The sequence below is a fragment of the Homarus americanus genome, unplaced genomic scaffold (assembly GCF_018991925.1).
Source record: "Homarus americanus isolate GMGI-L3 unplaced genomic scaffold, GMGI_Hamer_2.0 scaffold48354, whole genome shotgun sequence".
Lineage (NCBI taxonomy): Eukaryota > Metazoa > Arthropoda > Malacostraca > Decapoda > Nephropidae > Homarus > Homarus americanus.
This window is the reverse complement of record NW_024723833.1, coordinates 363,636-501,774: the sequence shown is the minus strand read 5'-3', so window position 1 is coordinate 501,774 and position 138,139 is coordinate 363,636. Positions and strand designations below refer to the sequence as shown.

The 138,139-nt window shown below is 39.3% G+C and overlaps 1 protein-coding gene across 4 annotated transcripts; it reads left to right on the top strand.

Annotated features, from left to right (window-relative positions):
- Positions 1-20,114: 20,114 nt before the first annotated feature.
- Positions 20,115-135,805, top strand: LOC121863712 (DNA polymerase delta catalytic subunit-like). Of its 4 annotated transcripts, none has more exons than XM_042362450.1 (24): positions 20,115-20,210; positions 29,870-29,952; positions 46,569-46,668; positions 47,407-47,527; positions 51,514-51,686; positions 62,886-63,151; positions 70,301-70,403; positions 70,648-70,756; positions 74,578-74,744; positions 77,627-77,772; positions 83,600-83,699; positions 85,607-85,743; positions 89,795-89,960; positions 91,005-91,213; positions 96,891-97,050; positions 104,021-104,122; positions 108,513-108,608; positions 116,099-116,236; positions 120,385-120,557; positions 124,144-124,399; positions 124,679-124,808; positions 125,344-125,483; positions 129,827-129,954; positions 135,347-135,805. In XM_042362450.1, the coding sequence occupies exons 2-24, from the start codon at positions 29,894-29,896 to the stop codon at positions 135,444-135,446; spliced, it is 3,279 nt and encodes a 1,092-aa protein (XP_042218384.1). In that variant the 5' UTR covers positions 20,115-20,210; positions 29,870-29,893; the 3' UTR covers positions 135,447-135,805. The 4 variants fall into 4 exon arrangements, with proteins under 4 accessions (XP_042218384.1, XP_042218385.1, XP_042218386.1 ...); XM_042362451.1 differs by lacking the exon at positions 20,115-20,210 and adding an exon at positions 20,297-20,864; XM_042362452.1 differs by lacking the exon at positions 20,115-20,210 and adding an exon at positions 23,499-23,645.
- Positions 135,806-138,139: the final 2,334 nt, after the last annotated feature.

The window sequence follows — 138,139 nt, the reverse complement described above, 5'->3', positions numbered from 1 at the left end:
ATTGACACTATATATAGGTCAGATTCATGTGGGTAATGCCACTGTTCACTGCCACGCAGGACAGAGGTTCGTACACAAAGAAGGAAATACATCACATTCACCAGCAGCATATATAGGTCAGTGGATCACATACATTGGAGTCATATTCTAATTGAAGACTAATCAGTGTGGGCTAGCAAATTTGGGATAAACAGCAAGAATGTCCTCAAGCACATCTGATTCAATGAAGTAATTACATAGTTCAAGATACAGTAAGTCAGGTGGCCTGAAGTCTTTGACAGTGTCACATTCAATAATATAGTGTTCAAGTGTATGCTTTAAAGGTTTATCACAAAGTTTACATGCTGAGTGTTCCGGTATGGGTACAGCGTTACTAACTTGCCAGATGTGTCTGTATCCTAGCCTAATTCTGGCCATGACTACATCACATTGTCTGGTTCTGTCCTTATGCTGGCCATACCGGTACCTCTTGTTACAAAATTTGTCATATTTACTAATGCTACAACTGTCAGGTCTCTCTGCATTTCTCACTTCTTCTAGATCAGAGTTCATGATTCTGACTTGAATGTTTTTAATTACGGCATTGGACAGACCAAGGTCGCGCAGAGGTGAACAGTGGTGAACAGTGCTTAAGTCAGTGAGAACAACTCAACGGTAACAGTCATACCCAAGTTAACCTTCACACAGTGAGGTCCCAGGTACCCAGTGATAACGACCCGTGAGACCCAACAACAACCAGCGATGTGTTAATCCGTCTACGATAGGAAGGCCTGGGACCACACCTCACTCATATAACACCATCTGTGAGGGAATTACTACACCACGTCAGGTCCCTCATAACACCATCTGTGAGGGAGTTACTACACCACGTGAGGCCCCTCATAACACCATCTGTGAGGGAATTACTACACCACGTGAGGCCCCTCATAACACCATCTGTGAGGGAATTACTACACCACGTCAGGTCCCTCATAACACCATCTGTGAGGGAACTACTACAGACCACGTGAGGCCCCTCATAACACCATCTGTGAGGGAATTACTACACCACGTGAGGCCCCTCATAACACCATCTGTGAGGTAATTACTACACCACGTCAGGTCTCTCATAACACCATCTGTGAGGGAATTACTACACCACGTCAGGTCCCTCATAACACCATCTGTGAGGGAATTACTACACCACGTCAGGTCCCTCATAACACCATCTGTGAGGGAACTACTACAGACCACGTGAGGTCCCTCCTAACACCATCTGGGAGGGAGTTACTACACTACGTGTTTGCTGTTCAACACCTACATTAATCTGTATGTTCACTGTATGTTCCTTTACCTTTCTCTAATGAAGGCTTTTGTTAAACCACCAATGTATGTAATAAGTCATTTATGTCCAATGTATATTTTCAGCCTTCGGATTGCAGAACTTTTTCAATAAACCGTTAATTATTATTATTATTATTATTATTATTATTATTATTATTATTACACACACACACAATGAATGTATGTATGCATGCATACAGATACACACATACTAGCTCATGCATCAACTGCTTAAGTCAAATACATAAACTCTCGCTACAATTATTCTTCAGAGTGACCATGTGAATAAAATTGCCCCCACAAAATCTTACACTAACCTTGTATTTCAACACACAAAAGTAAGGTAATTTAAGAAAGATTCCAGGGGGAAAAGGGTGGACATTATACAAAGGAGGAGTTTTTAATATTTAATATCAATAATGACTAATTATAAAGACAAATTTTAACCGCTAGCCCTACACCAGTGCCGGAGTTTTAATATTTGATAACAATAGTAGTTAATAAATAAGACAATAAATCCTAACCGCTAACCTTACACCAATGCCCTAACTAAACATATAAATATCCTAACTAGATACAAACTAAAACATGGGGGACAAGAGCAAAGAGGAGCCAGAGAAAAACTTAAGCCATCTATTTCTCTCTGCGATGAATGTTATGGTACAGTCACCCAAAAAGTCATGTCGCGAACCACAATTCAGACTCGTGAACCCGAAGCAGTAGACACTGATACATTATTCTGTCCATAAATGCTTTGGATTCAAGAGTCTGAATCTCGGGGTTCATGGTTCGCGACAGGACTTTTTTGGGTGACTGTACGTGGGATGATTAAGGCGGTCACTTGAAGCGCAGGAACCCGGGGAAGGTAAAGGTCCTTAGGGCGAGTCACTGTTCCAGGACAGAGGATGAGAGTGAACTGCTTTACAGGGCGAGATACAGGCCCCTCGTTCCCTTTGTGGTTCACGGGAGAGGCTCGAGTGTTATAATAAAAATTTGACCTCTTTTTTCATTATTTCTCTTTTTATAGGATTAAGGCGATAAGCAGATTGTTTTATGGGTTGAACATCTGGGGAAATGAGGGTGACGTCATGCTGGCGAAAACTGCAAAACCCGGGGAGATCATCAGTGGCTGAATTGAATTGAATTGAAACAGTTTATTTAGCCAGAAAAACACAGATACAGAGTGGATAATAATAGCAATATTAACATGGCTCAGCCAGTTGAGAACCCGAGCTCTCCTGTAGGCACCTGATATATACTATACATTTATCTCAAGGAAGTATTATGTAACAGTTAGTATCATCTGGAATAGTACAATAGCATGGTGGTGATAAGAACATCTCAGAATGTTACGACGGTTATCACTTCAATATTTATTTATTTTATTTATTTTTTTTTTTTTTATTTATATTATAAGTACATTGAACCCTCACTTTACGCGGTTAATACAACCCACAGGGTACCGCGGAAAGTGAGAAACGCATAAAGTGAACAACATAACATATGGGATTAATTGAAATAGAGACCGGCTGACCCCCAAACTCCACTTTTTGACGACACACAATTATGTTGTAGTAAAAATATTATCTTAACTTTATGATGGTATGCACACACAATTAATATAGAAGAGGTTAGGTTAGGAAAAATAAAGGTTAGGTTAGGAAAAATAAAGGTTAAGTTAGGAAAAATAAAGGTTGGGGTTAACACTTACGTTAGTAGAAGAGATGGGTCGGCGAACGGGAATGGAGGCTGGTTCCGAGGCAGAGGGCAGGCTACTGGCCCTCAGGTGAGTCACCATCACTGTCATCCACACTTGTCAGGGCCTCCCTGACAAATCCCTCAAAGTCATCATCACTGTCTCTGCCTCTGTCACTATCACTGGCTTGGGTTGGCTGTGGTGGGTTGCGGGCGAAGAACTCTGTTATGCTTTGCTGACGGCTGGTGTTTATGTTGTCGTGATAAACCTTGATGTAGGGCTCCATAGTCTGCAACAGCTGGGTAGTGAACATTTCATACCTGTTTGCGTCAGGGTCGTCGGAAAGGAGGACCTTGACTTTCTCGATACACTCGATGGCACCCTTAACATTACTATGGGATAAGTGGTGTTCTTCTTGGGATGACGCACCACCTGCCTCTTCACTGACGTCATCATCATCTACCATCTCGTCGGTAGTCACATCAGGATCCCTTATCACCTCCAGGATATCGTTGGTGGTCTCGGAGAAGCCTGCAGCTGTAACACTCTGCGCAGCTTCTCTGGCAAGGTCCACTGCTACTGCAACAGTCTGAACCTTACCAGTCACAGATTGACTCTGCCTAACGGCCGGAATGCCTTGCAACACATGTCTCCATGCGTGACGAACAGTTGCTACAGACAGCTGATCCCATGCCTCCACCAAGAAGTCCACAGCTTTCTTGATGTTGAATGTTCTCCAGAATTGTTTTAAAAGTACTTGTTGCTCTGCCAACTGTTGATCCTCATCGTCTTCGCTCTTGCTATCGGTGTTGGTGTCACTCAGGTTACGCAACTCTTCCCTGGTGTTGGTGTAGTCGTTCAGGAGCTTGAATTTTTTAGTAGAGATGCAGCTTTTACATTACAGATTAACTCTTGGTCCATGGGCTGTAATATAGACGCAGTGTTGGGAGGAAGGAAGACCACTTTTACGTTGGGGTGACGATCTAACAGTAGGGGCGAGTGTCCTGGTGCGTTGTCCAGCAGCAACAAAATCTTGAATGGCACATTCTGTTGCTCACAGAATTTCTTCACATCGGGAACGAAACAGTCATCAAACCAGGAGAGGGACAGTGTAGAGAACATCCACGCCTTACGTGCGGTCAGCCGGTGGACATTTAGCTTGGTCATGTCCATGCTCTTGAAGGCGTGCGGCTTGCGTGCTGTGTGGATCACCGATAACTTGAGCTTACAGGTACCGGAGGCATTGGTGGTAAACAGGACGGTGATGCGCTCCTTCTGCAACTTCTGGCCCCGACACTTGCTGGCATTCTTCACAACGAAGGTCTTGGAAGGTAGCTTTTTCCAAAAAAGACCAGATTCGTCCATGTTAAACACCTGGTCGTCGGTGTAATGTCCTTCCTCCATAATCTCACGTAAAAACGGAGGAAATTCCCTTGCCGCAACACGGTCAGCACTAGCTTCTTCACCACCAATGTTGATATTGGTGATCTTGTTCCTCTTCTTAAACCTCTGTAACCACCCAGAGGAAGCTTTAAAGGGTTTGGGCTCTGTAATTCCCATCTTTCGTGACACTGCAGCATACAGTTCACGTGCGTACTCCTTAACAGAGCGCGTGTCCACCGCCATGTTCCGTCACGCCTGACGCACCAAGTACCTCACAATTAATTTTTCTGTCTTGAGAAGCACCTGGTTGTGAAAATACTTGATCATAGAAGCACCTGTAGACTTTGTGATGTTCATGTGCTCCTTTATCTTGACTGCATCTTTCTTTATCGTCCGGATCGTAGATTCGTTCACACCATGCTGGCGTGCCAAATCAACCTGTCTTGTTCCTTTCTCCAACTCTTGGATGATCTTGTACGTCACCTCGTAGCTTAGGGCGGCTGGGTCCAGGCAAGGAAAGGTTTCTCTCTGGGGGCGGTGGTTTGGCGGAAGCCATTTTACAGAACAATGGATGCATGATTACACGGAGTGGCCTGGAGGGATGAAACTGCCGCGGCTAGGTCAAGCGTCGTCTTTCCTCCCTCCCTCCCTCCCCCGGGTGGACACGTCATATTACTTTAAACCAATTACAGCTAGCAGCGGAGGGAGGTAGGGATGCATGGCCAATCACAGTCCGATACGTCATATGACGTCAATGATAACGCAACAGAGACATGCACTGCGCAACCTCACCGCGCGGGTTGCCCAGGCGGAGGCGGGAGCAGGCGGGAGGGGCAAATCTAAAAATAGCGTCGAGCCGGACACTCTCCGCGTAAAGGGGTACACGCACCGCGGAATGTGAGCATCCCGGTTTCGGCAGGGTACCGCGTAAACGTGGAAACGCGGAATGTGGGACCGCGTAAAGCGAGGGTTGACTGTATATGCATAAATTATAGTGGAATTGATAAAACGTAAATATAATGAGGGAGCAACACAACATGGGTTGTACAGTATTAAAGTTGAACAAGAGGACAGAGTTGTCAGGATTATGTCTAGTTGGTAAATATATTTATTGCAATGGTAATTTCTCATCTATTTACATGATAATTTCCGATAAAACGTTTTTGATGGTACAATAAAAGCAGGCACTGTATATATATATATATATATATATATATATATATATATATATATATATATATATATATATATATATATATATATATATATATATATATATATATATATATATATATATATATATATATATATATATATATATATATATATATATATATATATATATATATATATATATATAGTAGGTATTACAAGATATTGACTATAAGGCACTGAATGCTGCATAGATCTGCCACTCAACTAACTCAACACAGCTAGGATAGCTACTTATGTATTAGGATATTTAATTTTAAGGTAATAAAATGGTGGCGAAGGTATGGCTATTAGGGGAGGATGGAGGCCAATAAAAAAATTACAAGAAGTAATATTACTTAAACTTAGATATTTTTAAGAGATGATTTAAAGGAAGGGAGCGTCGTCTTTGCTCAGATGGGTGGGGGTAAGTTGTTCCACACCTTCACACCTGATATTTTATGGATGTCTGGGACTGAGAGGAGCGAATAGGGTTTAGTGGCTCTGGTGCCTTAAGTTGTATCTCTGATTATTCCGGAACTGGAAATAATTATTGTCAAGCAAGTGGTTGTTAGATTTGTAAACAAAGAGGGCACAACAGTAGGTGTTAATATCTTCGAATTTTAACATTTTCAATTTAGCAAATTTTTCGTTTGTGTGATCTGTTTTTTTTTCAAGTAGGCCAGTGTCCGTACAACTCTCTTTTGTGCAGTAATCAGGGATTGTGTTTTTAAAGAGCCAGAGGCCCCCCCAGAGTGTGTGACAGTGTATCAGGTGTTGGTAAACAAGATCATGATAGATTTATTTTATTGCTGTGAGAGTGAGTGACTGTCGGGTGTGATACATGATACCGTACTGTTTATTGACTTTACTGTGAATGACTTCTCTGTGGTTTCTCCAGTTAAGTTTCTCATCAACAATAACTCCGAGGAATTTAGCATTTTGTTCGCGTTTGAGGACTGTATTACCAAGGTACAGGGGGTCCAAGTCTGGGGTGAGTTTTTCCTTCTGTGAAAGATCGTGAAGTGGGTTTTCTCGAGGTTTAAGGTCAGTTTATTACGTATTACCCAGGTCCTGACTTAGTCAATTCAGTGTTCATAGTTCTCACCAAGGAATGGAGATCTGAGTTGCTGGCATAGAGATTACCATTGTCTGCAAATAAGTTGTATTTTATGAGTGTGCTGGCGTGGACTTTGTCGTTTATGGACAACAAAAACAGTACTGGACCGAGAATGGAACCTTGGAGGACGCCATACAAGATTGGCGAGGAGTCAGATTGGTGATTATTATAGCAGACATACTGCATTCTGTTGGACAGATATGAGGTAAAACAATTGTGGGACAGGCCCCTAACGCCTGGGGTATGGGAGTAACAAATGTTTTAAGTGGTCCCTTTGTGTTTGAGGTAACGTCAAAGTGAGAGTCAAGATTACCGACGATGTCGCTGTTTTTAGGGTTTCAACTAGGGAGAGGAAGATTGAACTCTTCATCTAAGTCAAATACTCTAGAAAAGGGAGTGACTGTCTCAGACTCTTGGACCAAACTAATATTACACATGGCACTGGGAATTACATTTTGTCCCTTTGTGGAGTCTTCCTCTGGCTTCCTGTCAACATAAGCTTTCATGAGATTGATATGGACCAGTTGTGAATTTTTCCACCGGTCAGGAGTATTGACGACATAATTTAGAGAATTGAGTTTCTGGGAACAATATTTTTTTAGCATGGATTTTAATGTTTGGCGAAACCGTTTCAGGCAGCCTTGGGTTTGGGAGTCGTATGCCGATGAGGTTATTTGTGTGATGTTTAAATCACTTAAGACTTGTTGGAACAGATGGCTAGTAAAGTTGGTGTCTTGATCAGATTGAATTTCTTTTGGTATCCCAACAGATGTAAACAGATTTAGAAAACATTTAGTGATAGTTTTTGATGTAATGTTTCTCAAAGGATAAGCTTCAGGATACCTAGTAGAGGTACACAATATAGTGAGTAAATATTGATTGCCCTTTTTGGTTTTAGGCAAGGGGCCAACACAGTCTATGACTATTTTTTCAAAAGGTTCTTTCACTACAAGGATTGGTTTAAGAGGGGCTGGTGGAATATTTTCATGAGGTTTACCGACCATTTGACGAACATGGCTCGATTTAACAAAATCAGTAACATCTCTTTTAAGTCCAGGCCAGTAAAAGTGTGAGAGTAACTTCTTATAGGTTTTAAGGATTCCTCGATGTCAGGATAATCCATCATGAGCCAAATCGATCATGGTTTGACGAACAGATTGGGGTATAACAACTTGGTGGACTTCAGCCCATGAATCCAATTGTTTTAATTCTGGAGGCCTTTATGCCCGCATCAAGATACCTTCATGGACATAGAAACAAGGAGTTTAATTTATAACTTTGTTCTCCTGAGCAATGTGTCTGAATTTAGCTAGGGAAGGATCTGTAGTTTGGGCTTCTATTAAATATCTTTAGAGATGGCTTTAGAGTAAACTTTTTCAATAGCTGGCAAGGTTGATGGTGGGGTAGTAGCCTTTTGGGACCTAGTTACAGCACAAGCAGGGGAAATGTGAGGTTGGGTTAGATCTAGTTCCTTGGTGGGACTTTCAGGCAACGGGGCGTCAACTACTTTTACGTTAGGAACTACCCATTTTCCCGCTACGTCATTGCCTAATAGTAAGTGTAATCCCTTAATTAGAAAACACAGTTTTCTGACAGCTGCTTGTATTTCTCCTTTTAGAAGATCACAATTTAGGTAAACCTTAGCCAAATTGTATGGATGATTAGACGAGAGATCCTCTATTAGAATCTTCTCCCCTGTACAGGCAGTATGTATGTCAGGGAGGGCGCTATCAAAATGCTTTGGACAGCTACTGTGTCCCTTAGGATAGTGATGGGATAGGCTTTAGTATATTTTGACAATGAAATGATACCTTGGAACTTATAGTCCTTGAAGAGATCTTGTTGGGGGGTATACATGTTAGCACTAGCAACAGGCTTTTTACTTTTACTTTTATCCTCTTCACCACTGATCGGCTCGTTAGCCATTTCGGCAATCTGTCAAGTCTTTGATTACTTTTCCTTTTCTTTTATCCTCTTCAGCAAAAGATCGGCTCGTTAGCCGCTTGGACGATCGGTCACGTCTCTGTTACGCACTGTTGGCAAGTACTGGGCATGTACCGGCTCCTGAATGTACCTGAACCCGCTCCAGTGTTGGTCAAGTCTTGTCTTGAAAGAACTCACACTCGGTGCCATCACAACACTTTCTGGTAGATTGTTCCAAGAGTTCACAACTCTTACTCCGAAAAAGTTTGCCCTCACAGTTCTCTGGGCTTGCGGCTTCTTCAGCCTTGAGCTGTGACACCTTGTGGTACGAACGCTCGCCAGCTCCAGGTAAGGGCACTACACTGGGTAGTGCCCCTTGAGATGCATATACACCTCAATCAGGTCTCCCTTTGCCCGTCTAAAGTATAAGTTAGGCAAGGTCAGGCGTTCCAATCTCTCAGGGTAGCTGAGGTGCCGTAGGTCAGGCACCAGTCTGGTGGCCCTCCTTTGGACATTTACAATCAACTGACAGTCCCTAGCATATCTTGGGGACCAGACGGGGTGACAGTACTCCAGACGGGGAAGCGCTTCACTTTTCAAGATTGTCACGAGGGACGGACCGTCTAGATTTCTGAACGACCTTCTTATAAGACCTAACAATTTAGTTGCCTGATTTACCTTCTTTTCGCAATGGCCCGAGAACTTCAGCTCATTGTCATCATACACACCTAGGTCCTTTTCACATTCAGTCTCAATTAATGCAGTTTCTTCGTCCCGTTGGAGCATATGATACGCCTCCTTACCGTTGGTACGTCCCAGGTGCATCCTCTTACAATTCGTGACATTAAATCTTGGCAGCCATTTCCTCTACCATTCTTGGAACTCACAGAGATCCTTCTGCAACTCTTCACAGTCTGCTCGGTTCTTAATTTCCCGAAATAACCTGGCTCATCCGCAAACATTTGCATGGAGGCATGTACAGCGTCAAGCATATCATTTATGAAGCAAACAAACAACAGCGGGCCCTGTGGTACCCCGCTTGAGACGGGTACACATGATGATTTTGTGCCATAATCACCACACACTGCTTGCGGTCATGTAGAAAGTCTTCGATCCCCGCAAGGACATTTCCCCGAATTCCGTACCCTTCCAGTTTAATTTTTAGCCTTTTATGGGGTACACTGTCAAAAGCCTTGGGAAAATCTAGGTACAGTATATATTCTCAATATTGCCACCCTGTTCGAGAATATGGGTCCAAATATCCAGTACCTTGAATAAGTGTATTAAGCGCCCCGACATAAAACCGTGTTGGCAATACTTTACAAGGTTGTTTCGTAGTAGATGTTCCATCATGGCATCTCTTATAATGCTCTCAAGCACTTTACATACTATGCTGGTCTTTAGTTGTTCGTGGAGTGAAGATCACCCTTCTTGAAGATAGGACTCACATAAGCCATTTTCTAATCACTGGGGATCTTTTGTTCATCCAGACATTTACAGAAAAGGATCTTCAGGGGCTCGGCAAGCTCGTTGCACAACTCTCTTAGCACTCTAGGATGCACCATGTCAGGGCCGGGACTCTTATGAACCTTTAGCTTTGACAGTATATTTCTAATACCCTCTTCTGTGAACACAATGTGGGTCAGCGCTGTGTCGAACCGTCTGTCCTCAAACTCAGGTAGGTTGCATCCTCTCTTGTGAACACCGAGGAAAACAAGCTGTTCAATGCCTCAGCTTTGTCCCGGTCAGAATCTGCATAATTACCATCTTCAAGCCTTAGGTCCGATACTCCTATTCGCGTTTTTAATTTCGACTTTGCATAGCGATAAAACGCCTTTGGACTTGACCTCGCGTGCGACCAGTCTCTGGAACTCCTTTTTAGCCCTTCTACACTGACTTTGCTTGGTTCCTGGCTCTAGCATACATACATCCTCCTGTCCTGCTCATCGTTTGACCTAACCCACGCTTTGAATTTCTGGGTTTTCTTAACTTTGTCAACCGCCGCATGGTTCATGTGTAGGGGTCTCCTTGTATTCCTAGAGGCACTGAGTTTGGTCTTGGTATATATTTATCGATCAAATGGTTCACTTTACTAGCTATGATATTCAGCATAGTGTATGCATTCTCATGCCTTATTGAGTCAGGCCAGTGGATACCTCTCATCTCCTCCCTCATCCCGTTGTAATTTTCCTTGTAATATGTGCACCTTGGCCTGGTTTTGTCGTAAACTAAGTAACACTTAAATCTAAATGACATCATTGGTGACTGGTGCCAACTGGGGCAAGGTGTTCCAGTTTGGCCACCATATCCTCCTCGTTTGATATGATGAGGTCCAGTGGCCTGGGTGTTTGCTCCCCTCTGTAATGTGTCGGGTCTCTCACATGTTGGAACAAAAAATTATCTCTCAGAGTTTCTACAAAAAGAGTAGTGGAGTTATTTAAGTCATTTGGCGTGAACTCGTTTCTCCAGTCGATGTCGCCATAGTTAAAGTCCTCCAAGATAAGGAGGTGGCTAGGGTTGAGCATCGCTGCATTGTCTATTAAGGCTCTTAAGTTCCTTTATTTTATTAAGCCACAATTAGGTGATCTGTAGATACACCCGACAATAAGTAAGTCCCCTCCATTTAATTTAATTTGATACCACTTGGATTCTTCAAAAACATCCTTTCCCTGTACCCTCGCCTGGCTGGCTCTTAGGCCTTGCCTAGCATAATTAACCACACCCCTCTTGCAAGTTTCTTGAGAAAGGTTCGTAAATAAGTCATATCTGCCAATACTGAACTCACATTCCTTCGCGTCGATTCTCCTGTTCTTGTACAACAGTTCTACAACTCCTACTATATCGGGATGGTTTACCTTCAGTAGTGTTTCAAACTCCTCTCTCTTTTCAAGGAAAGTGTCAGTATTAGTGTACATGACATTCAAGCCTGTGTTTGTTCTCGGTAACGTCTCTGCTCTCGGTAGTAAATGCGGCCTCCTTCCATTCACAGAAGCTGCAGCATTTGTTAAGTACGCTGTATTTTGGTATTTTGCAGGGTGTGGTTACAAATGTCATTGTTTACACGGCGCTCGCCTCCTCCCAGGTGGGAGGTAGAGCTGGTGCCTCCTCCCAGGTGGGAGGTAGAGCTGGTGCCTCCTCCTGGCTGGGAGGTAGAGCTGGTGCCTCCTCCCAGGTGGGAGGTAGAGCTGGTGCCTCCTCCTGGCTGGGAGGTAGAGCTGGTGCCTCCTCCTGGCTGGGAGATAGAGCTGGTGCCTCCTCCTGGCTGGGAGGTAGAGCTGGTGCCTCCTCCCAGGTGGGAGGTAGAGCTGGTGCCTCCTCCCAGGTGGGAGGTAGAGCTGGTGCCTCGTCCTGGCTGGGAGGTAGAGCTGGTGCCTCCTCCTGGCTGGGAGGTAGAGCTGGTGCCTCCTCCCAGGTGGGAGGTAGAGCTGGTGCCTCCTCCTGGCTGGGAGGTAGAGCTGGTGCCTCCTCCTGGCTGGGAGGTAGAGCTGGTGCCTCCTCCTGGCTGGGAGGTAGAGCTGGTGCCTCCTCCTGGCTGGGAGGTAGAGCTGGTGCCTCCTCCTGGCTGGGAGGTAGAGCTGGTGCCTCCTCCTGGCTGGGAGGTAGAGCTGGTGCCTCCTCCTGGCTGGGAGGTAGGGAGGGTGGAGGGTGTACCGCTGCCCCCTGGCTCTGTGTTGGCGCTCTTGCTTCCACTACCCTCCCCCTGGATATAACCCATGTACACCCGTCCCCTTTCCTCCTCGACTCCTCCTTCCTCTGCTTCAAATCCTGCAGGAGCTTCTTGTGCTGTTCCCTCTACATTACCGTGCGATCTGGGTGAATGAATACATTCCAAAATGCCTCGCTCCTTGCTAAGTTTTTGCCTGCCGAATTACCTCCCATTTCTTCTCCTCACTCACTAGTGAGACCCTGAGGGGGGGCCAGGATTGTCACCTTGCTTTTGTCCCTGCCTCCTCACATCCTGAGGGGGAGATGGCATGTTCAGGACCTCTTTACAAATACACGTATTCTCTTGTCATGTGTTTTCCTACTCTCAGCTTCCTCCGACTGGTTATCAGGGACTCCTGCACTGGAAACATTCCCGTTGTTCCTCCTCTCCCCTAACAGTAGGTCTGCTAGTTGCTATCTCTTCGACACACTTCTTCAGAGTCCCAAGCTGCTGTAGAACCTGCTCCGATCCTGCATTACTCTCTGCCACTTCCCGTGGCCCTGCTAAGGCCTGAGCATGACTCCTCTTCACTACCACCTCCATTATATCGGCTACTTCCTCAGTCTTAGCAAGGATCTCTTTCCCAACTTGTTCTAGTTTGGCAACCAGCAAGGATCCAGTTTCGTATATTTTAGTCCCTATGAAACTCGTTCTCCTATGACGTGCAACTCGCCTCTTTCACCTTAACTATGTAGTCAGGGAAATACCAGCAACAGCCTTTAAGCTTTACTACATTCTGGACCATCCTAAACGCTGCATTTGTCAGGCCCGTACAATCTACACCCGACGTCGCCCTGCGGTAATCGCATGTCAACAGATTTCCTGATGCCACTTCAGCCCCTGATTCCATACCCTTCAAGGTGCAGACAGTAGTGGATACTCTCCCCTACAACTGCCAACTGCCGTTTTGTCGCTGACCAGCCGACCCCGCTGCGAGTTTCTGAGACCAAGCATCGCTTTCGGACTGCGCGGTCATTGGCCAGTTACCGCCTTTCACCTCAGCCAATCAGCAGCGCCGCTCACTTCCGGCAGACTTGATTAAATACCCCCAGCCTTGCCGTGAAGATGATTCTACTGAACGCCCTCAACCATATAGAATATTAGTCCCACAACAGGGAAACACATCCTCTGTGGTACAACTACCAGCCAAGTAGGCGGCTCTTTCCAACACAAAAGGCCCAAAAAGGGCCCGTCACGTGACACAGGCCTTAATATCCCCAACAGCAGCGGTCCTCTTCTGACCATAACGTCGACAAACCACAGCTATGTCGCGACCAACCCAAGAGACCCCAGCCCCCTCATTCAAATGAATTTCTAAGAGAGAATGGCACAGCATCAGCAGCTGACGCATCACTGACAGACTGCCTATGAGGGAGGGAGGGAGGGAGGAGGCATGGCCATCAGGATCATGGGCCAGGGGAGTCGTGCATCGAGGCCATTCGTGGGCTTGGATACGTCGACCTTCCCTGCGAAGACCTCCAAAGGTTACCCGAGTTTCCCATCAATACAAGCAATGGTGGCCCGACATGATTTTCACATGGGTGGTGGAACCAACATCGTCACCTGTCTTCTTGTCATGAGCCTGAACACATACATTACACCACACAAGTTCAGATTTTCTTACACCTACACCAAGGGGCATAGCTGACACTGATCGACCTTACAGAAGCATACTGGAACATCCCGACTCAACAAGAGATACTGCAAGTTTTTCTCCTTCCAGATGGGTCGGGATGTCATGTCCTTCACAGTCCTTCCCTTCGGTTTGTCAATGGCTCTTCTGGTCTTTACCAAGTTAACCATGGTGGTAGCAAAGTAATGCGACAGAATCGATGTGCTAATGTACCTCAACGCTGTCTTGTGACGGCTTACTCCAAGCAGGAAACTGCCAACTGGATCACAGCAATCAAAATGGCGGAATTAATGGGTTCATCAATTTGAACTTTGCAAAATCCAACCTCGACCCTACTACTACTACTACTTTGCTGTCACCCATAATCGAGTATGGAGATCATCCAGCATTGATACAATGATTTGAGTTATTAAGGATGTCACCTTTGTTGGTGAGCTCTGAGGGTACTCGAGAGGCTGATACGGCACCGGCAGGACCGTCCACAGATGTTGCACGTGTGGAGGGCTACATCTAGTTCAGGAGGGGTGGCGGCAGCGTCTTTCCGGTGTTGGCGCTTGTCTGCCTTGGTATGCAGTCGGGCTAACTCGAAAGTATTGACACCTTCTCGTGTGGTGCTCCTCCAAGCATTACAGTGTGGAGTAATCGTCACCCAGGTGAGCGAGTCTATTTGGCACTTTTTCAGGTTTGTCTTAAGACTATCCTTATACCTTTTCAATTGCCCGCCAACGTTACATTTACTATTCATTAGGTGACTGCAAAGTCGCCGCTTTAGCAGTCTACTGTCGCCCATGCGGGTAACATGGCCAATGCAACGTGTTATTCATGGATAATGGTAGCCTCGATGCTCCTACAGTTGGTGTCAGTAAGGATACTGGCATTTGTTTTCTTGCCTTCCCAACGAACTCGGAGGATGGAACGTAGAATACGTTGGTGAAAGTTTTCAATTGTCTTGAGGAGGGTGTGTAAATTTTCAGAAATTGATTTTTGTGAAAACGGCAGGTGATAATTCTGTAGATTTATGTGTAAGAAGTTCAGAAATATCTTTAATTTCAAGTTTAGATAATATTTAGCTACATCTATTTGTCTTTAAAGTTTTCACATTGATGCACTGTAGTATGTGTTTAGGTAGATAGAGAGGAGAATTTGTGGGTCAGGGCTGTGGAGGTGTCTTTGGGCGAGGTGAAGCTGGAGGTGAAGCAGACATTCATTCAGGGCTTAGACCGATTGTTTGACATTCTCTCCTGTAAGTGCCAGATCAGGAGCTGTACTAAGGTGGACTGCAGCCCAATTGTGCCAGAGAGGCTCACATAGACTGTAGCTGCAGCAGGGAGATGAAGATTCCAGTGAAGGAGCTGCTTTACATAAAGGGACAAAGGGAGAAGGTAGGAAGTGTGGGACCACATCAGATAGGACCTGTAGACATTCCTGAGCATAGGAGGCAGTGCTTCCCCATCTGGAGTACTGTCACCCCATCTGGTCCCCGAGATATGCTAGGGACTGTCAGTTGGTTGAAAATGTTCAAAGGAGGGCCACCAGACTGGTGCCTGCACTTCGGCACCTCAGCTACCCTGAGAGATTGGAGCGCTTGAACTTGCCTAGCTTATACTACAGACGGGCAAGGGGGGACCTAGTTGAGGTATATAAGCATCTCAGGGGGCACTACTCAGTCGAGTGTCCTTACTTGGAGCTGGCGGACGCTCGCCCTACAAGGGGTCACAGCTCAAGATTGAAGAAGCCGCAAGTCCAGAAAACTGTGAGGGCAAACTTTTTCGGAGTGAGGGTTGTAAACTCTTGGAACAATCTACCAGAGAGTGTTGTGATGGCACCGAGTGTGAGCTCTTTCAAGACAAGACTTGACCAACACTGGAGCGGGTTCAGGTATATTCAGGAGCCAGTGCATGCCCAGTATTTGCCAATTGTGCATGATAGAGACGTGACCGATCACCCGGGCGGCTAGCGAGCCAATCTTTTGGTGAAGAAGATAAATGAAAGGGAAAAGTAATCAGAGACGTGATCGATCGCCCAAGCGGCTAACGAGCCGATCTGTGGCGAAGAGGATAAAAGTAAAAAGTAAAAGAGGCTAATAGAATGGAGGTGGTTGCTAAGAGGAGTTATGCGGACGTATTAGGAGGGCCACGGGGGGGGGCGGAGAGTAATGCAGAATCAGTACAGGTTCTACAGCAGATTGGGACTCTGAAAAAGTGTGTCGAAGAAATGAAAATTAACGCACCTACTGTTAGGGGAGAGGAGGAACACCAGGAACGGCTCCAGCGCAGGAACAATATAATAGTTTTTGGAGTCCCAGAGAGCCAGGCAGAGGGAACTGTGAGTAAGGAAACACACGACAAGGTGCTGTTTCAAAATATTTGCACAGAGGTTCTGAAGATTCCAGCAACCCCTCAGGATGTGAGGAGACTGGGACAAAAGCAGGGGGCTAAGCCTCGCCCCCTCAGGATCACACTAGGGAGTGAGGAGGAAAAATGGCAAATTATCCAGCAGGCAAAAAACTTAGCAAGGAGCGAGGCATTTCGGGATGTATTTATTCACCCAGACCGCACGGTAATGCAGAGGGAACAGCACAAGAAGCTCCTGCTGGACTTGAAGCAGAAGAGGGAGGAGTCGAGGAGGAACGGGGACAGGTGCACATGGGTTATACTCAGGGGGAGGGTAGTGGAAACAAGTGTGCCGACACAGGGCCAGGGGGCAGCAGTGCACCCTCCACCCACTCAACCCCCCACACGGGAGGCGGCACCAGCTCAGCCTACCGGACAGGAGGGAACGAGCGCCGTGTAAACAATGACATTTTTAACCACACCCTGCAAAATACAGTGTACTTAGCAAATGCTGCAGCTTCTGAGAATGTGGGTGGAGCGGGTTTATTACTAAGAGCAGAGACGTTACCGAGAACAAATTCTGGCTTGATTGTCATGTACACTAATACCGACACGTTCCTTGATAAGAGGGAGGAGTTTGAAACACTACTAAGAGTACACCAACCAGATATTGTAGGAGTTGTAGAACTGTTGTACAAGAACAGGAGAATCGACCCAGAGGAATGTGAGTTCAGTATTGCTGGATATGACTCATTTACGAACCTAACTCAAGAATCCTGCAGGAGGGGTGTGGTTATCTACGCTAGGCAAGACCTTAGAGCCAGCCAGGCGAGGGTACAGGGAGAGGATGTTTTTGAAGAGTCCAAGTGGTGTAAAATTAAATTAAAGGGAGGGGACTTACTTATCGTCGGGTGTATCTACAGATCCCCGAACTGTGGCCCACTAAATCAAAGGAACTTAAGAACCTTAATAAACAATGCGGCGATGCTCAACCCCAGCCACCTCCTTATCATGGGGGACTTTAACTATGGCGACATCGACTGGAGAAACGAGTCAACCCCGAATGACTTGAATAATCCTGCTACTCTTTTTGTAGAAACTCTGAGAGATAATTTTCTGTTCCAACATGTGAGAGACCCGACACATTACAGAGGGGAGCAAACACCCAAGCCACTTGACCTCATCATAACAAACGAGGAGGGTATGGTGGCCAAACTGGAACACCTTGCCCCAGTTGGCACCAGTCACCATACAGTGTTGTCATTCAGATTTAACTGTTACCTAGTTCAAGATAAGGCCAGGCCAAGGTGCAAATATTACAAGGGAAATTACAATGGGATGAGGGAAGAGATGAGGGGTATCAACTGGCCTGACTTATTAAGGTACAAGAACGCAGACACTACGCTGAATATCATAACTAGTAAAATGACCCATTTGATCGATAAATATATACCCAAGACCAAACCCAGTGCTTCTAGGAATACGAGGGGATCCCTACACATGAACCATGCGGCGGTCGACAAAATTAAGAAGAAAACCCAGAAATTCAAGACGTGGGTTGGGTCAAACGATGAGCAAGACAGGAGGATGTATGCAAGAGCCAGAAACCAAGCAAAGATAGAGTGTAGGAGGGCTGAAAAGGAGTTCCAAAGGCTGGTTGCACGCGAGGTCAAGTCAAACCCAAAGGCGTTTTACCGCTATGCAAAGTCGAAATTGAAAACGCGAGTAGGAGTATCAGACCTGAGGCTTGAAGATGGTAGTTACGCAGATTCTGACCAGGATAAAGCTGAGGCATTGAACAGCTTCTTTTCCTCAGTGTTCACAAGAGAGGATGCAACTAACCTTCCTGCGTTTGAGGACAGACGGTTCGACACAGCACTGACCCACATTGTGTTCACAGAAGAGGGTATTAGAAATAAACTGTCCAGGCTAAAGGTCCATAAGAGTCCTGGACCTGACATGGTGCATCCTAGAGTGCTAAGGGAGCTGTGCAACGAGCTTGCAGAGCCCCTGAAGATTCTGTTTTGTAAATGCCTGGATGAACAAATGGTCCCCAGTGAATGGAAAGTGGCTTATGTGAGTCCTATCTTCAAGAAGGGCGATAGGCACTCCACGAACAACTATAGACCGGTGAGCCTGACCAGCATAATATGTAAAGTACTTGAGAGTATTATCAGAGATGCAGCGATGGAACATCTACTACGAAACAACCTTGTAAAAGATTGCCAACACGGTTTTATGCCGGGGCGCTCTTGCTTGACACAATTGCTCAAGGTATTGGATATTTGGACCCATATTCTAGAACGGGGTGGTAATATCGACAATATTTACCTAGATTTTGCCAAGGCTTTCGACAGTGTACCCCACGAAAGGCTGAAAATCAAACTGGAAGGGTACGGAATTCGGGGAAATGTCCTAGCGTGGATAGAAGACTTTCTACATGACCGCAAGCAATGTGTGGTGATTAATGGCACGAAATCGTCATCTGTACCTGTAACAAGTGGGGTACCGCAGGGTAGTGTATTGGGCCCGCTGTTGTTTGTTTGTTTCATAAATGATATGCCTGACGTTGTACACTCCTCCATACAAATGTTTGCCGATGACGCCAAGTTATTTCGGGAAATTAAGAACCAAGCGGACTGTGAAGAGCTGCAGAAGGACCTCTGTGGGCTCCAGGAATGGTCGAAGGAATGGCTGCTGAGATTCAATGTCACGAAGTGTAAGAGGATGCACCTGGGGCGTACCAACGGTAAGGAGGCGTACCATATGTCCCAACGGGATGAAGAAAATGTACTAGTTGAGACTGTGTGTGAGAAGGACCTAGGTGTGTATGTTGACAATGAGCTGAAGTTCTCGGGCCATTGTGAGAAGAAGGTAAATCAGGCAAATAAATTATTGGGTCTTATAAGAAGGTCGTTCAGATATCTAGACGGTCCGTCCCTCGTGACGATCTTCAGGAGTGAAGTGCTTCCCCATCTGGAGTACTGTCACCCCATCTGGTCCCCGAGATATGCTAGGGACTGTCAGTTGGTTGAAAATGTTCAAAGGAGGGCCACCAAACTGGTGCCTGCACTTCGGCATCTCAGCTACCCTGAGAGATTGGAGCGCCTGAACTTGCCTAGCTTATACTACAGACGGGCAAGGGGGGACCTAGTTGAGGTTTATAAGCATCTCAGGGGGCACTACTCAGTTGAGTGTCCTTACTTGGAGCTGGCGGACGCTCGCCCCACAAGGGGTCACAGCTCAAGATTGAAGAAGCCGCAAGTCCGGAAAACCGTGAGGGCAAACTTTTTCGGAGTGAGGGTTGTAAACTCTTGGAACAATCTACCAGAGAGTGTTGTGACGGCACCGAGTGTGAGCTCTTTCAAGAGAAGACTTGACCAACACTGGAGCGGGTTCAGGTACATTCAGGAGCCGGTGCATGTCCAGTATTTGCCAACAGTGCGTGACAGAGACGTGACCGATCGCCCGGGCGGCTAACAAGCCGATCAGTGGCGAAGAGGATAAAAGTAAAGTAAAAGAGAGGAGGGAGGCAGAGGAAAGAAGGAAGAGAAAGTTGGAGGAGTCTGTGAGGAGGGAGAAGAATAAGAAATAATAATAATAAATAATAACAAAAGAAAAAAAAGAATAATTGTGAATTCATATTACGATTTTACAGAATAAAAATACTCTAACTGTATATATCTCCGCGTTCATGAATGAATATATTTTGAGATGACACTTAATATTACTTCATATAGAAATATCTAAATTTTAAATGAAAAAGTATTTTATCTGGTAAACTAAATTGGAATATTTCATTTGCATATTTTGTCAGGAAGCACTTTGATATAAAGTGAATGTACAGAGTGATAGCTGGCGCGGGAAACCTGCCACAGTAAACAAACGGTGGCTGTTGTCAGGTGTGTCTGAGGCTTATATCTGCTTGTATTTACTTCTAGTTATTTTACAGCATAGGATCCTACAGTTCATATATATTGAATGGTTAATATATTGAACCCTTGGTGTGCCTCTGGTGCTGCAGAACATATTGGCTGTGAGGCTATGGTACAACACCTTCCCTTCCTCGGGTTAGGGTCGCCTCGTGCCCAACACAACTCATACCCAAGATAATTCATACCCAACACAACTCATACCCAACACAACTCATACCCAACACAACTCATACCCAACACAACTCATACCCAACACAACTCATACCCAACACAATTCATACCCAACACAACTCATACCCAACACAACTCATACCCAACACAACTCATACCCAAGATAATTCATACCCAACTCACCAGATATCTCGTACCTATCTCATGCTTTGATTTTTTGGAGATGGAAGCACAGGCTTTATGTAGTACTGCAGAATACAAAGTAACCACAATTAGACAATGAAGGTGGCATGTTGATGACAACACTTCTCTAGAGGCAGGCTAGAATGGTTGCTTATAACAATGTACACGATCGGGTCAGAGTAGTGATAGGATGCTGCCAAAAGGATAATGATGACATCAGAAATGAGGCTCACAAATTTGCAGAAATGTATCCCATGATTAACAACCGTAAGTAAGAACTGGACGTATTATTGTGTTGTAAATTCTCAGCTTTGTTGTTCTTGATACAGATCTTCGTTTAGTCTGCCCTGAAGACTGTAGTAGCCTCTATTACCAGCTCCAATCCTGGCTAGAATTTACATTGGTTGGTATTATTTTACTTTAGGACATTTAGATCTCCCTATTCTGAGCATTTTGAACCCCAAGTATACTGGGCGGAAATGCGTAATAACGACATAATTGAATTTAATTGATTTTACGTAGTTTTCGGTCTTCGTCTGAGATGTTATTGGTGCATGACGCATGCACAATATTGACTGACGTCATCCATTTGTGACCAGTGATGTATCAATATCATCACGCACACTTTTTTCGACCAATCACATTGGATTTTATCAAAGGAAGCAGACTGGGTACGATTTTAATTTCATTGACCAGTCTCACAATGGCCGTGTGGACGTTGGTTGTCATTTGTGCTCCTACAATTATTTTAAGTTTATTACTGAGTTTTACGAGAAAGACGATCATTCTACCTAATTCTTACGTATCCTGGTCCTTCTACTTCTAACTCGGGTAGTGTACCTTCAGACATGGCGCACCCCAAAGTTTTAAACTACTGAAACATTTAGGTTAGTTTAAGCTAGGCCTACCGGGGGTCTGGGGGCAGAGCCCTCTGCTAGTGGTTAGGTTAGGTTAGGTTTTGATTGGTCAGATGACTTGTTTTTGTTTTCTCCCCCACCCAAAAACGCTGATTTCCCAGGCTCTCCCCCATTATTGTTGGGGGGGGGGGGACAAAAACGAGCAATTTCCGACAAAAATGAAGGTCAGATTAGTTTAAACTCACCAAAATGCACTGGAAAAACATATTGGTCAACCCCGAGGGACTCATGTCCTAAAGTAAAAATTTACCCATTGGTTTTACATAATTTCTTCTTCAGTCTTGTTTTCTTATGTCATAAGTGATCCAGGGTATTTAAAGGACTCAATTTTTTTAAATATTCATTCCACTTATACCGATACGGTATGTTGTGGGTTTTTCCTTTGGTTTCATTCCAGGTCAATTTATAGTACCGTAATACAGTACACCGGTGTTTCTCTTGCTGTTTTTAATGTGTATTTTGCAATGTTTAGATAATTCTAAGACATTTATCTTCTATGATATTTCTGCCGGAAATAAAGGATATCCGAGATAATGAAGCCATCTTGGATCTAAAATAAAATTCAAGCGAGCAGCGGTGGGGGGGGCTTATACCGAGCTGTGATTGGTTGGTCCAAAATCATACCCACCAATTAATGTCCAAAGAACAACTGTGCCTGTGTCAGACTCTTGCGTATGTGTAATGCAGCATATTAACCAACACTGGGACAGTGATAACATCAACATGAACTTAAAAAATATACGATTTTCCAAAAATTTATTGTGATTTCACCGAAAGTAATCATGAGCAGAAGAAATACTGTAGAAGAAAAGTGTCTTTGAATTATCCAAGCTACTGATTCCAAAACTTAATATCCTAAAAATTGCTGGATGACCGAAACGATAATAATACCGTTGAAACTGTTTTTACTATGGTGAACGAATTGACCTTCATTTCTGGCACAACTCAATAGTTTCTGAGATAAGCCCCTCCTCCCTTCTCAGAATCTAGGGATTTTCTCTAAAAATCAAGGTAAAAAGTGTTCAAAACACATTGAAAACCATCGGAAAAAAGTTTTGAACCTAACCTAATTAAGCCAAACCTAACTGGGGAGCTCCACAGTCGTTTGATGTTCTGGGTGTGTACCGCCACGTACAAACATACTGTACATAATAAAATGTTAAATATCTCGCTTAAACATAATTTGCGCCAGAAATGCCGTTGAAGAAAAGTGTCTTAGAAATGTCAAAACTACTGATTGCACCTAAAAAATTCCCAAGATACGTTTAGTGGCAACAAGTGAAATAATAATTTTTTTAGTGAGTGCGCTCTGATTGGCTAATCGTCCATTAACGGCAAACAATGCGAGAACTAGATTTGACTGTGATTCTGGCTGCATTTGGCATTTATTTAGACGTGAGTCGATCATTGTGTAGCTATAAACATACCTAACCATATTTCTGTTGTGCGTGGAAACTACTCACAAAAATAGAGGTAAAGATTCATTTTAGGTTGAACATGGAATTTCATATTTTATTTGTATAGGGAGAAAGCCAAAAAACTATAACTGTACAGTATTCTATTATGTTTCCGGCATAAATTTATATTTTTTGAGTATTTTAACCGATAAGAACCTCCACAGTTGCCAACAATATTGGCTATTCAAAGTGGGCAGTAGAGGGAAAATGTGGGGTAAAACTCTAAAAAGAACACAAAACAAGTCTTTGAAAACCTAGCCTAATTTACTTTTTACTTTTACCCGCTTCACCACTGATGGGCTCGTTAGCTGCTTGGGCAATTGACCACGTCTCTTGTTACACACTGTTGGCAAGTACTGGGCATGCCCTGGCTCCTGAATGTACCTGAACCTGCTCCAGTTTTGGTCAAGTCTGGCCTTGAATGAGCTCACGCTCGGTGCTGTCACAACACACACTGGCAGATTTTTCCAAGAGTTCACAACTTTCACTCCGAAAAAGTTTGCCCTCACAGTTTTCTGGACTTGCGGCTTCTTCAACCTTGAACTGTGACCCCTTGTGGGGTGGGTGTCCGCCAGTTCCAGGTATAGTATGTATACTCGCACCAAAAAGTATCGGTGCAGGGTGAGATCGACGACTTCGGAAACGATACGTATACACTGTGATATGTCGGGAAGGTTAGTAAGTGTATCCTCATAATCCCCCCCACTAGGTGTTGCCATATGGCTGACAATCAGTGTGTTTGTTTCCTCTTTACGGATTGTTGCTTTGTGTCGACTGAATGATGAGCGAGGGTTCAGTCTCGGTGAACGTGGGTATAAAACAGAGGCAATATGAAGCAGTAGAGATCTACACATGCCAGACGACATGGAAACCTCAGAGGGAACACGAGGAGCTATTAATGCCCTTCATAACGAAGGGTACGGCGTCACAGATATTAGCCGGCTGGTTGGTGTCCACAGGAACACCGCTGCACGATTGATTCGGCGATACCTCGAAACTGGTGCTACAGACGACAGGTCTCCGAGTGGCCGTCCACGTTGCACCACCCATCAAGATGACCAGGTTGAGTGGTTTATTTTGTAACATAAATTAATGTGGCAATATTCACAAGTATCACAAATAATTTTGTTAACAGGGAGCTCCTCATATTTCATACTGTCTATTTATCACTTCCCGACCTTATTTATAACGGTTTGTTTCACTTGACCAGGCCATAGTAACTGCTCAGCAGGATTACAGGGCTGCCAACATACGGCTGGAACAACTCGCCTTTCCCAATACCTATCGTCACTGGTCTCAAATTGTTCGCACTACAGTATGCACCGATACTTTTTGTTGCACGTGTACATTTGACTGAGTAGTGCCCCCTGAGATGTTTATACTGTACACTTAGATTTGGTCACCCCTTGCCCATCTGTAGTATATGCTTGGCAGTTGCAAGTGTTCTAATCTCTCTGGGTAGCTGAGGTTCCACAGAGCAGGCACCAGTCTGGTGGCCTTCCTTTGGATATTTTTAATCAATTGACAGTCTGAAAATACCATACCGCCACAAGGAGTTGTTTGATTTCGTTCAATAAGCTAATAGAACCTGACCTAACCAACCAAAAGAAACCTACCCAACCTTACCTAACTTCCTAGCCAAGGGGGGGGACCCCATCATATTAAACAAAAAGTTCTTAGCCAATCAGAGCTCACTCACGGTATATTAGCGTTAGTATGAACTTAGCCTGTAATTGCAAAATATCCACTACGATCTGTTTTTGAAGTTGTCTCCGATGAGATGACTTCCTCGATCAGACTGTTTTCAAAGGTTGGTTTGATGTTATTTTCAGTATTTTACCCCACATTTTCCCTGTACTTCAAAGCCCTGCCTACTTAAATAACTAATGTTTTTGGTAATTTTGTTGGTCAAAATACTAGAAAATTAAAATTTCCTACAAAAATTTCATAGAAGAAAGGTGTTTTAAAATTGTCTAAACTACATGGTAGGTACTGTATACTAAAACAAGCCAAAAGTTGTGGGGCAATTAAAAGCAATACTGTATTCCCATAATTTCTAACTGTGTCCTCTTGGTCCTGAGTACATCGCAGAATCCCTCCACATTTGTACTAATTTGCTGACTTCATTATCATAGTAACCTTTTAAAATCATTATTTTTTTTTATCATATCTCCCCCCTATTTGTCTACAGTATATCTCATATTAGGCAACTTCATTTTCCTTAACCTTTGTGGGTATAATAGGTTTTGCATCTCTGGTAACAGTTTAGTAACTCTCTGTTGGACTGCTTCCATCTTTTCAATAAGTTTGGTAATTTCTGAGAACAGAAATACCACCTGAAGGAGTTGTTCGATTTCGTTAATTTTAAAAGAGGCAGCATTTTTTTATTTTAACTACAGAGTATACTAGTATTTTTGTTAATATTTTTTAGTTTTTCTCAATCTCTGATCATAATTCATCTGTAGTAGGTAGGTAATGAAGTCTGGGGGAAATTGCGGGGTAAAATACGATGAAAAACTGATCATATGACACTAAAATGATGTTTGTACTTGAATAAATTGGGTAAAATTCTAGTTTCGGTCATCCCTGTTTTTTGAAGTGTTGTGAATGATTTTGATCTTACTTAACCAACCTAACATAACCTAGCCTAGCCACAGAACCCAGGAACTACAGTACGTAGTATATCTAACCTAACCTAAATTCCTAAGATTCCCCAGATGACAAACTAAAATAATGCCAGAAATGAATTATTTACCATAAACACTCCTCCAAAAACTCAGTAAAATTATCATCTTGGTCATTCACCTATTTGGAAGTTGAAATTATGTTTTTCCGACTGGGAAAATAACAAAAACAAAAGGTAATTTGTGATGGATATGAAGGTCAGAATCGTTTAAAATTCATAAAAAAATGCCAGAAAAACATAATTGGTAACTTAAAATCCTAAAATTTGCTGGATGACTGAAATGATACTAATAATAAAATCTGCTGAGTCAGTGCCTGTTTTTTCTGCTCATTTTGTTTACAACTGACCCGCTTAGTTTGAGCATCCTCTCACATCTACAAAAAAACGTAAAAACACACCATGGCACTTCAACAAAGTTGCTTTCATTGGTACCAGGTTAGGGGCATTTCTTTTGTTGGTTAGGTTAGGTTCGGTTCTAGTAAATGTCGCTTCTTTTAAAACACTTACTATAATGATAAGAACATCTGGGAAAAATGAATGAAATCGAACAATTTCTTCTGGTTGTAGTGTTGTCCTCAGACATTATTATTACAGTACCTGTGCTGTAGTTTTTTTGGTAATGCAGTTAGTTTTAGTTAGTTTAGTTTAACAAATTTATTGACAAAGCTTGGAGTACAGTTTGCCTATTCTGAGTAATTCAGTCAGGCCTTGACACTGAGGGTAGGGTGGTATCACTTCTCACTGCCATGCAGGACAGAGGTTCGTACACAAAGAAATACATCATATTCATTAGCAGTGTATATAGGTCAGAGACAAGTGGGTGATATCACTGTTCACTGCCATGCAAGACAGTGGTTCATATACATTGAACGTCAGGCTTTCACTACAGCCAATGAAATCTTTCCATCTGTGCAGTTGTTAGTAAGTCACATATCAGGTGAGCAGGCAGTGTCATGCCAAAGTGTTGTTGATGGTTGCTCAACAGTCGACCCTGAGCTAAATATTGATATAGAAGAAGCTGATGCCATTATAATTCCTCATGCTGTGCAGAATGGAACCTGCAAGATCATAGTGTTGTCCTCCAACACTGATGTATTTGTGATGTTAATGTATTACTGGTGTGAACTTAAATCTTGTGGACTTACTAAGCTTTGGGTGAAAACCGGTCATGGCGATTCTACACGCTATACTGTATGTACTAACCCCTTAGTGTTTATATAAATGTGGGGTAGTACATTAATTTTATATAACTTCATCACCCCCTGTAACTTTCCACTGGCTATGAAGTTCATGTTCAGAGCACGTGATAAGTGTGCCCACGGGAAGTTGCGTCACATGGTGCTGAGCTAAGGATTAAGTAACCGGCTCTCTGGCCACCTATTGCAGGCAGTAGTTTGGTATCACTCACTAGAGGAAGACGTTATTTAGAGTCATCGTTGAGGTGACCCGTCTTCCTCAAGGGAAGACGTCGGATATATTTCCATTCTCCCTTGAGGGTCCCTACTCTCACTCAAACTCTCACATCGACAGGATGTACTAAGCAGAGCTATTTAAGATAGCCTCCATCCTCATTTAACACTCATAGCTACAGTGATAATCCTTTTTGAAAGTGTACATAGAACTCTTTTTATAATAAACAAACAAAAGGAACATATTGGATTTCACTACAGAAGATTCAATAAACTTTTATCTATATTTTAGTACGTCTAGAATATAAGGTAATGTGCTTCACAAGTGATTGTTACAAGTGGTGACAACCCAGGAAGGTTGTTACATATATGACAGCTTCACAAGTAGCTGTTATAAACAAGTAACGTCACATCAACAGATACACAAGTGGGAAAGGGTAGAGAAAATATTTATTCTCCCTGTTCCCGTGATAACTTGAAGTTTATAGTTACATGTATTCCCATACTCATTTTGGCTTCCACTGTAGGAGCAGACCTTTGTAAAGTATTGCCAGTAGTCCATACTCTAGCAGGTTGTGAATACGCTAACAAAATGGGAACAAATTGCACAGCTGAGAGCAAGCCTTGAAAAGTTCCCAAAGGATTTTGCAATAAACTGATGATTAAACCTGGAAAAGTAGATTGCAGTAAGTGAGGAATACCTTACACTGGTGTTGAAGACTGGGACCAAATGCAAAACTACGGATCTACTAAGGAATCATGTGTACGGTCAACAAAAAAATTTCTGCACCTTTATGGTGTTATACAATATGACACACCGGACCAAGAATTCTGAACAACACTCATTTACGTGGGTGATTCCTGTTAATTTCTCTGTATTAACTATATGTGATGTAAGAAACACATCATACTGGTTATACAATGCATCACACAACCAGAAATACCAACCTTACCAAATTAACATGGCCTCAGGTGGTGATCGTTGCAGAGGCCATCAGACCAAGGGATAAAGAATATTTTTTTGCTGACTGTACCATCATAGTAAAGGACTGTGTCTAGAGGAACTAGCTCAAACTAGCTATGCCTTAAGGTACCATATCTTGAGAGCATATTATGCAACTTGTCAAATGGTGTCAATCTTATCCACCAAACCAAAGACATTAGGTCCCACTCATTTTGCATTTGAGGAGGTAGGCAACCTGCTTATGCCAGTAGTAACCATCAGATCTATACCTAATGAGTATGCTTTGCATTGCAATTGTGTGAGGTGTGTAAATATTAGGTGCATCTGTCAAAGGGAGGGGAGGCCATGCTGTAAGTTTTACAAATGTCACCATATAGAAAACCTCAACTCTGGCAGAACATGTAATAATCTATCAGTTTGTATGTGAACATTAAAACTATGACCCAGAAAGATATAATTCACAATGAAATTTTATTAAATAAAGGGTTTGTTTTATTATTATGTTTTATTGACATGTTAACTGCCTAAACTGTGTGCATGTTTTATCATATAACTGAAAACAGATCATTATAAAGCTACATGAGTGTATACTAACCATTTTACTGCCTCCCCCCTCAAAAAAATTCCCATACACTAAGTACTGTATGTTATCTTGTTCATTAATGTGCTGATTGGGTCAAAAAGGTTGATGATGTCATTTCTGATTAATTGCTAGGTTGCCAGAGCCTGCTCTCAATTTTTTATGTCAAATGATCTAGTTTATGAATGTGAAGAGTAACTTAGAGCACATTTTGTACACACGGGCATCCCTATACAGCAGAAGAACTATTAGATGATAATTTGGTTTAGCTACAGTGTTTTGTTTCTTGTTTGTATGCTGAATCTTCACCAATTTTTTGGTTTTCATGCAATAGTTTTAAATCTCGTGGGGGTAAAAATATCTGAAAATCACTTGTGAATGGATTAGGTTTGTAGGGGTATCGAAATATTAAAGTTGTCTAGCACTCAGGATGGAAGGAAACTCTAATGTGGTTTTCTTGTATAATATATATAAGTTATATGATAGACAGTCTGGTGCTGTGTGGTGAGGGGCTGCTTGGTAGAGACGTGCTGTGAGTAGCTTGTTGGAGGAGGTAGATGTGCAGGAGCTTCGTTAGAGAAGATGTTGCCTGTTGCTGGCCTCCTGGTTGAATGAATGCTGGACAGCTAGGAGCTTGCTGGAGGAGGTGTTGCGTGTTCAGGAAGATGGGCCAGAATGAGAGTTGGTTGGTGAGGAAGCTCAGAGAAGGACATGCTCGCTGGTGGGAGCGAGGACCGCCAGGCAGGCGGAGGAGAGGCGAGGGTCGCCAGGCAGCGGCAGAGGAGGAGGTGTTGCTTGTTCAAGAAGATTGGTCAGATTGAATCTCAATGGAGAGACAGAGCTTATATACCCAGCAGCAGCCGCTATGAGTCATGGTGGGAAAACCCGAGAAGTAGCCGGTGAATAGTTTCGTTGCTAAGATACGGTAACATCTGGTTGGTTGCTAGGGAAGGCGGCACATTGGAATGTGATGGCAGGTGGTGGGCTGCTACGCAGTTAGTTTGTAGGGGAGACGTCCACTAGAGGTTTATTAGATTAGAGTTTTGATTGGTTCTTGGGGTCTGCTTCACATGTGGTTCTCAGAAAAAAGTTCTTGTTCTGTAATTGAATTTATAATCTATGTATAAAGATACATGTTTACAAAAATCCCATCACCAAATAACAAGAAATAAGATATTGAAGTTAAGTCAAACCTTTACTTCTCTGTTTTGTCCATGAAGCTGCTGTTGTTTATCCTTCTCTTGTTTTCTCTTTTCCAGAGGTTTGGTGGAAAGAAATTGAAGATGGATAAGCGACCTCGACCAGCAGGTGCAAGTAGTTCAGGAGCACCTAAAAAGCCTAAGTAAATATAGAAAAGTATATGTAGCACATACCATTTGTTGTTTGTAAAATAATGACATCTTTATCAAGCCTTCGACCATTACCACTACTGCAGCCAATATTGTGCTACACAGGAAAATGCCATAAAGCCTTATACTGTAACAAAAATATTTACAGTACTGTACTTTAAGTTTGTTTGCATCTCATTATTGTATACCCACTTAAATAATTTTGTGGTCTGTTCTTCCAAAAGTTAAGGAGGTCTTTCATCACTGTATGGAATAAACTAGAATGCATCTCAGTTAAGTTGAAGATAATGAAATGCATATGCAGGATGCTTACGTTATGTATGTAAACACTGCCTTGTAGTGGCCTTGATACCCTGATACAGTAAAAGTCCAAAAATCCGGATGCCAGAAATCCGGACTTTTAGGAAATTCAATTTTTTTTTTAGCGGGCTTTTGTGTGTATGTGCGCATGCGTGAGTGCCACAGCTGCACAGCCACAACAACGACCACGCGGTCGCCACTTTAAAACGAGCAATCAAACTGTGACAACGTATGTAATTTTGAGTCCTACTCTTTTCATTTACAGAGTACTGTATTGTACAAGCCCATAATAATGGCTCCTAAAGTAGATAAACTTCGTTGTGTGAAGAGAAAGAAGAACACGTTGAAATTGAGTGACAAACTTGAAATAATTAAGAAACTAGAACGTGGTGTGAGCAATACTTTTCTAATGGAAACATACGACATTGGAAAGTCTACAATTTATGATATAAAAGAGGCAAAGAATAAAATTCTAGAATTCACAGCTTTTTCCTTAAAACTGCTCGTTTTGATAAATGAAGCATGCTATATTTGCTAATGAATAAACTATCAAAATGTACCTGTTCATCTCTTCTGCCCGAGAATCCGGAAAATCCGAAAATCCGGACCAACCCAATCCCCAAGCAGTCCAGATTTTTGGACTTCTACTGTAAATTGAAAGGCATATTAAGTCAGAGGTTTTTGTCACTTTGTCACTGGTAGCTTCACTCCAGTTGTATTCTCTGGCATAAAACCATTCACCAAATGGGTCTTGAAATACAGTATAGAATGACTTTTTGGGAAGTCCTTCAGCCTTCTTTTGGGGGCTTTAGTATTTTATAAGGTTGATCTGTTAATTGTCATCTAACTGATCCTCCTTGCAGAACTATCCTCAAATGAGGTTAACTGTGTGACAGTCCCTCTTCCCAGTCTCACTAAAGCCAGAGCACAGCCAGTCAGCAATCACCACACACTAACATTAGAAGCTTCTTATAGTTCCTTTAGTAATCGAATTATGTTATGAAAGCTTCTCACTATTCCTTTCCCGCTTTTGTGGCAACAACTGGGTAAGAAGTTAGTGGTCACTCAGAATCCTTGGTTAAGTTAGTTATTTGTTCTGATTTTCTAGGGATACTTTGGTTCTTTTTGATAAAGGTTGGTGGTATTTTTCCCTCTCTACCTGAATTGCACAAGTGGTACTTGGTTCATCTTAGGTGTTATTAAACATTGCCAATGCTGGATGCTTTTTGTCAGTTGTTTATTGGAGTTGTGGATTCCAATGGCTAAGTTTCCCAGAGGGATCCACAATAACACCAGGAGATGCTCAGTGAGAGATGTTTGATGTCTTAATAGCCAAGATCAACTCCAGTTCTTTTGAGGTTGTCTTACCAGTCTTGGAGGGTTTGCAGTGCATCCTCCTTCATTTTTAACTGGCATTGGAATGTAAGAGGTGCCTGGCAATGGACATTAAGCCAAAAATGGAGGATTGATCCTGAAATCCCTTTTTCAGACAGAGCCCATAGCCAGGTGGCTCAGATACTCATCCCCGACTTTTGGGGTTTGTCTTGTCAGCTGGAACTGATATGTTTTACATATATGAACCAATTTTTGCTTAGAGTCATAGCTTGCCTTTGTTTGGTGACTGGGCATACATTTGTTTTAAGGAGACTTCTAAACCTTTTGTCCTTCCATGGAGGGAAGGGCAGTTGGTGTATGTGGTCCCCTCATTTGAGACTGGTTGTAGAGTGGGAAAGAAAGGATGATCAGTTAGACTATAAGTAACAGATCAACCCAAGTAGATACCAGGTGTGCATACAAAGGACTCAAGGATGTTGTGATAAATTGCCCCATATTACAAGAGCTGTCTTTGGTTATACAGTAGGTTCTGCCAGATAAACAGATTTCACAATCAATCCTCCTTTTCTTAGAATTTTTGTTCAGCATTTATTTTGAAAAATTTTAAACAAATATAGATGTCACTTGGCAAGTTTGTTGGGTGAAAAATAACCTTAAAGGTCATGTGAGTAGTAGCTCAATTCCCCTCTTGTCTTTAATTCCCAGTAAGCAACTTGTACTATTAGGGATATTTGGCCACTCTTCATTATCCAGCCAGATTGATGGTTATTTATTAGATAATTGAAAAGATGGAAAAATTAAGACTATTTTATGAGGAGTCGCTTCAGAACCATCAGATAGAAGTGTCTAAGTTTTCAAACATTAGTACAAAAAAAATGTGTACGTGACTCTCTTTTCATTGGTGCATCATATGTTGAAATAATTTCTGCTGTGTAAGAAGAGTAATGATTTAAAATGAAAAGTCTATAGCCAGCCTAATAACCAGTCTCTCAACCATCAGGAGTGTAATATCCCTCCCTGAAATGTAAAAATAATTCATATAGGTTCATTTATCCAGTTATAAACTTTTTAAAAGTGTATGAGATGTACTGTACTGTACTGTACTGTATATAATAACTGGTAACTCCAAACCAACTGAACTGAAGGCAAGAGGAACACGTGATGGCCGTCAAGTAGTGCTTGTTGCGTTAAAGCAAGTTACGTTTAAAAGGATTCACTGTTTTTCAAATAGGCATAACAATGTGCCACATTTGTTTCATCACAAAAAATGACTTGAATATGTTTACAATTTAAAAAAAAATGATGAAAAGGACACATCAGTGCTGTGTCATAAATAAATCAATGTAATTTTTTCTGAAATCAGAAAATTTCAATTCATTTAGCTGTTTTGTGGCAGCTTTGGCTTGCTTTCTGTACTCTCAGAATTTCAGTGAATATCTTAAAATTTTGGTAGAACTTGCAACACACTGGCAGTGCTGGCCTTGAACCCCTTAATTGCCAACACATGCATCAGTTGGTGTTACTGGACACTTTCATATGTCTGGCAGCTGTGTGAGCTGTCTTTGCTGTCACACTTAGACTATTAAGGATTATTTTGGTGTTTCTAACTTAATTAAAATGATTTTATAGACTCCGGCATGAACATGTCTTACGTGTTTAAAAAAAATTGGGTTCCATCATTATATCTTGTAAATATATTTTGTTTATGGCTCTTTTATGATGCAGTCTTGTAGAGACTTTATTCGGGATCATTGTGGTATCAACTTTGTCTTTCTAACACAATTAGAACAGATGCCATGGATAAAAGTTTATACATTACTTCTTTGCTAGCTGTAAATATTTTTGCTCGTGGTCTCAACTTGATATAAGTGAATTGTACAAAGTAGAAGAGTGTTTTTTGTGGAGTTGTACTATGGTATGTCTATTGATAAAAGTAGAAGTACAGGAGGCCCTTCAAATTCGCGGGGGTTAGGTTCTCAAAATGACCTTGAATCGCCAAATCCGCAAATAACATTTGCTGATGGGGGGGGGGTACATTTTTACTTGTGTTCAAAGAAATATATAATCCCCTTATGTGTTTGTCCGTAGGACAATTATTTCTTTTACTTGTATTGTAAATATGTGTGTGTGTGTGTGTGTAGACACACAAACACAAAACACGTACAAATAAATAATGCAGTAAGTCCTCACTTAACGTCGGCCTGCTTAACGTTATTTCGGTACAGTGAGTTCTGCTATAACGCGTGTTTTGATAACGCGAATTTGCTCTAACGCGATTTATGAATTCGGAACAATATTTGTATAACGCGAACGCTTGTTTGCTATAACGCGATTTTGGCTTACTATTTCTCCAATTTTGTGGTATTAACTGTGAATATGGTAAAGAAGAATATCTCCAAAAAGCGTTCTGATGATAGAATTCCCGGTGATTATCGTAAAAGAAAGGATATAACACTTGAAGAGAAGCTCGATGTTATCAACCTCAAAATCACCCTTCTCCCCATCAAGTTACATTCATATTTTTTCAAGGTAAAGTGTTAAATTTACTGTATGATTTCATTATTAGATATGAATGTAACATTTATTTAGACTGTGCTATCCTTTGTGTTAGGCTAACTACTAAATTTTTTCGATTTCGAGTAATCTGCACCTAACCCTATTTTCTCCATAAGCCCTGTTATTTCTATTACGCGATTTTCTATAACACGATATTTTACAAGAACACAATTATCGCGTTATAGCAGAACTACCTGTACTATGTTTGAGTCGTCACGGACTACTTTTTACCTTTTTCACAATATTTATTTAGGATGGTGTGTGCATGTAAATGAGTAAAAATAAATGAAGAAAGTTACTACAGGTTGACAACCCTTTATCCGAAAACCGAAAAGCTCTGAAAACCGAAAAAAAAATTTGAAGGGGGAGGGAGGGAGCGGGGGGTCATTATTTATTTATTTATTTTTTTTTTTTTAACAGGGATTAGCCCACCCAGGCATAGATCACTGACCCACATCGGGGCCTGGGTGGCAAAAATGTAATAGTAATACAGATAGACCCCGACTTACGACGGGGTTAGGGACTCAAATCCAGGTCGTAAGTCCGACATAGATATTTTTATTTATTTTTTTTTTAAATAAATAATCTACAATGAAATTCAGTACAGTAAAAGTAATGAATAATGAGGAATGGATACAGTGTGACTGAGCACTTACCTTTAATGTAGTCAGCTGAATGCACATGGGGCCCCCATAATTTTCTAATTATACATGGAGACTACATTAACTGGAAACGTTTCGGTATAGAAAATGCGTGTGTCATTTGAATTTTTTTTTTTTATCTATGTCGTAAGTCCCGACGGTCGTAAGTCGAAGCAGTCGTAAGTCGGGGTCTAGCTTTTATATATATATATATATATATATATATATATATATATATATATATATATATATATATATATATATATATATATATATATATATATATATATATATATATATATATATATATATATATATACAAGTATAATCACAGTGGCCCCTCGGTTAACGAGCTCAATCCGTTCCAGAAGGTTGTTCGTTAACCGAAAATTCGTTAACCGAAACCATTGTTTCAATGGGTTTTTGGGTAATTGGTTCCAGCTCACCGAAAATTTCCTAACTTCAACAAAAATGGTAGAAAAATTTACTTACTTTGAGGTGTGTATGTAGAAGGCTCCTGGATGATGATGATGATGTGAATTTGAAGTGGGAGGTGGAGGAGGAGAAGGGAGAAGAGAAGGAAGTGGAGGTGGAGGAGAAGCATTTTACTGCTTCTTGGAAGGTGAGTCACCTTCCATGAAAATGTCAGGAACCTCTGGACTGACAGATTCTCCACCATGAACATCCTCTCTCCTTGAAGTGGATGGCTGAGGGCTAGCATCATCCTCTCTCCTTCTTGAAGTGGAAGGCTGAGGGCTAGCGTCATCCTCTCTCCTTGAAGTGGAAGGCAGAGGGATAGCATCTTGTTCCCTCTGCCTTTTACTGAAGAAAGTGTCAATTGTGGTCTGTGGGGCACCTGTCCTCCTCACTATTAACTTATGTTTAAAGAAGGAGACCACTGAGTCCTCAACATGACACAAAGTTAGTTCAGTTTTTTCCACTTCTGGGTGCTTTGAAGCCAGTTCCCTGAACTTCTCCCAGTAGTAAATCACATCTTTCAACTGTTTAGCTGACATATGGTCATCAATTTCAATTTCCTCCTCACCACTGTCAGCCTCTACCCGTAACATCTCATCCAGTTGCTTCAAGTCATCAGGAGTAAGTTCCTCCTCATGAGACATCACAAGCTCTTCCACATCCTTCTCCTCCACTTCAAGGCCCAATGACTGACCAATGGACACAATCTCCTGGTCCAACTCTGTTTCTTCCTCAAATCCCTCAAAATCATGGACTACTGATGGCCACAGTGCTTTCCATGAAGAATTGAGGGATTTAGTGGAGACTTCTTGCCATGATGACACAATCAATTTTACATCCTCCAGGACGTTGAATTGTGTCTTCCAGAACTGTTTCAGTGTTAGTTCAGGATCAGTGGAAGTTGCCTGATGACACCTCCTAAACATTTTCTTCATGTACAACTTCTTGAAGTTGCTGATTACATTCTGGTCCATTGGCTGTATGATTGATGTAGTGTTTGGAGGCAAAAACAACACTTTCACAAAGTCAAATTGATACTCCAAATTGCTGGCAAGGTCAGGGTCATGACCAGGAGCATTATCCATGAGGAGAAGAGCCTTTAAAGGAAGTTTATTGGTGGTTAGGTAGCTCTTGACAGAGGGGCAAAACACATGAACAGCCCATTCATTAAAGAACTGTCTTGTCACCCATGCCTTACGGTTGGACTTCCAATAAACTCCAAGCTTTGTTCTTACCACTTTCTGTTGCTTGAACACCCTGGGGTTTTCAGAGTGGTAGACAAGCATAGGCCTCAGTCGGAAATCCCCTGAAGCATTGGCACCAAGCAATAGAGTGAGACGGTCTTTCATGGGTTTATGCCCAGGTAAAGAGGCTTCATCTTTGGTGATGAATGTTCTTTTGGGCATCTTTTTCCAGAACAGCCCAGTTTCGTCCACATTGAACACTTGCTGTGGAAGATAATTTTCTTCCTCCATCAGTTTTTTAAATTCAACTAAAAACTTTGCTGCCCCTTCTTTATCAGCACTAGCAGCTTCACCATGCCTAACAACACTTAAAATGTCACTTCTTTTCTTAAATTTTTCGAACCAGCCTTTGCTGGCCCGAAAATCTTCAAATTCTGTTCCTGAAGAACCAGGTTGATCTGCCTTTAAATGTTCATAAATCTCCCTGGCTCTTTCACAAATGAAATCACCAGAAACTGAATCACCTTTCATCTGTTTTTCCCTAATCCAGATGATAAGTAACCTCTCAGTTTCTACGATTAGGGATCTACTTTTAAACACTCTTGTAGATTTGTCTCTCACGTTCACTTCCTTAAATTTGTCTTTTTGTGCAAGAATTGTCGACACAGTTGATGCCGACATGCCATATTCTTTGCATAGTGCATTTGATTTAATGCCTTGTTCGTGTTTTTTTATTATTTCCTGCTTTATTTGGATTGAAATTGCTTTTCTTGATCTCTTAGGCCCCATGCTGGATTCAAACAATGGCAACACGTATTTTTCAAAGTTAAACTAGCTGTAAATAAAGAATATTTTCTTTAAAATAACACTGCACTGCACTATATATTGTCAATATGTAAAATAAATTTCAAAATGACCAATAATTTGCTTGGAAACAGAAAAAACGCGTTTAGTTGAAGAGAGTCTCAAGCAAGATGTTACCTCCAGTGAAAACAGAGAGAGACTGACGCCTGTTTGCTGTGATAAGAGGCTGGATGCCGAGCATTAAACTAGTCACTTTACCTTCAATTTTGTTCAATAATTGTTAAAATGACTAAAAAATTGAATATTAAACTTTTAAAATTATTGAATAGTATAAACTTCTTGATATTTACTAAAATAGTAAGGAATTTAAGCTCTAGAACCGATTAATGTATTGGCGGACTGATACTAAAGCTGGTTGCCCGGTCAGTGCAAGCGAAAACATGTTGAGGTCGGCTCGTAAGAACTTCGTTAACCGAATTTTTTTCATTAACCGAATTGAAGATCCTTATGGAAGGCAGTTCGTTAATCGAAATTACGTTAACCGAGGTGTTCGTTAAATGAGGGGTCACTGTATTATTATTATTATTATTATTATTATTATTATTATTATTATTATTATTATTATAATAATTTTTATTATATCCCCCCCCCACCCCTCCCCAGGCCCCGATGTGGGTCAGTGATCTATGCCCGGGTGGGCTAATACACATTTAAAAAAAAAAAAAAATAACCATTCTGAAAACCGAAAAATTCCAAAATCCGAAATGCCTCTGGCCCCACGGATTTCGGATAAGGGATTGTCAACCTGTATATCTACCCAAAAATAAGTTGAAAAACATGTACGTACAGTACTTAAAATGTATTTAAGGGTTAAAATTTTTATCTCTTGTGCAAAATATATGATGTCTGTATTCATATTATTCGCTGTCTTGCAAGGATTCCAGCAATGCAATTTATATTCTGCTAACTTTAGTCTCGGCCATTTTATAAGTTAAAATTTTTTAGCCTAAACCACCTTCAATCTTGCCGTAAGTGCTAAGGGGGAGGTGATGTATTATGGCAGCTGGTACCAGCCCGACGGCCAACCAAGGTTTACCTAATGGTATTTATTTATCTGTCATGTAGAGGAGTTTTAAGTTTTTCTCTTATAAAATTTCAATGAATGTGACTTTATAGTAATGCACACAAGTACCTCACCAGGTATCACACAAGGAGTTTTGAATTAATGTACAGTATATGTACTGTAATGTATTTCATGGGGCAAAGGGAGGCCCAGGAACGTAACTCCTGTATTTTATTTCTTATTGGGGAAAATTGATCCGCTTAACATTGCTTCGTATAACGTCGCGTTTTCAGGAACATAACCCCGACGTTAAGCGAGGACTTACTGTAATGGGAAAATCCTCTCACAAATAATCATAAAATAATTTATTAAAAATGTTGAGTCTACCCTCAAGTCCACTCCGTGCTTTATTAATAACAAAGCATGGAGTGGACTTGAGGCTAGACTAAACATTTTTAATACATTTCTTTCTGGTTGTACACACAGTGGTCCCTCGGTTAACGAACGGTTCGATTAACGAAATTTAGGTTAATGAATTACCTCCTATAAGGATCTTCAATTCGGTCTTACAACAAAACTTTGATTAACGAAATCCTTACGAACAACACGTTTTGTTGTGAGCATCAGCTGATCAGCTGATGGGCTAGTCTGCCAATTCAGTAATCTGTTCTATGTTTACATTCGTTTCCAGTGAAGTAAATATCAAGAAAGTTGTGCTCTTTAATATTTTTGCATTTTTTATATTAAAATTATTAGTCATTTTAAAATTTAGTTAACATATGGATAATATATGCAGTACAGGGAACTAGTTTTTTGTGCGCCCATCAGCCTCTTTACTCAGCCACCAGGCATCAGTCTGGCTTTGTTGACAGTGGAGTGAACATCTATTTTGTTGGTGTCTTGAATATTTTTGCATTTTTACATTGAAATTATTGGTCATTCTGAAATTTAGTTAACATATTGATAATATATAGTGCAGTGCAGTGTTGATTTAAATAAAATAATCTTGAATTACACCAAGTGAACTTAAAATTTTATTGGTGAAATGGGGCATCAAGCATGGGTCCCCTGAAAGGTGATTTCTCCTCCATCCCCACTTCCTTCTCTTCTCCCTTCTCCTCTACCCCCACTTCTAATTCCCATCATTATCATCAACCAGGAACCTTCTACATATACAGTACACCTCAAAGTAAGTGTACTTTACTGCATTTTTTTTTTTTTTTACTTTGTATGTACTTTTCTGTGAGCTGGAACCAATTACCCAATATCCCATTGAAACAATGGATTTTGTTAACGAAATTTTCGGCTTACGAATGACCCTTTGGAACGAACACAATTCAAGACACCAACAAAATAGATGCTCTCTCCACTGTTTTCAAAGCCCAACTGACGCCTTGTGACCAACTCACGCATCTGATGGGCGCACATCAAACTAGTTCCCTGTACTGCATATATTATCAATATGTTAAATAAATGTTAAAGTGACTAATAATTTTAATATAAAGCTTGCAAAAATATTAAAGAGCACAACTTTCTTGATATTTACTACATTGAAAACGAATGTAAACATAGAACAGATTACTGAATTGGCAGACTAGACCATCAGCTGATCAACTGATGCTCACAACAAAACGTGATTTTCGTAAGGATTTCGTAAATCAAATTTTTGTTCGTTAACCGAATTGAAGATTCTTATGGAAGGCAATTTTGTTAACCGAACCTTTCGTTAACCGAGGGACCACTGTATGTACAGTATTGTATTGTATACATGTGTGTGTGTATATGTAGACACACACACACACACACACACACACACACAGCCTAATCTGTGAAAGTTTTGTGTTTGACTGGGCTTATGCTGATATTGCAGGAATCGTAGACCCTCAGCAATTTGGCAACATGAAAACTTCCTCCACCACTCACTGTCTTGTCAGCTTTCTCGATTACATATACCGCCATCTCGAGAAACGAAAAACGTCTGTAGCTGTCGCCTTCATTGATTTCACTAAAGCGTTCGACCTAGTCGACCACAATATAATCATAAACAAAGCTATTGACCTCGGGCTTCGGAGAAATCTCATACCATGGCTTACAGACTTCCTCAGTGACCGACGCCAAGCTGTACGCTTCCGAGGGGCTGTCTCCACCTTTCAGTCACTCACCTGTGGCGTCCCCCAAGGCACCAAGATGGGACCACTCTGCTTCCTTATGCTCATCAATGATGCCCTAAGAGAAACCCCCTGCTCGCTGGAAATATGTCGACGACTCCACCATTGGGATCAACACACAATTCTGCTCCCAACTATACCGCCCTTCAGGATTTATTGAACAGTCTCCAAAACTGGGCCACCAACAACCATGTCACCATCAACCATACCAAGACCATGGTTATGCACATCAACCTCTCCTCCGACATTGTCCCACCTCCTTCCATTACCCTAGGTCCGAACACACTCCAGGTTGTAGATTCCACGAAGCTCCTCGGCGTCACCATAGACAACAAACTAAATTGGAAACCACACGTCAGTGAAGTTGTCAAATCCTCCAGTTTCCGTCTCCACCTCCTCCGCCGACTCAAGTCCCTCGGAGTTCCTGCACACGAGCTCCTCAGTGTATACACAACATTCATACTTCCCAAGCTCACCTATGCCTCCCCCACCTGGTCTTCCTCCCTAAATTCCACACAACGTAAACACCTAGAAAAAGTGCAAAAGAGGGCATGCAAGATTATTCTCTCCCCTTCCTACTCCACATATCAAGAAGCGCTCAACACACTGACCCTTTCGACTCTCACTGACCATCACCACGGCCTCATCTGCAAATTTGGTAAGAAGCTTCTACACCACCCCTCGACACCGGCCCCTACTACCACCTGAGATCCCCTGCCCGAGAATTGCTGTTCGACACCACAACCGCATCCAGCCCATACGTGCGCGAACTGATCGCTATAAGAACAGCCCAGTCCCAACCATTGTAAAAATTATCAATAACATGTAATAAATCAGTGTATTCACTCCCAGTAAACACTGCTCCCTACACTGTCACTATGTTGAAATGAACTGTAGTTTGAGCTGATCCCCATCTAAGTTATTATACAGTTGTACCCCACTTAACGCGGTCAATTGAACCCAGAGGGTCCCGCGTTAAGTGAAATCCGCGTTAAGTGAACAACAGAACATATGGGATTAATTCCAATAGAAACCGGCCTGACCCCCAAACTCCACTTTTTGAAAGCACATCCCTATGTTGTAGTAAAAATAACATCTTAATTTTATGATGGTACATGCACACAATTAATACTTAAGAGAAATACAGTCGCCAAGTTAATGTCCATTCAAATAATGGACTCAACTCCCTCCCTCTCTCACACTACACTCGCTGGCTCTTCCCTCTCAGAGAAATTTTTGGGGGAAAACCACTAAATTTTAATAAATAATACCTCAAACTAAAGTTAGGATAATACAATTGACATTGCTGGATTCCTTGTAAGACCAGGAATATTTTGAATATAAATGTCATATATTTTGCACAAAAGATAACATAGTTAATTTGAGAAAAAATTTTATCTAAAATTTGTATGTCTAATGCAAAAATATGATGTTTATATTCAAAATGATCATCAAATTATAAGAATTCCAGCAATGTAAATTATATTCAGACCGGATAATTTGTATGAATTTTATGAGCTAAAACAAATATCTTCAGTTAATAAAAAAAAAAAATAATTCTTCACAGGGTAACAGATGGTCGGTCGGTCCCTCCCTCCCCCCCACCCCCCACCAACCGTCCCAAGGAGATGTGTGGGATAACCACTAAATTTTAATAAATAATACCTCAAACTAAAGTTAGGATAATATAATTGACATTGCTGGATTCCTTGTAAGACCAGGAATATTTTGAATATAAATGTCATATATTTTGCACAAAAGATAACATAGTTAATTTGAGAAAAATTTTTATCTAAAATTTGTATGTCTAATGCAAAAATATGATGTTTATATTCAAAATGATCACCAAATTATAAGAATTCCAGCAATGTAAATTATATTCTGGCCGGGTAATTTGTATGAATTTTATGAGCTAAAACAGGCAGTCAGGCAGGGTGGGGCAAATCTAAAAATAGCGTCTCGAGCCGGACACTCACCGCGTATATGTGGAAAAAATCCGTGTTAAGTGAAAGTTCAGCTCTGGCGAGGCACCGCGTATATGATAAAACGCGTTAAGTGAAACCGCGTTAGGCGGGGTAATACTGTATGTCTTATTTGTGTCACTTATGTCACTTGTATATTATTTGTAACTCGTAACCCATTCCCCAAATATGTAACTGTATATTTTCAGCTTTCTGGCTGCCAAGCTCTTTCAATAAACCGTTAATTATTATTATTATTATTATTATTACACACACACACAAAACACACACACACAAAACACAAACAAATCAATAATAATGGGAAAATCCTTTCACAAATAATCAGAAATTTTTTTATTAAAAATGTTAAGTTTACCCTCAAATCCACTCCGTGCTTTGTTAGTAATAAAGCATGGATGTCTCTGTTAGCCGGAACAATTGGTGCAGAGCACTTCCAGGAATGAGAGATTTCTGGGTAATGAGACGATTCTCAAAGCCAGAAAAAATCCGGAATTTTCCGGGAAACAAAAATTTTCTCAGAAATTCCAGAAATTACGCATTACATCATCTCTCAAACCGGGAAAAATATCCCCCATCCCTGGAATTTTCCAGGTACAGTGAGTTCTGCTATAACGCGTGTTTTGATAACGCGAATTTGCTCTAACGCGATTTATGAATAGAGGAACGATATTTGTTTAACGCGAACGCTTGTTTGCTGTAACGCGATTTTTGCTTACTATTTCTCCAATTTTGTGGTATTAACTGTGAATATGGAAAAGAAGAATATCTCCAAGAAGCGTTCTGGTGATCGAATTCCCGGTGATGATCGCAAAAGAAAGGATATAACACTTGAAGAGAAGCTCGATGTTATCAACCTCAAAATCACCCTTCTCCCCCATCAAGTTATATTCATATTTTTTCAAGGTAAAGTGTTACATTTACTGTATGATTTCATTATTAGATATGAATGTAACATTTATTTAGACTGTGCTATCCTTTGTGTAAGGCTAACTACTAATTTTTTTCGATTTCGAGTAGTAATCTGCACCTAACCCTATTTTCTCCATAAGCCCTGTTATTTCTATTACGCGATTTTCTATAACACGATATTTTACAAGAACACAACTATCGCGTTATAGCAGAACTGGCTGTACAGTAAGTCTGCGTTTACCGTGGTCTCGCTTAACGTTGTTTTGGTACTATGTCGCTAAACCTTAGAGACCAAAAATTTGTTTAACGTCCCGGTGATCCGATACTACGTCATTTTGTGTCGTCACAGACTTCATTTTACGGTGCATCGCCCTCTCTCGGCTTGGCGCAGAGTCTCAGTGACTCACCACCCTCCTCTTCCGCCCCCGCCATACTCCTCCCCTCCCACCATCCGCCTCCTCTGCATCACTACCCACCACACACTCACTCTGCCACCTCCGCCCATCGGTGAGTACCAATACAAACTTAGTATAGTAGTTGTATTTGTATGCATTACAGGCATCCCCCGCATTAAGGAAGGGTTGCGTCCCTGGAAAATTGACCGTATCGCGAAATTCCGTTACGCGAAACCTATTTTCCTATTGACTTCCATTATAAAACTGGAGATGCGTTCCTAAGAGAATTTTTTTTGGCCCCCCAAAAGTAATTCAAGCCCTTTTATGAATGAAAATAAACATATAAACACTGCACTACTGCAGTCTCTTCCACTTGATGGCCTCTTTCCAGTCATCTTGAATAAAGGTAATGCACTGTACTGTACTTACTGTATGTTTGTAAAAGTTAAATCCAACTGCTGGGGCGAGAAACATGTGCGCACACTGGATGTAAACAATGGACTGACTCCTCGTGGCGACGCCACGCTTGACGGTAGCAAACACCAAAAAATCCACACTAAACAAATTATAATTTTTAACAAAAAATTTTAATTTTATATTGTGATTTTTTTTTAAATTGTTAAAATTTACCCCAATTTCCGTAAGGGCTGTATCGCGAAATTATTGGTCATAATTTACAAATTCAGTAAGAGAGAAATTCCACAATCCGGGGTTCCGTAACGTGGGGGATGCCTGTATTTTATATAGAAATGGCAATGACTTTCTGTATATGTAATGTATTTCATGGGGCAAAGGGAGGCTCAGGAACGTAACTCCCGTATTTTATCTATTTCTTATGGGGAAAATTGATCCGCTTAACGTTGTTTCGTATAACGTCGTGTTTTTAGGAACAACCCTGACGTTAAGTGAGGACTTACTGTACTGGAAAAATTTTCTCTGTATTTTCGGAAGATGCACCTGATTTTCATCTCTCAAACCCTGGGGAAAAAACTCCTCAATCCCCGGAATTTTCTGGGTACTAGGAAAATTTTCTCAGAATTTTGCAGAAAATGTGCCCCTCAGAAAATTTTTCCCAAAGCTGGAATTTTCGGGAAAATTTCTGACTTTGGGAATGATTTTCCGAGAAAATTTCAATTCCCACTATCGGAGAGTTCCAAGTTTGAATGATTCCAGCTACCGGAGATATTACTACTGTACTTATTATTACCGTGACTATCATGAGCTGGTTGAATCTTCAGGTGTTGAGGTGGTTGAGGCAGGAAGTGACTGTATGACTCTCACAATGTACGATGCTGGAGGTTTAGTGGAGGTTCTGTTTTCACTGCCAATTTTATTGACTTTGTATGGTACACTATTCATATTTTTTAGACATTTCTACAGCCTCTTCAGAGACAGCTGTTGAGTTACCCTCCTATGCCACCACAGTCGCAGCCACTGTGGACACAAACCTTCACCCATACTAAATATTTTGACATGATTTAATGATGTAAACTCAATTCGTTTATGAAAAAACCTGAGATGTTTATACCACTGGAGTCTATAAAATCAGTTCTATGTACTTATGTTTAAAATTTTATATTTTTTTTTAACCAAAATAATCTTGAATAGTTTATCTAAAAGTTTGTTTAAATATATACATACTATGTATAAAACAAAATAAAAAATCTAAATGTTACTGGCCTCCAAATGGAGGTACAGTGCTTGGGGGCACAAGGCTTGAATAGCTGGGCATCACAGCTGAGACAGTACACGCTGCTGCCAGGCGTATGGGAGCTCTGGCAACACCACCGCTCGGTGACTCACCTAGAGTTAGTGCCAAGCTCCCGAGAGCATATGAGAGACCAAGAGAAAATTAACCCCTTTTTCCATAGATGTTAAAACCCTAAGCTGCTAAAAAAAAAAAAAAAATAATAATAATAATAATAATAATAATAATAATAATAATAATAATATGGCATATAAGAACCCTAAGGGTATTAAGTCTAGGCTAAAAATTAAAGTAGGATCAGTTTTCTTTGGTAGCCTGAGTCCGAAATTCCCCCCATCCTCTGGAATTTTCCATCCCGCAATGTAGGCAATACAGACCCCCTCCCAACTCTGAATTTCAGCTAGATTGAACAGGACTTCAACCAAATAAATTTGGATAAGAGGAAGTTTACTGTATTTGTCCTGCTACCCCATCAATGGCACAATTTGCATTAAATATCAGGTACCTTTACTGTGTCTTAGTGCTTTTATAAGAGGTGGAGTAGCTATCTAATATCCAGCTGTCTGGCAGTTGTGCCATCTGTTACATGATCACATCCTTAGTGCCTGTCTAAAGAGACCTGCTTGGTTCTGTGCTTGCTGGGATACAGGATTTCAAGATAATTCCTCCATCTGAGGTTAACTTGGATTTTTTTTACGTGTATACAGGGGGTCCCCGGGTTACGAACGGGTTTCGTTCCTGAGGACGTTATTAAGTTAGATTTATACGATGTTTGAAATTCCACTATATCGTAGCCTAAGTCCTTATACGTATACATCTAAAATCACTTAATTTAAGACAAAAGAAGAAATAGAATGACAAAGTACAGTAAATAAAAGTAAAAAAAATATAAAGTCATCGGGTAAATAAAATACTGTACTGTACTATAAATTTCAAGTTTAAACATGTTCGTATGTTGGTCGTTCGGGGACCCCCTGTAATCAATTAATGTCAGCGGGTAAATAAGTTACAGTAAAGGATATTCTGTGTAAAGAAAATTTTGTATTACTGTGTTATTAAAGCTTTTCAAGGAGAACTAAATTTTTAGGGCAGATGAGGACGACGATATGGAGTTTGACGACGATTTTCCGGATGACATGGACTTTGGAGACATGAATTTGCAAGATACATGTAGTGAGGAGATACAGGTGAATATTAAAGTATTTCAGTCACACTGTAGAGCAATATCACTTGTTCTTTTTTGTTCATTAATATTTTAATCTCTTATTTTTAGGTATTTTGGGGTGGCTCAGATTGAGCTTTGGGTACTTGGCAATATCTTTTACTTTTGCTCTGCTCCATATTTTAGGCCTGGATACTGTTATAGCATGGTACTTAATTGACTTATTGAACATAATGAACACCATATGCAGGCTGAGAATTTCCTTAATTTCCTAAGTTTTTATTGTTTTAAATTTTTTTACATAAACTTTATTTACTAACAGCTTCCCATAAAAATCATGAAAACACCAAACAAAATAGTGCAGTAGAGGGAAGAGGTTGGACTGTGCTCTTGAGTGTTCTGGCATGCACCAAGTTTTTCCCGATGCCCTACACATGGAAAAGATATAAAGTACAAAGCACATCCACAGATGTGAAACCTTACTCCAGTACAGTATCAATATTTTTAGGGAGTAAAGGTATATGACACACACGTGAATCCGGTTCTTGCAAAGCCAACATAATGAGAGTGATCTGTAGTAGAAGGAAGATTAATATAAGTTCCAGGTATAGTATTTGAAAGATTAAAGTGTTGCCTTTGTTACTTTCCATGATCATATACTGGTAGAAGCAGCTGATGGTACCTGCACTTTTGGAGAAGGTAGAGGTATTGATGTCGGATAAACTATTCTGTACCCATAAATGAACACCATTTTTATCTTCAGGGTGTTGACTTCAAGGACGATGACAACTCAGACAGTCTTTGGGGTCGGCCTCCTCTCTCTCCATTGAATCCTCGGGAAGAATCCCTTACATTCCAGCAGATTGAGATTGATCATTACATTGGTAAAGTCTTTGAAAGTGATAAACACTTTTCCATTTTATACATTTTAAGAAGGGCACAAAATGATGGGTTTGTAAAACATTATATTACAAGGAATTTGATTAGTGCTACAGTGGCTACTTAGCCAGGAATTTCCGGCAGGGCAACCTGGAGGCTACTTCACCAGGAAATCAATCGTGACGAGCTGGAGTGCTCACTAATAATATTCTCAGCCAATTCATTGGTGTTCTAGTATTACACCATAAATATATGTTATCTCTTATTATGAAAATAATGCAGTGAAATGGAAATAATATAAATTTAACTTATCGTTATTTTAAAAGTGAATTATTTTAAATGGGATCTAATTAGTTTCCTGTCTGTTACTTTTTATAAAAAAAAAAATAGTATGTCTTGCGAAGATTACAGATTGCCCCGGAGGGGGCTAGTTTATTGGGCACCCCCTTACATCCTGTGCAAGGTGAAGCGCAGAAGCATTTACAGTGCCCAACTGGGAAGCATGCGGAGTTCATGCTTGCCTTTATGACTCATGCATTAAGGGTGTGGAAGCCTGAAGGGTCATGGGTTTTGTCTGCAAGTTAAATAAAGTGACAGAATGATGAGTGAGTGGGGGGGGGGGATTCCCGGTACATTTCATCTGTTTATAGCAGAAGGGTTGTGTAATGCTGTTAACCTATGACCCCACTCTTGACCTCACCTGCCATTTCTGTTCCTTGGGGCTCAGACCAAAGAACCTTCAGACCTTGGCTTATGAGCTGGATATTATATATATATATATACAGAACTCTGTAAATCTCGCTCTATAGCTACTTAGTTTACTTGAAGAGGTGACACATGAAAGATCTTGCTTGTGTGGCTTATTTATGCATATTTGTGTATATTATATATATTACAATATAGCTATAACATATTCAAAGGTGCAAAATTTAATACATTGAAGATGTTGAAAAGTTAGTTTAAGAATGTCAGAAAACAAAATGTGTTCAGTTGTGGAAGAGAGAGAGCATAAAAAAAATGAAATAAATACAGGTTGTACCTCTCTAGTCCGGCATTCTGTGGTCTGGTAACTCCCGTGGTGCGGAACGATTTTAGTTTGTCCAATAGGTAGATAGGCAGATTTTTTTTTCTTTTTTCTTTTTTCTTTTTTCTTTTTTTTTTATCTGAATTATTATTATTATTATTACAGGAGTATTAAATTTTTGCCCCTCAGGCCCCAATGTGGGTCAGTGACCTATGCCCGGGTGGGCTAATCCCCTTAAAAAAAAAAAGCCGCGGGAAATTAAGGTTTGTTTACATCCGGCAGTTCGACTGCTCTCTCTCTCTCTCTCTGCTTGTCTATACAGGGTACAACATTTAACCCTTCAAAATATATGAGCAGTAAATAAGTGTTGCTTTCATATTCTTATGTAGAGTAATGACGATATGTTTTCACATGTGCGCACTTACATACGCGCAGTCTCACTTTTTTTTTTACCATTAATGGTTAGCTACTTATATTGTTCCATTTATTAACATTAAATAACATTACAGGTACTTCAAGCAACCATATTCATTTTTTACATTAATTTTACTACAGCTAAAATCAGGGTCTTATTTTCTTCAGTTTTATATGTAGAACCAATCAGTCACTGGTTTTGTAAGCTTTAACATAAACAATGCCGGCAGCCGTCTCGTCTCCTCTAATATTCCACGTATTATTAATAAATTGTATTGTTAATTTTGCACACACAAACATTAATTCAATAAAAACAAATTCAGAAACATTAATTAAAATATATATGAACAGTAAATAAGTGTTGCTTTCATATTCTTAAGTAAAGTAATGACGATATGTTTTCACGTGTGCGCATGCGCACTTACATACGCGATCTCTCTTTTTTCTTTACCATTATCGTTCGCTACTTCTATTGTTCCATTTATTAACATTAAATAACATTACTTAAAATAACCATATTAATTTTACTACAGCTACAGCCAAGGTCTTATTTTCTTCAGTTTTATGTGTAGAACCAATCAGTCACTGGTTTTGTAATCAACGAAAACAATGCTGTGTCATTTCCTCGTGTGTTTTAATATTCTACGTATTATTAATGAATTGTATTGGTCATTTTGCACACGTAAACATTAATTCAATAAAAAAGACATTCAGTAATAAACAATAATGAATCTTTTGTACATAAGAGAAATGACGCTGTTTACACGATTATGCACGTCGTCTGCACGTTGGCGGGCCGTTGAAACCCGTCGAAATTCAAGTTTCCGCCGTCAAAATTTTTATTTATTTATTTTTGTGTTTCAATAAAATACGTGAAGAATTAAACACTCGCGAAATTTGAGAAGCTACTATACGACATTTAACCCTTCAATATGTCTTCAAAGAGACCATGATGCAGAGAAAGTGGTGCTAGTGCTTCCAAGCATAAGCACAAGTCACTATGTATCCAGGAAAAGGGTGAATTTCCATGGTCTGGCAATTTCCTTGGTCCGGCACCGGTCAGGTCCCGAGGTTGCCGGACTAGAGAGGCACAACCTGTATTCTTATTAATTTCTTCAATACATATTTTTTTTCATAATAAGGTATAATAAATGCCTGTGGTGTGATGTTAGAATGACACGAATTAGGTGAGAAAATGATCACTGATCACACCAGCCCGTCATGATTGGTTTCCTGTCTAAGTAGCCACCTCCAATAGAATTATATTTCTATAAATTAAATGAGTATGGTAAATAACATATACAGGTAGTGTTTTATTTTCAGTCTTAAGAGCGGTGTGGTGGCTGAGTGGATGCAGTGTCATAAGGGTTGCTGGGTACTCTGTCCACCCAAACTATAAATGCGTATCTGACTTTAGAGCTGTGGAACTGAAGGCTGTTTTGCGCAGTGCACACCACACTGCCTCCTTAGTATACTGTGTGCTGTATCTTAACTGGCCCTAATTCATTTGTCTTTTACATTCTATGATTTTTTATGACCACCTTAACATTACAGAATCAGTTTAAGATGGATGAAGTGCTCTGAACCCTCTCGCCATTGCTTTAACTTGTTTACTCCATATTAGTGTACAGTATGTTCCCTGCTTTCCTACTTGCTGTATACAATATTTGTTAACTTCAATGTTTTTAATACTGTAGCAGTGTATACAAATAGTATTTGATTTCCATAAATTACAGTGAAGAGATGACATTGAGTGAAAACATTTGAATACATAGTTATTCCTTCTGAATTCTTAACTAGTTTAAATCACTTGGGCTTATTGACAAGTGATATATATATATATATATATATATATATCTTGATAAAATCACACGGGAAAATGGAAACAACGGAGTACCTTAGCTTTCGTCTTTATTCAAGACATCTTCAGTTGCCTCTGAAGATGTCTTGAATAAAGACGAAAGCTAAGGTACTCCGTTGTTTCCATTTTCCCGTGTGATTTTTTATAAGGTAAACTTGGCTGCAAAGACTCGTGAACAATCATAATCATAAGTGAGGGAATGACTCCTGGAATCCTTTTTCCAATTGAGAGATAAACAAATGGTTTAATTCCTTCACTACAGGAGCACCACTTTTAATACTTTATTTGGCTAATGCCAGACAATTTTATTCAGCACAGAGGGGAGCCCGTACACAAATGGTTACTACCCACCTTCTAACCTTGGAGGGGCACAAGTCTTAGGAACTGATTAGTGAAATTAATTTTCTGAATAAATGGATATGATAGATTTTGGTAAGGAGAACTTTTTTGGCTGGTTGTCATCTTTTAAAACTGAGAGATCTAGGTGAGTTTGGGAAATAATTATTCTGTTGCTACATTATTTTGAGAGAGCAACAAAACACCATTATGGGGGTGTGGTGAGTTGAAATAATCATGAGAATTTATTTACCTCTGTCATAATTAGAATTTCAGCATTCATTTTCTCATTTGTGACCATACATATTAACACATTATTATTATTATTTATTTATTTATTTATTATTTTTTTTTAGGGAGTTCCATTGATGGAATGCCTGGACAACATGCTGGTAAAGTGCCAGTGATGCGCATGTATGGAGTTAATGATGATGGGAATTCTATATGTTGCCACGTGCATGGCTTCTCTCCTTACTTCTATGTTACTTGTCCACTAACATTTAAGGAGTCTCATTTGGGAGAATTCAAGGTAAAGATATATTAATATTTTAATTTTATTTTTAGGTGACTGAATGAAGTACTTTTGGCAGGTGAATTAAGGGGACTGTTTGGAAGCTATAAAAGAAGGTGTTTTTGCTCTGTTTTCATATTTTATTTATGACTTGTATAGATGATTACAATTACAGTATCTTCCACCCCTCCCCCCCCAACCCCTATTCCCCTCCTTCCTGATTAGATAGGCCCCATGTAGTTCTCCAGTGCTACTTCGTGGATTCTCCCTTTATTTCAAGTTTGTCTGTCCAGTATTATAACGGAAGGAAGGACTTAAGGCAGCGGCACACTGGGCACTTTCCTCCCAACACGTTGGCTGTTTTTGCTGGCCACTGGCCTGACGGCCCAGCAAGCAGCAGTATTTCGGCTGTTGCAAGAATTAGACAATAGTTTGGCTGGAATAGTGCTCAAAAGAGCTTCATATTAGGAGTTGAATATTTAAGTAAAAGTTAAAATAAATCATGAAACGATAATAATTTCAATTGTAACACATCAAACGGTGACATGTTTCTATTTTTTATTCACTTTAAAACTTCTTTAGTATTATTAAATCATTATTTAGGCTCTTCTTTGACCAGCCAGCCGCTGCCACTTGACAAACTTCACAATGGTTTCCCCAGCACACGTGGGATGTGTATGTGGGAGCTCCGTGTTTTTCGTTGAAAAAAAACAGGGTCATATCAGGAGTACCCAGCCTGATTTCTAGAAAAACTGATTCGTGAGTGAGTAGTTAGTGACGTGACCAGTACAATATCTATCTGTGATCCCCCTAAGTAGATATATTTATCAATTTACTGGTGAATCTGTGACTCTGTGACTGTGATTTCTCTCAGTGCCACAGCTTGTAATCTGAGCCCTAGTCCACCTCACCTTCCTTCTCCCCCACCGTCCCACCAGGCCAGCCACCCCGCTGACCACACAGTTTGACCGACTCCCCACTGCCAGCCTACACTTCCCTCACTAGCTTCGATATGTCTAAATTGGCTGTTAGTGTCAAAAATTCAAATTTCACGAAACAACAGCTGACTGATGTGATAATGGAAGTCCAACGGACTCTCATACAGGACATCATACAACAAATGAATAAGGAGACCATTAGGAAGCTAGAAGAGGCTGACCGGCATCTCACTGACCAGCTAAGTGAGATTAGAAGCAGCTTGGAATTCTCGTAAGGGGAAATAAATGACACAAGGAAAATTGAATGTTGAAGCTAAAGATAACTGAGCACTTAAGACCCAAGTTCAACAACTGAGTGAGGATAATTTCAAGCTCAAAATGGAACTAAAGACAACAGCAGACCGGATGGATTATGTGGATGACAGGGCGGCGAAACAACCTCAGGTTTACCGGAGTCGCCGAAGATGCCGACGAGAACTGGGAGTCGTCCCAGCGCAAAATTTCACGCCTGCTGAATGAATGCTTTAAACTTTCTGAAGTAAAGTTTGACCGTGACAAAGTGTTTTTTCAATGCAGTGAGCTGAAAGGCAGCACTATCTTCGTCAACGAGGACCTCTGACCAGGTACGACTGAAGCCCGCCTACAGCAAATGGACCAGCTTAAAGAAGCCAGGAAACAAGGGAAACACGTGACGTTCAGTCATAAAACTCTTGTTGTGAGGGATCCGGCAAGTGGACACCCGCCCACTCACCCACCCGCTGTACCCCCAAGCCCCTCGAGAACCCCCTCCCCACTGAGAGGGAACCAGCCACTGTCGCTATCACCTGAGGAGTTTCCCCTCCCCCTGCCGGCCAACCCGGGTACTAAACATCTACCCTCTGTGGTAAAAACCAGCAACCCTCAAAACCAAGTGACAGACGCACCTCCCACTCAATCTGGGAACCACCCTCAACAATACCTGTCATCTTAATTCTGTTGGTTGTGGCACTTGTGAGTACATTACCCCCACCCCCCCATTATTATAGCTTTCTTTGATCTTCCTTTTTCACACCTCAGTGACTCTGAGTTTTTACTGTTCCTTAATCAGTATCAATGTTCCTACACTGATGATGCCAGTGTCATTCCCTTAGATGTGCTAGATTATATGTGTTACCGTATTTTGCGGCATAGAAGACGCTGCATCGTGGGAGATGACCTTGATTTTGGAAATGTAGTTCTAGGAAAAACTTTTTATACCTACTAACCGACACCAGTGAAACCTTTGTTTGATATACAGCCCTTTTGGCACCAGTACACACACCTCTGAATGTCGTCACTTAGAACTGCTTATCAGTCGTCATTTTCATGAATTTTTAATAAAAAATCTGTATAAGAAGGTGAAATCTTTAATACAGCACTCATTTTATACACCTGGTCACCTCTGCTTCTAGCTGGTTGTAGTGTTTACATTCTTTCTCTTGATTTTGTCGGTATGATAATGACGCAATTCCTCAATAGATGGCTCTGCCGCACAACTGCCATTAGTAAACAAGCCGCACAGTTGCAGGGGTTGAGTAGCTGCAGCCATTTAATTTTTGTTTTTTGCCTACTGAGAAAGTAAATAATCGTATTTTTCGCAGTACAGTATATCAACAATATTAGTTAAATCAATTGTTTTAGAGTATAGAGAACACTTGTAATTGCTAAGTTGACCCTACGAAAACCTCTGCTACAACCCATCAACTAGTGTCGTGGAAGACGCATGGTAATTTTCAAGGTATATTTTTGTAATAAAAAGTGCGTCTTCTACGCCGCAAAATACGGTACACCCCATTCACCCATGGTGTCGACACAATACTCCCTCATATTGATCCTGATGCCTTTCTACATAACTCACTGGGTTACACCAACCCCAACTGTAACTATTACTTTCCTGACTCTCCCGTGTTTAGTTCTAGTCTTCTACTATCTCATTCCTTCTCCTTAATTAGCCATAACATCAGCAGTATTCCCCTTCATTTAGATACATTTTTCGATCAGTGTATATCTTCTGTTGTCCATAAATTTGATGTACTTGGGTTCTGTGAGACCAAACTCACTAATGATATTGAACATTTGTATTACATTCCTAATAATAATAGACACTGCTTCAGCACATCACAACACAATGGTGGTGTCGCCCTATATGTTGATATCAAGTATAGCACTTCTGTAAGAGATGATGTAAAGGTTCAGGAGGAGTTCATGGAGAGTGTTTTTACTGAATTACGTAACGACACACGAAATATCCTAGTAGGAGTAATCTACAGAAGACTCCACACTAGTGTAAGAAACTTTATTGATAAATTTTCAGAGCTTATCACTATCATAAGTTCAGAGACGAAACTTTACTACATTATAGGAGATTTCAACCTTGATCTATTAAAATCAGAAACCGACACCTCAGTATTAGACCTTCTTGCTACCTGTCATTCTAAACTCTTCTTCAACACTATAACCAAACCCACTAGAGTAACTGCCACTGTGATAGATCATATCTGGACTAACAACACTCCTAACAATCTAGCAAGTGGAATTATTATAACAATATCTCAGATCATTTCCCAGTTTTTGCCATGTATAAAACAGCCACAAGACCTGAAAGGTCTAGTAGAGTCTCAATACAATAGAGAGACTACTGCACCGACAACATGCTCCTTTTGAAAACAACTTAATGAATTCTAACTGGCATCTTGTCTATGCCTCCGACAACAACGTAAACAACTGCAACTTTTCTTGCATCTTCAATGCTTGCTTTGATAAGTGCTTCCCCGCTCAAGACTAAGTCATTGAAAAATGTATCCATTTCCAAACCCTATATCACAAGTGAAATAAAGATAATGATAAAAGAAAAACACAAACTCCCAAAGGAAATTTGCAAAAAGACCCATAACTTTCGGTGATGCTTACCGAAGTATCAGAAATAGAGTACCGTATATACCCGTGTATAGCACGAGTTCTTAAGACCAAATTTTTGGGCAAAAAGTTGGGGGTCGACCTCTATACGGGTAATAGTTTCGTTAGGTTGAAAAATATTTACCAGTAACTACCAGTAAACAATGGAAACGACGCACCAACGCACCACCCGCTGTGAGTGTCGGTACAGTTGCCAGGGCAGATCTCTTGCGTCATCATAGCAAGCCCAAAGTAGCCAAATGCATGGTATGGTATGCACAGGAGTATGTAAAACATAAAGTATTCATTTTTAAAAGTTTATTTATAGATACATAAATTTTTGTTAATTAAATTTGAAACATCAATATGATGTGAGTCAGGTCATCTACACACAGTTGCCAGTTTCAAAATTTTCCTTTTAAAATTTTAAGTTACCGAGTATTTCTTTTCCCAAATCGTTTTACAATACTGTAGGTAAAACAGTATACTATTGTGCAAACCCCACAGAAAAAAAATTAACAAATGGAGACACCAAAAATGTAAAAAAAAAAAATGCTGTCTGACTTGCAACACTGTTGGTAGGGTCAGGTGGTTCTAACGGTACCTGCCAGGACCCGGTAATCAAATTTATAACAATATCTAACCTCAATTACTGTAGTTTATCTGATGTAGGCAATATGAAGTAAAAAATACCAGTTAAAGTGAGAAATTGGAAGAGAATAAACAAGAAAGATGTTGGGCTATTTTTGGTAGGGCTGAGGGAGAGAGTACCAGCTGTTTGGTCTTTTTTGGCGGGAGAGTCACGCAAATATCCGTACTAGTATTTGTTTGGTGTCTTCTGTATTTTTAAAAATGAATACTTGTAAATTAAAAGTACCGTAACATTGTATTATATAAAAACTTGTCATATTTCTGGAAAATAAGAAGCAAGAAAATAAGAATACACCGGTAAACACAATTTCAACGTACGCTAAAATTAAAAGCTGCTTAAGAAGGGCCGATGCAAACACAAAGCCTCCACGACCAGGGCTCTGCCGTATCAGCTAGACGGTACACGTGTTTTTCGAATCGTTTTCAGTTAAAAAACTTTTACATCACAAGTGAATTAGGATAGAATATTATTGTAATATAACAGTTTTTAACTGAAAACCATTCGAAAAGGCGATTACGGTAACATCTTTTGAACGAAAGAAAGCGAGTCATTGTTTTTGTCACGATTTTATCCCACTTTCCACTATAATACGTACGTCATTTCAGCAAAAATATTACATTTCCATATTCTCAGAAATAAATAGTAGTTTTGCTGAAACGTGATGTATTTCAATGTAAATTAGGATAAACTACATGAAAACAAAAGACTTTACCTAACCTTCCGATGTTCAAGATATGTTACTCGTATTTTTAATAGTTTTCGGTTAAAATACTGTTATATTAGTGATATTCTATTCATACTGTGGTTGATATAATACCTTCACGGAAATGTAATATTTTTTGCTGAAATGACATACGTATTACAGTGGAAAGTGGGATAAAATTGTGATGAAAACAATGACTTTCGCTTTGTTTCGTTCAAAAGATGTTACCGTAATCACTTTTCGAATGGTTTAGTTAAAAAACTGTTGTATTGTATTACAATAATATCCTAATTGACTTGAATAAATATTACGATACCATATTTCTGAATATTTTCATTAAAATCCATCAAAATCATTTTCTTGTCATCGTCTGCAGCACCAAACAGCTTCTCCCAGTCCTCTCCTTGAACAGGGCTAGAGGGTACGTGTTTTTCGAATCGTTTTCAGTTAAAAAACTATTACATCACACGTATATTTTACCTAAACTGCGCCTGAATGAATATATTCTCGGAAATAAATAGTAGTTTTGCTGAAACGTGATGTATTTCAATGTAAAATAGGATAAAATACATGACGAAAACAAAAGACTTTACCTAAGCTTCCGATGTTCTTGAGATGTTATTCGTTTTTTTAATAGTTTTCGGTTAAAATTCTGTTATATTACAATGATATTCTATTCATACTGTGCTTGATATACTACATTCACGGAAATGTAATATTTTTTGCTGAAATGACGTACGTATTACAGTGGAAAGTGGGATAAAATCGTGACGAAAACAATGACTTGCGCTTTCTTTCGTTCAAAAGATGTTACCGTAATCACTTTTCGAATGGTTTAGTTAAAAAACTGTTGTATTACAATAATATTCCCTCCTAATTGACTTGAATGGAAATATACAATATTTTTGTTGAAACTACCCGCGTTTCAGTGTAAAGTGTCGTAATAATAAATGGTAAACAAGTTTATAGGACGTAGTGTTTTTCTGAAGGTTTTGTTGTTCCTTTACCCTCAAAAACTTGGGTCGACCTATAAACGAGGAATATCATAAATTAACGATTTCTTGGTCAAAAAATCGGGGTCGACCTATATACGAAGGGGGGTTATAGACGAGTATATACGGTAACTCAAGCAGTAAAAAATGCCTGACGTAGCTATTATACAAATAAGCTCCAGTCAGCATCAGGCGACAGTAAGAAAACCTGGAATGTCATACAGGTTGGCAACCCTTTATCCGAATTTCCGAAAACCGAAAAGCTCTGAAAACCGAAAGTTTTTTGTGGAGCAATTTTTTTTTTTTTTTTTTTTTTAAACAGGGATTAGCCTATCCAGGCATAGATCACTGACCCACATCGGGGCCTGGGGGGCGAAAATGTAATAGTAATACTAATTATAATAATAATAATTATAATAATAATAATAATTATAATAATAATAATAATAATAATTATAATAATAATTATTTATAGTAAATAAAAAATTTAATTAAAAAATACATCATAATAAAATAATAATGATAACAATAATACTGTATTAATAAAATAATAATAATAATAATAATAATAATAATAATAAAGAAATACAAGAATGAAAAAAAAATTAAAAGCGAGTAACACGACCTAGACCTATGAATTATTATTATTACCTGTATTATTATTATTATTATTATTATTATTATTATTATTATTATTATTATTATTATGATTATTATATTTTCGCCCCCCAGACCCCAATGTGGGTCAGTGACTTGTGCCCGGATGGGCTAATACCAAAAAAAAAAAAACCATTCTGAAAACCGAAAAATTCCAAAATCCGAAATGCCTCTGGTTCCAAGGATTTCGGATAAGGGATTGTCAACCTGTAATTCTATTCAGAACAGAAACACTCAGTCTTCAGCCCCCCACCCAGCTTTTATGATAAATGATTCAGTTGTAACAGAACCCTCCCCCAATGCCAACCACTTCAATGAATATTTTATAATTGTTGGCAAAAATCTTGCAAAGAGCATCCCTGATAACCATGAGGAATTTAGAGCCTACCTGCAAAACAGACAGCAAAATGAGCTGTTCTTATCCCGTCACAACAGATGAATTACTGGCCATCATAAAAATGTCCAAAGATGCAGCAGCAGGCGAAGACAATATACCAATGAGCATCATTAAGACAGTGGCCCACTTATTACTACCTGTTCTCCTACACTTTTGTAACTCCTCCTTCACTAGTGGTGTCTTTCCTGATAAACTGAAAATTGCTTAAGTTCACCCAGCATATAAAAAATCTGGGGACAAAGGTCTCTTCAAGAACTACCTCCCCATATCAGTCCTCCCAGCCTTGAATAAGATACTGGAGAAGCTAGCATGTAGTAGACTAAATTCCTTCTGCAGTGTCAATAACATCTTTACAAACTCCCAGTTTGGATTTAGAGCTAGAAGGTCGACTGAGAGTGCTCTGCTATCCTTTACTAATGACATCTTAAACTCCTTTGATGACAGTCAGCTCACAGTCGATATATTCTTGGACCTCTGTAAAGCCTTCGATACTGTCGATCATACCATCCTCCTTTCAAAGCTTGAACATAACAGCATTAGAGGCCTATCCCACAATTGGTTTACCTCATATCTGTCCAACAGGAAGCAGTATGTCTGCTATAATAATCACTGATCTGACTCCTCGCCAATGTTGTAGGGCGACCCCAAGGATCCATCCTCGGTCCAGTACTGTTTTTGTTGTATATAAACGATATATAGTCCATGCCAGCACACTCGTAAAATACAACTTATTTGCAGACAATAGTAATCTCTATGCCAGCAACTCAGACCTTCATTCCTTGATGAGAACTATGAACACTGAATTGACCAAAGTTTGGACCTGGGTAATACTTAATAAACTGACGTTAAACCTCGAAAAAACCCACTTCATGATCTTTCACAGAAGGAAAAACTTACCCCCAGACTTGGGCCCCCTGTACCTTGGTAATACAGTCATCAAACGCGAACAAAATACTAAATTCCTCGTAGTTATTGTTGATGAGAAACTTAACTGGAGAAACCACATACAAGCCATTCACAGTTAAGTCGATAAACAGTGCGGCATCATGTATCACACTCGACAGTCACTCAGCAATGAAAGAAGTCCATCATGATCTTGTTTACCAACACCTGATACACTGTCACACACTCTGGGGGCCTCTGGTTCTTCAAAAACACAATCCCTGGTTACTGCACAAAAGAGAGTTGTATGGACAATGACCAACTTGAAAAAAAAAACATCACAGAAACGAAAAATTTGCTAAATTCAAAATTTTAAAATTTGAGGATATTAACACCTACTGCTGTGCCCTCTTTGTTTATAAATCTATCAATCACTTGCTTGACAACAATTATTTCCAGTTCCTAAATAATCAGAGATACAACTTAAGGCACCCAGAGCTGCTAAGACCACCACCCCTCATGTGCTCCTCCCATTCCCAGACCTCCGTAAAATATCACGGTGTGAAGGTGTGGAGCAACTTACCCCCACCCATCTGAGCAAAGACTACGCTCCCTTCCTTTAAATCTTCTCTTAAAAAATATCTATTGTCTAGGTATTAATATTTTTTGTAATGCCTATTATATATACAGTGCCTGCTTTTATTGTACCACCAAAACTGTTTTATCAGAATTTATCATGTAGATAGATAAGAAATTGCTATTGCAATAAATATATTTGCCAACTAACTAGACATAATCCTGACAACTCTGTCCTCTTGTTCAACCTTAATACTGTACAGCGTATATTTTACTGCTTCCCCCATTATATTTCTGTTTTTCAATTCCACTGTAACTTATGTATATACTCATAATATAAATGTAAAAAAAAAAATAAAAAATAAAAATATCGAAGTGGTAACCGTGGTAACATACTGATATGTTCTTATTGCCACCATGCTATTGTACTATTCCAGATGATACTAAATGTTACATAATACTTCCTTGAGATAAATGTACAATATATATGAGGTGCCTACAAGAGGCCTCAGGTTCTCAGCTGGCTCAGCCATGTTAATATTGTTATTATTATCCACTCTGTATATGTGTTTTCTGGCTAAATAAACTGTTTCAATTCAATTCAATTCATATTCTAGGAAGGTTATTTGGAGTTGTGAAGCACAGCACAAATTAATAGAGAGCATTAACGGCTAATTTATTCTGTGGGACTACAGACATGAGCACTTCAGCAAAAACCTCCTGAAGAAGAACCAGTGGAAGGACACCCTAGAACTGCAAGAGGAATTCCCAGTGTGACAAAAACGTTTCTTTGTTTAGCTGGTCGAACCGTGTTGGCCCAGCATGGTTGGGAGGAAAAGTGCCCAGTGTGCTGCTGCCTTTACCCCGCCATTTTTTTTTTTAGAGCATGCCTTCTGTCACAGGGGGACTATCCCTGTTTTTCCAACAGGATTTTCAGGAACCCAGCCTTCACGGTTGGTGAGGTACTACTGTATACAATTAATTAATTCATTAATTAAACAAAGACCTATTATAATTTTGAAGGGAAGAATATTTATAGGGTAAGCAATGCTTACTTTGCTTCTTAGAAATACACGCCACAGACTGTACCTGTAGAATGTGAAATATATCCTGAAGTATAATTTAATATTTCTTTAGATTTACTGGTTATCCTTCTTGCACTGTTTATGAAACAGCTTAGCATTTTCCATTTAGGGAAAGGCTTAGTGCTGTACCAGCCTGTATGAAATGTTAGCTAACAGTGTAGAAAATTAATGGAAATAGATTATTTGATGATGATGACACCAATAAATAAGAATATAGCAAGTTCCCATTGAATGAAAGGGTTAGGTTCCATTAAAACACTTTCGTTAGGTGGATTATGGTTATCAAAACCATTTTTTTTTATGTATTATCTTGTATTTACAGTATATAGTTTTTAGAATAGTAATTGGCAGCACAATGTGTCAGGCTAATTGTGTAAGAGACAAGAAATGTGTGGAAAAAGGGTGAATATAATATGGTTTTGTAAACAGTAAACCCTTGTTATTTGTGGATTTACCATTCGTGGTTTTGACTATTCATGGTAAGCAGATGTTGGCACGCTCACGAGCCTCTGTGGGCATCCGACTGGCTGGGAACGTATCCCATTGAACCCCATGTTATAATGATCCCAATTTATGATATTTCAACCAGCAATAGGTTTTTCAGGAACCTAACTCCATCATAAATAGGGGCTACCTGTATGAGGGTGGATGTGTTAGCAAATGATGAATTGAATCATAGTAACAGGGGGAAAGAATGTAATGGGTATAATGAGAAGTGTAAGAATAATGATGTTAAATTGACAAAGCTAGGGATGTATAGAGGAATTTTTATACTGACAGTAGTAATTGGATATGAGGCACAGACGCTGGATGCAAGAGGGAGGAGCTGATTGGAAGAGACAGAAAAATTTTGTTTGAGAGCAACTTTTGGGTTGAATAGGAGGCAGACAACAGAAAAATATAGAAATTAGATAGAAGAATTATCTGAGAACTGACCACGCTTGGTTCAGGTAGTACAGTACAGAAAAATGTAGTGAATGGGATTTAAAGGATTGCTAAAAAAAGGTTTTGATTCAAAGTATTGTAGTTGGGAGAAGGGAAAAGCAAAATGAAGGTGGAAGGATTCTGTGAAGGACATCCAGGAAACAGCAGTGTGCATAAGAAATAGGAGTTCATGGTGTCAAATGGTTTATGGGGATTTTCCAGCAATTAAGTGAATGGATGACAGCGAATGTAAATAGAGATTGGTTGTGTTTACCACCTTACAGTATAGTAGGAAAGGCTGATGCTTACGGTACAGTATATGCTTGAAAGAAAATGGTTATCAATGTAGGTGAAGTGTTTAGGTGGTAAGGTATGAATTACTCAGATATATGCACAGGTGTTAATAAATTAGTACTTTATACCATTATGGTTGTTTTATAATGTTTTTTATATATTTTTCAAGTTATTGCATTCAGTAATTTATGTTTTTGTTTACAGAATGTTCTCAATCGTGTGATTCTTGATGACATGAAGTCCAACAGGGAAAGTATATCAGATGCTGTATTAGCAGTAGATATAGTTAGCAAAGAGAGTATATATGGCTTCCATGGAAATAAAAAAGTACCATTCCTGCAAATAACACTTGCTCTTCCAAGACTAATTCCTGCAGCAAAGCGACTTCTTGGGGAGGGGAAGGTGTTTGTGAACGGTATTGGAACTCCCGTATATGAAGCATATGAATCAAATATTGATTTTGAAATCAGGTGAGAGTATGACTAATATTTTTAGTTTTAATATTCAAGAAATATTGAATATTTGTCGTATCTATGGATTCATTTGTGATCTTGCATATGCAAGTTGGCTATGAAATAGTGTGTGTGAGGCATTTCTGCTTGTAATTTCAATCCAGCTTTTTCAGATTCTACAATGTTAATGTAGTAATCACCAGCCCAGAATAGGTGTACAGGTGTGTGTAGATGACGAGCACTAATTAGGAAGACCATAATGGAGAATCACTTACGTGGTGTCCAATAATAACGTGGTTCTAACACCAGCTATAGTTCCCAATGCTGCACATGCCGTTACATCGCTGGCCTCTCATTGGCTGAGTAAGTTTTGTCATGGCTTCACGTGCCTCTGAATGGTCATGCTCTGTGGCATGTACGTCAGTGTTCCACTGTCCCCACAACCTACACGTGCTCCTTGGAGACTGTGAAAAAGGCCAAAATTCCTATCTTGTGTAACTCAAGAATCTTATTTCTCTCTGATTGGTTGATACGTCAGTGTACCACTGACCTCTTCATATACAGTCTCTCCTCGACTTACGACTGGGTTCCGTCCCAACAACCAGGTCGTAACTCAATTTGGTTGTAAGGCGAAAAGGCGAAAATAATACATAGAAATTCTAAAATGAAATACAGTACAGTAAAAGTAATCATTAATGAAAAATGAATAAAGTGTGACTGAGCACTTACCTTTAATGTAGTCAGCGGAATGCACACGGGGCCTCAATAATTTTCCATTCGGCATGATTACATGTTGGATCAGGAAACTGAGAGGAGGAAGAACCTTGGGGCTACCAGGTGGGTCATCCAATTTTGCTTTCTTCGAATGGAACAGCATAGCACTTACTTTTGAGGCTGAGGTATTACGGATTATCTTTAGGAGTGAAGAGGCAGTGGTGGGGCGTGAGGAGACAGCAGGTGGGGGCTGCAAAACTCTCGTAATTTAAGGCTGTGTTTGCCTTTTCTTTTCGTAAAATCTCCTGCCTTGGCAACAAGTATGTACGGATGATCTCTGTCTCCAACTTTGCAGCCTTTCAACATTTTGATCCATTTCTTCGAACATTTGCATCCCTTTATTAATAGTAGCAAATGCCTCTGCTATTTGTTTCACTGAAAACTTTTTTGGAGGTGCAGGTTCTTCTTTAACATTTTGTCTCTCCTCTTCTTCTGCAAATTTCTGTGCATACAGTTCAATAAGATCCTTGTTACTTAGCTTTTCTGCTACATTTTCCACCAACTGCTCAACATCTTCATTATCAATTTCCAACTCCAGCTGTTTACCCAACTCCACTATCTTGTTACTAATCTCAGAAATTGCTTCATCTTCACTAAATCCTTGAAACTGTTCACATATCTTTTCAGGACCTTCTTCCATATTCCATTCATGCACTGACCTGTAACCTCATCCCATGCTGTAGCTATGTTCTTTGTACTTTGCAAAATGTTGTAGTCCTTCCAAAACTCTCTGAGCGTTTTCTCACCTTCAGTAGCAGCAACAGCCTGAGTGAAGGTCGTACGTAAATAATTCGCTTTAAATACAGCAATAGCACCTTGATCCATGGGTTGGATGATAGAGGTAGTGTTAGGTGGAATGTAAACTACCTTAACATCAGGGTGCAGGTCGTGCAGGTGTGGTGGGTGTCCCGGAGCATTATCTAAAATTAATAAAATCTTGAAGGCAACCCCTTGTTGCAGACAATACTCCTTGGTTCGTGGAATGAAACAACTAAGGAACCAATCCTCAAACAGTGCTAGGGTCATCCATGCTTTCTTAATACTGTGATAAAACACTGGCAGTGCGTGCTTGCGGACATTTTTAAAAGCCCTTGGGTTCTCTGAATGAGATATATCATGAAGGGTTTTGCTTTGAAACCAGCTACATTCCCCCCCAACAGAAGTGTGATTCGGTCCTTCTTTGCCTTGAATCCCGGCATTGTTTTCGCCTCTTTGTGGATGTATGTCCGTTCAGGCATGCGCTTCCAAAATAAGCCAGTTTCATCCACATTAAATATTTGCTTAGGCAAATAATTTCCCTCCACGATGACACGATGTAGCTCCTCCTTAAAAGCTTCAGCAGCACCCACATCAGCACTTGCTGCCTCTCCACTCACCTTTGCACTGTGCAAACTGTAACAGTTCTTAAACCTTTGGAACCACCCATGACTTGCTGTGAAGGTTTGGTCGCACTCATCTTCTGCCTGCTCTTTCAGGCTTTCGAAAAGGCTTCTTGCCTTAGCCTGTATGGTTAGAAGGCTTTAGGGTACACGCTTTTGCAGCTGATCTTCCATCCACCTCACAAGTAATTTCTCCATCTCATGAAGAGGACCTTGTCTATTTTTCGTTATTACTGTTCCCTTTATAGGTGCTGATCCTTTCACTACCTCACGAATTCGTTCCTTGTCCTTCAAAATTGTTGATATCATCGAGTGAGAGAAGCCAAGGTTGCGTGAAATGGTTGCTACCGTTTTTCCATTTTCATATTGCATTATTATTTTAATTTTCATCTCAAAAGTAATTGACTCTCTTTTTCTTCTCAGCACCACGAGAACTCTCAATTTTATGCTTGCCAGCCATTTTAAAGGGATTTACAAACGAAAATTTTGTCAGTACAGTACACAGCGCAATCACTAACAAACACCAACTGAGCGGGCTACGACGTGGTTGCTGTACACCATGAGGCGGCCCAGCCCAAACTATCGTACGGCATCACATTACGACCAAACGTCGGGACTCGAAAGTACGCAATGTGAAAAATATTTTATACGACCATGGCCGTTGTATGTCTGGGTTGTCGTAAGTCGAATACAGGTACTCCTCGACTTACGACCTACTCGACTTACCTCCTTCCACACTCAAACCATCCTCTGAGCTATGGACACAGTTCAGGCAGTCAACCAGCTGACTCACAGACGTGTGACTGCTGCACTGGGTGTGTGTATGCCTTGACGTTATGTCGGGGGGAGGGAGGGAGAGCAGCTACACAGTTATAGCCCAGTAACCCACCGGCTCAACACACATTCACTTTCCACACACTGATGCTCTAGATTTTTCCTTATTTTATAGTTTTATATTTTCTTTATTTCTAAGCCACATTAGAGTATTGTAAAGATTTTTCCACAACTTTAATAGTTTCATTGCATGTAACAATATATGAGACGGCTGGGCTGGTAAGTTGGCCATGCAGTTTAAAGCTAAGGCCTTGGCTATAACCAGCTCCACACACATTCACTTCTCACACATACACACCATGCTCTTCTTTTTTCTTATTTTATAGTTTTATTTGTGTGTGTTTGATACTACAATAATACAGGTAAAATAAATAATTGTCCTAAGGGCAAACACATAAAGGGAATATACATTTCTTTGTACACAAGTAAAAATGTATTCCCCCCCCCCCGAGTCCGCAAATGTTCGCACGATTCGCGGCCATTTTGAGAACCTAACCCCCGCAAATTTGGGGGGGTCCCCTGTACAGTAAATCCTTGGTATTCGCGGGGGTTAGGTTTCAAGGAATAGCGAGAATTGGCAAAACCACAAATGGCAACTTGTACTACCTTAGTGCACTAATGTATACCTATACTGTGTATGAGAAACTTAAGTCACCAATATTAGTTACCTTCATATGGAGGTTTGGAGCTTGCTGAAGTGGTGTACTGTACAGTAGGGAGAAAGCATAGGGAGATCATGAGGATCACTGTTGGAAGAGGGTGATGCAGTGGTGGTTGGTGGAGAGGCAGGTGGTGAAGAGGCTGGTGGTGAGGTGGTGTGTGGCCGGGAGGCAGGTGGTGAAGTGGCGCGTGGCCAGGAGGCTGGTGGTGAGGTGGTGTGTGGCCGGGAGGCAGGTGGTGAAGTGGCACGCGTGGCCAGGAGGCTGGTGGTGAGGTGGTGTGTGGCCGGGAGGCAGGTGGTGAAGAGGCGCGTGGCCAGGAGGCTGGTGGTGTGTGGCCGGGAGGCAGGTGGTAAAGAGGCGCGTGGCCAGGAGGCTGGTGGTGAGGTGGTGTGTGGCCGGGAAGCAGGTGGTGAAGTGGCGCATGGCCAGGAGGCTGGTGGTGAGGTGGTGTGTGGCCGGGAGGCAGGTGGTGAAGAGGCGGGTGGCCAGGAGGCTGGTGGTGTGTGGCCGGGAGGCAGGTGGTGAAGTGGCGCATGGCCGGGAGGCAGGTGGTGAAGTTGCGCATGGCCGGGAGGCAGGTGGTGCGTGGCCGGGAAGCAGGTGGTGAGGTGGTGCATGGGTGGGAGGTGGGTGGTAGAGCGGCAGCAGCAGCTGATTGAGTCAGGAAGAGAGACAAATTAGCTAGGCGAGTGGTTGGTTCTTTCTTGTAGAACTTCATGATTGGTAGTTGTTTCCTCTTGGCTTTGAGGTTTTTAAACATTTCCTGCTTTGGAACCAATGCCTGGTTGAGTCCTCAGACAATCTTAAGGTTCTTTTCCATGGAAGGGTCGGGGTCAACAGTGAAATTAATTACCAACTTTACCTGTCGACATAGTTCGCCAAAATTGTCCAAGCCCCAACCTTCTTGTTGTAATTCCATAATGTCTTCCTCTTCATCTTCCTTGGCACTTTTTACCAACTCTTCCAAATCTTCTTCTGTCAGCTCCTCTCCAAGCCCATCAATCAGCTCTTCTATGTCTTCAGCAGCCATGTCCACAAACCCCTCACCACCCAACTGACGTGCAACACTCACAATGTCATTCACATCCTTTACTATGAACGGAAATCCCTGGAAGTTATTCATACACTCAGGCCATAAGGTTCGCCAACAAGCATTCACTGTCTCTGGTTTGAGTTCTTTGAATGATTCACTGATGTTGGTAATGCAGTCCACAATGCTGTACTCCTTCCAGCACTTGTTAACATTAAGGTCAGGGTCTGTGACCATGGCCCTATGGATACGACCAAAAGATCGTCGTGTGTAATATGCCTTGAAGGTGCATATTACACCCTGATCAAGAAGCTGAATAAGATCAGCCACCTCTACACCTGAATGGCTAAACCTCAATCTTTCTGGGTAGCCTGGTGCATTGTCTATCAATAATAACACCTTGAATTCCATTTTCTTGGAAGCAAGGTTCTTTTCCACTTCTGGGACAAAGCATTTATGGAACCAATCCAGGAATGCTTGCACAGTTTCCTATGCCCTTGTGTTTGACTGGCAAAAGGTTCCTGTTTTTACCCTTTAAAGTCCTAGGGTTTGCTGAGCGGTAAAGCAAGCCAGGTTTGATCATGTGGTCAGCTGCACTGCCACAGAAGATGAGCATCACTCTTGTCTTTGGCTGCCTTGGACCCAGGGGCACACCTCTTCTGCTTATTAATGAATGTTCTATCAGGCATCTTTTTCCAATATAGACTGGATTCATCGGCATTAAAAACTTGCTCTGGTCTATAGCCTTTCTCTTCTATTATTTTCTTTAATTTTGCAGGAAGTGCACCTGTGGCACTAAAAGTTGGCTCAATAGCCACACTAGCCCCTTCACCACCTGTTGACTCTTAAAAATGGGCATGAAGACTCTTAGCCTTCTCACGAGTTATGTTGCTGTGGATCAGCACAGTTTTGCGGTGCTGGTCTTCAATCCAAATGTTCATTGCTGTTTCTGTTTTTACTATGTTCTTGTCATGAACAATCTGTGCCACTTTAGCACTTGCAGGAGCAATCGCTTGAACAGAATCACGAATTGCTAGTTCATTCTTCCTTATGTGCCACACTGTGGATTCGTTCTTACCAAACAACCGACCAGCCGTGGCAGCACTCCTCCCCTTCTTTAATTTATCTAATAATTCAGCTTTCTTTGTCAGGATCATCACTGACTTTTGCCTTTTACGTTTCACTCCATTAGCATCACTAGCACTACTAGGCAGTCTTTTAGGGGTCATGTTAACACAGAAACACTAAAGTTTTGAGTACAACACAAGAGATGATGCGTTGCAGGCAATGGTTGAGCACGAACAGAGTTGGAGGAGATGCTGCGGGCACGTGGGGTGACTGGTTGCCTGCAGGAGAGGCTCACAAACTAGCTACCATAGACACCATCTGCTTACCACGAATCGTTGAAATCGCGATCACAAACTTGCGAATTACAAGAGTACTGCACAGTCAGCCAAAGATGCACCGACCCCACCCTGGGTCTCGTGCTCGCTATTTTACCTGGCAATACTTGGTAAAGGAAGGCTGTATGTAAAGGTGATTGTATCACTGTCAGGACAATTATTAAACAAACCAAAGGTAGAATTATTATAATAATAAACTATTCATTGTTATTTAAGGTCATGACAAGTTTCCAAATGTTCATATATTTGTTTAAATAATGAAGAAAATTATATTTATGAATTGGCAACTGAACTACAACCACAGCTGCCACAAGATTCTCACATCAAATTTTTTTCATTATTTTAGCAAATATACGAACATTTGGAAATGCCTCATGACCTAAAATAACAATGAATAGTTTATTATTATAATAATTCTACCTTTGGTTTGTTTAATAATTATCCTGACAGTGATACAGCCGAAAACAGATCCACCAATCACATTCACCTTTACATACAGCCTTCCTTTACCAAGTATTGCCAGGTAAAATAGCGAGCACGAGACCCAGGGTGGGGTCGGTGCGTCTTTGGCTGACTGTACATGATAACATGAAGAGTAGATCATATTTGGGGGTTCTGCCACACTCAACCTTTCAATGAGGGAGGCTTCAGCAAGTGAGTGTGATGCTCTGGGAATTATGAATGTTACCTTTAGTGTTGCACAGCTGTTGAGGGAAATTTTCTTATAAATATCACTTGCAGTATTGGTGTGATGAGTAAGCAGCAGATGTCTGTTTTACCATAATTTCATTCATTTAGACCCCATCTACAATGTTTTAACAAGGTGATTTATTGTTGGTACCTAATAACCAATATAATTCATGATTTTTGCAAGAAAAGTCTGTTTAATAATCATAAATGTCTAAATAGAATTGTGAAGTACCTCACGAACTTCAGCTAAGGAATGTTTCATGGTTTCAGGGGGGCTAAGATGAGGAGGAATGACCTTGTTTAGAAAACCATAAAATCCATGAATCCAACATGCTTTTATTCTTAGCAGTGACAGATCTCCAACGTTATAGCGGGATACATTTTTGGTATTTCAGATTTATGGTGGATACTCATCTGGTGGGATGTTGCTGGGTAGAACTCCCAGCCAAAACGTGGAGCATCAGAAAAGAGAAACTTGACACTCGGTGTCAGCTTGAGGTGAACAAGATAATTATAAGATAGAGAGATACTGTACCTACATTATAGCAAGAACATGTTTAAAATGTGAAGAAGAGTCAAGTTACTGTATTCATTATTTTTAAAGTGAAAGTTATTTCTATTTACTCTTGACTAATTTTTTAAAAGTAAAATTAGTTTTTGGCCTCTGGCATATATTTAACCATACATATATAAGTTACTTCTCAAGTAGACATTGATATCTACTATTTCTGCTTTGTCACAGGTGGATGTAGCATGGAATAAGTTTGTGGTTCATGAACCAGAGGGCGACTGGGCACGAGTGGCACCATTCAGAATCCTCTCATTTGATATAGAATGTGCTGGACGTAAAGGTAAGGAGATAATTGACAACTACTGTACTTTGTTAGGTTAAGACTGGAGTGTCTCATAGTACAGACCTTCTGTTAGGCCTCATCAATAATTTGAGTTACAGAAATATGCATAAATAATATGCTTTTAATGTAATTGTTGTCAGTACAGTAGAACGTCGATATAACGCAAGATATGTTCTAAGAGAGGTCGCTTTAAACCAGATTCACACTAAATCGAAGTGTTGTTTCAATGGAATAATTTAGTTTGGCACTTGAGAGAAACACAAAATACTAAAAAGACTTACAGTCTACCCAGATGCACCTCAGCCCATCTCCTAGAATAAACAAAACATCATTTTTTGTAGTATTATGTTAAAACAAACACTCTAAAATCAACACAGCTAAAATTAAGGGATGCAATATGGTCTGTTTACTGGCTGGGAAGATGGGAGGAGGGGGAGGTGAGGTGATATGTTTGACAATTGATGCCAAGGTCTAATGCTTATTTATTTATCTGTCCTTAAGAGTGACTTTACGTTTTTCTCTTATAAAATTTCACTGAACTGACCTGGCAGAATATAATTAACATTGCTGGAATTCTTATAAGATAGTGATTAGCTTGAATATATATCTTATACAGTGGTCCCTCGGTTAATGAACAGTTCGATTAACGAAATTTCGGTTCACGAATTGGCGCCCATAAGGATCTTCAATTTGGTTAACGAACAAAACTTCGATTTACGAAATCCTTACAACAAACACGTTTTGTTGTGAGCATCAGCTGATCGGCTAGTCCGCCAATACAGTAATCTGTTCTATGTTTACATTCGTTTCCAGTGGAGTAAATATCAAGAAGGTTGTGTTCTTGAATATTTTTGCATTTTTTATATTAAAATTATTGGTCATTCTAAAATTTAGCCATCCAAGTTCTGTCTACATAAAGTTTTTCAACTATTATTTTTGGCTTTATATATGTAACTTTATTCATTTATTGAAACTCATTTACATGCACACACTGTCCTAAGGGCAAAGCTGTACTGCACATGTAATCAAAATAATGTACAAAATGATTACTAAAATTTTTGTCCAGTGCAAACTATCGCATGTTTACATTCAAATTAATCACTATCTTATAAGAATTCCAGCAATGTAAAGTATATTCTCTCAGGTCACTTCTATGACATTTTATAAGCAAAAAACAAAAACTCAATCTAAAGGACATAAATAAACAAATAAATACTTCACTAGACCTTCGGCGCTAACTGTCAAACATGTCACTGTCACCCCTCCCTTCCCCCCCCCCCTTCCCAGCAGAGGTTTGGTGGTTATACAGTAGGCTTTAAGTTTTATCTTATATAATATCACAGACTAAAGTTAGGAGAATATAATTTGCATTGCTGGAATCCTTACAAGACGGCAAATAATTTGAATATAAATATCATATATTTTGCACAAGAGATAAAAATTAATCACCTGTATCACACTACAGTAGTGATTTAAGAGTAAGAGTGTATATGTACGCATATATATATATAATGATTTAAGGGCGATTTAGGGGAATTTTATGAGTGTTTCTGACTGTGCATTTTTTTACTTTACTTTGCATCTACTTTTCTGTGAGCTGGAACCAATTACCCAATATCCCATTGAAATAATGGATTCGGTTAACAAAATTTTCGGTTAACGAACGACTCTGTGGAACGAATTGTGTTCGTTAACCGAGGGACCACTGTGTATATTTGTTTATTTATGTCTTTTAGATTTAGTTTTTGTTTTTTGTTTATAAAATGTCACAGAAGTGACCGGGGAGAATAAAATTTACATTGCTGGAATTCTTATAAGATAGTGATTAATTTAAATATAATCATGCTATAGTTTGCACTAGACAAAAATTTTAGTAATCATTTAGTACAATATTTTCAGTACATGTACAGTACACCTTTACCCTTAGGACAGTGTAGCGTGCCCAAAGAAACATTAGGCGCGAATTTTAAAATATGATGCACCAGATTGACTCGCGCAAAATAGGAAAGATTCGCTTTAAATTAAAACATTGTCCTTAATTGTGGGTGTAGCTTTAAATCAACAATCTTAAATTGAATCGCTTTAAATCGACGTTCTACTGTATCCTTAGGTAGTATAATTGTTAACTGAAGTGAACATGAAATTTTTTTTGAGAAGTTATGTACCTTGACCTTAAAGATTGGCTTATGAATATTGGTGATCAGTTAGTGTAATTACTGTACAGTACTAGGAAACTAAAAATGACATTCGGAGACTAGGCTTAATTTTTTTATTCAGTTAACCCTAAAACGACAGTGAGCTTTTTACATAGACTATTTGCCCTCACGAGGAAAGATGAAAAAAAAAGGGTAAAATTGTAAAAATTTCTCATGAAAAAGACAAGATTTGCTCACTGAATACAGTGGTGTAATCAAATTTAATCTACAGTACACTTAGCAAGAGAGGTGTACTGAACTAAGGCATGGAAGAAAAGGCGTATGTGACCAGGCGGGTGGTTAGAGGCTATTGGGGTGTGATATGCACTCCAGCTTTGGACCTTTGTTTTTATTAATGATTTATTGATATATTCTTGTTATGATCAGCCTCTTATAGTGCATGGGACTTTAAGACTGGTCTGCCCTTGGAGTTGTATGCTGATGATTTTGTGCTCATATCAGATAGTACTGAAGAGGCAGTAGAAATATTAAGAAATGGAAGAATGGAATAAAATGAAAGGGTATGAGAGTGAATGTGGCAAAAAAAATGAAAAGTATTGATTAGTGTGATGGGTGAAGGCCCTATAGTGGAAAGTAGCCATGTGCTGTCTGTAATAAGGGTGTTGGCAGCAACTCATTAATGTGCAGTGAGCGTGGGAGGTGGGTACACAAGAGATGCAATGGCGTAAATGGCAGCCTGCAGAAGGTTGGTGACTTTTAAGTGTCTTACATGTACAGGTAACCTCGTCGCCTGGGCAAGGCTGGAGTAACTTGACATGGGGATTTGTCCCTGGACTGTGTTGATGGTCAGTGCTGGAGGGGGTGCTGAAGTCAACTTAGTTGCAAGAGTCAAAAGTGGTATGAAAGGAAAGATGTATGCATCTGGCGTGAGAAGTGGGATGTTGTATAGTAGTGGAATGCAGGTGGTTAAAGAGGAGGACATGTAGGCTTGAGTGAGCTGAAATGAGAACAGTGAGGTGGATGTGCAATGTGACACTGCAAGACAGGAGGCCCTGTTCAGAGCTAAGAGGGCAACTGGGTATTGAAGGTACTATATTGGCAAAGTTTTGAATAGACTAAGATGGTCTCGACATGTGGAGAGTACATGAGTCAAGAGGTGCATGAGTTTTGATGTGGAGGGGAGGAGAGCCAGGGGTAGGCCAAGAACGGCATGGGAAGAAGTTGTAAGATATGACATTAAAGTTAGGAACCTGAGAAGAGAGGCTGGCAAGATAATGTGCAGCATGGAGAGCTGCATCAGGTAATTGTGTCTAACCCACACAAGGATGGAAAATGACTTTTAAGATATCGATGATGATGGTGATGATGATTATGATGATGATGAGGATGATGAATACAATCTGGGTCTGTCAAAAAGAACCCTTAAAACTTTAATCAGGAAAAATCTTGTTGATGAATGTGATGCAAGCAGACAAGTGCAAACAGGCATTAGTCAATCCATTGTCTACCATGATGAGATGTAAAGGATGAACACAAAAAAATATGCAGAGCCTGATATACATACCTAGAACCAGTCTTATACTGTAAGTGCAAACTTACTTGTGTCTGATGAAATATTTGATAATGGTTATTAATTTGAGATTTTTGTACGGTTGTGGCCAGGTGTGTTCCCTGAGTATGATAAAGATCCAGTGATTCAAATTGGCAACATGGTGATACGTCAGGGTGAAGCTGAACCTTTTGTGCGCACCATCTTCACCCTGAAGGAGTGCGCTCCCATCGTGGGTTCCAAAGTCAAGTCTTTCTCCCAGGAGAAGGAAATGTTGGAAGTAAGTATATGATATGTTTGTTCCATGTACTGTACTGAATGTGTACACTCGGTGAAAAAATTTTTTTTTTTTTTTTTTCTTTTAAAAACCAGTTTTTGTGATAAAGTCCAGAATGCAACATCTAGCTTTATGCTTAGGTATGTAAATGCCTACCATTAACACAAAAGGCTTCTACTTGGTCTATCACATCTGTTACTTTTGCTTCTGGTAGATTGACTGACTACTGATTCGTGTCCCAATGGAGACCTAACCTATCCAATTTCGGTCAACATGAATTTGAGTAATGGTATGTACAAACTGGATAATTTTGTGATAAAGAAGATTTGTAACTAGGTGAGAAGGTTGGGTCATCTTACCCTATGGCCTGACTACGGACAGCTGCTCTGCTTAGAGATGGCATGGTAAATTTTTTTATTAAGAAGATTAGTAAGGGTTGGGTCACTGCCTTATGACCAGAACATTGTGGTCACCTGCTGTCCCCTAGGGACTTGATCTCACTCTCCTCTCCTGTATATATTAGCCTTGTCAAGTATTTCTCCTTAGTCTGTACACACCCCTGAAGATGTGAATTACACGAAAGCGCTTGGGAACTTCGTGTTTGCTTGTTTTCTTGTGGTTATCAGCATATATATATATATATATATATATATATATATATATATATATATATATATATATATATATATATATATATATATATATATATATATATATATATATATATATATATATATATATATATATATATATATATATATATATATATATATATATATATATATATATATATATATATATATATATATATAAAATACAGGTAAAGGAAATTACTGTCTCTCGAAGGAATGGCTCACTGTCCCAGCCGCGAAAATGCCAGCAACTTTAAAACTATCCTTAGACATTCTTGGGTACATCCAGGGTGTCATCCGCGAATAGTAGAGGACCGCAAAATAAAAATCCGCAAATTATCCGGGCGTACTGTACTATACAGTCAACCCTCACTTTACGCGGTCCCACATTCCGCGTTTCCATGTTTATGCGGTGCCCTGCCGGAACCCAGGATGCTCACATTCCGCGGTGCGTGTACCCCTTTACATGGGTGAAGTATAATTTTTTTATTTAGCTCATAAAATTCATACAAATTATCCGGCCAGAATATAATTTACATTGCTGGAATTTTTACAATTTGATGATCATTTTGAATATAAACATCATAGATTTTGCATTAGACATACAAATTTTAGATCTAATGTTTACTCTGAGGAAATATGTTATGTTTTGTGCAAAATATATGACATTTATATTCAAAATATTCCTGGTCTTACAAGGAATCCAGCAATGTCAATTATATTTTCCTAACTTTAGTCTGACGTATTATTTATTACTAAAAAGGTAAACATTCTGGTTTTCCCACACATTTATCTGGTAGGGAGGGTTGGTGGGGGGTGGGGGGGAGGGAGGGACCGACCGACCATCTGGCGCAGTTGGAAGAGGGGGGGAGGCAAGTTGGGGTACTTTGACAGATAGTGTCATGAAGAATATTTTTTTTTTTTTTTACTGAAGATATTTGTTTTAGCTCATAAAATTCATACAAATTACCTGGCCAGAATATAATTTACATTGCTGGAATTCTTACAATTTGATGATCATTTTGAATATAAACATCATAGATTTTGCATTAGACATACAAATTTTAGATCTAATGTTTGCTCTGAGTAAATATGTTATCTTTTGTGCAAAATATATGACATTTTTTATTCAAAATATTCCTGGTATTACAAGGAATCCAGCAATGTCAATTATATTATCCTAACTTTAGTTTGAGGTATTATATATTAAAATTTAGTGGTTTTCCCCCCAAAATTTCTCAGAGAGGGGAGAGCCAGCAAGTGTAGTGTGAGAAGAGGGGGAGGGAGTTGAGTCCATTATTTGAATGGACATTAACTTGGCGACTGTATTTCTCTATTTCTCTTAAGTATTAATTGTGTGCATGTACCATCATAAAATTAAGATGTTATTTTTACTAGAACATAGGTATTGTGTCGGAAAAAGTGGAGTTTGGGGGTCAGCCGGTCTCTATTTCATTTAATCCCATATGTTATGTTATTCACTTTTCGCATTTCTCACTTTCTGCGGTTTCCTGTGGGTTACATTAACCGCGTAAAGTGAGACCCAACTGTACTGTATACCAGTAAATATGAGGAATATATAAAAGTCGCTCCTCGACTTACAACATATGCGACTTACGACAACCCGGATTTATGACGGTCATTGTCGTTACATAGTTTACATTATTTTCGAGTCTAGACGTTTGGTCGTAATGTCTAATGATGCCGTACGACAACTTCGGCTGGCACGCTGCAGCGTGTGTGCAGCGTCCACTTTGAATCCCGCTCAGTTTGTGGATTAAAAAGGTAAAAGTTTTACAATTATTACCTGTGCTATGTATTATTTTCGTGTGTTCGACTTACGACCTGGTAGTCGGAACAGAACCCCGTTGTAAGTGGAGGAGAGACTGTAATAATAAATAAAAATAAAAGAAAACACACTGCATTGCCATTTGGTAATCATTTGACAGGACATGAGACAGAACAGCTGAGAGATCTTTCATGCTGCTAACCCCCCTTTCCTTCCTTCTCTCCCTTCCGTGCTCTGTGGACTAACTGCTGAGCACATAAGAAAAGTTTAATACCTTTACATTTTTTACCTTATGATTATTTATTTATTTACCCTGTATTTATTTATTTTATTTATTTTTTGTACATTGTGTGTGCATGCTTCTGGGTGGTGAGTTGGTTACACAATTACATGCCATCTCCATGGACATTATTAATTGTTATTTGATATTGAGATTTATTTATTTTGCTTACTTATTTTTCCAGCAATGGGCAAAGTTTATGAGAGATGTGGACGCAGACATCATTACCGGCTACAACATTAACAACTTCGATTTTCCTTATTTACTAAATAGGGCAAAACATCTTAAATCACCAGGGTTTTCATACCTTGGCAGAATTAAAAGCAAAAGGTATGTGTTTAGTTCATTTTTTCATCAGGTAAAATAGTAAATTTTTTTCAGAATGTAAAATATGCGATAAAAGCCACGTGAAGGAAATATTTTTTATACCTTGAATCTTTGTTTGATGACTCAACAAATGCTCCAACCATGGTACAGTATTTAGGGTTAGTATTCAAGAACCCCTAGCAATGCTTTAGATGAGACTAAGCTTATGATTTGTCTACTTCCCCATCATAAGGCAGCATTTCAAGCAGATTACCTTCACAGACAGTAGTATCATGGAGGCAAACGAATTGACGTTACACTGATAAGTAGCTCGCTGAACCTAATGCATCAGACATCTCTGATGAATTCCAAGTGTAACTGTGCACTTCCAACCATACCACCACCCTGTGTGGATGTTAACTGGTTCTTGCTGCCTCCTCTTGGAGCTTAGTATTTTTGTCCTCACTCTGCTGACATGTCTGTTAGGTGTTAGAATATGTTGTGTTTAATTTAATACAAAAACAGGCCATCAAAAGACTCACTTTACTAGGAAATTTCTGTTATTACACATTTGCAGTATATCTCATCACTTGCTATTCTTTCGATACTTCCAGTCACTGTTTTGATTAGGGACACCTACTGTATAGTGTCACCAACATACAGTACTCTCCTGCAGCCAGTGGAATTACTTGGAGGACCTGTGACTTTTTTGTTGAAATTCCATTTTGAAAAAGCTTGAATTAATTTTTATCATGGATTGGTACTCTTGAACTCCTTGCCTCAGAGTATTGTCTTTTACTTTACTTACTTTTATTCTCTTCACCACTGATCGGCTCATTAGCTGCTTGGACATTCGGTCACATCTCTGTTACGCACTGTTGGCAAGTACTGGGCATGCACTGGCTCCTGAAAGTAAATGAACCTGCTCTAGTGTTGGTCAAATCTGGTCTTTAAAGAGCTTACAATCAGAACTGTCACAACACTAAATGGCAGATTGTTCCAAGAGTTCACAACTCTCCTTCCAAAAAAGTTTGCCCTCACAGATTTCTGGACTTGTGGCTTCTTCAACCTTTAGCTGTGACCCCTTGTGGGGCGGGCATCTGCCAGCTCCAGGTATGGACACTAAACTGAATAGTGCCCTCTGAGATGTTTATCCACTTCATTTAGATCACCCCTTGCCCATCTGTAGTATAGAAGCTAGGCAGTTGCAGGCATTTTAATCTTTCTGGATGACTGAGGTGCCATAGTGCAGGCACCAGTCTGGTGGCCATCCTTTGGACATTTTCTAATCAGCTGACAGTCTGTAGCATATCTCTGGGACCAGATGGGGTGACAGTATTCCAGACTGGGAAGCATCTCACCCTTGAAGATCATTATGAGGGACTGACCATCTAGATATCTGAACGACCTTCTCCTCACAATGTCCCGAGAACTTCAGCTCATTGTCAACATACACACCCAGGTCCTTTTCACATTCAGTCTCTGTTAATGCAGTTTCTTTGTCCCATTGGGCCATGTGCTACACCTCCTCACTGTTGATACGACCTAGATGCATCTTACACTTCATGACATTGAATCTTAGCAGCCATTCCTTCGACCACTCTTGAAGCTGGCAGAGATATTTCTATGGCTCTTTACAGTCCATTTGCTTCTTAATTTCCCTGAATAACTTGGCATCATCCACAATCATTTGTATGGAGGAGTGTGTAGTTTCAGGCATGTCATTTATGAAACAAACAAACAACAACGGGCCCAATATACTGTCTTGTGGTACCCCACTTGTCACAGGTACACATGATGATTTCATGGCATTAATCAGCAGTCACCACACACTGCTTGTGATCATGAAAAAAGTCTCCTATCCATGCTAGTGTAAAGGCCTGGGACTTAGGGATAGAAATCCCTTGCCGGCCTAATCAGGATCTTATAAGAGGAAAGTCAAGAACCATGGTTTTCCGAGGGAAAACAAACAACCGTTAGAGATTGACATATCTTTAGCAGGATCGCCTCAGCATAAAACCATGTTGGCAGTGCTTTACAAGGGTGTTTTGTAGTAGATATTACATCATAGCATCTTTCATAATGCTCTCTTAGAGTTTACACACTACAGTAGAACCTCGATAAATCGGACTAATTGGGGCAGACCCTAGTCCGAAAAAAGTGAATATGGGGGATGGGGGGTAGAAAACACTGCTTATCTGAACTGTTTAAAGAAAATCAGTTGTTGTTATGATTTTACTGCACTTCAACAACTAAGGTCTTCAAGTGTATAACAAAGTTATTGAAAGAATATTACATAAAAATTTTTTTATATTAAACAGAACTCTCTGGGTTGAGAATCAGACATGTAAGTCTGGTTGTCAACAACTGTTGTCACCGAGATGATTGTTATTTACTGTAAAGTGTTATATGTAAGTAACCACAGAATTTGTCCTATGAATACAGAGAAAACTGTATACTGTACAGTACTATAAAGATTAAAATAAGAACAAATAAGAGTAGGAGTATATTGTATGTGGAAGACAATTGTTTATGTGGGAGCAGCTGGCAGAGGGGGGTGGTAGCATGGGAGGGTGGCTCCCTCCCACTCTCTCCCACAAGATTCCTTTAACACTTCTTTATGCAATTCCACCGCAATTCTCATATAATTTAGGATCATTTGGTGCCAGGTTGATAAAACATTATCCTAAAAGAATCAGCTTTCCTGAAAAAAAATCCCACACTGAACATGAGTTATTTCATACTCATTTGTTTACAAAGAACAAACAGCTGATTGGCTTACCACAATGTCTGTCTTCAAGACTTAGTAAATTAGTACAATACAGTTGTGTATTTATCATAACTTAAATACTATTGCAGTGTATTTATCATCACTTAATAAATACTATCGTAGTGTATTTATCACCACTTAATAAATACTAGCGTAGTGTATTTATCATCACTTAATAAATACTATCGTAGTGTATTTATCATCACTTAAGTAATATTGTAGTGTAAAGTATTATGTATCTGCATATACCCTGTTTTGTTCAGTAATCATTTGTGTAAGTGTACAAGTAGCCAAACTGAGTCACCATATAACACTCAAAGGTGGTAAATAACATTTTTAAGAAGGTATCTTCTTATCAAATACTATACAGTGTGTTATAGTGACCCCTGTTGTAAGCTGGTCTACTGAAAGCTGTCACACGAATACATCTTGAGTAAACAACCTTCTGATACAGCTTATCCTTTTATTTTCAAGTTATATTACAAATCACATACAGTATTGTATTTTTCTCTATTACTGAAAATGTTATATTAATCTTGATGAACCATAAGCCATAAGAGGACAATCATATGAGAATACAGGTATAAACCTGACGAATGAGGCAACACCTGATCAGCCCCAGCCTGCTTACAGTGTCTTAGTTCTCAGTAGGCCAATAGCAAATCTGATGAGACCACTGTACAGTATTCAGTAAGTGTTGTTTATTTAATAAGATTCCATTATTTAATCTTCCCCATTTCTTAAACTTTTTTTTTTTTTTTTTTTTTTATATTTCTGGTGACCAGAGCATCCCAGAGTCCGAAAAAGGCAATTTCCGATATTTTGAAGTCGATTTATCGAGGTTTTACTGTATGCTGGTCAGGCTCACTGGTCTTCAATTATTCGTGGAGTGATGATCACCCTTTTTGAATATATGAGTCACAAGCCATTTTGTTCATCCGGGCATTTACAGAGCAAGATCTTAAGGGGCTCGGCAAGCTCGTTGCACAACTCTCTTAGTAGTCTAGAATGCACCATGTCAAGGCCGGGACTCTTATGAACCTTTAGCTTTGACAATTTATATCTTGTACCCTTTTCTGAGAACACAATGTGGGTCAGTGCTGTATCAAACCGTCTATCCTCAAATACAGGAAGATTGTTTGCATCCTCTCTTGTGAACACAGAGGAAAAGAATTTGTTCACTTCTGCCTTATCGTAGTCAGCATCTGTATAACTACCATCTTCATGCCTCAGGTCCAATATGCCTACTCACATTTTTTATTTCGACTTTGCGTAGTATTAAAAAGCCCTTGGGTTTGACTTGACCTTGCTTGCAATCCGCCTCTGGAACTCTTTTTCAGCCCTTCTACACTCTGACTTTGTTTAGTTCATGAATCTGGCATACATCCTCCTGTCCTGCTCAGCATTTGTCCTAACCCACATCTCAAAACTGAGCTTTCTTCTTAACTTTGTCAACTGCCGTATGGTTCATGTGTAATGGTCTCCTTGTATTGCTAGAGGCACTGGGTTTGGTCTTAGCGATCAAATGATTCACTTTACTGGTTATGATATTCAGCGTAGTGTCTGTGTTCTTATATCTTAGTGAGTCAGGCCAGTGAATACCCCTCATCTCCTCCCCCATCCTGTCGTAATTGCCCTTGTAATGTTTGAACCTTGGCCTGGTTTTGTTATGAACCAAGTAACAGTGACTTCTGAAGGACAGCGTTAGGTGGTGACTGGTGCCAACGGGGGCTAGGTGTTCCAGCTTGGCCACCACACCCTCCTCGTTAGTTATGATAAGGTCCAGTGGTTTGGATGTTTGTTCCCCTCTGTAGTGAGTCAGATCTTTCACATGTTGGAATAGAAAATTGTCCCTCAGAGTTTGTACAGAAAGAGTAGCAGGATTATTAATGTCATTTGGTGTGATTTCATTTCACCAGTTGATGTTGCCATAGTTAAAGTCCTCCATGACAAGGAGGTGGCTAGGGTTGAGTGCCATTGCATTGTCAATTAAGACTCTTAATTTTCTTTGGTTTAAGAAGCTACAGTTTGGGGATCTGTAGATACATCCAGCAATGAGTAAGTCTCCCCTTTTGTTTAATTTTGCACCACTTTGATTCTTCAAAAACATCCTCCCCCTGCACCCTCACCTGAATCATCCAAACCATCCTGCTTAAATATCTTTGTCTTTTGGCAAGAAAACACCATGGTGTACTTCTTTTTTTTTTATTGGGGGGAAAAAATGGATTACTAGGCTCCAGATTGATGACAACATGTTTGGACTCGCCTGAAAGGCATTTGAACATGTCCTCAAGAACCTGTTGTCGAAAGGCTCAGCTAGGGGCCCTCCTTCATAAGTGGTGACTTACTGCGATACACAACCTCCATTTTCCCCTTCAAGAATATGTGCATTTGTCCATATACAGTATGATAATATATAATCTCTGCAAGAGATAACATGAATCTGATTGATACTCAAGTCTATACTGTACACCCAGGAGATTCAGACTCTTGCGAGCATGAAGCTTCTAACTGTTCTCTTAAAGACTGGCAATTAGTAGAATCTACTTTTAAATAGTAGCATAAACTGCATTGTAAATGCAGTTTATACATTAATGGATAATAGGTACAGTTGCCCACAGGTATAGTGTTCCACTCCTTGGTGGCCTTTCCGAACATGTGGCAATGCCGGAATCACTTTATGAATGAATTGGTTATGTGACAACTGCTCTCCTCACATTACCACCGAGGGGTGGAACACTATGTCTGTGGACAACGTTACATAATAGTAATAATAGACCCATTAAACACAAAAAGGATTGATTAAGAGTTTCCCCAAGACATTCTAAGTAAGGACAGAAGACAAAACATGACCATGTTTGTTCCTGATCATTTGTTATTACTGTACTCAGATGACTGACACATACAGTAGACACCACTAATTTGGACATTATTTTTCTGCCTTGTTAATAGTGTTTCTCTGAGGGCTATTGACTTTAAGGTAGTCATGGATAATATTTGCTTATTAAAAAAAGTGGAGAGGAAGAGTGAGGCAGACAAAGTCCAATGTTATCATATTTTATTCTTATATCCTATTTATAGATCAGAAATAAAGGACTCAGTGCTACAAAGTAAACAGATGGGCAGACGTGAGAACAAGTCCATCAACATTGACGGACGCTGTCAGTTTGATCTACTCTTGGTAAGTCTGCTGTGATATTTTTATAGAGAAACTAATGATCAGTTATGGGTGATGACATTTTACCCAATGCCTATTCCCTGCCTCCCTCCCACTCACAGTGTCTCACACAAAAGACTGTAAACTAGATGTTGTGTGTGTGTATGATGTGGTGTTGAGGTATTAATTAATGAATAATAAATGAACTATTGTATTGTTAATGTCAGTACAGTAGTTTGATGAATAAGCGACAATTGTAGTATGCTATTATTCATCAAATGGCTGTCATTGATGATGCAATGTTGCTTATTTATTAAATAATACCACAACATCACACCCTAACACCACCCACACACCCCCATATTGTTTGACAAATTCATGTGTGGTTAGCTTCGTGGTGGTGAATTAAAAGATCAGCTGTTGGGGAACTTAGTGCTTGGCAACACTGGTGCATGTTATCACTCCTTTCCACCCCATCTCTCTAATCCCCCACACCTTTCTGCTTTCTCACTCCACATTTTAAAATGTTATGTAACATAATGTTGAAGGGATACAATGTGATAAGCGTAAGTATAAAAAATAATGTATTTTAGCCTTCATGTTTATTCAAGACATCTTCAGGTCCTCAGATCCACTAATCCCCCACCCGACAATGAGTGACCTGACATTGTACGAGAAGGTCAGTAATATGAGACCACTAATACCCCATCCTACCCCCACCTGACATTGCGTCAGGTCAGTTACACGAGACCCACTAATTCTCCACAGCTCCAAGGAAGTGGAAAATACCAGTCTTTGCTGTAACACACAGCTTCATTCTCGATCATATCATATAGATTTTTTGTTTAGACTCTTGGAAAACTCCCCAGCACACAGAAACATTATGAGGATGTGGGCTAGTATTTGTCTGTGCAAGGTGCATAGTTGAGACACTCAGAAAGTTTTTACCAGTAACCGAAAATATTTCCGGAGATGGGGGATTTTTTCGGGTTTGAGAAAGTCGTCCGGTTAGCCGGAATTCTCTCATCCCCAGAAGTGCTCTGCACCAATTGTTCTGGCTGGTGGGGGTATCACTGTAATAGAAACATTTAAACAAACACTGAACCCCCTAGTTTAAGGTAAGCCATGAATAATGTTTCTATGTACCCTGCATGTATCGTACGTCTGAGGTGTTTCCATAGGTGTGAGCATATTAACGGAATTAATCTCGATTTAGCGAACTATTTCACTAAATCGAGCGAAAAATAATGGAAAAATTCCTTCCGCTAAATTGAGAGTTTGTTATATCGGATTCCGTTAAATCAAGAGTACTGTATATACTGTACTGTGTTAGGTTGTGCAGTCACCTTTACTTGAAATATAAATAGTAAACTACAGTAAGTCTTCCATATACAAGACTAATTCTGTCAAGCTTTGTCTCTTATTGGAAGGATTCTCATAATGGGAGTCTTTCCTTTCTCTCCCCTGTACAGGTATTGTATACAGTACATAAAATAATTCAATAAAAATTTAATTCATGATTTCCCTACCACAATTACACATCTAACTACACATCTTATACTGTTTGGTACACTTGGGTACCAGGAACCCCAAATGCTTGGTCATGGAGTTTTCATAATAAGTTCTTGGTTATTTTTTTCATTTTCTTTGATATTGAAAATCTTTGTACATTACTGTTTTCAGTACCATTGGTTTTGTGTTTGTTTTGAGACAGTTTAAGGACAGTACATCTGATTGATAACAGACAGTATTCCCATTACCAGATTTTATCAGCTTAGTCCGCTAATTAAACCGGATATCCATTATTTGGAATATCCCTTTTTGAGAAGTCCCTTTTTCAGAGGGTTTACTATATAAAGGGTAAAGTTGGTAATGCCTAGTAAGTCTTTGTGTATTTTACCCTTTGCATTTTCTTTTTGTGTGTGTTTCAGGTGCTGGTGCGAGACTACAAGCTGAGATCTTATACTTTAAATGCTGTATCATATCACTTCCTCCAAGAGCAAAAGGAAGACGTCCATCATTCCATTATTTCTGACCTGCAAAATGGAAGCCCCCAGACACGCAGAAGGTAAAAATAAATCTGGTGTAGGTGTACTGGGAGTTCAGTCCTTTGTTATACAAAATGTACATTCTTGTGTGAGTGAAGGAAATAAATGAAAAATCTAAGGTTACACGTGTTATGCCATTCCGAGATTGCATTATCATATTTTGAAATATTTTGGAATATTGCTAGTTATTGCACATCACTTTTTTATAGCAGTGACAATACAGTAAAAGCAGTTGAGTATCGGCCATCATAAAGGTAACCTTAGCCATCTCATAGCAGTAAATGTTTTTTTTTTTTACGTCATAAAACTGATTGAGCATGTATAGATCCTATAGATCCATTGTGTAACGGTCAACATCTGCATGCAACTTTGTGATTACTGTATACAGTACCACTTATAAATGAGGGCTTCCTGCACTCTTCATGTGAGGTGGTGTGTGAGGAAGGACATAAAGATCAACCTGAGCTGACCTAAAGAATGTCTCCTGGCATGTACGAGATGTGATCCAAAAGTTCCCAGACTGGCTTAATAAAACCTTTCTCTTAGCAGATATCGAATTTCAATCCTCAACAGTTACTCACCTTAGGTGTAAGTTGTTTACTACATAGATTTTGCAGGAATCTGTGGTGCCAACCGGCCGTAGTGCAGCTTTATGTGAGTGGGTGTACCGGCCCATCTACTAAGTTGAGTCAGTCGCCACTCAACCCTCAACGTGGAGGGAACTATCGAGCAATGCTGTGCCATCAGATTTTTATTCAGACTAGGAAAAATTGGTGCAGAAACCCATGAAATAATCAAGGAAGCCTACAAAGATGAAGCAATGTCCAGGGCTCAAGTTTTCAGGTGGCACAAGAGCTTCAAAGAAGGGTGCACCTCCTTTTAAAAAGAGTATCATTCTGGGCAGCCTTCCATTGAGAGAAATGTCCAGAAAAATGACCAGCTTGTCCATGAAGATCGTAAGATGACCGCCCGTGAGATTGCCGAGCGATTGGACCTCTCATATGGAAATGTTAACCAGATTCTGACTGACGACTGGCAATTGACTGCTTCACCAGGACAACACACCTCTCTGTGAGTGATTTTCTGGCGAAGCACGGCGTGTCAGTGGTCCCCCACCCTCCATACTCTCCAGATCGGGCCCCCTGTGACTTCTGACTGTTTCCGAAGTTCAAGTTGAACCTTATGGAAAAGTTCATGGACAGAATGGAGATCCAGGACTCATAGCAGAAGGTGCTCCAGCTTCACCAATGAGGACTTCCAGAAGTGGGAGGAGCGGATTCAGCGCTGCATTGAGGCCTCTGGAAAATATTTTGAGGGTGACTAAAAGTTCCACTGTAATATCTTGAAAAATATAGATTTTATGAAGCCAGTCCGGGAACTTTTGGATCACACCTCGTACAGTCCCCTTCACCAGTGCATTTAAAGTGGCTTGTCAAATAAATATTCCACAAATCATTGCATTGAGATGTTTGTTTTAATATTGTTTTACTTTGATTCCATTTTATGATTACTATTGCCAGTGTCCTTCTGTCAAATGTAAACAAACACGGGGCTTTGTCACACTGCTATAATGAGTCAAAACTCGTATAGAAGATATACATATAGGTAGAATATTTATAGTTGTAGGACGTAAAGAGAAGAAGGTTGGTGGTGTGGCCGGTTAGTTACTTACACTTGAATATACGTTCTTAGGGGACATCTCCTCAAACACCGCCTCTAACGGTACACCTATTTATTATTCACTCAATGACACAGACACATTAATAGAACATTATATCGAAGTTACTAGAACATTACAGTATATCGAAGTTACTAGACACTGACTCTCGGACACAAACATAAAATGAATACACTTCCCACCGTAAGTAACTCACCCTATGGAGAGCTCTGACAATGACTCACGTGACCTGAGGGAGGCCTAGTAGGTGCTGCTGAACTATGTCTTCTATGGGAGACCCTGCTAGGTGGAGACCCGGTGCTGGGGAGGGAAGTCTCCCTCCCCACCTCGACTAGTGATGAGCATGACTCCGTCTTCCGTCAATAGTGTTGTGAAAGTCGTCTGAATATGAATGCTTGTGGTGGAAGGGGGTGCTGGGCCTATATATTGGCAGTCACCAGCCGGCAGATGACCTCTCCCAATTACCACTAAGCTGGGTGTGTCTTGACCAGGTGTGAGCTGATCGAGTGGCGGTGAGAATTCTGATTCCCTTGTGAACTTGACCTCCCTTGGGACAGGTCTGGACAGCCATTTGCCCAGGTGTGGTTGTAGGTCATATCACACGGATAACTCAAGCACTCTGTGGTCCCGCCCTCCCGTAGGGTGTGTTAACTTGGTATGAGGGTTACCACGTGGGCATCTACTTACTGTTATATGTGCTGTATTTCTCTGGGCTGTAAGCTGTGGTCTGATAAACAATCATTACACTGCACAAAACTGGACAAGCCCCTGTAGAGAAATCTTTCAATTTAAGGCTCTTCCTTTTGGTCTGCAGTAATTGTTGATGGAAAGGGATTTTCCCTGATGTTAATTAAGTGATTGGTTCAAATTGGGTGACTAGTAAGTCTGTCAGTCATGTTCTAATAGAATCAAGTCATGAAAAGAGCTGGATTTTTTATTAATAAGAAATCAGGGCTTCTGTCTTCCCAGGGTTTTACCTGGTTAGGTCTTCCATGGAACACTAGGGAAGAGTTAGTTGACCTTCCACCTGGGAATATTAGTTGACATCCTAAGCTTGTCTCAGAGGTGAGTGTCTCACAGTAAATGTGAGTGATAGTAAACAAATGAAGTCTTATTGTCTAGGTTGTACACCATTTGGACGAGGAAACTGCTCTGTAACACTGTGTGGAGTTGTGAAATTTGTAAGGCCATTCTCATCCTATAATATCACTTTTAAGAAAGGGGTGGAACATCACAGTGACTGTTAGAACATTTAGTACTACAGTACCTCCTCCCAGCATATACAGTAGCTGACTTTAATTATATGAACTACTTAATGAAGGGTGACTGTCTATAACTAAAGAATTGAAGTAATCCTATATTACAGCCAGTCCTGGAACTAGACAGCACAGAGCCCTCCCACCTTACTTGGGCTAATGTGAAAGTCTGCTGGGAATGAAGAGATTGACGTCTGAACCATTTAGAGCCCTCCTGAGAAGGGCAAAGTGGCATCATGCTTGTTAGGCATCTTCCCTCTAGTTTATCACAGGAAAACCTTTGTTGCTACAGTATATTTCAGGGCAAGAGTTACAGTAGGGAGGACAGACTAATCATGAGAACAATCCCAGCTATTAATGTCGGGTGTCCTGCTTCTCTAATGAGTGTTGTACATTAACCTCCTCGTGAAGGGCTCAGCCATAATACATATTCAGGATCATCCCTTCATATTTTTTCTTACATGTTCATGATGCTGTTATGATAACTTAACTACTGTATTTACAGTAGTTTGTGGTATTCATGCCATAAAAAAATAATGAATACAGTACTTATAAAAATTGAGTAAATACTGTATCATAATAGTAATACAGTAGTAGTCATTTTATTTGAGTAGTACATTATTTTATATATTGATCTAAAGAAACATCATATATGGTATGAATATAATTGGCATATTTTCTACACTAACATTTATAAATGCTATACGAGTTGTGAGGAGGAAGATCATCAAAAGGAAAGGAACCGAGAATAAGGCTAACTAATTGTTAATATATCTCATTCATTGTCAGTATTGATGTATTTGTGAAGGATTGAAGATCATGAAGTAAAGAGATTTTAGTGAGTTGGACACTTTGCTGTAGCGTTGCTGAGTTATGTGAAGTAATGGGTAAATCAAACATGGGCCATTGTGTGGAATGGGAATATTATTGCTGAACATATCTATTACAGCAATAGAAATGCTTGAATGACAGAGAATGAAGGGAGAGTCTGTATGAATGTGAGTTTACTTTTAAGTCCAGCCACCCTGTTTAATAGCAGGAAAATGCTTAAAAGAATAAAACAATTATCTTAAGAAGAATTTTATGCTTATGGTCGCTAAATAATTTTATATATCTGTATTTTTATCTGCATTACAGATTAGCAGTGTACTGCCTGAAAGATGCTCTTCTTCCCTTGAGATTGTTGGATAAACTTATGTGCATCATCAACTATATGGAGATGTCTCGAGTCACAGGTGTTCCTTTGTCATACCTTCTTACTCGTGGTCAACAAATCAAGGTTATTTCACAGCTGCTGAGAAAGGTATGTGACTTACTCATTTTATGTATAAGTTTTGGTGTAACCCAATGGATTAGCCCAACTGTCGAGATAATGATTACGGTGAGTTTGGCGTGTGCCTTGTTTGATGCCTCTTAACATTGCTGGCTATTTTGTTGGAGCGTCTGCCCCAACACAACAAAAACAAAGCATCTAGTCGAGGTTCCCAATGGATCCTGTTACAACAGTTGAGGACTTACAGGATTGTGCTTTGTTCGGGTGCTGGGGAAGTCATCATGAAGTTTGCTTACAACTGGCAGCAGCTGGCTAGTCAAAGACCTTGAATAGTGATTTAATAATACTACTAAGGAAGTTTTAAAGTGACGAATAAATAGAACATGTCACCGTTTTGTGTTCAAATATTTTAATTATTATTGTTTCATGATTTATTTTCAATTTTTACTTAAATATGAAGTTCATTTGAGTACTAATCCGGCTAGCATAGCTCCCCGCCAAACTGTTTTTCATTTTCTCAACAGTTGAAATACTGCTGCTTGCTGGGCCGTCAGGCCAGCGATGAGCAAAAATGGCCAACATGTTGGGAGGAAAGTGCCCAGTGATCTGGCACCTTAACTATACTATTTATGGCTTTCTAGTTTAAGAATTTGCATAACCCAAATTTTTCCCATTTTTTTAAGAAATCTATGAGTATTTGTAGGTTCCATGATGCAGAGTTAGAAAGATAACAATATGCAGAGAAAAGAAGAGAGAAAATGGTGGTGACGTGGCAGACAACTGTACAGTGTTCTTTCATCATGTTAATTTCTATTTTTAAAGTGTAAGACGTGCTCAATGACTATCATTTGTGTTATTTATTGACAATTATTATACAGTACTTTTGTGCCTAAATGTCTCACGAAATTAGGACCCTGGTGGTTTCAAACTTTTCCATACACCATCTTATAATGAAGTAGAGCAGCTTGTGACTTTACCCATCTTGTTTACCAAGAAAATTATATCTAAAAGACATAAATTACTCAAAAGATTCTATTTGTCTACTACACTTAGTGAAAGTATTGTGGTTTACAGGCTGTTGAACAAGATTTGGTTCTGCCCGTTCACAAAAGTGGTGGAGATGATGAATATGAAGGAGCCACTGTGATAGAACCTCGCAAAGGTTATTATGATGTGCCAATTGCAACTTTAGATTTCTCCTCGCTGTACCCTTCTATTATGATGGCTCACAACCTGTGCTACACTACAAAGCTGTCAGGACCTCAGAAGGCTCAAGAATATGGGTATGATTTATACATTATCTTTTATTAATAATAAACTCATCACTTTCTACTCATTTTTAAGTAAAGCATTCTCTGCTTCTAATTTACTTTGATTATTCATGAAGCTTAAGAGATTCAAGGAACTTAGAGATAGTATCATACTTTTTAACTTTAGTGAAGCATTAACTTAGAATGAAGCAGAATACAGTGGAGCCACGATCATTTGTGGTTTAGGTACCAGAAGACATCATGAATTATCAGATTCTGAATTATAGTATAATTAATTAAAATTAAAATGATTAGTTAGGTTCCATAGGCCAAAAAATACACATATAATGTAACAAAACTGCTTTAATAAACATTAAATATCATACGTAATACAGCTTCTTCCCCTTCTCATAATCATCATCTGGGTGACACAAGGAGACTGGCTGGGTAGCTGTTCACCTATGATGTAAACAAACCACCAAGAATTTAATTGAACTCAATAACTCATCTGGGGTTGAGTATAAATTTTTAGGGGGTAAAATTTATTATTTTAATAGAATTTTTTTTATTAACTTTGCACAAAATGAACCTAAATAATATGGGAATTATGGTGAAATTATATATTGTTATTATAAAGGGGCCATGAATTGGGGAATTTCTTTTGAGACCAGCAGCCATCCACCTGCCCTCCCTCCCTCCCTCACACAATTCATTCCCACTCTTCATTATTTCTTATTACCCTCGACATCGGCTCCTGCTTCCACCTGAGATCCCTTGTCTGCAAATTGCTGTTTGACACCACAACTGTATCCATCCCATACGAGCACATGCTGATCACTATAAGAACAGCCCAGTCCCAACCATTGTAAAAAATATCAACAACTCATAGTCAACCTAATACAAAACTAGTTACCCTAGCTGTGTTGAGTTAGTTGAGCCGCAGATCTATGCGGCATTCAGTGACTGTTGCCTCATAGTCAATATCTGTGACTGCTGTCGGCTTTGGGGCCGATGCTCTCGTTCCCCTGAGGCAGAGCAATGCAGTCCTAAGCAGAGAAAAGGACAGTCGACATCTCAACCAGGTTGTAATGTAACTTCTGGGCTGCTGCTTCCGTTCAGATAACACCTCCGCGAGTCTGGCGTAGAAACATCTTGCGCTTGGTCCCATCCCACCAGAGGAGTGAAGCTGCCCTCATCAACATTCAGAATTCTCTCCCTGTATGCCCTAATCTTGTCATTCTCGTTCCTCCTGTGTTTATGGTGACATGCGGCCATGGGATAAAAAATCCTGATGTCGAAGAAGTCTCGCTGTCCCCACGTCCAGAATCCTCGAGCACTGACGGCCACACGGACTTCGTTGGATGTGTTTGAAGTCCCCTGTTGGAAATTCTCACTGTCCAGTGGAAGGAGGGTCGGTTCTACCCTGACATCATGACAGATTTCCTTCTACATATTTACTGTGAGATCCCTTACTTCGTCGTGCCTCATGCATACGAAGCCCCCTTTCTTGCACACCATGGCGTGGTTGATGTCACCTTAGAGCAATGGCATCTGTAAATTCTTGTTTATTAAGACTGAAACCTTTTGCCCTTATCGGTAATGTTGTTAGCCAGTTCGAGGCACCCACCTGCGCTATAGCTACTTTTTTTCTTCAAATTCTCAGGCACTTGCAGCATCAGTTGCTGCAATTTATCACTTTGGGTGTGCTGCCGTTCTGTCGTAATGGACCGTCAAATCTTGTTTACTTTGCTGGTATCCACCTCACTTGTTGCATTCTGAGCTATTATGTGGTCGGTGAGGGCTGCCGTGAGCTTGACTGAGTTTTGATGTTTGGTGGCAGCAATCTCCTCTGGATTAGTCAATTCCGTTCCTCCTAGTCTCGGTGGTAGTGCAAGGATTGACCTTTCTGCTGGGGTTAAGTGAAGGTGTTTCACTAATTTTGGAATGAAATTGACGCTGATAGCTTCTTCCAGAGGGTAGAGGAGGGGTTCGATATCAGGGATACTGCGCCTCAGGTAATTCCAACGATGCTGCTACTACTACTACTACTACAGGTTGTACCTCTCTAGTCCGGCAACCTCGGGACCTGACCGGTGCCGGACCATGGAAATTGCCAGACCATGGAAATTCACCCTTTTCCTGGATAGATAGTGACTTGTGCTTATGCCTGGAAGCACTAGCACCACTTTCTCTGCAGCATGGTCTCTTTGAAGACATATTGAAGGGTTAAATGTAGCTTCTCAAATTTTGCAAGTTTTTAATTCTTAACGTATTTTATTGGAACACACAAAAAATAAATAAATATAAATTTTGACGGCGGAAACTTGAATTTCGACTGGTTTGAACGGCCCGCCAACGTGCAGACGACGTGCATAATCGTGTAAACAGCGTCATTTCTCTTATGTACAAAAGATTCATTATTGTTTATTACTGAATGTCTTTTTTATTGAATTAATGTTTATGTGTGCAAAATGAGCAATACAATTCATTAATAATACGTAGAATATTAAAACACACGAGGAAATGACACAGCATTGTATTCGTTGATTACAAAACCAGTGACTGACTGGTTCTACATATATAACTGAAGAAAATAAGACCTTGGTTGTAGCTGTAGTAAAATTAATATGGTTGTTTTAAGTAATGTTATTTAATGTTAATAAATGGAACAATAGAAGTAGCTAACGATAATGGTAAAGAAAAAAGAGAGATCGCATATGTAAGTGCGCATGCGCACACGTGAAAACATATCGTCATTACTTTACATAAGAATATGAAAGCAACACTTATTTACTGTTCATATATATTTTAATTAATGTTTCTGAATTTGTTTTTATTGAATTAATGTTTGTGTGTGCAAAATTAACAATACAATTTATTAATAATACGTGGAATATTAGAGGAGACGAGACGGCTGCCGGCATTGTTTATGTTAAAGCTTACAAAACCAGTGACTGATTGGTTCTACATATAAAACTGAAGAAAATAAGACCCTGATTTTAGCTGTAGTAAAATTAATGTAAAAAATGAATATGGTTGCTTGAAGTACCTGTAATGTTATTTAATGTTAATAAATGGAACAATATAAGTAGCTAACCATTAATGGTAAAAAAAAAAGTGAGACTGCTCGTATGTAAGTGCGCACATGTGAAAATATATCGTCATTACTCTACATAAGAATATGAAAGCAACACTTATTTACTGCTCATATATATTGAAGGGTTAAATGTTGTACTCTGTATAGACAAGCAGAGAGAGAGAGAGAGAGCAGCCGAACTGCCGGATGTAAACAAACCTTAATTTCCCGCGGCTTTTTTTTTTAAGGGGATTAGCCCACCCGGGCATAGGTCACTGACCCACATTGGGGCCTGAGGGGCAAAAATTTAATACTCCTGTAATAATAATAATAATTCAGATAAGTAAAAAAATCTGCCTATCTACCTATTGGACAAACTAAAATCGTTCCGGACCACGGGAGTTTCCGGACCACAGAATGCCGGACTAGAGAAGTACAACCTGTACTACTTTGCTGTCACTCGGAATCGATTATGACGATCATCCAGCTATGATACAATGGTATGAGTTATTAAGGATGTCACCTACATTGGTAAGCTCTGAGGTGACTAAAGAGGCCGATACAGGACTGGCAGGGTCGTTCACAGATGTTGCACATGTCGGGGGCTACAGTAGAACGTCGATACGCTCCAAGAGAGGTGGCTTTAAGCAGAATTCGCTCTGAACCGAAGTGTTGTTTCAATGGAATAATTTAGTTTGGTACTTGAGAGAAACAAAATACTAAAAAGACTGAGAATCTACCCAGATGCACCTCAGCCCATCTCCTAGAATGAACAAAACATTGTTTTTTTTTTTTTAGTATTATGTTAAAACAAACGCTCATAAATCAACACGGCTACAATTATGGGACGTGAAATGGTCTGTTTACTAGCGATCAGCTGATGGGAAGATGGGAGGGGGGTGATATGTTTGACAGTTGATGCCAAGGTCTAGTGCTTATTTATTTATCTGTCCTTAAGAGTGACTTTTAAGTTTCTCTCTTATAAAATGTCATTGAACTGACAAATGTTCTAATTAATTTTATTACAAATGGCTAAAATTTATGTCCTTTAGATTGAGTTTTTTTTTCCATAAAATGTCACAAAAGTGCCCAGGGAGAATATAATTTACATTGCTGGAATTCTTTTAAGATAATGATTAATTTGAATATAATCATGCTATAGTTTGCACTAGACAAAAATTTTAGTAATCATTTAGTACATTATTTTGAGTACATATACAGTACAGCTTTGCCCTTAGGACAGTGTTGCGTGCCCAGAGAAACATTAGGTGCGAATTTTAAAATATGATGCACCAGATTGACCCACGCAAAATAGGAAAGATTCGCTTTAAATTAAAACATTGTTCTTAATTGTGGGTGTCGCTTAAAATCTAGAATCTTAAATTGAATCGCTTTAAATCAACGTTCTACTGTACATCTACAGGTAGTGCAGGAGAGGGCAGTGGATGACAGTAGACTGCCAAAGCAGCTAGTTTACTTAAGACAAACCTGAAAAGGTGCCTTTCACCTGGGAGATGATTACTCCACACTGTAACACTTGGAGGATCACCACACAAGGTGTCAATACTTTTAATTTAGCCCGACTGCATACCAAGGCAGACATGCGCCATCGCCGGAAAGACGCTGCAGTCTCTCTCTCTCTCTCTCTCTCTTTTTTTTTTTTTTTTTTATGCAGCGTATGAAGTTAATCTGTAGATGCCTACCTTGCTAATCAAAATTTCCATAAACATTAAAACTCTTAACCCTTTGGCTGTGGGAGGTTGCCCTAAGCTGAATAAAATCGTCTGGCAGTAGCCAGAATAAAATGGCTAGTGCGGGAAATGTAGCAAAAGCGTTAAAATACAGTTTTTAATTTTTATAGTATTAATGTTTGTACTGGTGAAAATAAGAATTGGGCCCCGAGATGTTTCAAGCTGTTCTATCCTCTAAACAAAATTGAAGGTCCTGGGTTACTGAGAACAAGGAGGGTTAACAATATTGTGCCATTGTATTCATGTCTAATTATTGTTGTTTCTTTATCCATCAGTTTCCCTGGAAATTGTTTAAAGTTTATTTCAATAAGGTTCAAGTCATGACTAAAACTGCCAGCACTGAAAAATTAAGATTAGTCTTGCAGAACACTTTAGGAATTTGAACTGTGTGAAGTAAAAAATGAATCATATTAGCCTGTAATTGGAATTACAGGAGTAGAAGTTTCACATAGAAGAAAACTGATTTGTCATACACAGCTAACTACTGTACTCAGGAGCGATCATCACACGCAGGTCTATAGACCAGTTTTACAGTGTGTCACCAGTAACATGGGTTGATAATGAAACTATCATTAGAAAACATAAAAAGAAATTAGAAGAACAAAAAAAGCACGCACTTCCTAAAACATGTATTCTGCATACTTAACAATTACTGTTAACAGCAAACAATGCAATTCAAACAAAATTTCACTGGCGACTAATATGAAAAGGATACCTCAGGAACACAGAAACACAGGTGCTGTATTGAATGGGTAAATACTCTAGTTAAAAATGTTTTAGAACACGGGCTTCATATCATTCATTCAATTTTATTGCTGTAACATATTCTGGTATAATATTTCTTTTCCATAACAAGATATATAATTGATGTTTCCTGTTTCAGGCTTTCTCCAGAGGAATTTATCAAGACTCCTTCTGGAAATTATTTTGTTAAAGCATCAAAACGCAGGGGCCTTCTGCCTGAAATTCTTGAATCACTTTTAGCAGCAAGAAAAAGGGCAAAAAATGACCTTAAGAATGAGACCGATCCATTGAGAATGAAGGTGAGGGATCAAATGTTTATTGCTTGAGTTAATTATTGTTCTTCATGTCATTTTTAGTATTTTTAGAAATCTTATGGTATGTTCTTTTGTAAACCAATATGTCACGTAATGTTATTGCTGGCTATTGTCCTTAGCCCGTTGTGTATGTGGGTCTCTGTGCTGAATAAAATCATTTGACATAAATCAAGTAAGATAATAAAAAGTGGTGACCCATTAGTGAAGGGGTCAAATCAGTCAGCTTTCATAATGTAGGGCAACTTACTCAGGGTCAGAGTCATTAAACAGAACCGCCAATTGCTGTTAAGAGTTAATCTGTTAGTCCATATGAATAGTGATTACCATTCCTTTCCCCTTTACTGCTAACCTCAAATGAATGGGACAGATAGAGTGGTTGCCACTCCTTTAGGAGATGGCAAAGATCTTTTAGAGCTGTGACTGCCTAACGAGCGCTCACCACACCATCGGTGAATTTGGGTCGAGTTGAACTGTTACACTTCTATCCTACCTGATATTCTTAAGTGGGGGGTTCACAATGATTGCCTGTTATGCTTCTCACCAAGGCTTCTTGTTTTCTACAAAAGCCAATTATCACTCCTGTTTGTGGATGTTTCAGGAATCTTTCAGCTGGCGACCACTGATTACCATAAGTGAGATTATTGTTTACAGTTACTGTCAGCCTTACTGAGTATGAGTAAGTTTGCCAGTAGTGGCTGGTCTTAACACTGGATTTTGATGATAATTTCTCACAAATACCACATCTCCGTACACATTTTCGAATTGCACTGGCTTCCAATTAAAGCCAGGATAGAGTTCAAACTCTGCCTAATGACTTTTAAGGCACTTACATTTGGTGATCTTAAGTATTTGTCCAACTTACTAAATCCTCTGACCACAAGTTCTGAAATGATCAGCGAATAAACTAGGGCATATTGAGATGCATTACCGGTATACACTACAATAATATTTATTAAGTTCTGATAAATATGCTATAATATTATTTAGTAGTTCTCAGGACAGATCCTGTGGTAAGCACCAGCTCTCTTGAGCAGTGACAACAATGGTGTGTGAGAGCTGGCAACATTATTATGGAGAGCGAGTCAGCTGGACCAATCAGCCGTTATCGCAATGTAAACAAGAGACTGAGAATATACTCCTGCACAATAGCTCATCTGGGATTAAGTGTGGGATTTATTGGGGGAAAATTATTTATTTTTCAATAATGTTTTGTTAAACCGGCACCTAATGAACCTAAATAACATTGGAATGGTGAATTGCATTCTGTTGTTATAAAGGGATTGCAGTAGAACGTCAATATACAGTCAGTCCTCAACTTTCGACAGGGTTAGGGACCGACGACCAGGTTGTAAGTCGAATTGGTCGTAAGTCGAAAATGCGAAAATCTAAATTGGGTGTCCATTTTTCTTCTCCGCACCACGAGAACTCTCACTTTTATGCTTGCCAGCCATTTTAAATAGAATTACAAAAAAAAATTTTGTCAGTACACAGCGCGATCAACGTCAGGACTCAAAAATACGTAATTTGAAAAATATTTTATACGACTGCAGCTGTCGTATGTCCGGGTGGTCGTAAGTCAAGTAGGTCGTAAGTCAAGGAGTACCTGTAACGCGAGATATGTTCTAAGAGAGGTCGCTTTAAACCGAATTCGCACTAAATCGAAGTGTTGGCTCAATGGAATAATTTAGTTTGGTACTTGAGAGAAACACAAAATACTCCTAGAATAAACAAAACATTGTTTTTTGTAGTATTATGTTAAAACAAACGCTCATAAGTCAACACAGCTGAAATTATGGGACGTGAAATGGTCTGTTTAATAGCAATCAGCTGATGTGAAGATGGGGAGGTGATATGTTTGACAGTTGATGCCAAGGTCTGGTGCTTATTTATTTATCTGTCCTTAAGAGTGACTATAAGTTTTTCTCTTATAAAATGTCACTGAACTGACATGTTGGAATTAATTTTATTACAAAGGGCTAAAATTTTTATCTCTTGTGCAAAATATATGACGTTTATATTCAAATTATTCGCTGTCTTGCAAGGATTCTAGCAACGCAAATTATATTTTCCTAACTTTAGTCTGATATTATATAAGATAACAACTGTAAGCCTATAACCACCCAACCCTGGCTGGGAAGATGAGGGGGAGGAGGTTGGCGGGGGGCACTGAAGGTTTGGTGAAGTATTTATTTGTTCATTTATGTCTTTTAGATTCAGTGTTTTTGTTTTTTGTAAAATGTCATAGAAGTGACCGGGGAGAATATAATTTACATTGCTGGAATTCTTATAAGCTAATGATTAATTTGAATATAATCATGCTATAGTTTGCACTAGACAAATATTTTAGTAATCATTTAGTACATTATTTTGAGTACATATACAGTACAGCTTTGCCCTTAGGACAGTGTAGCGTGCCCAGAGAAACATTAGGCGCAAATTTTAAAATATGATGCACCAGATTGACTCACGCAAAATAGGAAAGATTCGCTTTAAATTAAAACATTGTCCTTAATTGTGGGTGTCGCTTTAAATCTATAATCTTAAATTGAATCGCTTTAAATCTACGTTCTACTCTGTGGGTGTGTGTGTAAATTTTTATATTTTTTTAATGATAATAAATGAATTTCTATACTTAATGTTGTTAGATGTTCAAGCACTTGGTGGTCTTCCTCCCTCCTCCTCCGTGCCCCACAGTGCCGTACTTAGCCTGAACAAGGCGACTAAATCTAGTTTTAATGGGAGTACGGGTAGTGCCACTTGTGAAGGAGATGAGCGGTCACGAGTCAAGTCACACTGCAGTGGCTGAGATACCACGTGTACACCACTTCTTCTTTTTTTTCCCCTTCTATCCCCAACGACATGCTGGGCAGTTCCTTTCACACTAGGACTGCTTGTTGAAGGGCCAGACAAACTATCACTTACTCCAGAAGGGCCAGGGACATTGGGAGAGGCCTCAGGAGGCACCACACTATCTCCCTGTACTTATTACGTTTTCCCACCCGTCCACCTTCACCAGCAACACGAGGCATAGATCAAAACTATCATAACACTGTCATCAATAAATGAAATCACTGTGATGAACGAGAAATCAGCACTAGTCATGAGTAACTGGTGGGGTATGTGGGTTAAAGTTACCTCCTGTACTGTTGAACCACAAAGGGTGACTGGTGTGGTCACTCACGTAACCTTGGAGGCAGTCTATATAGGTGCCAGATCACACTGACTTTGCCGAATGTGTGTCTTTTATATCTACCATTCATACCCAAACATAAAATTATTTTATTGTAATTTTTTTATTCATATGCAAATTTGCGTATGAAAACCCCAACAGTGTTAAGCTGGCTTTGGATTATTAGATGATGAAACAGCCACTTGAGCCTGGTACATGTTGATTAGGCAGTGACACCTCTAGGACTTCTTAGCCTGCCCTGGGAGCTAAATGCTGTACCTGTTCATTTAATCAAACCTAGATATAAAAGGGAAGGACCATCTAGTAAGTTATTCTATATCACAAGACAGACTGGGTTCAGATCCCCCCCCTGCCTCCCCCCTCCCCCTGCCCTCCCCCAAAAAGGGATTTCTGGATCAGGTCTTCAATTCTTAACTCACAGTCAAGTATAGAAGTCTTTAAGTTTCTTGATTTAATAACTCATTTAACCTGGGCTTAAAGAGAAAGCATTAAAAATTTGCCTTCCTGTGTGTGTGTGGCTCACTCACTGCTGCCTAGCTGGATGGCAAATGTTACCTCTGCACTAAGTCTTAGGAATTTAAATATACAGGCATTCCTCATAAATCAAAGCACATTTTCCCTTAGACTTTCATTATAAAAGCTGAGATATGTTCTTATGAAAACCAAAATCCTTAAAATATCTCAAAATGCTGTAAAACATTTTTTTAATAATAAAAAAAAAAGTTGGTACACACAATGATTTCAAGTCAGGAGTAAACAGATAAGTGAAGTAGAGTGTACAGTAATAATTTTATATCTGTATTTACAAGAAATTGGATGAAATTTGAAACTAAATGAATGGCTTTAAACATGAAGCCAACATGTATAATAATTACCCTAATAATATAGTACTACGGCTCCCATTCTATTGTTAGAGATATTGTCTCTATAATTAAAAAAAAAGCTCACTCTACCCATGATGAGTTACTGTGTCATCCTAAATTCCCGCTGCTTTGTTTGCACAATACAAACAGTGTGGCTACAGACATGTGAGCTATGATGACGATGATTCAAGCATCAGACCAGGTTGTGCTTTGTGCTCATGTTGATTTTACTTTGCTTTCACAATGGAATCAGATAGCCTCTCGACCATCAGTTGACGCTACACTCATGCATTGCTCAGATTGCCGGCATTCTCCACACCTCCAACCTTTTCTTCACCTCCAAATTCTACTCATTCTCTTACAGCTCTACACTTTTATTGAGCCTAATTAGCGTATGAAATTTAAGAAAAAAAAATTCCTTAATTTTATTTTTCATATATTACATGAGAGTTAATTAGCAGAAATTGAACAATCAGGCAACTGTCTGAGTGACTCTGTGTGGTGGTGTGAGTGACGAGTCTACTTCCTACTTATCTCCACATGAGTGAGGAGTAAGTTACCTGTATATGGTTATTGTAGGAGAATAATGACACATTGAAACCTTATTTGTAGACTTTATAATATTATGAGTGCTAGAAAATAATTAAAAAAGTTAATGAATAAGTAAGCTTATTGAGTTAGAGAAAAATCTAATTTTTTTTCTAGTCGGAATGCGACGCTCGGCAATGTTACCTAGGTATGTTAATTCCTAGCTAACTCGCCAGGTCAACATACAGGCAATTAAAACATCCAATTATAAATAGTTAGAGAAAAATCTAATAATTTAGCATATTTTTGTAATTACTTAATAAAAAAATAAAACTACAGTATTACCCCGCCTAACGCGGTTTCACTTAACGCGTTTTATCATATACGCGGTGCCTCGCCAGAGCTGAACTTTCACTTAACACGGATTTTTTCCACATATACGCGGTGAGTGTCCGGCTCGAGACGCTATTTTTAGATTTGCCCCACCCGCCACCCTGCCTGACTGCCTGTTTTAGCTCATAAAATTCATACAAATTACCCGGCCAGAATATAATTTACATTGCTGGAATTCTTATAATTTGGTGATCATTTTGAATATAAACATCATATATTTTGCATTAGACATACAAATTTTAGATAAAATTTTTTCTCTGGGTAACTATGTTATCTTTTGTGCAAAATATATGACATTTATATTCAAAATATTCCTGGTCTTACAAGGAATCCAGCAATGTCAATTATATTATCCTAACTTTAGTTTGAGGTATTATTTATTACAAAAAAGTTAAGTATTCTGGTTTTCCCACACATCTCCTTGGGACGGTTGGTGGGGGGTGGGGGGGAGGGAGGGACCGACCGACCATCTGTTACCCCGTGAAGAATATTTTTTTTTTTTATTAACTGAAGATATTTGTTTTAGCTCATAAAATTCATACAAATTACCCGGTCAGAATATAATTTACATTGCTGGAATTCTTATAATTTGATGATCATTTTGAATATAAACATCATATATTTTGCATTAGACATAAAATTTTTAGATAAAATGTTTAATCTGAGTAAGTATGTTATCTTTTGTGCAAAATATATGACGTTTATATTCAAAATATTCCTGGTCTTACAAGGAATCCAGCAATGTCAATTATATTATCCTAACTTTAATCTGAGGTATTATTTAATACAAAATGTTAAAATTATTTTTTTCACCCACTCTTCTCTTGAAGGGATGATTGGTGGGGGGTGGGGGGGAGGGTTGGGACTGACCGCGGTTGGGAGAGAGGGGGGAGGCAAGGTGGGGTACTTTGATTGACAGATAGTGTCGTGAAGATTATTTTTTTTTATTAACTGAAGATATTTGTTTTAGCTCATAAAATTCATACAAATTACCCGGCCAGAATATAATTTACATTGCTGGAATTCTTATAATTTGGTGATCATTTTGAATATAAACATCATATATTTTGCATTAGACATACAAATTTTAGATAAAAAAATTTTCTGAGTAACTATGTTATCTTTTGTGCAAAATATATGACATTTATATTCAAAATATTCCTGGTCTTACAAGGAATCCAGCAATGTCAATTGTATTATCCTAACTTTAGTTTGAGGTATTATTTATTAAAATTTAGTGGTTTTCCCCCAAAAATTTCTCAGAGAGGGAAGAGCCGGCAGTGTAGTGTGAGAGGGGGAGGGAGTTGAGTCCATTATTTGAATGGACATTAACTTGGCGACTGTATTTCTCTATTTCTCTTAAGTATTAATTGTGTGCATGTACCATCATAAAATTAAGATGTTATTTTTACTACAACATAGTTATGTGTCTTCAAAAAGTGGAGTTTGGGGGTCGGGCCGGTTTCTATTGGAATTAATCCCATATGTTCTGTTGTTCACTTAACGCGGATTTCACTTAACACGGGACCCTCTGGGTTCTATTGACCGCGTTAAGTGGGGTACAACTGTACAAAAATTATGAAAATATTTTTGTATCTGTTTTTCTTTCATAAATAAATACATGGGTCTTTTTCTGTACTTAAAATTTTCTTAAACTGCAGCTTTGTAAAATGGGGATTGCCTGTATAAACAAGATACTGTATGTTGCCTGTCACAAGAAAATTTTGAAAATTCTGTTAAAAATTTTAATTAATTACTATTAAAAATCTTAACTGCATATGCAGCCTTGATGTGTATAATTTTCATATAAAATATGTGAAATAATGTTATTTATTCACAGTGTCAACTTAGTCATAGTTTATAAAGACAGGCAAACAATGTTCTTCAATTACACATAAACCATTAAGTAACTGGAGGAGATATTATTTAGGTTCTACTCTCTATTATTGTGCTCATGTATAAGTAAATGTTGACTTTTCAGGTGTTGGATGGTCGTCAGTTGGCTCTGAAAATGTCAGCCAACTCAGTGTATGGCTTTACCGGTGCTCAAGTTGGCAAGTTACCATGCTTGGAAATTTCTCAGGTTGGTTTGAATGATTGAAAAATTTTGTGTCATAAAGGGACCAAATGGTAAAGAGCAGTTAAAATCCTTCCTCTTCATTGTGTACAGTATTAATAAATAATTCAAGTAAGATGTCATCCTCAGGTCTGAAGGCTTACAGCAACAGCCCACCACACCAAACATTTTTGGACTGTCTTATCAATCCTAGCAGATACTGTACCTCTCTGGGGACCATAACTTAGTTTCATTCATTCATCTTGGTCTATGCCTTTCCCAGGCCCCCCATACCTTCATCTCAAATTGTGTGTTCATAGAATCATTTTTCCTTAATCAGTAAATTTCCAGTATTTCTCTCATTGCTTCAACCTGTCTTGGTAACAGTTCAATTGTTTATCAATTGGTACTGTACAGTATAACTTATCTAGGATGTTCTCTTGCTGTAGTACACTTCAAAAGTCTCCAGCTCTTTTTTAATGTCTGGTGGAAGAGTCCACGTTTTTTTTTTTTATCTGTACAGTGGTACAGTACTGAGCAAATGTAGTATATCAGTACAGTATTCTTTTGCTTCAGCTAAATTTGATAACTCATTCAAACAAATTCCATCTAATGTTGCTTCCCAGGTACACAAAAGAATTATCCAGTTAAACTTTTCTGTGGCTTACTATAATTTTAGGATTAATTTTTCATTTGGAAACAACCAATACTTATTTCTCTATAGCATTAAATCTGTGCTTTTATTCTTCATAAATTTTCACTGAAATTTTGACCAGTTTTTGTTGTGCTTCTCTCATATCTGCAATTTGAGCAGGATCTTCTTACAAGATATAACATATTATGTTAGTTAACTTTTCCCCTGCATCACTACTTGCAAAAAAATAATAATGAACGTCTTATATGTAGTCATAAGAGAGAGCATGCAGTCTTGTGGAACTCTTCCTTAGGCATAATGGGGTGTAATGATTGTGACTACTTAAGGCCTGGAGCAGAAGGTTCATGTAATTAGGGTTTGATAAAATATATTGGTGGCCATGACTCAGCTTATGAGGATGCACATGTACAGTCACCAATAAAAGTTCGCTCCCCGTGGTAGAACTGAGTCACGGGAATGAGTCTCTGAATTGACTTACCCTGACTGGTGTTTCTCGTTTGGGGTCGATGCTCCTTCATTTTGGGATGAAGCGAACTTTTAACCTCAGATGTACCTGTGAGTAGCTAGGAATTTTGTTAAATTTAAACATGGAATTTTAGCTTTTCCAAATTTACTTTGTCCTATGTAGCCTGGCCTTGGGGATGTTTTGGCTTCAGTTTTCAGTGTGACCCATGGTATGTCAAGAGTGTTTGATGATAATCATTTGACTCTTTGTTGCCTCTCCTTCAAATAGTACATTAGGAATATGGTTAAATAGCAATTCTTCAGGTTTTCTTGAATAGTGATGGTTTTAGAGTGTCACATCATACTGTAAATTTCATGTACTATCCTCTCGGCACATTTTAAAAGTTTTAACACTCGTACACTGTGACTCGAGTTTTGTGTCAATTTTTAGTCTTGCTCACTTGGCACTGATGCCATTTGCACATCACCCAAAAGAAAAGTCATCAAATATCTAGTAATTATGATTGATGTATGAGATTTTGGCGAGTCACTTGTGGTAATCCAACACAAATTAGATATATGGTACCAGAATATGCTGCACAATTTCCCTTTAAATTTCTTGCTGTTGTCCCTCTCTCACACTCCTGCCCTTCATTGTACAGTAATATTTATCTGTAAAATTGTTTATAAAGTATATTTATAGTTTTTACAAAATGTTTTTTGGTTTATTTTCAATATTTCACTTATCCAAACTTGTAACCATTGTATGTGTTTCCACACGTACGGACCAAAGAGCAAGTATTTATTTATTTATTTTTTTATTTATTTATTTATTTATTTTTTTTTTTTTATTATTATTATTTTTTTTTTACATGTGTGCATGTCAGGAACACACCTCAACATCATATACACACACCACCAACACGCACTCTCCGACATTTATTACAAAATTCTCGTATGATCAGCCTCTTATGGTGTATGTTTTATCATTGATAATATCAAATATTAAATACAGTGACCCCTCGTTTAACGAACACCTCGGTTAACGTAATTTCGATTAACGAACTGCCTTCCATAAGGATCTTCAATTCGGTTAACGAAAAAAAATTCGCTTAACGAACTTCTTACGAACCGACCTCAACATGTTTTCGCTTGCACTGACCGGGCAACCAGCTTTAGTATCAGTCCGCCAATACATTAATCGGTTCTAGGGCTTAAATTCCTTACTATTTTTGTAAATATCAAGAAGTTTATACTATTCAATAATTTTAAAAGTTTAATATTCAATTTTTTAGTCATTTTAACAATTATTGAACAAAATTGAAGGTAAAGTGACTAGTTTAATGCGCGGCATCCAGCCTCTTAACACAGCAAACAGGCGTCAGTCTCTCTCTGTTTTCACTGGAGGTAACATCTTGCTTGAGACTCTCTTCAACTAAACGCTTTTTTTCTGTGTTTCCAAGCAAATTATTGGTCATTTTGAAATATATTTTATATATTGACAATATATAATGCAGTGCAGCGTTGATTTAAAGAAAATAATCTTGAATTAAACCAGAGAGCTAAAATTTTATGGGTGAAATGGCACCATGGGGTGACTTCTCTTCCACCCCAATGCCTTCTCTTCTTCCTTCTCCTCCACCCCCATTCTAAATCCCATCATCATCATCATCATCCAGGAGCCTTCTACATACACACCTCAAAGTAAGTGAACTTTTCTACCATTTTTGTTGAATTTAGGAAATTTTTGGTGAGCTGGAACCAATTACCCAAAAACCCATTGAAACAATGGTTTCGGTTAACGAACGGTTAACGAACGACCTTCTGGAACGGATTGAGTTCGTTAACCGAGGGCCACTGTACTTATTGGAAAGATACAATATACAATCATTAATTTGTATAAAGATTAAGCGACAAGCCAAATAATAAGGTAAAAATAAATATGTTTCTGTATATGAAGGGTACTGGTATTGATACGTTTAAATTATTACAGTAACATACAGCCAGTCCTCGACTTACGACGGGGTTAGGGACCGACGACCAGGTCATAAGTCGAATTGGTCGCAAGTCGAAAATGCGAAAATAATACTGTATTTAGAAAATTTAAAATGGGTGTCTCTTTTTCTTCTCAGCACCACGAGAACTCTCACTTTACGTTTGCCAGCCATTTTATAGGGAATTACAAACGAAAATTTTGTCAGTACACAGCGCGATCACTAACGTAGGGACTCGAAAATACGTAATTTGAAAAATATTTTATACGACTGCTGCGGTCTTATGTCCAGGTGGTCGTAAATCGAGTAGATCGTAAGTCAAGGAGTACCTGTACATATCTTCACTAATTGATAAATAACAAATAAACAATATTTTGTCGAGTTCCAGAAGAATGACAGAGGCAGGGGTGGGGGGTGAGTGGTCAGTTTCCTCCCCTAAGGCCATCCCTCCTCCACTGCCAGTCTCTCTATGTACAGAACTAAACAAAGAATTTATTTGATATACTCTGTAATATTCAATGCCATAATATCCAGACCACTGGGGTAAGTTATACTGACTTATCCCTGTGAAAATGCCATAATTTTGAGCAACATATTACTGTGCTCACATCTTTATAATTATCTTTGGTAACTTACGCTAACTCATATTGACCATAAGTGAATCAATGACAGGTAAAAAAACAAAACGAATAACTCACAGGGACATAATGGTGCCATGGTACTCACAAAGGTTTATATTGACTTCAAGTGAATCAGTGACTGATGCTCATAATGATACCAAGTGGCTCACATATGCCCATAATGATCCCAAGGTACTCACAGGTACTCGTGGGACTCTAGATGACTAACGGGTACTCAGGATGATCTCGGGAACTCATTATAACTCTAATGGGTATTTTCTTTGTTCAGGGAGCATCCACCGGTCTTCCCTACTAGCACTAACCATGGTAGGGATGATCATAGCATGTGAAGGTGTGGATCTAGTTAGGGCATTTTGTCTCCACCATTTTTACCAGAGTTACTGCCCCTTTATAGTTCAGAAAGAAAAATACTTGTTGCTTATTTATATCTACAGCATCATTTAAAAGTAATTGTGCAGTTTTGTTCAACAGATACTTTATAGACACTCATATGCTGGGTTTTTTTTATTAGTAATACCTGGAGTGCAGTTTTCTGGTAAATGAGTACAGGGTATCTGCCAAATTGGGCAGCCAGGAGTCTTGAAGTATTTATTCAACATTGAGTAATGCATGCAAGAAAACTGTACTGTTGTTTTTAATGAAAGTGCAGAAGATTATTAACAAGTAAAACTTAAATTTTGCAGAGTGTGACTGCCTTTGGACGGACGATGATTGCCTTCACCAAGGAGCAAGTTGAGGAAAAGTACACTGTTGAAAATGGTTATGAACACAAGGCAGAGGTAATACACCATATTGGTTTTTATAATCTTTGGTTTAAATACAGTGTTGTCTGGTTTACATAATTGTGGTTTATATATTTTTTAAGAGAAAGTGGGACACATAGGCTTATTGGCCCAATAAGGATAGTGCAGATATGATTCACTGAATACTAAGCCTGTAATTACAGTCATACTTCCCCAACCATGGTATAAAGTTTTAAGAATTCACGGGCTTCCACTGTGATAAATAAAGTGAAGCCGTGTGGTGACCAAGGAATATATAAACTGTAGTAGGGCATGAGAAGGCATCATGGAGTACATGGATTGGAGCACTATTGCTAGAGGTAGACAGCACGGCAGTGTCCCAGATAGGTTGCATTGCCCCAAAGGGGGGGGAATAGCCCGCTCGTGCACAGGTCATCGACCCACAGCGGGGCCTGGGGGGTAAAAAGAAATTAAAAATAGAAGAGAAAAAAATTATATTGATCTACACCACAAAGATGGAGGAAAACCAGCTTTTTGAAGTGAGGCATTGTATGAGTATGGAAACACAGAAGGCAGAGCATTCCACAGTTTGGCTGTGTGAGGAAAGAAGGATGTACTATAACGGGTTATTCTAGTGTAACCGTCATCCACAGAGAAATGGTGGGCAGTACTCCAAGTTAGGACAAATGAATCCCTTATAAACTTGAAGCAACTGCTCAGGAGTGAAGTAACTACAGCATCTGACAGCTTTCCCAGCTTTTGGGAGGCAGCTTTAGCAATGTTGTGGATGTGTGGCTTCCATGATATATTAGAGGAAATGGTGAGGCCTAGCATATCTATTTTAGAATTTGGCAGAATAATTGCACCCTGAAACGTGTTTGGTGGGAGATCATCTAATTTGGAAAGTGCAATTGGTAAATACTGAGCTTTATTACTATTCAATTTAACAAGGTTCCTACCCACCATTTTGTGATGCTGCACAGCCCTGCATATATAGATGAAATGGTATCGGCTCTAGAAACAGATCTGGTTTGAGAATTAGAGAGAAGGGAAAAATGTGAAGAAGAGTGAAGAGTAGATCATCAGTGTAAGAATGGATAGAATTAGTCGTAGTGTGAAGTAAATCATTGATAAAAAGATGGAAGAGAGTAGGTGAAAGAACAGAACCCTGTGGGGCACCACTACTGGTAGAGAAAGAGCGAGAGATCGATCTCTTGATAACAACTCCCCTACTACTACTACTACTAAGGTGAGTAAGGCCAGGCAGTCAATGTCAGTGAACTCTACAATGCAGTGTACAGTAAAGTCTCGAATAACGACGGTAATGTGTCCATCAATATTGCAGTGTAAAGTGAATCATCGTATCGCGAATCATTAATTACCATTAAAATAAAGCAATAATAATGAGATGCGTTCCCAAGTGTGACCTTTCCATATCTTTTGTGTAGCTTTTCACCCTCTTTTCTCCCCAAAACAATACAATTAATGAAAATTGCAGACTATATTCTTTAAATAATGTTTCTGAATACACCTTATACAATATAAATGAATAATAATATGGTCACACAAGAGGAGATGGGACGCCATTGTTTTCGTTAGTGTTTACAGCCGGGAGTCTGGGACGATAGTTCTACACGAGAAATTAAGAAAGTAAGACCCTGGTTGTAGCTGTAGTAAAATTAATGTAAAAAAATTGAATATATAAGTTTTAAGTAATGTTATTTAATGTTAATAAATGGAACAATAGTAGTAGCTAACCACTAATGGCAAAGAAAAAAAATGAGATGGATTGGGACCAACAACATATACGTGCGCATTTAAGGATACCGAGTCATTTATCTTTTTAAAAATATGTACAAAAGATTCAGTATTGTTTATTACTGAATATGTATTTGATTGGATTAATCTTTATATTTGCGAAATGAACAATGCAATTCATTAATAATACGTAGAATATTAAAACACACAAGAGGATAAGAGACAGCATTGTTGTCAGTGTTTACACCCATAATGTCAGTTATCCACCTGAAACTGAAGAAATTAAGACCCTGGTTGTTTTTGTAGTCAAATTTATGTAAAAACTATGTATGTTTTTATTAATGTTAGTTAATGTACAGTAAAAGTAACCACTGATATTAAAAAAAAAAAGTGAGACTGATAGTGGAACGCCCCTGTATACGTGCGCACTCAAGGAAACATAGTCATTTATCTTAAGAATATGTACAAAAGATTCATTATTGTTTATTACTGGACAAGCAACTTTGGGTCATCATTCTTTGTTTTTGGAGGGTGATACTACACTTTCTTGGCCTGATATTTGCCCAAAGATGATCTCTGAAATAGACGATGTCTGGGCTAATTTATTGAAAGACTTAACATTCATTCCCGCAGACAGGAATGCTCACAAGTTTAGTTTTTTGAAGTTCCAATTTAATGACGAAAAGAGTTCCTTATATGAACTTTCCCAGTATTTGTCGGCTTCAAAATATGTTGATATAAGTTATGAAAAAAATTTGAAACCAGTTGCCCCTGCACTGCTGCTTGAAGAATTTAAAATTAGTAAATTGGCAGCAGATGTTTGGTCTGCAATTATGATGTGTCAGTTATTAACTAAGTTTGTGCTGGACTATGAAGAAAATTCAGAAGTGGACAAATGTTTTGCTGCTGCTCTACAAGGAATCCCATATTCCCTGTACAACTCATTTTTAGATCATTTGTTGAAAGCCCTAAGACTGAAAGTCCAGCTAAGGAAACAAGCAACAAATAACCCTAAATTAACCAGGGTCTTGGATATGAATCTTCGTTAGTTGAACCGTTGTTATCAGAGGCTTTACTGTACACTAACTTATGAGTACAGTACTGTATATCAGTTTTGCTCTTTTTATGCTTTTATTATATCTATTTATATGCTTTCATTACAGTGGTCCCTCGGTTAACGAGCACAATCCGCTCCAGCAGGTTTCTCGTTAACCGAAAGCATTTTTTCAATGGGTTTTTGGGTAATTGGTTCCAGCTCACCGAAAATTGCCTGAATTCAACAAAAAAGGTAGAAAAGTTCACTTACTTTGAGGTGTGTATGTAGAAGGCTCCTGGATGATGATGATGATGATGTGAATTTGAAGTGGGAGGTGGAGGAGGAGAAGGGAGAAGAGAAGGAAGTGGAGGTGGAGGAGGAGAAGCATTTTACTGCTTCTTGGAAGGTGAGTCACCTTCCATGAAAATATCAGGAACCTCTGGACTGACAGATTCTCCACCATGAACATCCTCTCTCCTTCTTGAAGTGGAAGGCTGAGGGATAACATCTTGTTCCCTCTGCCCTTTACTGAAGAAAGTGTCAATTGTGGTCTGTGGGGCACCTGTCCTCCTCACCATTAACTTATGTTTAAAGAAGGAGACCACTGAGTCCTCAACATGACACAAAGTTAGTTCAGTTTTTTCCACATCTGGGTGCTTTGAAGCCAGTTCCCTGAACTTCTCCCAGTGGTAAATCACATCTTTCAACTGTTTAGCTGACATATGGTCATCACTTTCAATTTCCTCCTCACCACTGTCAGCCTCTACCTGTAACATCTCATCCAGTTGCTTCAAGTCATCAGGAGTGAGTTTCTCCTCATGAGACATCACAAGCTCTTCCACATCCTCCTCCTCCACTTCAAGGCCCAATGACTGACCAATGGACACAATCTCCTGGTCCAACTCTGTTTCTTCCTCAAATCCCTCAAAATCATGGACTACTGATGGCCACAGTGCTTTCCATGAAGAATTGAGGGATCTAGTGGAGACTTCTTGCCATGATGACACAATCAATTTTACAGCCTCCAGGATGTTGAATTGTGTCTTCCAGAAATGTTTCAGTGTTAGTTCAGGATCATTGGAAGTTGCCTGATGACACCTCCTAAACATTTTCTTCATGTACAACTTCTTGAAGTTGCTGTTCACATTCTGGTCCATTGGCTGTATGATTGATGTAGTGTTTGGAGGCAAAAACAACACTTTCACAAAGTCAAATTGATGCTCCAAATTTCTGGCAAGGTCAGGGTCATGACCAGGAGCATTATCCATGAGGAGAAGAGCCTTTAAAGGAAGTTTATTGGTGGTTAGGTAGCTCTTGACAGAAGGGCAAAACACATCAACAGCCCATTCATTAAAGAGCTGTCTTGTCACCCATGCCTTAGGGTTGGACTTCCAATAAAGTCCAAGCTTTGTTCTTACCACTTTCTGTTGCTTGAACACCCTGGGGTTTTCAGAGTGGTAGACAAGTATAGGCTTAAGTCGGAAATCCCCTGAAGCATTGGCACCAAGCAATAGAGTGAGACGGTCTTTCATGGGTTTATGCCCAGGTAAAGAGGCTTCATCTCTGGTGATAAATGTTCTTTTGGGCATCTTTTTCCAGAACAGCCCAGTTTCGTCCACATTGAACACTTGCTGTGGAAGATAATTTTCTTCTTCCATCAGTTTTTTAAATTCATCTAAAAACTTTGCTGCCCCTTCCTTATCAGCACTAGCAGATTCACCATGCCTAACAACACTGAAAATGTCACTTCTTTTCTTAAATTTTTCGAACCAGCCTTTGCTGGCCCGAAAATCTTCAAATTGTGTGCCTGAAGAACCAGGTTGATCTGTCTTTAAATGTTCGTAAATCTCCCTGGCTCTTTCACGAATGAATTCAGTAGAAACTGAATCACCTTTCATCTGTTTTTCCCTAATCCAGATGAGAAGTAACCTCTCAGTTTCTGCAATTAGGGATCTACTTTTAAACACTCTGGTAGATTTGTCTCTCACTTTCACTTCTTTAAATTTGTCTTTCTGTGCAAGAATTGTCGACACAGTTGATGTCGACATGCCATATTCTTTGCATAGCGCATTTGTTCTAATGCCTTGTTCATGTTTTTTTATGATTTCCTGCTTGGTTTGGATTGAAATCGCTTTTCTTGATCTCTTAGGCCCTATGCTGGATTCAAACAATGTCAACACGCGCTTTTTAAAGTTAAACTTGTTGCAAATAAAGAATATTTTCTTTAAAATAACACTGCACTGCGCTATATATTGTCAATATGTAAAATAAATTTCAAAATGACCAATAATTTGCTTGAAAACACAAAAAAAGCGTTTAGTTGAAGAGAGTCTCAAGCAAGATGTTACCTCCAGTGAAAACAGAGAGAGACTAACGCCTGTTTGCTGTGTTAAGAGGCTGGATGCCGAGCATTAAACTAGTCACTTTACCTTCAATTATGTTCAATAATTGTTAAAATTACTAAAAAATTTAATATTAAACTTTTAAATTATTGAATAGTATAAACTTCTTGATATTTACTAAAATAGTAAGGAATTTAAGCCCTAGAACCGATTAATGTATTGGCGGACTGATACTACAGCTGGTTGACCACCCAGTGCAAGCCAAAACTTGTTGAGGTCGGCTCGTAAGAAACTCGTTAACCGAGGGGTTGCTCGTTAACCGAATTTAAGAATCTTATGGGAGGTAACTCGTTAACCGAAATCTCGTTAACCGAGGGACCACTGTATTGTAATTTATATGCCTACAATTGAAATTTTTAACGTTACAGTGTACAGTTAAAGAGGAATATAGAACAAAGATTTTTAAGTATCGCATACATATATTTTACCTTAAAGTGAACATTATGGGACTCAGGTCATGTCTCTCTGGGGTTCTGGTAACCTTATTTGCCTTAGGGCCACGGCCTTTTCTACCACGATATTGCCAGCCACGGGGTTTTTCAGAAATGCGACCCCCATGGTTGGAGAGGGAAGACTGTATATGGAGGCACTGTGGTTGGCACTGCACGTGACTGCCTTCTCTTACCCATCTAAAATTAGGTGCACAATTGCAGTTAGACAGACCATGCAGCCTGGAGAGCTGCCATCAGGTAATCATGGCTAATCCATACAAGTGTGAAAAATAGCTTTACAATGATGATGAGTCATTGTAATGTATTAACAACACTTGCTAAATGATGTACGTATAAGTCAAATTTCAATCACACCTTGAGGTAATATTAAGAACTATGGGCACTATGCCACCAAATCACTAAGAGGGCCTAATTATCAGAACAGTACTCTTACTTTGTCTCTTTAAAGACAATGACTTGAGAGACATTAGTGTTTGTTGTAGGGAGTGGCTAGAGCCCACAGTCAGAACTGCCTGGAGTGCAAGTTGCTACATAATGAACAGTTAGATCAAAGCCATTTAATAGGGGACATTATTTTTTCAATCACAGCTCAGCTATATATATATATATATATATATATATATATATATATATATATATATATATATATATATATATATATATATATATATATATATATATATATATATATATATATATATATATATATATATATATATATATATATATATATATATATATATTGATAATCATAATTAATAAAACCACCTCACTCCTGAAGATGTGAATTCACACCAAAGCTTGGGAACTCGTGCTTTCTTCCTCAGGTTATCAGCATATACCTAGATCAAGACCTACAGTGATTTGGTATATATATATATATATATATATATATATATATATATATATATATATATATATATATATATATATATATATATATATATATATATATATATATATATATATATATATATATATATATATATATATATATATATATATATATATATATATATATATATATATATATATATATATATATATATATATATATATATATATATCAAGTAACAACGGAGGCCCCCAAAAGAATGATAATAGTCACTCAGAGATTACTGTAGTTTGATATGGAGAAAAAAAACACACATAAATTTATGACCATTTTCCATGCTTGCATTGGTAAGTTGCAATTACCTGATGGCAGCTCTCCATGGTAAGCTGTCTCTTGCAACCTCTTGGGAATTTGTGAGATGATCCCCATAACTCTAATGTTACAACCTGTCACCATGTTCTTCTCTGCCTACCCTGCTCTCCTTCCCTCCACATTTAGTCCCATGTCTTTTAGCACAATTGGTTCTCCTGCATTCCCTGTACATCTCTAAACCATCATCAACCTGCCTCTATGCAGAACTCCATCATCATCGTTGTATGGCCATTTTCCATGCTTCCATGAGCTAGTCACAATTACCTGATGGCAACTGTTGGGTAAAACCAGAATGGGATCCTCCACTCACCATCACAAACCTCCGAGTTGGAACAGCTAGTAAGGCTGGGAATACTCTCAATCCCCAGCCACCCTCTTCGTGTGAACAGGGCTTCCTATCTTTTAGTGACACATTGCACATCCACTGACTAATCCACATATGTGGATCGTCTCATCATTCTCATTTCAGGTCACTCAGCTTGTGTATGTCATCCTCTTTAACCGCCACGTTTCATTTTCATACTTCACATTGATTATAACATTAGCTCTACTAATGGCATATCCTGATGTACTTTTCATTTCATTACCTCATCGATTTATATCCATTCTCGAGTTGTGTTATAGTGAGTGTCCCCCTCTATTTTATTTTAACCTCATGTATCCTCTTGCAGGTTATATATGGAGATACAGACTCAGTAATGATAAAGTTTGGTGTGAAAACTGTAGCAGAAGCAATGGTACTTGGGAGGGAAGCAGCTGCATATGTGACGGAAAAATTTGTCAAGCCTATTAAACTAGAGTTTGAGAAGGTAATATGAATTGATTAAAATTCTCTTTTGTTTATCAATTGTCTTATTCTTAAGACAGCTTGATGAATTTTAGGGTTGTAGAAAGAAGCTACTTTAACCAGAAATGAATTTCACCAGTATAGAAACATGTAGTCAATTTCCTGTAGTGGTAAATGTCACCAATTTGTCTTGAAACATTGTGAAGACATGAACCGGCTGAAATGAACTCTAGAATTTTGTTCCGTAATGGGTATCATATACAGTATTGCATTGCATGTGACCAATATCATTATATATATATATATATATATATATATATATATATATATATATATATATATATATATATATATATATATATATATATATATATATATATATATATATATATATATATATATATATATATATATATATACATACATACATACATACATACATTAAACCCCCGCTTTACGCGGTTTCACTTTACGCGTTTCCACATTTACGCGGTACCCTGCCGAAACCGGAATGCTCACTTTCCGCGGTGTGTGTACCCTTTTACACGGAGAGCGGCGCGAGCAGGGTGCGCACAAGGTCGGCCAGTCATCAAAACATTACCGAGTTCTTCACCCGCCACTCACCACAGCCGGCCCAAGTCAGTGATAGTGATAATGATAGTGAGGATATGGACTTAAATGGACTTTGAGGGGTTTGACAAAGAGGCCCTGCAAGCCTCTGTGGAGGATAGTGATACAATTGATACAAGTGATACAGGTGAGGGCCAATAATCTGCCCTCTGCCTCGGAACCAACCGCCCATCCCTGTGTGCCCAGCCATCTTTTCTACTACCGTATATCACGGCCTATAAGACGAAATTTGAACATAAAAAAATCTGCCCAAAGTTAGGGGGTCGTCTAAACCACCAAGTTTAAAATTCTTACCTCTTAAATATTGTGGTTTAGTTTGTCAAGAGTGGTGATGAAAACATCGTAAGCCACTCACAAGGTCTTACCACTAATTATTTTATACTGAAACTTACGTTTGGCAAGCTGGATTCAAATTAAGATTACCGGTATATTAAAATAATAAAAATGTATTATAAACCTGTCTAACATACCGTAAAAGAGATTTATACCCCTATAATAAACACAGCTATCATCACACACCCCTCCCCACGCCCCCCCCCCCATTTGCCAGTGAGGAGCCGTGGAGGTGGTCAGTAATGCATACCGGTATCGGTATATTTACTCATAATAATATTTATCTCCTATAAATAATTGATTTAAATTTTATTTTTTTCCAAAGAATATTCAGTAAATGAGTGCATTAATTCTTGAAACTATCGACGGTTAATTACAGACGCTCAAGTGACGTCACTAGTGTTTACACTACACCAGCTGGTAATATTTGATGCCATTACTTGAAGTGAATTGGCCTTATTTTAAGTAACTAACTATAAATAAATACAAAAATTAAAAAAAAAGATCAAAACTGAGAAATAATATACTGTATGTATGTTGTGTTGTCAAAGTAAGAGGAACAATTGTGTAAGTACGTAATATTTTTTCACTCAAATCCTAATGAAACACTACTGGAGAACATTCCTTTGTCGCAAAACAGTTTATAAATTAAAGAAAATAATTACAGTGTGTTTAATATATTACAGTATATTATAAATAAATAAATAAAACAAATAATTCGGTAAATCTATTTAAAGTAAATGGAAAATAAGCATACATGTTATTTACCAAGACCCTTCCGTCTGGCTCAGGGTGAGATGGAGGGGAGATAACAAAGCTATTTATAGCCCATCAGAAGTGACCAGTACCCTAATGCACCATAAATAATTCATTGAACATTCATTTTTTGTACATAGTATATTCAGTATATATATATATATATATATATATATATATATATATATATATATATATATATATATATATATATATATATATATATATATATATATATATATATATATATATATATATATATATATTTGTGTAATAAATGTATGTAGTAAGTACATACTGGTAACCTTTTTCACTCAAATCCTAATGAAACACCACAATTAGAATACGGTGGTTGCTGTTGAACCACATGTTGTATAAATAGTCGGAACACAGTCACACCACCGAGACGAGGGAACACTCCCACCACGCTTCAGTGACGTCACTAGTGTTTACACTACACCAGCGGGTATAATTTGATGACATTACTTGAAGTGAATTGGCCTTATTTTAAAAAATCAAGGATGGTTGGTAAAGGACTACTGAGTCAGTGGGTAAGTGTCACATTTGGGGTACTGGTCTTATACAGCAAATAGAGCTCAAAAGCTACTTTTTAAATGGAAATTTGGGGGGGGCGTCTTATGCACCCCGCCGCCTTATAGGCCGTGATATACGGTAATGAAAGTGTTAAAAAACCTAATATTATTGATATTTCTCTTAATTATTAATTGTGTGTGCATACCATCATAAAATTAAGAAGTTATTTTTACTACAACGTAGGTATTGTGTCTGAAAAAGTGGAGTTTGGGGGTCGGCCCGGTCTCTATTTCAATTAATCCCATATGCTATGTTGTTCACTTTACGCGTTTCTCACTTTCCGCGGTACCCTGTATATATATATATACTGTATATATCATTATCACTATCACTGACTTGGGCCGGCTGTGGTGAGTGGCGGGTGAAGAACTCGGTAATGTTTTGATGACTGGCCGACCTTGTGCGCACCCTGCTCGCGCCGCTCTCCGTGTAAAAGGGTACACACACCGTGGAAAGTGAGCATTCCGGTTTCGGCAGGGTACCGCGTAAATGTGGGGATTGGGTCGGTCCGGATTTTCGGATTTTCCGGATTCTCAGGCAGTACTTTTAAAATTAAAATTTAAGGAGGAATAAAGAAGAAATGAACAGGTACATTTTGATAGTTTATTCATTAGCAAATAAAGCATGCTTCATTTATCAAAACGAGCAGTTTTAAAGAAATATTAAGTCAACACTAGACAAAAATGTAAACAAACTGTCTAATACCATGACGAGTCTTGAAATTCCTAAGCCATCCATCACTAAATGATCACTCTGATTCAATGTTCATTTGCTCCTTAAAAGACTTTGCTTTGGCAATAAGTATCGGCCCAGAAATTGCCATTCCTTTTGATCGTTTTAACAAAAACCATTCGTGCAACACTTTATCAAGATTTTCTAATTTGGGCCAATGTAAACTTTTTCTTTCAGCAATTTTAATGTAAGGCTCAGAAGAAGCTGTGAATTCTAGAATTTTAATCTTTGCCTTTTTTATATCATAAATTGTAGACTTTCCAATGTTGTATGTTTCCATTAGAACAGCATTGCTCACATTACATTCTAGTTTCTTAATTATTTCAAGTTTGTCACTCAATTTCAATGTGTTCTTCTTTCTCTTCACACAACGAAGTTTATCTACTTTAGGGGCCATTATTATGGGCTTGTACAGTATACTCTGTAAATGGAAAGGGTAGGACTCAAAATTACATATGTTGTCACAGTTTGATTGCTCGTTTTAAAGTGTCGATCGTGTGGTCGTTTGTTGTCGCTGTGCAGCTGTGGCATTCACGCATGTACACATACACACAAAAGATTTATAGTGCCTCAAATTTTACATTTCAGTTCAAGCTAATTTCAAAACTAACAAAATTAGCTACCTATAATTTACAATTACTTTTATTATTAGAATTATGTAAATTAATTTTTTAAAGCAACTCCATTCATTCACATAACCCACAAAAGCCCCCGCTAAATTTAAAAAGTTTGAGTTTTCAAAAAGTCCGGATTCTCGGGTGGTCCGGATTCCTGGCATCCGGATTTTTGGACTTTTACTGTGTATATATATATATATATATATATATATATATATATATATATATATATATATATATATATATATATATATATATATATATATATATATACATATACATATGTATACATATACATATGTATGCATATGTATACATACATATATATATATATATATATATATATATATATATATATATATATATATATATATATATATATATATATATATATATATATATATATATATATATATATATATATTTTTTTTTTTTTTTTTTTTTTATTATTATTAAACTTGTCATAAAGTTTTTTTGTCACAACGTTATTTTTAATCTTTACTTGCAGGTATACTTCCCTTATCTTCTAATAAACAAAAAACGTTACGCTGGCCTCTACTTTACCAGACCAGAGAAGCACGACAAAATGGATTGCAAGGGTATTGAGACAGTGAGGCGAGATAATTCCCCCATTGTGGCCAATCTTATTAACACGTGTCTACAAAAGATCCTTATTGAAAGGTATGGTTGAAAATAAATTATTGTCTTGGAACCATAAAAATGATTACTGTAGTACTTTTCACCTTGGAATATCCTGTACATGAGAGTAAAGTGCATTACATCTACTGTCCATTCTTTATTCATAGCTGAGTGACAGATGTACTCATTATTCCTTATGTACACCATATATATAAATATACATCTGTTAACCAGAAAATTCGGGCTTTGAGAACAAATTCCGAGGTTGAAAATCAAGAGCATTTTCTGAAAATGTCTTGAATAAAGACGAAAGCTAAAGTATTTTTTGGGAACCTGACCTGACTCGACTCAATGTCAGGTGGAGGTGGGGTGAGGGATTAGTTGTCTCATATTACTGCCCTTTTGATGGAATGTCAGGTCACCCATTCTTGGGTGAGAGATTAGTGGGTCTCATTACCTGAGGATGTCTTGAATAAAGACACCCTCCAACACCACCACCAACACGCACCCTCCAACACCACCACCAACACACACCCTCCAACACCACCACCAACACGCACCCTCCAACACCACCACCATCACACACCCTCCAACACCACCAACAGAGATAAGATATGTTTATATTTCTTTAATGGTAGTTATAAACCAGTTGGGTTTCTGTTCCCACAACACCAAGATGTAGGGGATTTTAGTAACCATCTAATCTTTGGATATTTTTTATATTCCTCTTGTGTGACTAATAATATGAGAGCTATGAAATTGGTATTGTGTTGTTTGATAGTGTATATTTTGTTGACTCCAAATAAGGGATCAATTTAATGTACCACTCAAAGAGTTGTGTCCTTTTGAAGTGTGAAATAAGTCGGTGTTCAGTTGTCCAGGTTGTTTGATTTAACAGTTTGAATATTCTTGTTATAATACTGTGGTGTTATGTGGTTGTTCCACTAACACAGTACAGTGATCCCTCGGTTAACGAAATTTCGGTTAACGAATTACCTTCCAAAAGAATATTCAATTCGGTTAACGAATTCCTTACGAATTTTTCCCAATATGTTTTCACCTGCTTTCGCCTGCTCACCAGCTGTAGTATTAGTCCACCAATACAGTACAGTGGTCCCTCGGTTAATGAGCACAATCCGTTCTAAAAGGTTGCTCGTTAACCGAAAAACTTGTTAACCGAAACCACTGTTTCAATGGGTTTTTGGGTAATTGGTTCCAGCTCACTGAAAATTGCCTAAATTCAACAAAAAGGTAGAAAAGTACACTTACAGTAATTCCTCGGTTAACGAAATTTCAGTTAACGAACTGCCTTCCATAAGAATCTTCAATTCGGTTAACGAACAAAAATTCGGCTAACAAATTTCTTACGAACCGACCTCGACATGTTTTCGCTTGCACTGGCCGGGCAACCAGCTTTAGTATCAGTCCGCCAATACATTAATCGGTTCTAGGGCCTAAATTCCTTGCTATTTTAGTAAATATCAAGAAGTTTATACTATTCAATAATTTTAAAAGTTTAATATTAAATTTTTTAGTCATTTTAACAATTATTGAACATAATTGAAGGTAAAGTGACTAGTTTAATGCGCGGCATCCAGCCTCTTAACACAGCAAACAGGCGTTAGTCTCTCTCTGTTTTCACTGGAGGTAACATCTTGCTTGAGACTCTCTTCAACTAAACGCTTTTTTTCTGTGTTTCCAAGCAAATTATTGTTCATTTTGAAATATATTTTACATATTGACAATATATAATGCAGTGCAGTGTTGATTTAAAGAAAATAATCTTAACGTACACCAAGAGAAATAAAATTTTATTGGTGAAATGGTGCCATGGGGTGACTTCTCTTCCACCCCAATGCCTTCTCTTCTTCCTTCTCCTCCACCCCCATTCTAATTCCCATCATCATCATCCAGGAGCCTTCTACATACACACCGCAAAGTAAGTGAACTTTTCTACCATTTTTGTTGAATTTAGGCAATTTTCGGTGAGCTGGAACCAATTACCCAAAAACCCATTGAAACAATGGTTTTGGTTAACGAACTTTTCGGTTAACGAACAACCTGCTGGAACGGATTGAGTTCGTTAACCGAGGGACCACTGTACTTTGAGGTGTGTATGTAGAAGGCTCCTGGATGATGATGATGATGGGAATTAGAGTGCTGGAAGAGGTGGTGAAATTAGACACTGCACTGATATTGTCAATATGTAAAATAAATTTCAAAATGACCAATAATTTGCTTGGAAACACAGAAAAAAAGCGTTTAGTTGAAGAGAGTCTCAAGCAAGATGTTACCTCCACTGAAAAGACACAAAGACTGACGCCTGTATGGTGTGTTGAGAGGCTGGATGCCACGCATAAAACTAGTTTCATTACCTTCAATTATGTTCAATAATTGTTAAAATGACTAAAAAATTTAATATTAAACTTTTAAAATTGTTGAATAGTCTAAACTTCTTGATATTTGCTAAAATGGTAAGGAATTTAAGCCCTAGAACCGATTACTGTATTGGCGGACTAATACTACAGCTGGTGGACCGCCAAATGCAAGCGAAAACATGTTCAGGTCGGCTCGTAAGAAACTCGTTAATCGAGGGATTGCTCGTTAACCGAAGTTAAGAATCTTATGGAAGGTAACTCGTTAACCGAGGCGCTCGTTAACCGAGGGACCACTGTAATCGGTTTTAGGGCTTAAATTCGTTACCATTTGAGTAAATATCAAGAAGGTTGTACTATTCAATAATTTTCCAAGTCTTATATTAAGAATTTAGTCATTTTAACAATTATTTAACGTAATTGAAGTACAGGGAACTAGTTTTTAGCGTGCCAAACAGCCACTTGACTCACCCAGAATGGCGTCAGTTTGTGTCTCTGCTCAGTGGAGGAAGCATCTTGCTTGAGACTCTTGAACATAAACTATTTTTACGTTTTTACAGTACAATTATTGGTCATTCTGAAATTTATTTTACATATTGAAAATATATAATGCAGTGTTGATTTAAAGAAAATAATCTTGAATTACATCTAGTGAACTTAAAATTTTATGGGTGAAATGGCGGTATGAAGCATGGGGTGACTTCTCTTCCATCCCCACTGCCTTCTCTTCTCCCTTCTCCTCCACCCCCACTTCTATTTCCCATCATCATCATCATCAACCAGGAGCCTTCTACATGCACACCTCAAAGGAAGTGTACTTTACTGCATTTATTTTTAGTTTGTATGTAATTTTCGGTGAGCTGGAACCAATTACCCAAAATCCCATTGAAACAATGGTTTCGGTTAACGAACGACCTTCTGGAACGAATTGTGTTCGTTAACCGAGGGACCACTGTATTAAACTATCATCAATGGTTAGTCTTTCACTGAAATTTGAACCTCGCTTCAAAATGTAAAGGGATTTATTAGCATCTTTACATAAGGGAAAGTCGAGGAAGGAAAACCTAAGGTACTGTATTACTTTGTGAGAAAAACTGATTATTTGTTTATTATTCCCAATTTGAGTATTAATCGGTGCATGGCTGGAAATGTTCCTCTTTTATAATGTAAAATGTATAAGATCTTTGCTGTGAATATTTCTTCCTTTTACTTTGCTCATTATAATGTAAATTTCCTTTGTGCTATCATGACAGAGACCCTTCAGGAGCAGTTGATTACGCCAAGCACACTATATCAGACTTGCTGTGCAATAAGATCGATATTTCACAGCTAGTCATAACAAAAGAATTAACTAAAACTGAGAAGGAATATACAGCTAAGCAAGCTCATGTAGTACTCGCCAATAAAATGAGAAAGCGGGACCCAGGCACTGCCCCTAAACTCGGGGACAGGGTTCCCTTCGTCATCGTTGCAGGGGCGAAGGGCACGCCCGCTTACGAAAAAGCTGAGGTTAGTATCAGGTTGATGGGTTGTTTGTCTTTCAAGATGTAGGAAGTGATTTGGATATCTCATAACTCCATGGCAGAACATATTTACTACAATAGTAAGACTGAATGGACGACAGCATCGTAAATAGAATAGAATAGATAAAGTATCATGAAGGTAGTCTGAATTGTTTTTGTCATAAACAGAATTGTAATAAGATTAAACATTGACAACATTTTTATAGTAATATATCAGGTTATAATTATCCCATTTTATTAACTGCCAGTGGTACTTATTTTGCAGGACCCCATTTATGTGCTGGAAAATAGTCTGCCTATTGACTATGAATACTACCTCACAAACCAACTCAGCAAACCTCTGTTGAGAATATTTGAACCTATCCTTGGAGATAAGGCTGAATCTCAATTGCTTAGTAAGTTTAAATTTTTGACTCTGTTCTTCTATGCACATGTATTATGTATTTCCTTACCCAGAAACCTTAAAAGAGGGGTGGGGAAGCAGAAATAGTGGTGTGTTAAAAAAAGACAGGAAAAGGTCATATACAGCAAGTATAAACACACACAGACTCATATTCCTCATAGGTCTGCTTAAAGTATATTTCATAACCTACACATGCAGGGAGACTCGTTTTTCATCGCCCCCTTGTTCGTTGTTTAATTAATTCGTCATTTGAAATACAAGTAATTTAATTTAATTTAATTATTAAAAAAGAAATGACATGACTTGGTAATGCCAAAACAATACCAAATGTTGAATGAAATAGGAAAGCAGCTCTATTATGAAACTACAGGGTATTCATAAACAATAAAAACTTATTTCCCTTATTGTACAATTGGAGGTTAATTTTTTTTTTGTCCAAACTAGATTTTTCACTTGTCCCAGGCAACTGGATAACCATTAAAGTTGATCCCTGATAGAATACAATAACATATATCTCTCTCCACTAGAGGGTGACCACACACGATCAAGAATCATCACACACAGCAAAGTTGGAGCAATGGCAAAATTCATCACCAAAAAAACATCATGTGTTGGTTGCAAAGTTGCTATTGACTCAGCATCTGAGGCACTGTGTAAACACTGCAAGGTAAGTTTTTTTTTTTTTTTTTTTTATTGGCCCAGAATTTTAGTATGATTGTAAGTTATTTGTTGTTTTTTAATTATATAAAACCTGTTTTAACTTCCTTTCTATTATTTCATCCTCACGCCCTTTGGTAGTTTATTCTCTCACAAACCTTAAGTATGCATCTTGCATTGTTTATGTGCATGTGGATGTTCATTAGAAAGATTTTCCACATTCTTTTTGTTGACTAAAATAACCCTAAAGGACCCTCAAAGTCATGTGGTAACAATTAAAAGCTTACCTATAAGATCCTTACATGGTTTAAAGGTCCTGAGCACACAGTGTCGTTCAGAGGTGCCAGCATGTCTCCTACCACTTCTACTTCCTTATGTTATTTACTACCGCCTGGGAAGATATTGGAAGCATAATGTGTTGTCTAATGGTAGACCCTGCTGCCATATGGCATCACAAAAATTGTGACCAAGCCCCAGGTTGCTGATCTGATTTTCTGCCTCATTTATATACAATTGCAGGGTCTCAATTGTTTCTCTTTCTTTGACAACACAACATATTGTACATATATCGTTTCTCACTATTGATCTTTTTTCATTTTTTTTTATAACTTTATGGTTCTTTATTATTATTATTGTTATCAGTGTTATTATTATTTATTTTTTAATTTTGTATTTTTTATAAATTTTAATTACTTTGAACTAATTATTATTATTATTATTATTATTGTAATTATTATTTCGTTTTCACGCCCCAGGCCTGGATGTGGGTCAGTGACCTGTGCTCAGGTGGGCTAATCCCTGTATAGAAAAAACAAAACAAAAAAAACATCAATACAGTATAACTATAAAATTAGTTCTATGTATACTGTACACACTATGCACTGGAGTCACAAAATTGCGAGTCAGAGTCAGATAGCTTCCCAGTGCATGCCCAGTACTTACGTGACCTAAACTATGTCAGTGACCAATTAGCGTATGTCAGGGGATGGCATAATTTACGTCAGTGACCATTAAGAGGTTAAGGTTCTTTTCATAGTAAATTTAACATAAAAATTCATCATCATATTGAGGCATAAAAGCAAATGTTTAGTCATATTTATTCATTTATTTAAATCTGGCCTGATAATTTTCTCAGTAAACAAATGTCTTATTTTTTCATTGCCAAATTGATTATTCTTAAGATCAGAGCATATTGGGGGGGGGTCCATCCTGACAGCTGTGAAGATAGAAAATAAATAAATCAATACATTCACTATCAGTATTTCTGCAGCACACAGGCAAGTGTTTGGTGTAAAACTAAATTACCCACCTGCAGGAGTCATAGACAATTACCCAGCTACAGGAATCTTAAGATCATTATCCACCTGCAGGAGTCATAGACAATTACCCAGCTACAGGAGTCTTAAGACCATTATCCACCTGCAGGAGTCATAGACAATTACCCAGCTACAAGAGTCATAGACAATTACCCAGCTACAGGAGTCTTAAGACCATTACCCACCTGCAGGAGTCATAGACAATTACCCAGCTACAGGAGTCTTAAGACCATTACCCAGCTACAGGAGTCTTAAGACCATTACCCACCTGCAGGAGTCATAGACATTTACCCAGCTACAGGAGTCTTAAGACCATTATCCACCTGCAAAATTAATAATCAATCACCCACCTGCACGAGTCTTAAAACCATTACCCACCTGCAAAAGTAACAGACCATTACCCACCTGCAGAAGTCATACACAATTACCCACCTATAGGAGTCTTAAGACCATTACGGTAGGGTCGGGATATATCGCGAGATGGGGGGGGGGGGTTAAGCCCACCCGGACATAGGTCATCGGCCCACAACGGGGCCTGGGGGGGGGGGGAAGGTAAGAGTAAAAAGAAACTAAAAATAGAAGAGAAAAAGATTACCATATATCTCGGCGTACAAGGCGACGGGGTGTATAAGACGACCCCCCAAAATTTCCATTTAAAAAGTAGGTTTTGAGCTCTATTCGCTATATAAGACTACCACAAATATGACACTTACCATTGGGAGCTTAATGACCCACTAGTCCTTTACCAACCATCCCATTGACCAGTGCTGTTTACACATCCTTGGTTATTTAAAATAAGGCCAATTCACTTCAAGTAATGGCATCAAATGTTACCGGCAGGTGTAGTGTAAACACTAGTGACGTCACTTAAGCGTTTGTTATTTAACTGGAACTAATGTCGGTGTCTAGTAAAATTTTTCCATTTACTTGAAATGGACTTACCGGTTTATTTGTTAATTTATTTATTTATAATATACTGTGATATATTAAACACACTGTAAGTATTTTCTTTAATTTATGAACTTGCTTCGCGACAAAGGAAGGCTATACCCGGTAGGTGAAGTTTACCTGATGCAGTTATGGTTCCATCATCATCAATGATCAAACTCCGAATCAGATGACGTGACTTCGGCTTCTTCATTCTCATTCTAAATTTAGCATGAAGAAAACTACCACTGTCGGTAGTTTCAAGAATTAACGCATTCATTTACTGAATATTCTTTGTAAAAAAATAAATTTTAAATGAATTATTTATAGGAGATAAGTATTATGATCAGTAAATATACCGGGATGCATTACTGGCCACTTCAGACACAAAGACGGGCTAAAAATAGCCCGATCTCCCCCTCTTACAGCAGCCACTTTCCCTTTTTTGTCTCGTCTCTGGCAAATGGCGGGTGGTGCGTGATGATAGCTATGTTTATTACTGGGGTATATTGTTATTTTACGGTATGTTAGACAGGCTTACAATACATTTTTATTATTTTAATATACCGATAATCTTATTTTTAATCTAGCTTCCCAAACGTAAGTTTCAGTATAAAATAATTAGTGGTAGGACCTTGTGAGTGGTTTACGATGTTCTCCATCACCACTCTTGACACGCTAAACCACAATATGTAAGAGGTAAGAATCTTATACCCGGTATTTAAGACGACCCCTAATTTTGGGCTGATTTTTTTAAGGTTCAAATTCTGTCTTAATAGCCGAGATATATGGTATATTAATCTACACCACAAAGATGGCAGAAAACCAGCTTTTTGAAGTGAGACAGATTGCATGAGTGTGGAAACACAGAAGTCAGAGCATTCCACAGTTTGGCTGTGTGAGGAAAGAAGGATGTACTATAGCGGATTATTCTTGTGTGACCGACATCCACACTGCGGCTAAGATGAGTGTTACGAGCCCACGGCCTTGCTGGCGGTACACAGGATGCCGAATCCACCACACATTGCCCGTTAAAGTACTTGTAAAAGAGAGAATGAAGCAACATTGCAGTGAAGAGAAGGGGAAGAAAGATTATCAACTAAAGGAGGAGAGTTAATAAGACGAAATGCCTTTGATTCCACCCTATCTAAAAGTTGGACAGAAGAAGAGCCACCCCAGATATGAGAGCAGTACTCCAAGTTAGGACGAATGAATCCCTTATATACTTGAAGCAACTGCTGAGGAGTGAAGTAGCTAGGGCATCTGTACAGCATTCCCAGCTTTTGGGAGGCAGCTTTAGCTTTAGCTTTCATGGCATATTAGAGGAAATGGTGTTGCCTAGTTTATCAATTTTAGAATTTGGTTGAATGATTGCATCCTGAAATGTGAATGGTGGGAGATCATCTAATTTGGAAAGTGTAATTGGTAAATACTGAGTTTTGTTACTTTTGAATTTAACCAAGTTTCTACCTACCATTCGGAGATGCTGCACAGATCCACATTGATCGGTGAAATGATATCAGCTCTAGAAACAGATCTAGTTTGAGAGTTAGGGGGAAGGGAAAATGTGAAGAAGAGTGAAGAGTAGAATTATCAGCGTAAGAATGGATAGAATTAGTTGTAGTGTGAAGTAAATCATGATAAAAAGAAGGAAGATAGTAGGGAAAAGAACAGAACCCTGTGGGACACCACTATTGGTAGAGAAAGAGCGAGAGATCGATCCCTCGACAACAACTGCCAAGGATCGGTTCTCAAGGAGAGTGGCGGTCAAGTGGATACAGCGCTGGCCTCCTGTTCTGTGGGTCGGTGGTTAGATCCCCTGGCGTTCCCAGTTCTCCCAGCTGTAAATGGGGACATAAGGTTACAACTTGGGGAAGTGGATGTAATATAGTACATTATCAGACATGCTACCTCCTTGTCCCTAATGGGCACTAATGCTTATGGGACCAAACTTTCAATTTCACTGAACTTAAATTTTGTTTGTTTTCAATAGTGTGTAAGTTTGATATATTTTATGCATTTCCTCATTATGCTTGTTTTGCTTTTTGTTTTATTGTTGTAATTTTATGAAACCACTGAAATTACCTTAATTGAGGTTTCTTAATCTCAGCTTCGTGAAAGTGAAGTGTACATGCAGCAGATGACAGTGTTGTGTACCCTAGAGGAGAAGTTCTCAAGGTTGTGGACCCAATGCCAACGCTGCCAAGGATCCATCCATGAAGAAGTTATCTGCACTAGGTAAAAGGTTTTTTATTTGTTTATTAAAAGTGTAAAGTGAGGCTGTTTATATAAACTATGTAAGATATACAGTACCTAGTAGTTTTTTAAATGTTTATCTTGCTTCTTAAGTTGGATGTTTTATGTATGTGTACAGTATATTGAGAGAGAAGAGTACTTTAACTGGCAATGTTCGGTGGATTTGGCATCCTGTGTACCGCCGGCAAGGCCGTGGGCTCGTAACACACGTCTTGCCCGCGGTGCCCACCGTTTCTCTGTGGATGTCAGTCACACTAGAATAACCCATTATAGTACATCCTTCTTTCCTCACACAGCCAAATTGTGGAATGCTCTGCTTTTTTTTTTGTTTCCATACTTATACAATATGTCTCACTTTAAAAAGCTGGTTTTCCGGCATCTTCGTGATGTAGATTAACGCAGTACAGTATAACCTTTTTCTTCTCTATTTTTAATTTCTTTCTGTTCTTATTTTTTCGCTGCCCAGGCCCCATTGTGGGTCATCCGACCTGTGCCCGGGTGGGCTAATTCCCGTAAAAAAAGGCCAAGTCTGGTCAAAAACATGAGAGCCACTCATCTGTCCTACATCCACTTCAAAGCATTTTTAACCTTAGGCCAGTTATTATTCACTAATTAATAATAACATCACACCCACACACACACACTACTTTGCTACCACTCGGAATCAAGTATGACGATCATCCAGCTGTGATACAATGATAAGAGTCATTAGGGATGTCACCTAGGTTGGTGAGTTCTGAGGTGACTAAAGAGGCCGATACGGGACCGGCAGGGTCGATCACAGATGTTACACATATGGGGGGCTACATCTAGTGCGGGAAGGGCGGTGGCAGAATCTTTTCAGCGTTGGCGCTTGTCTGCCTCGGTTTACAGTCGAGCCAACTCAAAAGTATTGACTCCTTCTCGTGTAGTGCTCCTCCAAGCGGTACGATGTGGAGTAATCGTCTCCCAGGTGAGGGGGTCTATTTGGCACTTTTTCAGGTTTGCCTTGAGACTATCTTTATACCTTTTCAGTTGCCCATTAGGTGACTGTAGAGTACTAGTTGCTTTGGCAGTCTACTGTCATCATTGTGAGTAACAAGGCCAGTCCAACATAGTTGTTCATGGATAATGGTAGCCTCGATGCTCCTGCAGTTGATGTCAGCGAGAATACTGGCATTTGTTCTCTTGTCTTCCCAGCGAACTTGGAGGATTGAACATGGACTACGTTGGTGAAAGTTTTCAAGTGCCTTCAGGTGCCTCCAGTATGTGACCCATATCTCGCTGCCATATAGCAGGGTGGGGAGGTCCACTGCTTGATATACGTGTAACTTTGTAGATAATTTCGGTTCCCTACAGCTGAAGACACGGGTACGGAGTCTGCCAAAGGCTCGAGATGCACATCTGATCCAATGCTGAATCTCTTCATCAATGTCTGCGGTGGTGGACAGGTGGGAGCCGAGATACCAAAAGTGGGCAACATTAGAGAGAGAGTAGTACCGTTAAACTGGATGAATGGTGGAGGTGTGGCTGAACCAAGGGCAGGCTGTAAGTGAATCTGAGTCTTACCTACATTCACCTCAAGGCCGAAGTGTACATACGCATCTGTGTAGGTGTTCAGGATCTCCTGTAGATCGTGTTTAGTGTGAGCGACAAGGGTAAAGTTGTCTGCATACTGAAGTTCAGTAAGGGAATCTGCATACACCTTTGTTCCTGCCTGGAGTCGTCTTATGTTGAAAATACCCTTCATCCGGTATTGGATGTCCACCCCGCCGGCTAAATTGGCACTGGCACGAGTAAGGAAGGCAGCCAAGAAAATGGAAAAGAGGGTTGGTGCCAGTACACATCCTTGTTTTACCCCGTTTGAATGGGGAAGAGCTCAGAATGTGTGCCATTGTGTAGGACACTGCCGTTCATGCCATCATGGAGTTGCCTCACAATGGCAATGAATTTTGGTAGGCAGCCACAACAACTGAGGGTCCGCCAGAGGTCTTCTCTGTTGACAGAGTCGAAGGCCTTCGCTAGGTCGATGAAGGCCATGTATAGGTCACAACACTGTTCTCTGCACTTTTCCTGTACCTGGTGGGCAGCAAAGATCATGTCAGTGGTGCCACATGATCGTCTAAAACCACATTGAGATTCTGAGAGGAAGTCTGTTTAGGAGGACTCAGGTGATAATCTTGCCAGCTACAGACAGCAGCGAGATCCCGCAGTAGTTGCCACAGTCTAACCGCCTCTCTTGTTCTTATAAATATTGATGGGGGCATCTTTAAGAGCTTGGGGGATTTGCTCCTTTTCCCATATATTCTCCAGGAGAGAGTGGAGACGGCTGGTAAGCAGAGGTCCTCCTGCTTTATACACCTCGGCTGGGATTCCATCAGGCCCTGAGGCTTTGTTATTTTTCATCTGTTTGATGGCAGTAGTTACCTCATTCAGAGATGGAGGATAGCTGAGGTGGGTCAGCTCTGGATGCTGAGGGACCTGCTGGGAAGTCAGGACGTCCACATCGGTGTTTTAGTTGAGCAGCAAATGGTAGTGCTCTTTTCAGGGCTGAAGGATGCCTTCTTCGTCTTTAAATAGGGAGTTACTGTTGGATGAGTGGAGGGGGGCTGCCCCAGGAGTGATTGGCCTCTCTGCAGGTTTTGGTCATGACACTGGTATTTGGGTTGTTTATGAGCCTATGTTCGAGCTGCTCGGGTGATGAGGACATCTCGACGTTCTCGTTCTTTGACAATGTTGTAGTCAATGAGATGCCAGTGTTTGGATCATGGATGTTGCCACAAACCCTTGGACTTGTCAGCCTGCCTAAACAAGGTATTGGTGATAATGAGGTTGTGTACAGCACACTTTCCGAGGAGGAGTTGGCCGTTGGGATTACATTTGCCAAGTCCATTTCTCCCTATAGTTCCCTGCCAAATATTAGCATCCCTGCCAACTCTGGTATTGAAGTCACCAAAGAGCACAAGCTTATTTTCTCTGGGAATAGAGGTTAGCACTGTCGAGGTCAGCGTAAAAGGCCACCTTGATGTTATCCTCTGCAACCAGTGTTGGGGCGTATGCACTGATGAAGAAAGCATAATGTGCGTGATTCAGTAGGACTCTGAGTGTCATGAGGTGCTTGTTGATTCCAATGGGCATTTCAGTTAGCCTGTGTAGGATGCTTTGGTGGATGGCAAAGCCAACTCCATAAATGTTGTTTCTCTCCACAGCAGGCTTACCCTTCAAGAAGAAGGTATAGGCAGACCCCCGTTCTGTGAGTCGACCCTCATTTGGGAGCCGGGACTCACTAATGGCTGCTATGTCAATGTTATACCTAGCCAGCTCTTTTGGCAGAAGGGTCCTTACATTCCATGCACGACGATAAGAAGTTTTATATTTTGTTTGTGTTTTGATCTGTGATTAAGATTGTGTTTTCAACCACTTAAGGATGACTTACTGGGTGTGGTTGCATAGTCAGGTTGGTTCTTTAGGCAGGCTATGATTAGGGCACCTTTTCTAGCTCCTCAAAAGGGCAGCTCAGTCACACAGACAGGACCGGATTGCACTGCTGCCCAGATCCCAGTGCATAAACAACTATCTTATGTGTGCCCCCATGTGTAGAGTTGTGACTAGAGACTCCCGGCAGTCATCTCTGCCTGTCCCCGTCGCCACTCATCCATCGCCATAGGACTTTTGGGGGTATAGGGTTTTGATGATGATGAGAAGTATGATGAGCTGGATGATGGCTGAGCATGAGTTGATTTATGTTGTGAGGCAGGAGTGCTGGCTGCAACCACACATCATGGCTCTCCCTTTTCCTGATCCAGTGATGCAAGTGTTGCAACGACAGGGAAGAGGGAAAGTTGCAATGGACTGCCGATAGCCCAGATTGTTGGGTTTTGCCTTAGTAGCCTGTCCATCAGGCATTGCCTTCGTCCGCCGGTGTAGTCGTTGGGTTCCCATGGTGGTCACCTCTTTCACCTATACTGCCATTGGGTCTTGTTGGAGCTCTGTGAGCATGTCTGCCTTATACGGGGCTCTACTTCAGATTTTCCATTCGGGGTTTACTCCCGTAGCCTTATATCTACCAAGGTTACTCCACAAGGCAGTGGGGCAGTGGTTGGTAGGTACCATAGGCCCACATGCCAGTGGGCTTATGCACTGTCCCTCTGGGGCCCACTGCTACTCCGACATCCCCTGCTGGTCTAGTCTGGGCTCACGAGGCACCCAGTTACCGTGTGTTACCACGAGGAGGCACAGCAGGGGTCTTGATGGTGAGGAGGCTGTGTACTGGCAGGGGAATACTTATGCAAGTTGCCTCCCTGTTCGCCACGAGAGCTAGCCAGTGACAGCAACTGAAAGTGAGAGGGAGCAATCAGTGCTTGAACCTTAACACTGACATAATTCTGCCACACTAGACGCATTACTCCACCCTGTCACACATGTCTTGGAATCAGCTGGTGACTGCCAGCTGATCTGTGTTTGCACTTAGACAATTGATCAGCGAATAAACCAGGGCATATTGAGATGCATTATAAACTACAATAATATTTATTAAGTTCTGATAAATATGCTATAATATTATTTAGTAGTTCTCAGGACAGATCCTGTGGTAAGCACTAGCTCTCTTGAGCAGTGACAACAATGGTGTGTGAGAGCTGGCAACATTATTATGGCGAGCGAGTCAGCTGGACCAATCAGCTGTTATCGCTATGTAAACAAGAGACTGAGAATATACTCCTGCACAATAGCTCATCTGGGATTTTTTGGCGAAAGATAATTATTTTTCGATAAGGTTTTTTAATTCGGCACCAAATGAACCTAAATAAAATGGGAATTATGGTGAATTGCATACCTGTACTGTTGTTATAAAGGGATCACGAACTGTGGAGCAGGAGGTGGTGAGTTGTCCTTCCTCCCTCACTGCCTCCCTCCTTCATTTCCTTTTAAAATACTTACTATAAAAATAAGAACATCTGTGGAAAAGATGAACAATATTTAACAACTCATTCTGGTGGTAGTGATTTTTTTCAGAAATTACCACAAATTTTCTTAAAGCCTCCTTGGATAGCCAAATTTCAATCACGATTCTTGAATATAAAGGGGCACTAATAATTTGTTTGTGAATATGGGTGATAAGTGTACTGTATAACGAATTCATTCAGTATACAGTAGAGAGGTAATACTGAGGAGGGGTTCGGTATATTCCTGTATGGGAGTTTGGTATAACGAGGTAATAATGTATCCCAAACTTCATATTATCCTTTCAAAATATGCTATTTGCCATGCTGATAATAATGATAGCTTGATAGTGGAAATACTGTAATTTATTTAAGGAATACTGTACTAATCACAAATAGTGGCTACCATGCATAAAATAATATACTTAAACATGAACCTTTTTTATTTCTTTCAGTCGAGACTGCCCAATTTTCTACATGAGGAAGAAAGTACAAATAGAACTGGTTGACCAAGATAAACTTCTTCAGAGGTTTGGGGCTCCAGCTTGGAAATAGGAGGCCTTAGAAAATTAGTAATTGACAGTGGCAAAAATTTTATTATTTGTAGAATATCCTTTCTACACACTTGTGTTCAGATGGCCTGTTTATGTGTTGAGGAAATTTATGAATGTTTCAACTACTTTAGGAAATACTATAACAGAAGTGTGTTTTTACTTACTTTATTTACTCTTATGCAGCTACTTAAGTTTAAGCACTGTAAAGTGTTTTCACTTGTTTCTTTTTCATAATATCACTGACTTACTTGTACTTAGCCATCTGCCACTGGGGACTCATTATTGTTAGTATATTAGGCAGGGAGAAATGTAGAGAGAAATCTGACTAATTAAATTTATTAAAAAAAAATGTGATATGAAGTTACTGTATATGTCTTATCCCTATTCCTAACTAGGCATGCCGTGGAAGGTAATTCACTATACACTTGTACGACTATAGAGAAATATCCATCAATCTTACCATGTGTGGTACTGTTGACGCCTGCCCACGCGAGATGCCCAGCCAGACCACACCATGCTAAAACTGACTACATTTAACATTCTCTCTTCGCTATAGAGTATATTCTGAGTATCCAATCAGAGTCTATCTTTCAAAGATTCTTTAGGTACTTTTTTCACTGATTGGCTAGTTAACAAAATGGGCAGAGCTACCTTCATGGCACTTTGTATAGGTATCTAGTTACCCATGCGAGGATAACAAATGGTGACAAATTAGGATAATTGTCACTTGACAGGTACTGTAACCACACAAGGCCCCACAGGTCAATTTTCATGTTCCCCTCGTAATGGCTGGCTATCTTGGGCTTGCGTGGGTGCCCCTTTTATTACATAAACATTTTGTAGGTGCCCTATGATATAGTGACGAAGATATAGAGTGTCGAGACGAACAGAGAAAGCCGACAAGGCGAGGCAGAGGGGTGGGAAGTGAGAGACCACAGGGAGAGTGGCTTTATTGTCTTGGGAGCCATTTTTACAATAAAGTACAGTACTCATACATGAATCTGTACTGTATTAGGTATACAGTAGGGTCGGGATATATCGCGAGATAGGGTTCAAGGATGTTTGCCATACAGTTATATTAAATCGTGATATATAATTACTGTACTGTACATGTAATCAATGGGGAAAATAGGGGAAGGTTCTGGAGGCCAATAAAAGTGACTAAACTTGACTTAAGTTTATTTTCTTACTAACTAAAGCACCAATAAACACTAGACTCAGGGACACCACCTTAGGCCCTATTGTCGGTCAATTACCTGTTCCCGGGTGGGCTATTCCCGATAGAAAAAGAAAAAAAGAAGGGAACACCAGACTCGGCAGCAGACGCCACACTGCCACCCTCACTTGACAGTCCCACACCTAAATAAAGGAACATACCAAAAATATTAGTAACAGTATTAAATCTTTTCCATTAAGCTTTCCATTCTCTTCACTTCACTTTTCACGTCACTACAACCCATTTACACTCACCTTAGAAGTTTGAATCTGCAACAGAGTCGGCTGCTGACTCGTCACTCACGCCACTCGGCTCACAGTCAGCCTCCTGCTTTCATTAAATATGTCTTCTTTGGCATTCTTTTCCAGTTTATTCCTATCGAAACAACAGGAGCCGCAGTGTTCATTTTGAAATTCATCAGACCCCTCTAAGATGTTTATGCACTTTATTCGGGTCACCATTTGCCTATCGGTTGTATAAACTAGGTGTTCTAATCTTTCAGGGTACCATCTCGGTGACCAGACGGACCGTCTAGATATCTGAACGACCATTTTATAAGACCTATTAGTTTAGTTGCTTTTCCATCCCGTTCCCTCTAGTCAACTATACATGACATATTGTAGCCTATATAATCCACCCTCTCTTCCTATTTACAGTATTCCTCCCTTGGTTTTTTCCTCCAGACAATATCTATTATTCCATAGGTAAGTGATTAGTGTTTTTTATCTATCACTGTCTGTGAGATCGTCGGATATATCTGTGTGACTGTCTGTATGTGTCATTGTCTCAGACTCAATATTTGTGTTTGATCATGAATAGCACTGTGTCTGTTACATATGTGTCAATGAACCAGTGACTGTATATTATTGGTTGTCTGAGTGCCTCTTGTGTTTATGACTATAATTCAGTGTCTGTTTTGTTTTTCAGATATTGCAGTTTACCAACAGTTGTAGCATATAAGACGAACAGATCCTATGCTAAGAAACTTTGCAAAATGCACCTCGGGCGCTCAGAAGTGAAAGCTAAAAGCTGTAAGGCGTAAAAGTCACCAGAGATGCATTGCGAAGTGTGCAAAAATCGAATAATTTTTTTCATCAGTAGCAGCAACATCTAATGGAGAACATTTTTCATCTAATGACATTCCAGCAATATGTCCTGCTGCAGAAAATATGACCACACCTGAAGCTGATGCAGACATTGTTTCAGAGGTAGTAACACAGTCATCAGATGTAGAATCAACAAGAAACAATCAATCTTCAGATCCTACTTCGTGAGAAAACGTAAGTCATGAAGATATTGATTACTGGATAGCTACTGGAGCTAAGACCTGTCAAAATAGGGATTCTTTGGTTTTGAGTTCCAAATGCCAGTTTTCTGGATCTCATGTCAACGAGCATCACTGATATTTCAATAAGGCATACTTCTTTAGTACACTTTCAAATGGGCAACAAATTGAAAGAGAATGGCTACTTTTTTCC

Excerpts from the sequence above, each read along its gene's own strand:
- LOC121863712 (XM_042362450.1), top strand. The coding sequence starts at position 29,894 with ATGGATAAGCGACCTCGACCAGCAGGTGCAAGTAGTTCAGGAGCACCT. Across the intron at positions 116,237-120,384 it reads TTAAACTAGAGTTTGAGAAG|GTATACTTCCCTTATCTTCT; the intron begins GTAATATGAATT and ends CTTTACTTGCAG. Across the intron at positions 120,558-124,143 it reads CAAAAGATCCTTATTGAAAG|AGACCCTTCAGGAGCAGTTG; the intron begins GTATGGTTGAAA and ends CTATCATGACAG.